The sequence below is a fragment of the Oncorhynchus masou genome, chromosome 18, assembly GCF_036934945.1.
Source record: "Oncorhynchus masou masou isolate Uvic2021 chromosome 18, UVic_Omas_1.1, whole genome shotgun sequence".
NCBI lineage: Eukaryota > Metazoa > Chordata > Actinopteri > Salmoniformes > Salmonidae > Oncorhynchus > Oncorhynchus masou.
The window spans coordinates 11,136,884-11,270,075 of NC_088229.1; the positions used below are offsets into that span (position 1 = coordinate 11,136,884).

General features: G+C 45.1%; 3 protein-coding genes, 1 long non-coding RNA gene and 1 pseudogene across 16 annotated transcripts; 2 read left to right on the forward strand and 3 right to left on the reverse strand.

Annotated features, from left to right (window-relative positions):
* Positions 1–14,087: 14,087 nt before the first annotated feature.
* LOC135503947 (serine--tRNA ligase, cytoplasmic) lies at positions 14,088–22,391 on the forward strand. 2 transcript variants are annotated; one of them, XR_010450038.1, is made up of 12 exons: positions 14,088–14,305; positions 16,190–16,260; positions 16,429–16,512; positions 16,612–16,770; positions 16,958–17,101; positions 17,217–17,372; positions 17,559–17,780; positions 18,025–18,154; positions 19,830–19,987; positions 20,100–20,229; positions 20,444–21,737; positions 21,907–22,391. XR_010450038.1 is itself a non-coding variant. In XM_064922145.1 (11 exons), the coding sequence occupies exons 1-11, from the start codon at positions 14,170–14,172 to the stop codon at positions 20,599–20,601; spliced, it is 1,548 nt and encodes a 515-aa protein (XP_064778217.1). In that variant the 5' UTR covers positions 14,088–14,169; the 3' UTR covers positions 20,602–21,802. The 2 variants fall into 2 exon arrangements, 1 of the variants encoding a protein (XP_064778217.1); XM_064922145.1 differs by lacking the exon at positions 21,907–22,391 and having other exon boundaries at positions 20,444–21,802.
* A 4,278-nt stretch (positions 22,392–26,669) lies between these two features.
* Positions 26,670–33,321, forward strand: tmem106c (transmembrane protein 106C). 2 transcript variants are annotated; one of them, XM_064922147.1, is made up of 8 exons: positions 26,670–26,844; positions 27,586–27,844; positions 27,970–28,033; positions 29,776–29,935; positions 30,058–30,198; positions 30,396–30,445; positions 31,385–31,438; positions 31,551–33,321. In XM_064922147.1, exons 2-8 carry the CDS (start codon positions 27,634–27,636, stop codon positions 31,669–31,671), a joined length of 801 nt encoding a protein of 266 aa, XP_064778219.1. In that variant the 5' UTR covers positions 26,670–26,844; positions 27,586–27,633; the 3' UTR covers positions 31,672–33,321. The 2 variants fall into 2 exon arrangements, with proteins under 2 accessions (XP_064778219.1, XP_064778218.1); XM_064922146.1 differs by having other exon boundaries at positions 26,671–26,939.
* Positions 33,322–35,662: 2,341 nt separating this feature from the next.
* Positions 35,663–90,861, reverse strand: LOC135503949 (tensin-2-like). 7 transcript variants are annotated; one of them, XM_064922150.1, is made up of 30 exons: positions 90,396–90,861; positions 69,741–69,846; positions 68,766–68,803; positions 55,544–55,582; positions 54,826–54,867; positions 54,680–54,729; positions 52,966–53,149; positions 52,063–52,113; positions 51,846–51,968; positions 51,505–51,569; positions 51,177–51,260; positions 49,702–49,814; positions 49,214–49,274; positions 48,985–49,060; positions 48,718–48,847; positions 48,423–48,488; positions 48,184–48,315; positions 46,568–48,070; positions 46,310–46,472; positions 44,124–46,186; positions 43,897–44,028; positions 43,688–43,783; positions 43,337–43,414; positions 42,439–42,519; positions 42,083–42,251; positions 41,578–41,646; positions 38,007–38,036; positions 36,172–37,405; positions 35,941–36,116; positions 35,663–35,871 (listed from the first exon to the last, which is right to left on the reverse strand). In XM_064922150.1, exons 1-28 carry the CDS (start codon positions 90,519–90,521, stop codon positions 37,264–37,266), a joined length of 6,012 nt encoding a protein of 2,003 aa, XP_064778222.1. In that variant the 5' UTR covers positions 90,522–90,861; the 3' UTR covers positions 35,663–35,871; positions 35,941–36,116; positions 36,172–37,263. The 7 variants fall into 7 exon arrangements, with proteins under 7 accessions (XP_064778222.1, XP_064778223.1, XP_064778221.1 ...); XM_064922151.1 differs by lacking the exon at positions 35,663–35,871 and having other exon boundaries at positions 35,900–36,116; positions 48,199–48,315; XM_064922149.1 differs by lacking the exon at positions 35,663–35,871 and having other exon boundaries at positions 35,900–36,116.
* A 13,481-nt stretch (positions 90,862–104,342) lies between these two features.
* Positions 104,343–121,183, reverse strand: LOC135505304 (eukaryotic translation initiation factor 4B-like; annotated as a pseudogene).
* Positions 116,976–120,096, reverse strand: LOC135503950 (uncharacterized). 5 transcript variants are annotated; one of them, XR_010450043.1, is made up of 10 exons: positions 119,947–120,096; positions 119,684–119,859; positions 119,532–119,593; positions 119,363–119,449; positions 119,234–119,275; positions 118,992–119,165; positions 118,877–118,912; positions 118,226–118,778; positions 117,843–117,944; positions 116,976–117,748 (listed from the first exon to the last, which is right to left on the reverse strand). It is a non-coding gene; the product is annotated as an uncharacterized LOC135503950 (long non-coding RNA). The 5 variants fall into 5 exon arrangements; XR_010450040.1 differs by having other exon boundaries at positions 118,992–119,275; XR_010450042.1 differs by having other exon boundaries at positions 119,234–119,449.
* Positions 121,184–133,192: the final 12,009 nt, after the last annotated feature.

Here is a 133,192-nt window from a genome sequence, read left to right on the forward strand (position 1 = left end):
TGACTGGCGGATCTGGAAGAGTCTGGTTGACTAGCAGATCTGGAAGAGTCTGGCAGATCTGGAAGAGTCTGGCAGATCTGGAAGAGTCTGGCTGACTGGCGGATCTGGAAGAGTCTGGCGGATCTGGAAGAGTCTGGCTGACTGGCAGATCTGGAAGGGTCTGGCGACTGGCAGATCTGGAAGAGTCTGGCGACTGGCAGATCTGGAAGAGTCTGGCGACTGGCAGATCTGGAAGAGTCTGGCTGACTGGCGGATCCTGGCAGACTGGCGGCTCTGGCTGCTCCATGCTGACTGGCGGCTCTGGCTGCTCCATGCTGACTGGCGGCTCTGGCTGCTCCATGCTGACTGGCGGCTCTGGCTGCTCCATGCTGACTGGCGGCTCTGGCTGCTCCATGCTGACTGGCGGCTCTGGCTGCTCCATGCTGACTGGCGGCTCTGGCTGCTCCATGCTGACTGGCGGCTCTGGCTGCTCCATGCTGACTGGCGGCTCTGGCTGCTCCATGCTGACTGGCGGCTCTGGCTGCTTCATGCAGATTGACAGCTCTGGCTGCTCCATGCAGATTGACAGCTCCTTGCAGACTGGCAGCTCCTTGCAGACTGGCAGCTCCATGCAGACTGGCAGCTCCGGCTGCTCCATGCAGACTGACAGCTCTGGCTGCTCCATGCAGACTGGCTGCTCCTTGCAGACTGGCAGCTCCTTGCAGACTGGTAGCTCCATGCAGACTGGCAGCTCTGGCTGCACCATGCAGACTGGCAGCTCTGGCTGCACTAAACGGGCAGGAGACTCCGGCAACGCTGTAGAGGCGGAAGGCTCTGACAGCGCTAAACAGGCGGGAGACTCCAACAGCACAGGAGAGGAGGAAGGCTCTAGCAGCGCTGGAGAGGCGAGGCGCACAGTGGATCTGATGCGTGGTGCTGGCACTGGTGGTACTGGGCCGAGGACACGCACAGGAAGCCTGGTGCGGGGAGCTGCCACCGGAGGGCTGGGGTGTGGAGGTGGTACTGGGTAGACCGGACCGTGCAAGCGCACTGGAGCTCTTGAGCACCGAGCCTGCCCAACCTTACCTGGTTGAATACTCCCGGTCGCTCTGCCAGTGCGGCAAGGTGGAATAGCCCGCACTATGCTATGCAGGCGAACCGGGGACACCGAGCGTAAGGCTGGTGCCATGTAAGCCGGCCCAAGGAGACGCACTGGAGACCAGATGCGTAGAGCCGGCTTCATGGCATTTGGCTCGACGCTCAATCTAGCCCAGCCGATACGCGGAGCTGGAATAGAACGCACCGGGCTATGCACCTGCACTGGAGACACCGTGCGCACCACAGCATAACACGGTGCCTGCCCGGTCTCTCTAGCCCCCCAGTAAGCACAGGGAGTTTGCGCAGGTCTCCTACCTGGCGTAGCCAAACTCCTTGTTAGCCCCCGCCCAAGAAATTTTTGGGGCTGACTCTCGGGCTTCCAACCGCGCCGCCGTGCTGCCTCTTCAAACCAGCGCCTCTCCACTTTCACCACCTCCAGTTCTTCCTTGGGACGGCGATATTCTCCAGGCTGTGCCCAGGGTCCCTTTCCGTCCAATATCTCCTCCCAAGTCCAGAAGTCCTGTGATCGCTGCTCCTGTGGCTCCTGTCCGTTGACACGTTGCTTGGTCTGTTTGTGGTGGGTGATTCTGTAACGCGGTTCTTCTATCTCCTCCTCTGACGATGAGGTGGAATAAGGATCGGACCAAAATGCAGCATGGTTCGTTAGATACATCTTTAATAAAGATGAAAATACGTACAACACAAAAACAACAAACGTGGAAAACCGAAACAGCCCTGACTGGTGCAACAAACACAGAGACAGGAACAATCACCCACAAACACACAGTGAAACCCAGGCTACCTAAATATGGTTCCCAATCAGAGACAATGACTAACACCTGCCTCTGATTGAGAACCATATCAGGCCTAACATAGAAATGGACAAACCAGACACACAACATAGAATGCCCACCCAGCTCACGTCCTGACCAACACTAAAACAAGGAAAACACACACGAACGATGGTCAGAACGTGACACTAATGATTTCAAACAAACAGCTACTTTTAATTCAGTCGATAAACTTGGCACAATAGAAATCATGACAAAATCATGTTGAATATTTAATTAAAAGGACAGAAACCTGTTTTTCTGATGTATTGACCAGGTTTACAGCTGCTGTGTCTCTGGGCTGCTCTACAACCATCCTTAGTTGGGTCTAGACAGTAGAACCCCTCCAGTGTCCCACAGACAGTGTCTGATGAATATGTACATGGCTGCTTTACCATCAAACCCAAACCTAGGAAAAACACATGGTGTTTATTGTAAGGCTAAGATGTGCTGTTTTTATTCACACATCGCCTGTGTTTTGTGTCTGGCTGTTTTTCTGCAAAGGGACCAGGACGACTGATTAGTGTAAAGGAAAGAATTAATGGGGCCATGTATCGTGAGATTTTGAGTGAAAACCTCCTTCCATCAACAAGGGCATTGACGATGAAACGTGGCTGGGTCTTTCAGCATGACAATGATCCCAAACACACCGCCCGGGCAACGAAGGAGTGGCTTCATAAGAAGCATTTCAAGGTCCTGGAGTGGCCTAGCCAGTCGCCAGATCTCAACCCCATTGAAAATCTTTGGAGGGAGTTGAAAGTCTGTGTTTCCTAGCAACAGCCCCAAAACATCACTGCTCTAGAGGAGATCTGCATGGAGGAATGGGCTAAAATACCAGCAACAGTGTGTGAAAACCTTGTGAAGACTTACAGAAAACATTTGACCTCTGTCATTGCCAACAAAGGGTATATAACAAAGTATTGAGAAACTTTTGTTATTGACCAAATACTTATTTTCCACCATAATTTGCAAATAAATTCATTTATAAAAATTCTACAATATGATTTTCTGGATTTTTTTTCTCCCATTTTTTCTGTCATAGTTGAAGTGTACCTATGATGAAAATTACAGGCTTCTCTCATCTTTTTAAGTGGGAGGACTTGCACAATTGGTGGCTGACTAAATACTTTTTTTGCCCCACTGTAGGTATATTTGGTGAGTTTTGACAATTGACAAATGAACAAAGTTTTGACTTATGCTTGTGTGAAGCTTGAACAGTACTGGCTCTGGAGCAGCATGTGCACACTGTGTGTCTGTGTGGAGTATGGAGTCCCTAAACTAGGGGTCGCGACCCCAAGTGGGTTTGCCTGATATTAAAATGGGATCGCGGTAGAATTTCATAAACCACCCCCAAAAAAATACATTTTTACCCACTTGCTTTTATCCACTGAGACAGGATTGTGTCGAGGCACAGATCTGGGGAAGGGTACCAAAAAATGTCTGCATTCTTAAATGGAAGAAGTTTGGAACCCCAAAACTCTTCCTAGAGCTGGCCAACCTGAGCAATCGGGGGAGAAGGGCCTTGGTCAGGAAGGTGACCAAGTACCCGATGGTCACTCTGAAAGAGCTCTAGAGTTCCTCTGTGGTGGGAGAACCTTCCAGAAGGACAAACATCTCTGCAGCACTCCAATCAGGCCTTTATGGTAGAGTGGCCAGACAGAAGCCACTCCTCAGTAAAAGGCACATGACAGCCCGCTTGTAGTTTGCCAAAAAGCACCTAAAGACTCTCAGACCATGAGAAACAGGATTCTATGGTTTGATGAAACCAAGATTGAATTATTTGGCCAGAATGCCAAGTGTCACATCTGGAAGAAACCTGGCACAATCCCTATGTTGAAGGATGGTGGTGGCAGCATCAAGCTGTCGGGATGTTATTCAGCGCCAGGGTCTGGGGGACTAGTCAGGATCGAGGCAAAGATTAACGGAGCAAAGTACGGTGAGATCCTTGATGAAAACCTGCTCCGGTGCTCAGGACCACAGACTGTGGGCGAAGTTTCACCTTCCAACAGGACAACGACCCTAAGCACACAGCCAAGACAACGTAGGAGTGGCTTCGGAACAAGTCTCTGAATGTCCTTGAGTGGCCCAGCCATAGACTTGAATCTGATCGAACATCTCCGGAGACCTGAAAATAACTGTGCAGCAATGCTCCCCATCCAACCTGACCGAGCATGAGGATCTGCAGAGAAGAATGGGGAAAAACTCCAAGTACAGGTGTGCCAAGCTTGTAGCGTCATACAAGAAGACTTGAGGCGGTAATCGCTGCCAAAGGTGCTTCAACAAAATACTGAGTAGAGGGTCTGAAGACTTGTAAATGTGATATTTCAGTTATAATGTAACATTTCTAAAAAACCTGTTGTTAGAAATATAAAAAAGTTGAAATGTTCAATGCCACAAATTAGAGAGGGCACAGGGCCAGATATTAGAGTGTTTGTGGGTGTCAAGCAGAGACGGCCTACCTCGGCCAAACCCGGACGACGCTGGGCCAATTGTGCCCCGCCCTATGGGACTCCAATCACAGCCGGATGTGATACATCGAAAAATGGATAATTACTATCTGAAGCCCCGGTAATTTATTTATATCTATATATGTTTTTACTGCAACCACCAACCAGAGGAGGAATCAAGAGGAACCCGCACTCAATGAGTTTAGACAGCTTGCTGCTGCCTGCTGCCGCACTGATAATCATCAGATGGTGGAGAATAGAGGTATGGGGCCCACATGGGTAACTGGGGGGGCCCTGCCTAGATTGGGTAACTGATTAATACAAAAACACACAATGAACTACATAATAAATACATGTGTCTGGTCAATTGTGTGAGTCTTGTCATTCATAAACTGATCAGAAAGCTGTTACCAAATATGACATGCGTAATGTGTTTGCAAAAATCTTACTAGCTAGCCTGCCTACTCAAAACGGTGAACAAAAAATAAACAGCAGGTGAAAGAATTTAAACGAGAAAAACTGACGGGTTATTTTCCAGCTCAACACAAAGACATGAAAGACAACGACAACCAAGCAGGGCCCAGCAGAGTGACATCGAGTCCAACCACGCTGGCAACAGCATCACCAGCTTCAGGTAACTTAGCTAGCTAGCTACTTAACACCACCAGAGAGGCCAGCCCTGTATCTAGCATGATGACAAGCAATTTAGATAGATATATTTTTGTTCAGCGTACATATAACATGTAAAGCCTTATGAGCTGAAATAAAACATCCAATACATTTCCCATGCACACAAAAAGCTTATTCCTCTCGCATTTGTGCACAAACTTGTTGACATCCCTGCTAGTGAGCATTTTGCCTTTACCAAGATAATCTGTCCACCTAAAAGGTGTGGAATATCAAGAATCTGAATAAACAGCATGATCATTACACAGGTGCACCTTGTGCTGGGGACAATAACAAGCCACTCTAAAATGTGCAGTTTTGTCACACAACATAATGCCACAGACGTCTCAAGTGTTGAGGGAGTGTGTAATTGGCATGCGGGGAAAAGCTAATTATGATTGGCTGGGCCTGGCTCCCCAGTGTGTGGGTTATGTCATGTTATGTCTAGTCATGTGAAATCCTTAGATTAGGGCCTAATAAATTTATTTAAATTGACAGAAAGTATTCAGACCCCTTGACTCTCCCCACATTTTCTTATTCTAAAATTGATTGAATTGTTATTTTTCCCCATCAATCTACACACAATACATTTTAATGAATCATTTTTAGAATAACAATATGTGGAAAAAGTCAAAGGGTCTAAATACTTTCCAAAGGCACTGTACAATAAGAAAGGTGTTTGGTAGAGATGGATAGAAAGCAGTTGTTTCGCAAGGTATCTGAAAATACATGATCTTAGTGATTGATAGTTGGTATTCAGCAGTCATAAAATAATGCCTGATTTACTTTGAAGAACTAAAATAATGATTGTCAGACAGCATCTCTATAGAGGTGAGATGACTTGGAATAAAGTCATGAGAATAATATATTAAAGGAAAGTAGCATGAATATGAGACACCTTAAATCAACGGAATACCAGATAGGGTATGCGCTTTTGAAGAGCTAATGTCACACAGGAGGGGCTGGTGACACAGGCAAATAGGAACGGGAAGAAGGAATATTTTTGAAACAGCCTTCCTCCATACATTTCAAATGAGAAATAAAGTATTTCTCCTTAACCTCAGAGAAACAAAAAGTCTTTCCACAATTCATAGAAAAAGAATGCTCCAACTTCCCAAAACCCTCATACAGAAACAGAAATTATTTCCCAAAACCCTCATAAAGAAACCTAAAAAATAAAAAAAAAAAGTAGAACTTAAAAGGGTTTGTCGGAACCCTGCGAATAACCCTTCTTGGTTCCTGGTAGAAACCTTTTGGTTAACATCTTCTATCCCCAAGCCATAAGATTGCCGAACAATGAATCAAATGGCCAACCAGACTACTTACATTGAAATCCCCTCTGTTTTTACACTGCTGCAACTCAATGTTTATTATGCAATGTCACTTTACCCCTACAGTTGAAGTCGGAAGTTTACACACACTTAGGTTGGAGTCATTAAAACTCGTATTTCAACCACTCCACAAAAATCTTGTAAACAAACTATAGTTTTGGAAAGTCAGTTAGGACATTATTTTGTGGATGACACAAATAGTTTTTCCAACAATTGTTTAAACAGATTATTTCACTGTATCACAATTCCAGTGGGTCAGATGTTTACATACACTGTGCTTTTAAACAGCTTGGAAAATTCCAGAAAATGATGCCAAAGTCCAGTGGTCTTCACTTACAGATTCAAACGGCGTCTTGAAACATGCATTTCTGTGTTAACATGTTGTGCAGCATTGTCTCTGTAACGGCTTTCTTCTGTGGACGAAGGCGAGGACCAAAGCGCAGCGTGGTTAGTGTTCATCATGTTTAATAAAGACGGTAAACACTACAAAATAACAAATGTGGAAAAACCAAAATAGTTCTGTCTGGTGCAGACACACGAAGACAGGAAACAATCACCCACAAAATACCCAAAGAACATGGCTGCCTAAATATGGTTCCCAATCAGAGACAACAAATAAACACCTGCCTCTAATTGAGAACCAATCTAGGCAACCATAGACTTACATAAACACCTAGAAAGGAAACAGCCCCATAAACATACAAAACCCCTAGACAAGTAAAAACATACATCACCCATGTCACACCCTGACCTAACCAGATTCCAAGAACACAGGATGAGATGTTAATATCCGTTGTGCAAGCACTTCCAAGATTTCATGAACAGTGAGCCTGGTGAAATTTGGGGGGCGCGTCGTCAGTAGTGTACCTTTGGTTCGTAGGGTGTTTCGGCCTTTCACACTACACACCCTCCCCAAAGGCGGCCAGCGACAGGGTGATCAATCCTACGCTTGCGTCCCATTCCCAATTAGTCATAGGAGTTGCCTTGATGTTGATAGCCAACATCCCACCAAAATAACAAGGAAAACATTGAACCCTAAGGTCAGAGTGTGATAGTCTCACAATCTCCCACTGCAATATTTCCAGTGCTGGAAAAAGTACCCAATTGTCATCCTTGAGTAAAAGTTAAGATAATGAATTAGAAAATCACCCAGTAGAATACAACTTGAGTTTAAAGTTTTTATAAAGTCTCCGGTTTTAAATGTACTTAAAGGGATACTTAACCAAAATTACATATTGGTTTTCTTACCTTGTAAGCAGTCTACTAACATGGTATGACGGAAATCGATGCTTTGGTTTAGTTTTCCTGGCACTGTTTCCAAATACTGACCTTTTAGCATTTGTGGCACAAATCATGGTATGAATATGATCATTTTTCATGCATCATGTTGTAATCATGTAGGACTTTGTTGAGTTTCCCCATCAATATTAGATACTTTCGGATGATTTGGACATGATGTCCGAAAAATGCTAATTCTTGAGTCTCATCTTTCTATCAAACTAAATCTAACTTCATTTGTCACATGCGCCAAATACAACAAGTGTAGACCTTACCGTGAAATGCTTACTTACAAGCCTTTAACGAACAGTGCAGTTCAAGAAGAGTTAAGAAAATACTTACCAAATAGACTAATGTAAAAAAGAATTATAAAAAGTAACACAATAAGAATAACAATAACAAGGCTATATACAGGGGTTACAGGTACCGAGTCAGTGTGCGGAGGTACAAGTTAGATGTCATTTGTACGTGTAGGTAGGCGTGAATTGACTATGCATAGATAATAAACAGTGAGTAGCAGCAGTGTACAGAAGTGAGGGGGGGGTCAATGTAAATAGTCCAGAAGCAATTTTCTTATTTGTTCAGCAGTCTTATGGCTTGGGGGTAGAAGCTGTTGTGGAGCCTTTTGGTCTTAAACTTGGCGCTCCGGTACCACTTGCCGTGCGGTAGCAGAGAGGACAGTCTATAACTTGGGTGACTGAAGTCTCTGACAATTTCATGGGCTTTTCTCTGACACCGCCTGTTATATAGGTCCTGGATGGCAGGAAGCTTGGCCCCAGTGATGTACTGGGCCATACGCACTACCCTCTGTAGCGCCTTACAGTCAGATGACAAGCAGTTGCTATACCAGGCGGTGATGCAACCAGTCAGGATGCTCTCAATGGTGCGTAGAACCTTTTGAGGATCTGGGGACCTATGCCAAATCTTTTCAGTCTCCTGAGGGGGAAAAGGTTTGTCGTGCCCTCTTCACGACTGTCTTGGTATGTTTGGAACATGATAGTTCATTGGTGATGTGGACTCTAAGGAACTTGAAACTCTCGAACCGCTCCACTACAGCCACGTCGATGTTAGAAATTTCTTCTGGATCGGTGTCCCTTCCACGGAATGGTTGAGCTAACGTAGGCTAATGCGATTGGCATAAGTTAAGTAACAAGAAAATTTCCCAGTACAAAGACATATCTCATAGTTGCGAAAAGCTTACATTCTTGTTAATCTAACTGCACTATCCAATTTACAGTAGCTATTACAGTGAAAGAATACCCTGCTATTGTTTGAGGAGAGTGCACAATGTTGAACATGAAAAGTTATTAATAAACAAATTAGGCACATTTGGGCAGTCTTGATTGATACAAAACTTTTTATTATGGCAGAGTGGGAGATAAAAATCCACGTCCTTCTAACACGTTCCCTTGAGAGGAGTCACACCAGTGTAAACTTGGGGGAAGAGCTAAGGGAAGAAGTTGCAGTGTGGAAGTTGGAGAGGGATAATGTAGTGATTCCTGTGACCACTAACACTAGAAATATTGTAAATGCAGTTGCACTAGCTGGATTGGGGCCACAGATTTAACCATGGAAAGAGGTCTGGTGATATAGCTGAATATAAACAGTGTAGTTATTCCCTCCGCAAGGTAATCAAACAAGTGAAATGCTGGTACAGGGACAAGGTGGAGTTGTAATTCAACGGCTCAGACATGAGATGTATGTGGCAGGGTCTACAGGAAATCATGGACTACAAAAACAAAAGCAGCCACGTCACGGATACCGATGTCACGGTTCCAGACAAACTAAACACCTTCTTTGCCTGCTTTGAGGATAATAAAGTGCCACCGTCATGGCTCGCTAACAAGACTGCGCCCCCCCTCTCCTTCTTAGTGGCTGACGTGTGTAACAGCGTTCTTTTGTTGTTGAAGGAGAGTCGGACCGAAATGCAGCGTGTATGTTACTCATGTTTATTAGAGAAGACAAAACGAACGGACTAACACGAATAACTTGAATAAATACAAAAAAAACAACAAACAGAACGAAACCTAATACAGCCTGACTGGTGCTACCTACACAGAGACAGGAACAATCACCCACGAAATGCAAAGCGAAATCAGGCTACCTAAATACGGTTCCCAATCAGCGACAACGAGAAGCACCTGACTCTGATTGAGAACCGCCTCAGGCAGCCAACCTAATAAACACACACACACACCCCTAATCAACTACCAACCCAAACACTACAAACCCCAATACGGAAATACAATACATAATAACCCCATGTCACACCCTGGTCTGACTAACTAATAAACTAAAACACACAATACTAAGACCAAGGCGTGACAGAACCCCCCCCCCTAAGGTGCGGACTCCCGAACGCACCTCAAAACCATAGGGAGGGTCCGGGTGGGCGTCTGTCCATGGTGGCGGTTCCGGCTCCGGACGTGGACCCCACTTCATAAATGTCAATGTTCCTCCCCTTCGCGTCCATGGATAATCCACCCTAACCGCCAACCATGGCCGAATAGTCCTCACCCAGAACCCTACATAACAAAGGAGCAGCTCGTGACTGAGGGGCAGCTCGGGACTGAGGCAGCTCGGGACTGAGGGACAGCTTGGGACTGAGGAACAGCTCGGGACTGAGGGGCAGCTCAGCACTGAGAGGCAGCCCAGCACTGAGAGGCAGCCCAGTACTGAGAGGCAGCCCAGTACTGAGAAAAAGCCCAGCCAGGAAGTTGAATCCGGCAGATCCTGGCTGACTGGCGGATCCTGGCTGACTGGCGGATCCTTGCCGACTGGCGGATCCTGGCCGACTGGCGGATCCTGGCCGACTGGCGGATCCTGGCTGACTAGCAGATCTGGCAGATCCTGGCTGACTGGCGGATCCTGGCTGACTAGCAGATCTGGAAGAGTCTGGTTGACTGGCAGATCTGGAAGAGTCTGGTTGACTGGCAGATCTGGAAGAGTCTGGTTGACTGGCAGATCTGGAAGAGTCTGGTTGACTGGCAGATCTGGAAGAGTCTGGTTGACTGGCAGATCTGGAAGAGTCTAGTTGACTGGCAGATCTGGAAGAGTCTGGTTGACTGGCAGATCTGGAAGAGTCTGGTTGACTGGCAGATCTGGAAGAGTATGGCTAACTGGAAGGGTCTGGCTGACTGGAAGGGTCTGGCTGACTGGCAGATCTGGAAGAGTCTGGCTGACTGGCAGATCTGGCTGCTTCATGCTGACTGACGGCTCTGGCTGCTCCATGCAGATTGACAGCTCTGGCGGCTTCTTGCAGATTGGCAGCTCCATGCAGACTGGCAACTCCATGCAGACTAGCAGCTCAGGCTGCTGTATACAGACAGGAGGCTCCGGCAGCGCTGTAGAAGAGGAAGGCTCTAGAACCGCTGAACAGACGGGAGACTCCGACAGCGCAGGAGAGGGAGAAAGCGCTGGCTGTGCTGAACAGGCGAGGCGCACTGTAGGCCTGATGCGTGGTGCTGGCACTGGTGGTATTTGGCCGAGGACACGCACAGGAAGCCTAGTGCGGGGAGCTGCTACTGGAGGGCTGGGGTGTGGAGGTGGTTCTGGATAGACCGGACCGTGCAGGCGCACTGGAGCTCTTGAGCACCGAGCCTGCCCAACCTTACCTGGTTGAATACTCTCGGTTGCCCTGCCAGTGCTGTGAGGAGAAATAGCCCGCACGGGGCTATGTAGGCTAACCGGAGAAACAGAGCGCAAAGCTGGTGCCATGAAACCCGGGCCAAGGAGACGCACTGGAGAACGGATGCGTAGAGCCGGCTTCATAGCATTTGGCTCGATGCTCAATCTAGCCCGGCCGATACGCGGAGCTGAAATATACCGCACCGGGCTATGCACCTGCACTGGGGACACCGTGCGCACCACTGCATAACACGGTGCCTGCCCGGTCTCTCTAGCCCTCCGGTAAGCACAGGGAGATTGCGCAGGTCTCCTACCTGACGCAGCCATACTCCCTGATAGCCCCCCCCCAAAAAATTTTTGGGGCTGCTTTTCGGGCTTCCTTGCCAACCGTGTTCCCTCGTATCGTCGGCTCCTATCTCCGGCTGCCTCTGCTCTCCTTAGTGCCTCCACCTGTTGCCATGGGAGGCGATTTCTTCCGGCCAATATCTCCTCCCAAGCGTAGCAACCTTTACCATCCAGCACGTCTTCCCATGTCCATTCTTCGAATAATTCCTCCTCCCTTTGCTGCTCCAGCTGTCGCTGCCTGTTAACACGCTGCTCCTGTTTACGCTGCTCCTGCCTGTTGACACGCTGCTCGGTCCGAGAGTGGTGGGTGATTCTGTAACGGCGTTCTTTTGTTGTTGAAGGAGAGTCGGACCGAAATGCAGCGTGTATGTTACTCATGTTTATTAGAGAAGACAAAACGAACGGACTAACACGAATAACTTATGGTTCCCAATCAGAGACAACAAATAAACACCTGCCTCTAATTGAGAACCAATCTAGGCAACCATAGACTTACATAAACACCTAGAAAGGAAACAGCCCCATAAACATACAAAACCCCTAGACAAGTAAAAAACATACATCACCCATGTCACACCCTGACCACAATACTAAGACCAAGGCGTGACAACGTGAGTAAAACATTTAAACATGTTAACCCTCGCTAGGCTGCTGGCCCAGACGGCATCCCAAGCCGCGTCCTCAGAGCATGCGCAGACCAGCTGGCTGGTGTGTTTACAGACATATTTAATAGCTCCCTATCTCAGTCTGTTGTCCCCATATGCTTCAAGATGGTTACCATTGCTCCTGTACCCAAGAAGGCAAAGATAACTGAACTAAATGACCACTGCCCCGTAGCACTCAATTCTGTCATCATGAAATGCTTTGAGAGGCTTGTCAAGGATCCTATCACCGCCACCTTACTGGCCACCCTAGACACACTTCAATTTGCATACTGTCCTAACAGGTCCACAGATGACACAATCGCCATCGCACTGCACACTGCCCTATCCCATCTGGACAAAAATAATACCTATGCAAGATTGACGACAACTCAGCATTCAACACCATAGTACCCTCCAAGCTCATCATCAACCTGGAGGCCCTGGTCAACCCCTCCTTGTGCAACTGGGTCCTGGACTTTCCCAAGGCGCCTCCCAGGTGGCGAAAGTAGGAAACAACATCTCCACTCCACTGATGCTCAACACTGGGGCCCCACAAGGGTGTGTGCTCAGCCCTCTCCTGTAAGAATGCTGTTCATCGACTACAGCTCAGCATTTAACACCATAGTACCCTCCAAACTCGTCATTAAGCTCGAGACCCACTCCGCCCTGTGCAACTGGGTCCTGGACTTCCTGACGGGCCGCACCCAGGTGGTGAGGGTAGGTAACAATATCTCCACCCTGCTGATCCTCAACACTGGGGCCCCACAAGGGTGAGTTCTCAGCCCTCTCCTGTACTCCCTGTTCACCCATGACTGCATGGCCATGCACGCCTCCAACTCAATCATCAAGTTTTCAGACGACACAGCGGTAGTGGGCTTGATGACCAACAACGACGAGACAGCCTAAAGGGAGGAGGTGAGGACACTTGGAGTGTGGTTTCAGGAAAACAACCTCTCGCTCAACGTCAACAAAACAAAGGAGATGATCGTGGACTTCAGGAAACAGCAGAGGGAGCACCACCCTATCCACATCAAAGGGTCAGCAGTGGAGAAGGTGGAAAGTTTCAAGTTCCTGGGTGTACACATCACAGACAAACTGAAATGGTCCACCCACACAGACAGTGTGGTGAAGAAGGTGCAACAGCGCCTCTTCAACCTCAGGAGGCTGAAAAATTTGGCTTGTCACCCAAAACCCAGACAAACTTTTACAGATGCACAATCGAGAGCATCCTGTCGGGCTGTATCACAGCCTGGTACGGCAACTGCACCACCCTAAACCGCAAGGCTCTCCAGGGGATGCTGTGGTCTGCACAATGCATCACCGGGGGCAAACTACCTGCCCTCCATGACACCTACAACAACTCAAAAGTGAAACCAGGCTACCTAAGTATGATCCTCAATCAGTGACAACGATTGACAGCTGCCTCTGATTGAGAACCATACTAGGCCGAACAATAATGTTTACATATCCTACATTACTCATCTCATATGTATATACTGTATTATACACCATCGACTGCATCTTGCCTATGCCGCTCAGCCATCGCTCATCCATATATTTATATGTACACATTCTCATTCACCCCTTTAGATTTGTGTGTATTAGGTAGTTGTTGGGGAATTGTTATATTACTTAGATATACTGCAATGTCGGATCTAGAAACACAAGCATTTCGCTACACTCTCATTAACCTCTGCTAACCATGTGTTCGTGATCAATACAATTTGATTTTTTAAATTTAAGGGAGTTGTACTCCAGTCTAGTAGGTGGCGGTAATGCAACATTCATTGGATGCCATCCACCGTTTATCCTCATCGAAGAAGGAAGTGACGTAATCGTTTGTGCCGCTGGTACTTTTCACACCGGCTTGCTTTTCTCTGTTACTCTGCACCGTTTTTGACAGTCATCAAAGCGTGGGATCATCATGGTGCTCGATTTAGACCAATTTCGAACCGATAAAGGCGGTGATCCTGAAGTAATCAGAGAAACTCAAAGAAAAAGGTTCAAAGATGTGTCACTTGTGGATAAACTAGTACACGCAGACACAGAATGGAGAAAATGTAAGTTCCGACTGCAAGCTAGCGTTAGCATTCATTGAATCGGATGGTGGTGTCCACTCACATGGCTTGCTAGCTTCATGCATTTATTATAGGTAGTTAAAAGCTGGCCTTGTAGTCACCCAGATACAAATTAAGAAATTGAAGCATAATACGTCAGTTCACGTTTTTAGAAAATGTATAGTGAATTATCTGCCTGGATATTCTCAGCTAAACTCTGGTTAGTTGGTAGCCTGCGCTAGCTAGTTAGTCACCGGTAGATAGCAAATGACTGTATAGCCAGTTAGCTATCCAGCTACGTTAGTTCACTAACCACAACCAATACAATTTATTTCCCATGTCTTTAGTTAGGCTATACCTGATATGTCGTTCAATGTTGTCTAACACTAATTTAGCTAACTAAAATAATGTATGCTTCAGTAACTAAACTATCAAGGAAAACCCAAACGATGATTAGCCACGTCATCCTATCCACACTGACTGTAGCTCCAATCTGATGCAATCCCCGTCCAACATGCCCATAGTAAATGCATCAAAACCTCTCCTCTCAGCGTCCCACAGTTGTTATTGGGTCTTGAAGGGATCCAGCTTTTGCCAGAATGTACTTTTCGTAGTAGGTTTAGGATAATTTACGTAGCTGGTTAGGATAAGTAGGTGAAGGTTAGGAAAAGGGTTAGCTAAAATGCAAAAAAGATATATAAACTTTTGGTGTAAATTTGACAAGCTGGATCCCATCTATACATGACCCTGTTATTGGAACAAGATGGAAAATAGTATGGATGCAGATTTGCCTGAGATTGAATGTTGGACTTCTCAAGTCTACATTGTTATGGTTTATGGGGATCTCTAAATTGTCGCCTGTGAGCGTCACTAACGTTATAGCTACTTGTCGTGATACCTAGGCTCAAGACACAACCACCATGAAATTGATTTTTTTTCTCCAAATCAAATTTTATTTGTCACATACACATGGTTAGCAGATGTTAATGCGAGTGTAGCGAAATGCTTGTGCTTCCAGTTCCGACAATGCAGTAATAACCAACAAATAATCTAACTAACAGTTCCAAAACTAATATCTTATACACAGTGTAAGGGGATAAAGAATATGTACATCAGATATGAATGAGTGATGGTGCAGAGCAGCATAGGCAAGATACAGTAGATGGTATCGAGTACAGTATATACATATGAGATGAGTATGTAAACAAAGTGGCATAGTTAAACTGGCTAGTGATACATGTATTACATAAGGATTCAGTAGATACGTATACATATGAGATGAATAATGTAGGGTTTAAAGTGGCTAGTGATACATGTATTACATAAAGATGGCAAGATGCAGTAGATGGTATAGAGTACAGTATATACATATGAGATGAGTAATGTAGGGTATGTAAACATTATATTAAATGGCATTTTTTAAAGTGGCTAGTGATACATTTTTTTACGTCCATTTTTCCATCATTAAAGTGGCTGGAGTTGAGTCAGTATGTTGGCAGCAGCAACTCAATGTTAGTGGTGGCTGTTTAACAGTCTGATGGCCTTGAGATAGAAGCTGTTTTTCAGTCTCTCGGTCCCTGCTTTGATGCACCTGTACTGACCTCGCCTTCTGGATGAAAGCGGGGTGAACAGGCAGTGGCTCGGGTGGGTGTTGTCCTTGATGATCTTTGTGGCCTTCCTGTAACATCGGGTGGTGTAGGTGTCCTGGAGGGCAGGTAGTTTGCTCCCCGGTGATACGTTGTGTTGTGCAGACCTCACTACCCTCTGGAGAGCCTTACGGTTGTGGGCGGAGCAGTTGCCGTACCAGGCAGTGATACAGCCCGCCAGGATGCTCTCGATTCATGACGTGCGTATGACGCTGACCCTTGCCTTTTCCATGCTCATCAGGTCGTTTCACTGCCGACAACCTCAACAAGGCAAAGAATTTATGCAGCAAGACAGTTGGAGAGAAAATGAAGGTACAACCTGTGAAGCTGCTGGTGAACTATATAGGCTTTATGTAACCTACATGGCTACATGTCCCCCCCCCCCCCCTATCAGTCTGAAAGCGTTATGTTCTATTCTATATGCATGCAGATAGTTTCTTTCTACCAGTTCACCCTGTTCTGTGCCTTTTCTGTATACAGAAGAGGGAGCCAGTTGGGGATGACGATGATTCTGTCCCAGACGACGCCCAGAACTTGGAGGCCCTAACGGCGGACACACTATCGGTAGGTCAACTCGCTAGCCAGCAGTTCATCAATATGCTGATTGACTTGTGGGTCCCATTCTCATAGGTATGTTTCATGTCTATTTTCCCCTTTTTCTAGCCCCTCACGGTCACCCAGATCAAGAAGGTCCGTCTGCTTGTAGATGAGGCAGTGCAGAAATCTGACGGTGAGAGGGTAAAGCTGGAGGAAGAGCGCTTTCAATACCTGCGAGAGATCGGGAACCTCCTGCATCCATCTGTGCCCATCAGTAATGATGAGGTGGGTGTCATGGAATGTGAATTCCCATCAGCAATAGGGAGATGGATGAAGGGAGATGGCATTGCCTCAGGGAGAAAATTCAAATTCTCATGCCTTGTCCGCTGCCTCTGTCTCATGAATGAATTTAGTTTTTCCTCTTGTTTACTTGTCTACTCTGTAATTTACCTTGTCGCTCTCTCCCTGCCAGGATGCTGATAACAAAGTGGAGCGCACCTGGGGAGACTGTACTGTGCAGAAGAAGTATTCCCACGTAGACCTGGTAGTCATGATCGACGGCTACGACGGAGAGAAAGGAGCTATAGTGGCTGGGAGCCGTGGCTACTTCCTCAAAGCAAGTTCTTAGTCACTGTCATATTTAGCCAATTCATACCAGGTGTACTTCTGTTAAACTCAGTGTGTCCTTGATAGTTATCCTTACTGACTGTTTCCCTTTTTATTGTTTGTAGGGGCCGCTAGTTTTCCTGGAGCAGGCATTGATCAATTATGCTCTGCGGATGCTCCACAGCAAGAACTACCAAATGCTCTACACCCCCTTCTTCATGAGGAAAGAGGTCATGCAGGAGGTGGCCCAGCTCAGCCAGTTTGATGATGAACTTTACAAGGTATGATGGATTTGAAACTAATCTTCCTTTCATTCCTATTGCGGGATAAGGCCCCGATATGTTTTTTTTTCTTTGTGTCTCTTAGTTTTGTTGCATGTTAAGACACATGCATTTTTTTATGTTAATTTTGATATGTGGGTGTTTGTATGTAATGTATTCACTCTGCCTTCCCTGCTTGTCTCTCAGGTGATTGGGAAGAGCAGTGAGAAATCTGAGGACACGGCCATAGATGAGAAGTACCTGATTGCCACCTCAGAGCAGCCCATCGCAGCCTTCCTGAGAGACGAGTGGCTGAAGCCAGAGGACCTGCCAATGCGCTATGCCGGCCTCTCCACCTGCTTCAGACAGGAAGTGGGTTCCCACGGGCGTGACACCCGAGGAATCTTCAGGGTGCACCAGTTTGAGAAGGTAAGTGGACATTTTCTCAAAGTAGACATGGTGGGTGTGTCATGGTCAGTGTAGAAAAGGCAACAGCTTTGTTGTAGTGCTTTGCATTTTATAGGCCTAATTGGAGAAGGATAAAGTCTGGATATTATTGACAATTTACAGATCATGTCAAGTGATACTCATTTCCAGAACAGGTCATTTTTTGGGGGGGGTGGGCCTCTGCTAACAATTGCGAAATACTAATGAACATGCTCTCTGCCCCCAGATAGAGCAGTTTGTTTTTGCCTCTCCTCATGACAACAAGTCCTGGGAGATGATGGATGAGATGATTGGGACGGCTGAAGAGTTCTACCAGACACTAGGGATCCCCTACCGCATCATCAACATAGTCTCAGGTAGGTCCTGCAGATAGTCCTCCCCAACACGTCTGTTCCTCTCTGGGTCAGAGACTAATGATCACATGGCAATTCCATACGCGGTTGGCCCAAAGATATTTTTGTTTTGGATCTTCCTGTAAGTAAATCCATAGAAAGGTCCTTTTTGGAGGAAGAATGATTGGCAGACCTGTATCCAAAATTATTATTGAGAAATAAAGGATTAAGTTTGGGAATCGTGACATTTTGGGCTTACCCAATGTTTCTGTACGACAACACAACAATGAGGCTGTAGTTGCTACAAATCCTGTCTTGATGTCATTTGAAACCTTGTGTGCTCTGAAATACAAGTTTTAGATTAAATGGATAGTGCTATATTCTGAGTGCAGTTTAAAGGGAGTTGAGGGTAGTGTTGTGCGCCAATGCTAACTAGCGTTAGCGCAATGACGAAGTCCTGTTTCCCCTCTGAATTTCTTTCAGCAGTGGTGGCAAAGGTGGAGGCGGTTCATTGTTGCTACTAGCGTTAGTACAGTGACATGTTACCTTTTGCCAGTCATTGTGCTAACTCTACTTAGCATTGGCTCGCGAAATCGCCTTCAACTTACTTCAAACTGCACGCAGGGCCATACCTGGGGTCCAAACCATACATTGGTATCCATAAGACCATTTGACTCTGGGTAAGTAAAATAGGGCATAAAAGTCCAATGCAGCTGTTTTTGTTTTTTTCTCAATATCAAATGATTTCTGGGTAACCAATTTAAAGTATCTTACTGTGATTTGTTTTCAATTAAAATGGTCAAAAAGAAACAAAAGTAGCTTCTTAGCAAAGAGCAATTTCTCAAGCAAGAATTGTGCTTGGACTATCTGGGAGTGGTCTGAGTGGGGATGGAAAAACTGAAAACTAGCTGTTATTGGCAGAGGTTTGGAACTCTTTCTTATTGGTCTAAACTAATTTACCACTAAAGCTCCGTCACACCAAAACAGGCTAAAATTTCAGGTGATCTTTTCAAATAGCTCTTACACTAAATCATCCTCATTTTCACAATATTGTTCTAACCTCTGAGTGTGTAAAATATAGATAAAACACAGGAATATCACGTTTTTGACTGCACTGGGGATTTTAAAGTGATACTTTGGGCTTTTGGCAACTAAGCCCCTTCTACTTCACCGGAGTCAGATGACCTTGTGGAGAAAAAATGTCTGCGTCTTGTATGAAGGAAGATGGAGGTAGTTTCACGAGCCATTGCTAACTAGCCTTTTCTCAATAACCGGAAGCCTATGGTATCCATGAGTTCATATGAATCTGGGGAAGAAGATAAAGGACTTCATTGCCAAAATCCTGAGGTATCCCTTATTGCCAGAATCTTGCACTATTATTTTAAGTATACATCATGACAATAACAGTCACTCATAAATGTTAACTTGCCATTTTTAATAAGACCCTTCTCATTGTAAGGTATTACAATGACCTTTTATCCTGTGTGATTTGTGAGACACATAACGGACATTTCCCTTGCAAGCTGTCTTACTACCTACATGTCTTTTTTTTTTTTTTTCACCTTTATTTAACCAGGTAGGCTTGTTGAGAACAAGTTCTCATTTACAACTGTGACCTGGCCAAGATAAATCAAAGCAGTGCGACACAAACAACACAGAGTTACATATGGGATGTCTGTGTTTGTCTGCTCCCACCCAGGTGCTCTGAACCATGCAGCCAGTAAGAAGCTGGACTTGGAGGCCTGGTTCCCAGGCTCTGCAGCCTTCAGAGAACTGGTCTCCTGCTCCAACTGTTTAGACTACCAGGCCCGTCGGCTGCGTATCCGCTACGGACAGACCAAAAAGATGATGGACAAGGTGAGCGTACCCAGTCTTTAAATAGAATATGGATTTGCTTCCATAATCAAAAAGTCATAGTAAGATGGAATATTTGAACCAGTTTTAAAACCACACTTCCTGTGTTCTTCAGACTGACTATGTGCACATGCTCAACGCAACCATGTGTGCCACCACACGTGTAATGTGTGCTATCCTGGAGACGTACCAGACCGAAGAGGGTGTCGTCATTCCAGAGGTACTCCGGAACTTCATGCCTCCAGGTGAGACAGTATTATCATTTTTTTTGTGAAGGGGCCTGCAATACTTTTGTCCTATGCATGGAAGATGGTGGTCATGAAAGGTTGTCTTTCTCACGGAGTACTTATTTTTCTAAATGTCTCGAGTTGTAGTTGGTTCTATGCATATTTGATGACTAGTATTGCCATAAACTGTGTGTGGACATAATTTTAATTTGTCTCCTATTAATTTTCTTAGGTATGACAGAGATGCTGAAGTTTGTGAAGCCTGCGCCTATTGACGTGGAGACGTCCAAGAAGCAGAAGAAGCAGCAGGATGGAGGGAAGAAGAAGAAACAGGGAGGTGGAGACCAGCTCCAGAACCAAGTGGAGAACATGTCTGTCAACGATTCTTAGACAACATCATCATTCCTATCCTTAAGTTCCCGTCACTTATTATCACAGAGGCCTGTCCTACTGTAGAACCAGAGTACTTTGGAAAAGGGAAAGGCCATTGGCGTTGTTAGGGAAACAGCTTGGGGGTAATGTTGGGTCTGCTGCATGCAATTATCGTCACTAAGATCCAAACAAAGTCTATCAAGTCTGAACTCTGGAATTCTGTGAAATTTCGTTTGAAGCAAACTTGCGACACCTTGTATATAAGGTCCTTTAAGAAATAGGGTTGCTTTGATGTTCTGAACTCAATTTTATTGCATATCACCATAAATCACACATGTAATCTGGACCCATTGTTTTCCTACATTGTTATTTGCCTTGAGGTCATTTGCTTCTAATTACGTCTGTATGTACTAATTTAAGACGAGGCATTGATAAAGTGGTGCGCTGTAACAATACAAAGTCTGAATGACACTTTCCTGACGTTTTTTTCTTCTCCCTCCGATGATCTGAGAGATGTCAGTGCCTGCAATAGCAATACCTGCAAAACAGTCAGATAGCGTCTGAACTGAAGGTTATTCGATTAATGCTATTAAGTGAGAAGTTCATTTTGGTTAGTCATTTACCTCCGAGACTTTACACACAAAGCAAGCTCGCCACCTGACGTCAACAGTGCTCAAATAGTGTGGAGTTATTTAAAAGGGTTAAGATCCCAAATTTAACAAAGAGTTGTATTATTGCGTAACGGGGCCTTTACACGTCATTTACACCCAGAGATCATGAACCAGTTGATTTAGTGGTGTAACATCCTGAAACACTAACCTTTCATCTGTTGTTCCAGGAGCACAGCCCTGCCAAAGATCAGTGATATCGGACAATGAAAGCAGAATGCACACTATTAGAGGTTTCATACATGACAACTGACTTCAAAACAGCGTGCATAATATTTTTCCTAGTGTAATACATATATATTAGTAACTATTGTTATTGAGGATGGGAGGGAAAAAATCTTGATAGATTTTGTGAATGTTCTTGGCCTCTTGACTGACTTTTTTGCTCTAAGTTTCTGTGGTGTGTTAAGGTGGTCCATCCGGAGGGCATGCACATTTGAAAGAAGCTGTCCAGATGTCAGATGACTAGTGTGTCATTGAAGTACTGTTAGTATGATTGTTTGGTGTTGTCGATAATAGATTAAAAAATTCAAGGCTCATGAAAGAAGCAATTTTATCAGTGTCTAACATGGTTTCAATGAACAGTTTTTCAAAAGATCAGATTGCTTGAAATATTCAGTGGTTGAGCAAGGCCCTGTCCTTTGCCCTCCATTAGATGTCTGACACAGTCGACAGAAAAGCAGCAGAAGAAGAGCAAAGTGTTAGTTTTTGTCCTTGAGCGGGATTGACATTTTGGAGCACAAAACCAAGGTGAGAGCCTACTCAGTAAGCAAAATGGCATACAAAATACACATTTCAGTAATCTTGTCCTGACATTAACATCTTGTCCATTTAGTTGCTGAATGAAAGGTAAAAATAAATATTTTTTGGATGTAAAAACATCATTTGCAGACATTGTAAATAAGCATTTTTCAGTTATTGATTCTATGGCCAAATTTCAGCTGCTAAACATTTGCATTACAATACAATTATACTTTTTTTCACATATTTCAATAGAAAAGAGGAGCCAAATTAAGATTGCAACAAAATATGTATTATTACTTCCAACTATCGTGCAATTATGCTTTGCTTTTCCTAAATCTGGGTGCAATGATGTTCAAAGTAGTACAATATACAAAATAAACTAACAGACAACTTCAACTACAATAACATTCTGAGTAATGGTTAGAGATTTTATTTTCTCGCTATTATTGTGATATGTTCTTGTTTATCTATCCTTAGTTTGGTGCAGTCCTTGATTTCAACGTCCATGGACTTACCGGTCCGAAACAAATCTGAACCAATCACAGATGTCCGATCCAGCCTTCAACTACCTGAGCCCTAGGACCATGCCCCAGGACTACCTGACATGATGACTCCTTGCTGTCCCCAGTCCACCTGACTGTGCTGCTGCTCCAGTTTCAACTGTTCTGCCTTATTATTATTCGACTATGCTGGTCATTTATGAACATTTGAACATCTTGGCCATGTTCTGTTATAATCTCCACCCGGCACAGCCAGAAGAGAACTGGCCACCCCACATAGCCTGGTTCCTCTAGGTTTCTTCCTAGGTTTTGGCCTTTCTAGGGAGTTTTTCCTAGCCACTGTGCTTCTACACCTGCATTGCTTGCTGTTTGGGGTTTTAGGCTGGGTTTCTGTACAGCACTTTGAGATACCAGCTGATGTACGAAGGGCTATATAAATACATTTGATTTGATTTGAATTTGATTTAGTTGAATGCACTGACTGTAAGTCACTGGATAAGAGCGGCTGCTGAATGACCAAAATGTAAATGTAAAAACAAACTCTTGCAAAGCATGCTGGCTATTAATGAGCTCTGCCCCCAAACAAGTACAATTTGGTTGGTGCGGTCCAGATCCAAATCTGAAGGAATCATAGACGTTAAAGGCTATGTTTCACAAGTTTGAACAGTACAGTTTTGTACAGCAGAACACAGAAGAGTACACTACAGGACAGTTCAGTTTTATTCAGTAAAGGACAGTACGGTACAGTACAGAATAGTTAATTAAGTAGAGTACAGTTGACTTCAGTAGAGTACATTACAGTAGAGTAAAGTAAGATACATTATAGTACACTTTTCTTTACTGTAGGCTAGTGTGCTCCACTGCATTGTACTGGACTCTACTGTACTATACTCTAATTTTCTGTACTGTACTGTGTATTGTAATGTGCTGTGCTCTACTGTACTGTGCTGTCCAAACGTGTGAAACAGAAATCTTAACCATTTCTAGATGTCTATGTTTGGGCTAAATCGAGGCTAAATCGAGGCCGGACTGGACTAAATCGGAACGTCTATATTTGGGACAAATATAGGCTGGATCGGATGTCTGTGATTGGTTCAGATTTGTTTCGGACCGGTAAGTCCGTGGACGTTGAAATCAAGGACTGCACCAAAAAAAGACGCTGCCTAACGTTAAATGCTTAGTTGCGTAGGGCCCAACTCCAAAGGAATAGCCTAGGGTTTAACTCAAAAGGAAGAGCTTAGGCTCCAACGCCAAGGTGAGAGTTTAGGGTTTAATCTCCAAGGGAAAATGAAACTGCTTCATTATGATGAAGTCTAAAAAGGAGAAATGTACACTTGGTTTACAGAAGTAATTGGGTCCCTTACATTTTTCTGTGTTTCTATGGTGTTGTGTAATACAACTGCCCCATCCTCCCTCTTCCAATAATCTTCATTTTGCTTTTTATCACTCTCATTCTTACTTCCCTCTTTTGTCTTGTGTTCTCCAGTTTATGCTGTACACATGCCCCCTCTCCTCTGTGTCCTTCTGTGCCGTCCTCCCGACCCCACCCAAAGTCTTTGGCTTTTTGTTTAAACACCCAGCTGCAGATATGTACCAATGTTACCTGTTCCAGAACTAGACATTTGTGAGTACAGGGAAATAATTCAGTCTTGATTTCAGGGCACATCACTAAAAGCATCTATGGGTTGTAGATTGCAGATGTCTTATCTTCTTTATTTCCTTGCTCCTCTCCCCAGTATTACCTGCTGGTGTTCATTATCGCAGATGCGTTTCGTAGAGAGAGGAGTCTCAGAGGAGAACGGCTACATCTGACTGGAGGCGCTGAGTCACAAGATTAGATTAAAGAGACTTAGTCGGTTTAAAACTAATAACAGTTTTGTAGTTTGTGTCAACTGCTTGTTTTTATACGGTGTATTTTACAATTCAATATTTTCTACTTCATTTCTGTACCTTTAAAAAAAATAAAGTTCTGCAGAGGGAGAATGTAGAGCTGCGGATGAGACTCAATGCATCAGGAGATGTGAGTGAGGAAGCAGTAGGCCTACACACACACACACACACACACACACACACACACACACACACACACACACACACAGTCTTGTACAGCTAACCTTGTTTGGACACACAATTCAGTCCCATTCAAAGTCGTATTTTCCCTAACCTCTAAACCTAATCCTAACCCGTACTTTTCCCTAACCTTAACCCAAAATCCTAACCCTAACCCTAACCCTAGCCCTAGCTCCTAACCCTAAACCTAATTCTAACCCGTACTTTTCCCCTAACCCTAACCTTAATCCAAAATCCTAACCCTAACCCTAGCCCTAGCTCCTAACCCTAAACCTAATTCTAACCCTAACCCTAGCCCTAGCTCCTAACCCTAAACCTAATTCTAACCCTAACCTTAATCCAAAATCCTAACCCTAGCCCTAGCTCCTAAACCTAATTCTAACCCTAACACTAATTCTAACCTTAACCTTAAACCCCCTAGAAAAAGCATTTGACCTTGTGGGGACAAACAAAATGTCCCAAAATGTGTGTTTGTTTCCTATTCTTGTGGGGATTTCCCCATAAGAACAACAATACAGCCATGCATTCATCACACCAAACTGAAATCTGTTGAAAAACCTTTTCTTAATTTCACTCATTTCCAGTAACATTTCTCCTCAGTGATGACACAGCCCCTTTACTGAGAACACAGGAACTGAACATGACATACACATGAAGAGGAGTGGACTATAATGCTTAAGGTGTCCTTTGTTTGACAAATAAGGAAAAAAATGGCAATGTAAATGTTTGTCCCTGTTGAGATGCCGTAGCCAGTACACTTCCTCAAAATAGTATGAAGTAAAACAACTCAAGAAATATGTAATTCATTTAGACCTTTTGTCTAGGAGATCTTTGTGGCAATTATTTTTTACATCTAACCAAGATGTTGGTGCAGTATTTGCATGGAAACTAGTTGTCTGTCATTGAAAGACAACAAGCACTTCATTCAGGGATTCCTACTGTTGACCAATCACCAGTGAAGGGGGGTAGACTTTGGTAACTGAACTTTGACAAACCTGAAGATAACAAAATGTGTGTCAACAGCTGAAAAAAACACTGCCGAACACCAAAATGTCACAAAATTCCAAAGCATACAGTGGAAACAGTTCGCACAAACTGTTTCGACTGGGAAGCACATGGTAAGCTTTTACAGCATGCTTCCCAGTTGAAACAGTAAGGTTTACCTTGTGCTTCCCAGTGTTTTGAGGAAGTTTACTTGTTGCTATTTCGTCTCAAGATGGGCAAACAGTAATGCCGCTTTTTCTTCGTTTTTCAAGCTAATGTATTTTAAGGGAGTATAAGAGCGCAGATGTTCACTTCGCCTAGCCGAGTTCTGCAAGAAGGAAACCAAACCTAGTATGGTGAAACCTTTATGCAACACACATGTTGAAGATGTACCACATGACTCTAACTATAATGTCTGAATAAAACAGTAAATACGAGTTGGATACTTTATGTGTGGTCTTTAATATACTTTATTTTCCAAGGATCATGCACTTTCTCTACATTTAGTCTATGGATATACATCACAGGAGGCTGCTGTGGGGAAAACAGCTCACAATAACATACAGAAGGGAACAAATGGAATGCATTTGATGCCACTCCACCTATTCCACTCCAGCCATTACCACGAGCCTGTTCTCCCAATTAAGGTGCCTCGACCTCCTGTGATATTCAGTACCAGTCAAAAGTTTGGACACACCTACTCATTCAAGGGTTTTTCTTTAGTTTTACTATTTTCTACATTGTAGAATAATAGAGAAGACCTCAAAACTATGAAATAACACATATGGAATAATGTAGTAACCAAACAAGTTTTAAACAGCTTAAAATATATTATATATTTGACATTCCTCAAATAGCCACCCTTTGCCTTTGACAGGTTTGCACACTCTTAATAAACTAAAGAAAAACCCTTGAATGAGTAGGTGTTCTAAAACCTTTGACCGGTTGTGTACATTACTTTATTTCAATATTATTTTTATGTAGGGATGTGCAAAACGGAAACTTCGCAAACTTCTTCCAAAATAAAAACCTGTAGGCGTAAATCCTGGTTTGCACTGTACCTTTAAGAAGATTTTCAAGCGCCAACTAGAATTAAACCGATTGCAAGCCCATTAACAACCGGGGTGTAAGCATTAGTCCAAACAGTTTCAGAAAGTTCCGTTTTGTAACTAAAACTATTGGACAAATTCAGGTAGCTCCCGCCCCGTTTAGTTTGCTTCCGTTTAAGAAACGTGAAACGTTTTGCAACATAATCTGCGGAATGAGTACACCCCTGCACAAGAACGAACTGCAAAGTGAGTGTCACGAGCTGCTGGCAAAACAACACGATCAATGACTTGATAGCCTTGCCTGAATGTTCTTAGAAATACCGTCAACCAAATATATAAAGGTAGGACAACTATTATGTCTGAAGACGCAAGCCTAGTGCAGGTTGTGCACCTTGGTAAACGTTGACAGCTAGCTAGTTAACTTTGCTTGCTAGCTAACAGCTCGATAGCTAAGGTAGCTAGCTACTTACCTTACGTAACTTTACCGCTAGCAAGATAGCTCAAACATTCTCGACCGCAGTGGCACTAAGCTTGCTGTTGTTATTGTGCTTTGATTGGACTAAGTAACTGATAGTTGTGTTGGACATAATACGTTACTAGCCAATGTGTAGCTAGCTAGCTATTGTATTGTGACAGTGTTCATAGCTATGTTTTTACATTTTTATGGTCATTGTTCATGTCTATCCACATACTTCCACGTTTGACATTAAGAGGCCACGCCCTAAGCCATTTATTCAGATTGCCATATCTGTGCTACAGGGTATAGTAGTAGTGCCTGGGACATTATGTGCTTTGAGGCCTGGCGTACTGGCCAACGTCTGGAAATCCCAGACCTACTGTAGGGCAACACAACTGGAACGTTGTTTACATTGTGGGAGGCAACCCATCTGCAGTAGGCTAATAATTTGAAATACAATTGCCAAACGTTGATTATTAGCCAAAATATGTCCTGCCCTTTACTCAACTTTTATTTTTGCTGTGCCCTAGGGTCTGTCCTTTGAAAAAAGGCTGGCTTGATTATCTGCCAGCCAGCTCATGGGCACTCAATGGTCCCGAAGCGAAAGCGACAGCAGTCTTCTGCTTGTCCCGGAGGTTGGGACAGGGTGGCAGACGGGGGATGATGATGATGACTCGCTGGATGGACTGGACAGACAGGAGGACATTGCTCGGTTCCCTTATGTAGAGTTTACTGGCAGGGACAGTATTACCTGTCCAACATGCCAAGGCACTGGCCACATCCCCTCAGGTGAGGCATTTCCTGTCTGGATTCCTGTCCTGCTGTGCATTGATTGCTGTACTGCTGTGGTAGGGATCATTTTGATGGTGTTCTCCCATTTGACTTGTCCCTCTTCTGTGGTCATTGTCTTTCAGAGCAGGTCAATGAGCTTGTGGCTCTGGTTCCCTACAACGACCAGAGACTCCGGCCCCAGAGAACGTACGTTTTACAGCTAACCCATTTTTCTCACCAGCTTATATCTGGATCGGTCACATACAGTTGAAGTCGGAAGTTTACATACAATTAGGTTGGAGTCATTAAAACTCATTTTTCAACCACTCCACAAATTTCTTGTTAACAAACTATAGTTTGGGCAAGTTGGTTAGGACATCTACTTTATGCATGTCACAAGGAATTTTTTCAACAATTGTTTAGACAGATAATTTCACTGCATCACAATTCCAGTGGGTCAGAAGTTGACTGTGCCTTTTAAACAGCTTGCAAAATTCCAGAAAATGAGGGCATGGCTTTAGAAGCTTCTGATAAGCTAATTGACATCATTTGAATCAATTGGAGTTGTACTTATGGATATATTTCAAGGCCTACCTTCAAACTCAGTGCATATTTGCTTGACATCATAGGGATCTCAGCCAAGACCTCAGAAAACAAATTGTAGACCTTCACAAGTCTGGTTCATCATTGGGAGCAATTTCCAAACGCCTGAAGGTACCAAGTTCATCTGTACAAACGATAGTACGCAAGTATAAACACCATGGGACCACGCAGCCGTCGTACCGCTCAGGAAGGAGACGTGTTCTCTCTCCTAGAGATGAACGTGCTTTGTTGCGAAAAGTGCAAATCAATCTCAGAACAACAGCAAAGGACCTTGTGAAAATGCTGGAGGAAACTGGTACAAAGTATCTATATCCACAGTAAAACGAGTCCTATATTGACATAACCTGAATGGCCGCTCAGCAAGGAAGAAGCCATTGCTCCAAAACTGCCATAAAAAAAGGCACACTACAATTTGCAACTGCACATGGGGACAAAGATCGTACTTTTTGGAGAAATGTCCTCTGGTCTGTTGAAACAACAATAGAACTGTTTGGCCATAATGACCGTTATGTTTGGAGGAAAAAGAGGGAGGCTTGCAAGTCGAAGAATCCCAACCGTGAAGCACAGGGGTGGCAGCATGTTGTGGAGGTGGCTTTGCTGCAGGAGGGACTGGTGCACTTCACAAAATAGATGACATCATGAGGCAGGAAAAATGATGTGGATATATTGAAGCAACATCGCAAGACATCAGTCAGGAAGTTAAAGCTTGGTCGCAAATGGGTCTTCCAGATGGACAATGATCCCAAGCATACTTCCAAGGTTGTGACAAAAGGTCTTAAGGACAACAAAGTCAAGGTATTGGAGTGGCCATCACAAAGTCCTGACCTCAACCCTGTAGAACATTTGTGGGCAGAACTGAAAAAGCCTGTGCGAGCAAGAAGGCCTACAAACCTGACTCGGTTACACCAGCTTGGTCAGGAGGAATGAGCCACAATTCACCTAACTTATTGTGGGAAGCTTGTGGAAGGTTACTCAAAACGTTTGACCCAAGTTAAACAATTTGAAGGCAATGCTGCCAAATATTAATTGAGTCTATGTAAACTTCTGACTCACTGGGAATGTGATGCAAGAACTAAAAGCTGAAATAAATCATTCTCTGCTATTATTCTGACTTTTCACATTCTTAAAATAAAGTGGTGATCCTAACTAACCTTAAGTCGGGATTTTTACTAGGATTAAATGTCAGAAATTGTGAAACTGAGTTTAAATGTATTTGGCTAAGGTGTATGTAAACTTTGACTTCAACTGTACATAACTGTCACATTCTGTCATTTTTAGTTGGTTCACAGTTTGTTTTTTGGGTAACATTGATTGTCAAAGTAAACAGTAAGTGCTATGTTTGACAGGAAGCTGTATGTGGTCCTCTCGGCGGTGCTATGTCTCCTGGCTTCCTCGCTGGTGGTCTTCTTCCTCTTTCCTCGCTCTGTCATGGTGGAGGATGATGGGATACGCTCTGTCACCGTGCAGTTTGATCACATCAACACTAAAGTCCTCATAAACATGACAGTAAGTCAGTAAATCGCGTGAAGATGTACTCTGTTAGTTGGAGATAAGATGGTCATTTGACTGTGCCTGCTGTTTATGGTGTGTTCTGCTGACTGTTCATTTTCCCTGGTCCTATTTGTCAGAGCTCCTTGAACTTCACCAACTCAAACTTCTTCACAGTGATGGTGGATAGTCTAAGCTGCCAGGTTCTCTATATGAAAACAGTCATAGGCACCATGCAGCTAGATAACGTCATCACCATCCAGCCCCTGAGCCAGACACAGGTAGGGCCTGCTGCAGTCTTAGATGCAGTGAACCATCACTTGGGACACATTCACTCCATGTTACATGTAGTTTAATGATTGACTTGTATACATTACTTGCTTTAAATATACATATTGTTTGCATTTCCTGACTAAAATTTCATTTGACTTTTGGTCTTGACTATTTTAAAACTTCTCTTTTTTTTTTTTTACTACAGGTGAACTTCACAGTCAGCGTTCAGATCAGTGGAAGCACCTCCTATGTTTAGTAAGTTAAAGGGACCTGTAAAGACCTGTATTTAGTTGTTTTTGTTTCAAGTTCTGTAATTGTTAATATATCATGTTATTTGTCACATGCGCTGAATACAAGCCCTTAAAACCTCTTAAGGATCTACCCCTTTAAAATAAGATAAAAAAATCCCTAAAATGACATACCCAATTCTAACTGCCTGTAGCTCAGGATATGCATATTCTTGGTACCATTTGAAAGGAAACTTTGCAGTTTGTGGAAATGTGAAAGGAATGTCGGAGAATATAACACAATAGAGCTGGTAAAAGAAAGAGAACTGTTCTTTTGTATTTTTGTAACATCTTTGAAATGCAAGAGAGGCCATAATGTATTATTCCAAGATTTTGTCCACTAGAATGCAGCAGTGTATGTGCTTTTTTTGTGTGACTGATCCTATGAACCATTGCATTTCTGTTCAAAATGTTGTATCAAGACTGCCCAAATGTGTGTAATTTGTTTAATAACTTTTCAAGTTCAAAATTGTGCACTCCTCAAATATTAGCATGGTATATTTCACTGTAATAACTACTGTAAATTGGGCAGTGCAGTTAGATTAACAAGAATTTAAGCCTTCTGCCAATATCCGATATGTCTGTCCTGGGAAATGTTTTTGTTACTTACAACCTCATCCTTATCGCATTAGCCTACATTAGCTCATCCATCCCATGGATGGGACACCGATCCCGAATAAGTTTTTAATTAACCAACAATGCAGTTTTAAGAAAAGAGTTAATCAAATATTTACTAAATATAAACGAAAGAAAAAAGTATCACAATAACGAGGCTATATACAGGGTGTACTGGTACTGAGTAAATGTGTAGGGGTACAGGTTAGTTGAGGTAATTTGCACATGAAGGTAGGGGTGAAGTTCTATTTGTGATTGTGAGGAGGTCCTAACCGCTCTTTCCACCCTCCAGTGCCTTCTGCACCATGGCAAGCATCAAGGTTCACAATATCTTGGTTATCATGCAGTAAGTATATCCTACCTCATAATTGTGAAACCGTATCACTTCAATCTCTACCTCTTGCCATTTTGTCTTAAATGTCAAAGTTTTTAATCATAACTGTGTTCTTCGTTCCCAGGACATCTGTGAAAACCTCCTACATGATGCGCACGGCCCAGAATACCCTGGAAGCCTATCGCTACATTGACTGTGGTTCAAACTCCACGGTTCACCAGCCCCCACGCCGACTGTGGCAGTAACCCTCCCTCACCACTAAAATCACCACCAGCCAGTGGTGAGGCCAAGAGTCCAGCAGCAAGGGACAGAGGGACCAAGATGCTGGGAGCCAGGTGACAAGAACCAGGGAATATTTCCAAGCATTTGTTTTGACTTCAGGATCAATAGGTTTGATTTACTTGCCTTCATAAATGCAACAAACACCAGCTCTTCAGTCAATTATATTTAGCTGTTGTGCATTTTCCTGAAATTCAAGGCATGACTAATTTACATCCTGTTGAATCCGCAACAATCTTGACTTTAGGAGGGAATTAGTTGTCCTTTTGCTTGAGCACAGTTACCGGTGTTACTACTGAATTATGACTACGTATCCTGCTGTGCTAGTCCTTGAGCGTTCGCTCACATTTTTAAGTGTCCTTTGGTGTGGGTCCTATGATTTCAGGGACTTGGCACAGTAAGAATGTATAAAGTGACTGATATTTTATTGCGCAGGAAGGGAGATTTGCTTCCTGCTATTTATATCTGGGACAGGACTAGTCGAGGGATGTGCCTAAGACAATTTGTTTGCACCTCAAAAATGGTACATAGGGCTATTGTTTGTATCTCTGATTTATTTTCTGCTTTTTTAATAAGGGAGAGTTACTGTCAGCAGGTACTATCATAAGTTAATACACTCCGTTTGGGTGTTTCCCACTGATTGACTAAGCATTTATACTAGTACAAGATTAAACATAAGAGTAGTAATATATGTTTCTAAAGTCTATAAAAAGGCAGGTTTTTTTTTGTTCTTTGGGATTGAACATTTTACTGCCCTTAATTATGGGAGGGGGGGGGGAACTTCAAATGTTTTGCAAGAGCATGATTAGCTGGTCTATCCAACTATCATGTCAAGTACAACGTTGTTGACATGATTGTTAAAAATGTAATACTAAGAGCATAGTCTTGCCAAGTACACAGCACACTAGCACAGTGTAAGGACCTCTGTCCGGAGGCCCAACTTGGACTTAATAACTCCGTAATGGCTTGCTAAAGGGATCTTTAATGACAGCTTCTGCAGTATTAACCAGGTCGGCATGACTAAAACGTCATAAACTCACTCACTGTCCTATTGTGTTGGGTATCTTCGTAATGGCGTTTACATTCCAAAGCACAGCCTCCTCTTATCATAGACTTTATAATTAAGCTGATGAAATTACTTGAAATTTGGTTTCGGAGTTTGGTATTTCTAGAGTGTGTAAAAGCGATAAGCTTGTGTGGTATTTCCAAGTTAGCGGACTGTTTTGTTTCATTTAGCTCTGCTGGTTAGATCTTTTGAATTGTTTGAACAGGGTTATTGCACTGAAGGGCAATGGAGACCGCCTGAGTGCCAATCTGTTTGTGCTATCATGCTAACTTCCTGTCACTCATTGTCATGCAAAACATGTTTGGCTTGACAATGACAGCAATGACTTGGCAAGAGCTCAACCAGATCTGAGACCAGGCTACAATGGAGAAAGGTGAAAACACTTTTTTTTTTTTTTTTTTTATGCTGAAGGAATATGACTGAATCATGCCTTTTTAGGGGACGAAATTGAGGAAATGTATGTATTTTTCAAATGGCAAAATTCTAAAATGTGGAGAGAGAAAATAAGGGAATGTTCAACTAATAAAGATGGTTACTTTTTTAATGAGAACATGTCTGTGTGACGTTTTTGTTTTTAGACTTTGCTCTTGAAAAGTGCTTGTTTCTAAGCAAAATACACTATGTTTTAAATTCTTACGTACAGTTTAGAAACCTAGAGATAGTAAATCCAATGAGCAGAAATCAGATTTGGTATCACAACTTTTGTTTTATTATATTTTGTGCATACAAAGCTTTCTTTAAAAAAATAGCATATAACAAGATTATTTTCCTCAAATGTTTCATTTTTACTTTCACTTTCCTAGCTGCATGTGAGAATATATTACTACATATAAAGATCAATAAGAAAACAGAACACAATATATTACCACTGTTATACAAAGTAGTCTTCATGTCTTACAAAAAGGACGCAAAACACGTATCAATACAAACACACAAAGCTTAAAAATATGAAAGATGAATTCTTAATACAGGAGTGCTTTGTCTTTGGTTTAAGTACATAGGGCCTTAGACACCTCTGATTTGTGTTTGTACATAAAGTCATACAGGTAAAAAAGATATGTGAGCATTACGTTGGAAGTTGTGGCAAAGACATGACCTCATGCTTGTCTTGTTTTTAATGTTGGAATATATTTCTCAAATATACAATATAAGGAATATTATTTGCATCATAGGTTAGCATTTACCCATATCTGTGTATAATAACTACATGACTATTTGCAGCGATATTGTGTACAGTGCTTGACAGAAGAACCATGGTTATACAATGCAGTGGTGTGGCACACCATTGTTCCTTGGTTGTCCTTGGTTACTGCAAGCGTTTCTTTCTAGAGCACAATTCATAAGAACTTACACATGAACTAAACATAATACCCCATCTCTGAGACTTGCCATATCTGTGGCCTAACCCCTAGCCTCCACACATTACCATATATGTACCCTAACCCCTAGGCTCCACATACATTACCATATCTGTGCCCTAGACCCTAGCCTCCACACATTACCATATCTGTGGCCTAACCTCTAGCCTCCACACATTACCATATCTGTACCCTAGCCTCCACATACATTACCATATCTGTAACCTGACCCCTAGCCTCCACCACATAACCATAGCTGTACCCTAACCCCTAGCCTCCACACATATCTGTGCCCTCACCCCGAGCCTCCACTACATTACCATATCTGTACCCTATCCTCCACCACATTACCATATCTGTACCCTAGCCCCTAGCCTCCACCACATTACCATATCTGTACCCTAGCCTCCACTACATTACCATATCTGTACCCTAGCCCCTAGCCTCCACCACATTACCACATCTGTGCCCTAACCCCTAGCCTCCACACATGATCATATCTGTACCCTAGCCTCCACACATATCTGTGCCCTCACACCTAGCCTCCACTACATTACCATATCTGTACCCTAGCCCCTAGCCTCCACTACATTACCATATCTGTACCCTAGCCCCTAGCCTCCACCACATTACCATAGCTGTGCCCTAGCCCCTAGCCTCCACCACATTACCATATCTGTGCCCTAACCCCTAACCTCCACCACATTACCATATCTGTACCCTAGCCCCAAGCCTCCACCACATTACCATATCTCTGCCCTAGCCTCCACCACATTACCATATCTGTACCCTAGCCCCTAGCCTCCACCACATTACCATATCTCTGCCCTAGCCCCTAGCCTCCACCACATTACCATATCTGTACCATAGCCTCTAGCCTCCACCACATTACCATATCTCTGCCCTAACCCCTAGCCTCCACCACATTACCATATCTCTGCCCTAGCCCCTAGCCTCCACACATATCTGTGCCCTCACTCCGAGCCTCCACTACATTACCATATCTGTACCCTAGCCAGCCCCTAGCCTCCACAACATTACCATAGCTGTACCCTCACCCCTAGCCTCCACACATATCTGTGCCCTCACCCCGAGCCTCCACTACATTACCATATCTGTACCCTAGCCCCTAGCCTCCACCACATTACCATATCTGTGCCCTAACCCCTAGCCTCCATACATTACTATATCTGTACCCTAACCCCTAGCCTCCATACATTACCATATCTGTGCCCTAACTCCGAGCCTCCACACACATTGATACCCTAACCACATACACTTTGTCGCTTGCACATTACAAATAGGCGTTTCTCACTTTTACTTTCTACTGTAGCATAACATACCCTGCTGTAGCCTAATGTAGTTTACTGTAGCCTAATGTAGTCTACTGTAGCCTACTGTAATCTACTGTAGCCTAATGTAGTCAGTCTAATGCAGTAGCCTAACATACCCTTCTGTACCCTAGTCAGTCTACTGCAGTCTGCTGTAATCCACTATAGCCAGTCTACTGTAGTAATCTAATATACATGTAGCCTATTGTAATCTTCTGTACCCTAATGTAGTCAGTCTACTGCAGTCTACTGTTGTCTACTGTAATCCACTATAGCCTAATGTAGTCTACTGTAGCCTAATGTAATATACATGTAGCCTATTGTAATCTACTGTAGCCTAATGTAGTCAGTGTACTGTAGCCTACTGTAGTCTACTGTAGTCTACTGTAGCCTACTGTAATCTACTGTAGCCTAATGTAGTCAGTCTAGCCAACTGTAATCTACTGTAATCTACTGTAGCCTACTGTAATATACTGTAGCCTAATGTAGTCAGTCTACTGTAGCCAATTTTAATCTACTGTCACCTAATGTAGTCAGTCTACTGTAGCCAACTGTAATCTACTGTAGCCTAATGTAGTCAGTCTACTGTAGCCAACTGTAATCTACTGTAGCCTAATGTAGTCAGTCTACTGTAGCCAATTTTAATCTACTGTCACCTAATGTAGTCAGTCTACTGTTTAAGTCAGTCTACTGTAGTCAGTCTACTGTCACCTAATGTAGTCAGTCTACTGTAGCCAACTGTAATCTACTGTAATCTACTGTAGCCTAATGTAGTCAGTCTACTGTAGCCAACTGTAATCTACTGTAGCCTAATGTAGTCAGTCTACTGTAGCCAATTTTAATCTACTGTCACCTAATGTAGTCAGTCTACTGTAGCCAACTGTAATCTACTGTAGCCTAATGTAGTCAGTCTACTGTAGCCAACTGTAATCTACTGTAGCCTAATGTAGTCAGTCTACTGTAGCCAACTGTAATCTACTGTAGCCTAATGTAGTCAGTCTACTGTAGCCTACTGTAATCTACTGTAGCCTAACATACCCTTCTGTACCCTAATGTAGTCAGTGTACTGTAGCCTACTGTAGTCTACTGTAGTCTACTGTAGCCTACTATAATCTACTGTAGCCTAATGTAGTCAGTCTACAGTAGACTACAGTAGGCAACAGTAATCTACTGTAGCCTAATGTAGTCAGTCTACTGTCGCCTAATGTAATCTACTGTAGCCTAATGTAGTCAGTCTACTGTAGCCAATTTTAATCTACTGTCACCTAATGTAGTCAGTCTACTGTAGCCAACTGTAATCTACTGTAGCCTAATGTAGTCAGTCTACTGTAGCCTACTGTAATCTACTGTAGCCTAATGTAGCCTACTGTAATCTACTGTAGTCTACTGTAACCTGCTGTAGGACTGTATCATCTTCTACATTGTGTTTGACTTACACTTGTGATTGTCAAAGGGAGAGTGACAGGGTTGAGGCAAGATCTTTGGTAGACTAGGCTACTTATTGATACCTTAGATTACTGACTAACAAGTGACAACAAAGCTTTGGTATCTCGAAGGCAACTATCAATGGCGGCATTTTAGACATTAGAATATTAACAAGATTACATTTAGATTATAATTCAAAATGGCAGTCATGTTTAAAATGTTGAGCCTTTGGGGTCAAAACTCAGTCTTTGAAAAGATGTCACCACCACTGGTGCTTTATGGGTCTGTAAAGCAATTCTGTGGCCTCCTGATTCTCTTTAGGAGTTGTGACAGTGTTGTTGCGGTGACAGGTCCCTGGCTTGGTCCTTTTCTGTCTCTCTACCTGCGCTGCGGCCCTAACATCACCTTGTTGATGAAGTTGACGATGGCTGAGGCAGGCTGCTCCGGGTCGAGCTCGGCAAACAGATGACACACGTTCTCTGCCATGCTGCCTGGCTTCTTGGCTACAAACCCAAACACCCTATTGAACAGGAGGAGGAGGAGGAGGAGAAAGGAAAGAGATAGAGGGGGGAGAAATACACACTTACTCAGACATGGTGATGCCCATTCTTACTGGTTTGATATGACGACTGAGACCTATTTGATCAACACTTGAGAAGGAAACAGGGTGAGACTAAAGTATGGGCCAGCTAATTACAGTTACTGTAGTAGAAGGTACGACCTGGAAGGATAATATTTGCCTTGTTCAACCATCCTGATCTCACAAGCTTCCATTCGGTTTCGCCCTCTCAGATTCAGTGAAGTGAAACGAAACGAGAGACCAGCGTTCAGGATGGTGGATCACGTTAGCATAATATCTCCTAAGCTACAATACAATATTTTTTTTTAAATCATCAAACCCCACAGATTTCGTAAATTGGCATAAAACAGGAACTGTGAGCATAGATATTTGTGAACATGAATTTGAGACTGTGTTCATGATCCACAGATATTTACCGGGATGACGGCCAAGGTACAGAAGCAATAAGATGCCATGCAGGTAATCAAACATTGTCAACACACATTAAGTGCAGACACATCATGCTCCAAAAGCAACATGTCCAGACATGTAGAGCACTTACTTAGAAGTTGTGCTGTCTGAGTTAGTCCACCTGAAGCAAAGAGACAGACAGAGCTCTCAAACAAGCACAGAGGCATAGGTACAGCTTACGTTCACAGCCAAGGCTTGCAATACCCAGTCAGACACACGCACACACTCTCTCCATCTCACACGCTCGTGCTCACGCACGCACGCACGCACGCACGCACGCACACACACACACACACACACACACACACACACACACACCAGACACACACACACAGACACACACACGCACACAATTCAAGCTCATACAGATCCATGCACAGGTTTACAGCAAGATGAATGAAATATGGTGATGATTGAAATGCCTGTATTCTCTTATTTAAATGGATGGTGTAGACACACTGTGTGGTCAGAAAGTTTCCATTATATTGAGGATATACACTGCTCAAAAAAATAAAGGGAACACTTAAACAACACAATGTAACTCCAAGTCAATCACACTTCTGTGAAATCAAACTGTCCACTTAGGAAGCAACACTGATCAATTTCACATGCTGTTGTGCAAATGGAATAGACAACAGGTGGAAGTTATAGGTAATTAGCAAGACACCCCCAATAAAGGAGTGGTTCTGCAGGTGGTGACCACAGACCACTTCTCAGTTCCTATTCTTCCTGGCTGATGTTTTGGTCACTTTCGAATGCTGTTCATCGACTACAGCTCGGCATTCAACACCATAGTACCCTCCAAGCTCGTCATCAAGCTCGAGACCCTGGGTCTCGACCCCGCCCTGTGCAACTGGGTACTGGACCCACACAAGTGGCCCCAGGTGGTGAGGGTAGTGCAGCTCATCCAGGATGGCACATCAACTCCCTGTTCAAGCTGTGCACGCCTCTAACTCAATCATCAAGTTTGCGGACGACACAACAGTGGTAGGCTTGATTACCAACAACGACGAGACGGCCTACAGGGAGGAGGTGAGGGCCCTCGGAGTGTGGTGTCAGGAAAATAACCTCACACTCAACGTCAACAAAACTAAGGAGATGATTGTGGACTTCAGGAAACAGCAGAGGGAACACCCCCTATCCACATTGATGGAACAGTAGTGGAGAGAGTAGCAAGTTTTAAGTTCCTCGGCATACACATCACAGACAAACTGATTGGTCCACTCACACAGACAGCCGTACAAGAGACGTGGAGGAGGCGCAGCAGGCTTCAACCTCAGGAGGCTGAAGAAATTCAGCTTGTCATCAAAACCACAAACTTCTCCGCACTCGAGAGCATTGGCGGGTGTATCACCAGTACGGCAGCTGCTCCGCCCTCAACCGTAAGGCTCTCCAGAGGGTAGTGAGGTCTGCACAAATCATCGGGGGCAAACTACCTGCCCTCCAGGACACCTACACCACCCGATGTTACAGGAAGGCCATGAAGATCATGACATCTACCACCCGAGCCACTGCCTGTTCACCCCGCTATCATCCAGAAGGCAGGTCAGTACAGGTGCATCAAAGCTGGGACCGAGAGACTGAAAAACAGCTTCTATCTCAAGGCCATCAGACTGTTAAACAGCCACCACTAACATTGAGTGGCTGCTGCCTACACACTGACACTGACTCAACTCCAGCCACTTTAATAATGGGAATTGATGGGAAATGTTGTAAATATATCACTAGCCACTTTAAACAATGCTACCTTATATAATGTTACTTACCCTACATTATTCATCTCATATGCATACCTATATACTGTACTCTATATCATCGACTGCATCCTTATGTAATACATGTATCACTAGCCACTTTAACTATGCCACTTTGTTTACATACTCATCTCACATGTATATACTGTACTCGATACCATCTACTGTATCTTGCCTATGCTGCTCTGTACCATCACTCATTCATATATCCTTATGTACATATTCTTTATCCCCTTACACTGTGTATAAGACAGTAGATTAGGAATTGTTAGTTAGATTACTTGTTGGTTATTACTGCATTGTCGGAACTAGAAGCACAAGCATTTCGCTACACTCGCATTAACATCTGCTAACCATGTGTATGTGACAAATAAAATTTGATTTGATTTGATTTTTCTACACAGATGAAAGCAGGTTCACACTGAGCACATGTGATAGACGTGACAGAGTCTGGAGACGCCGTGGAGAATGTTCTGCTGCCTGCAACATCCTCCAGCATGACCAGTTTGGCGGTGGGTCAGTCATGGTGTGGGTTGGCATTTCTTTGGGGGGCCGCACAGCCCTCCTTGTGCTCGCCAGAGGTAACCTGACTGCCATTAGGTACCGAGATGAGATCCTCAGACCCCTTGTGAGACCATATGCTGGTGCGGTTTGCCCTGGGTTCCTCCTAATGCAAGACAATGCTAGACCTCATGTGGCTGGAGTGTGTCAGCAGTTCCTGCAAGAGGAAGGCATTGATGCTATGGACTGGCCCGCCCGTTCCCCACACCTGAATCCAATTGAGCACATCTGGGACATCATGTCTCGCTCCATCCACCAACAGACTGTCCAGACTGTCCAGGAGTTGGCGGATGCTTTAGTCCAGGTCTGGGAGGAGATCCCTCAGGAGACCATCCGCCACCTCATCAAGAGCATGCCCAGGCGTTGTATGGAGGTCATACAGGCACATGGAGGCCACACACACTACTGAGCCTCATTTTGACTTGTTTTAAGGACATTACATCTAAGTTGGATCAGCCTGTAGTGTAGTTTTCCACTTTAATTTTGAGTGTGACTCCAAATCCAGACCTCCATGGGTTGATACATTTGATTTCCATTGATAATTTATGTGTGATTTTGTTGTCAGCACATTCAACTATGTAAAGAAAAAAGTATTTAATAAGAATATTAAATTCATTCAGATCTAGGATGTGTTATTTTAGTGTTCCCTTTATTTTTTTGAGCAGTGTAGTATTGATGTAATACTGTGTGGTCAGAATGTTTCCATTATATTGAGGATATAGTACTGATGTAATACTGTGTGGTCAGAATGTTTCCATTATATTGAGGATATAGAACTGATGTAATACTGTGTGGTCAGAATGTTTCCATTATATTGAGGCTATAGTACTGATGTAATACTGTGTTGTCAGAATGTTTCCATTATATTGAGGATATAGAACTGATGTAATACTGTGTGGTCAGAATGTTTCCATTATATTGAGGATATAGAACTGATGTAATACTGTGTGGTCAGAATGTTTCCATTATATTGAGGATATAGAACTGATGTAATACTGTGTGGTCAGAATGTTTCCATTATATTGAGGCTATATGTAATACTGTGTGGTGAATGTTTCCATTATATTGATACTGTGTTGTCAGAATGTTTCCATTATATTGAGGATATAGTACTGATGTGATACTGTGTTGTCAGAATGTTTCCATTATATTGAGGATATAGTACTGATGTAATACTGTGTTGTCAGAATGTTTCCATAACATTGAGGATATAGTACTGATGTGATACTGTGTGGTCAGAATGTTTCCATTACATTGAGGATATAGAACTGATGTGATACTGTGTGGTCAGAATGTTTCCATTATATTGAGGATATAGAACTGATGCTGGCTGGCTCCATTGCCCACCTCCTGTCCTGGGGGTCGATGCTGCTGAAGGTCACACTGTTGACTGGGTAGTGTCTCCTGAAGAACACCCTATAGATAGATAGATAGATAGATAGATAGATAGATAGATAGATAGACAGACAGACAGACAGACAGACAGACAGACAGACAGACAGACAGACAGACAGACAGACAGACAGACAGACAGACAGACAGACAGACAGACAGACAGACAGACAGACAGACAGACAATTCAGTGTGACCATTGATATCCCAACCCAATCTCCATTAATCTACCACAATACATCCATGCAAACCTTTCTTCCAATTTTCTTTACTTATCGCTAATGATATACTGAACATGGGTGATGGGCCTCAGAAATGTAGGCCATATCACTATTGTAAAGTGGCTGTTCCACTGGATGTCAGAAGGTGAATTCACCAATTTGTAAGTCGCTCTGGATAAGAGCGTCTGCTAAATTACTTAAATGTAAATGTAATATGAACTGGTCAGTGGTCATGTTACCTGCGCTGGCTGTCGGTCAGTGTGATGCCCTGTGAGGACACTTTGAAGTGGACCACTGTGGCCGCTGGCCGGGGGTTCTGTGCCAGGGTGGCTCCGGTTGCCCTGGAGATGGCCTGGGGTCCGGTCAGTGACTCAGTCTCCACAGAGTTCAGGTAAAGCACATTACAGGCTGGAGAAGAGAGGGGGGGGGGGGGCGGGACAGTTACCACTCAGACAAACAGGGATGTAACCATGGGGATCACTTTAGAGCACTGTGGTGATCGTAGATGTCACACACAACAGGGTCTCTCACCAACAACAGCAGGAATGCAGCCATTAGTGATTGAGCATTATGATAACTGATTCATGGGACTCACCTGCACCCTGTTTGAGCAGGTCTGAAGCTGTGCTCATGTTACTAGCAGGTGACTGCAGCTCCTGCATTTCTCCAATGGGATCTACAACACGGAGATGTAAACAAGAGGGCATCATATACTCTGTCTCCATCAGGAGGGCATGGCTGGAAATGTTCCCACCAGGCCAGAAGTCAGTAATTATTTGCATTTTCAGCACAAATTGTCTCGTGATTTGATTGTGAGAGGGTACTTAGCATCAATGGTTATAAAACTGTTTATTTTATTTAGGTGTGGACTGGTTCTTTAGTAGGCTAACTCATTACAGCCCATAATGGGTTGTTGGGATGTTGAGTTTCAGTAGGCTAACTCATTACAGTCCATCATGGGTTGTTGGGATGTTGAGTGTCAGTAAGCTAACTCATTACAGCCCATAATGGGTTGTTGGGATGTTGAGTTTCAGTAGGCCAACTCATTACAGTCCATCATGGGTTGTTGGGATGTTGAGTGTCAGTAAGCTAACTCATTACAGCCCATAATGGGTTGTTGGGATGTTGAGTTTCAGTAGGCCAACTCATTACAGCCCATAATGGGTTGTTGGGATGTTGAGTTTCAGTAGGCCAACTCATTACAGTCCATAATGGGTTGTTGGGATGTTGAGTTTCAGTAGGCCAACTCATTACAGTCCATAATGGGTTGTTGGGATGTTGAGTGTCAGTAGGCCAACTCATTACAGTCCATCATGGGTTGTTGGGATGTTGAGTTTCAGTAGGCTAACTCATTACAGCCCATAATGGGTTGTTGGGATGTTGAGTTTCAGTAGGCCAACTCATTACAGTCCATCATGGGTTGTTGGGATGTTGAGTTTCAGTAGGCCAACTCATTACAGTCCATCATGGGTTGTTGGGATGTTGCTGCTGACCTTTCTCTGGGATCCGTAGGGAACAGGGCAGAGAGATGGGAGTGATGGAGTGCTGGTATACTAACGCAGACAAACTCCCTGTGGAACACACACACACACACACACACACACACACACACACACACACACACACACACACACACACACACACACACACACACACACACACACACACACACACACACACACACACACACACACACACACACACACACACACACACACACACACACACAATTAGACTAAATTCTCCATTGGGCTGAACAACTATAGAACATATCACTCGAAATGACTGAAAACGAACAATGTAGCCCAAAACGGAGAGCATCCTATTCATTATGAACAGCTCACCAAAGTGGGGTTCATTCTGACACCCTTTGATCTTCACTCCACGGGGGCCCGTCTCAATCAGGAAGTGTCGCACCAGCTGCTCCAATGGATCGACCACTGTGTGCGTGTGTTACAGGGAGAACATGACTGGCTAGCAGAAATTGAAGTGTTTTGTGTGGAAGAAATCTAGGTGGTTGAGACGTAGGCAAGGGGCAGGCGTTGAGTCCTACCTCTGCTGCTGGGGTTGTTGAGGTTAGCGGGCGGGGTGGCCACTTTCAGCGCCAGGCCATAGGCTCCCTGGAAGGAGTTGCTGTCCCGGATAAGAAAGGCCCCTGGTTCTCTCTCCTTCAGCGCAGCTATGGCTTCAGGAATAGAGAAAATAGACATGAAAAATGTTCATGCATATTGCATAACAGTCTGCTTCCTTTATGAAAAGTAAAACAGTAACTGAAGTTACCTTGGTCCCTGGAGATGCCAGGCTTGTACCAGAAGCGTGAGTTGTCCTGGACAAACGTAACACTGACTCTGCCTGCCATCTCACTCTCCAGAGATAGCACTCCCTTCCCTTGGCCTGCAGGGGGCGCCATCTCCCCCACCGTTGGAGAGAAGGTGACATGGTGCTGTGAGGGGGTTGGCCTCAGGGTCCTCACCCCGCAATTAGGCGACCCTGGCTGGGCAGACTGACCCCGTTTCTCTGGGAGTTGGCACTGGGGGATGGTGACAGCAGTGTAGCTCAAGTATGGCACATGTGGGACTGATGGGGGATAGCAGGCGGTGGCAGAGATGGGGAATGTGGGGGTGGTGTGTACCTCAGGGGCTGGAGAGTGCCCACTGGTGCTGCCCTCCATGCCAGGGTAGTGCTGCAGGGGTCCTGGGGGCTCAGTGACCAGCATCAACCTCCGGCCCAGGGTGGCGAAGCCGGGGACAGGAGGCTCTGAGGAGGGGAACCCCTCCAGACTGCTGATGGGAGGCTGGGGGGAGGAAGGGGCCAAGGTGAGGGTGGAGCTGGATTTAGGGACCTCTGTGGTCAGTTTCCTGAGTGGACATGCTCCAGGTACAGGGTTGGGGGACTGGAACTGGGGCTGGGCAACAGGAGGCAGTACAGCAGTCTCTGTAGGATGGGTGGTCTTTGGACCAGTTAGGCTAGCTTCCTCAGTGGGTGTCTGAGTGGGTGTAGCAGGGTGGCAGTGGTTGCTGGGCTGGCTGGTTGTAGTTAAAGGTGAAGATGTAGCAATGTAGTTCTGGGGTTGGTGGGTTGAAGATGTAGCACTGTGGTTCTGGGGCTGGTGGGGTGAAGATGTAGCACTGTGGTTCTGGGGCTGGTGGGGTGAAGATGTAGCTCTGTGGTTCTGGGGCTGGTGGGGTGAAGATGCAGCACTGTGGTTCTGGGGCTGGTGGGGTGAAGATGTAGCACTGTGGTTCTGGGGCTGGTGGGGTGAAGATGTAGCACTGTGGTTCTGGGGCTGGTGCGGTGAAGATGTAGCACTGTGGTTCTGGGGCTGTTGGGGTGAAGATGTAGCACTGTGGTTCTGGGGCTGGTGGGGTGAAGATGTAGCACTGTGGTTCTGGGGCTGGTGGGGTGAAGATGTAGCACTGTGGTTCTGGGGCTGGTGGGGTGAAGATGTAGTACTGTGGTTCTGGGGCTGGTGGGGTGAAGATGTAGCACTGTGGTTCTGGGGCTGGTGGGGTGAAGATGTAGTACTGTGGTTCTGGGGCTGGTGGGGTGAAGATGTAGCTCTGTGGTTCTGGGGCTGGTGGGGTGAAGATGTAGTACTGTGGTTCTGGGTCTGGTGGGGTGAAGATGTAGCACTGTGGTTCTGGGGCTGGTGGGGTGAATATGTAGCACTGTGGTTCTGGGGCTGGTGCGGTGAAGATGTAGCACTGTGGTTCTGGGGCTGTTTGGGTGAAGATGTAGCACTGTGGTTCTGGGGCTGTTTGGGTGAAGATGTAGCACTGTGGTTCTGGGGCTGGTGGGGTGAAGATGTAGTACTGTGGTTCTGAGGCTGGTGGGGTGAAGATGTAGCACTGTGGTTCTGGGGCTGGTGGGGTGAAGGTGTAGCTCTGTGGGGCTGGTGGGGTGAAGGTGTAGCTCTGTGGTTCTGGGGCTGTTGGGGAGAAGATGTAGCGCTGTGGTTCTGGGTCTGGTTTGGTGAAAATGTAGCACTGTGGTTCTGGGGCTGGTATGGTGAAAATGTAGCACTGTGGTTCTGGGGCTGGTGGGGTGAAGATGTAGCACTGTGGTTCTGGGGCTGGTGGGGTGAAGGTGTAGCACTGTGGTTCTGGGGCTGGTGGGGTGAGGGTGGTTGTGTTGCTGTCAGTGTGGTCCAGCGGCTGTTGGGTTGGGTAGGGGAAGGTGTGGGTGTCACGGATGTAGACTGTAAAGGGTCAGGGATGTGTTGCTGGGTGACCTGCGACCCCTGAGCAGCAGCACTGCCGGGCCTATCCTGAGACTGGACAGACTCACAGTCACTGTTGACTATGTCAGTCGATCCAACTAGTGAGTGCACCCCTAGACTGAGGCTGAAACAAACAGAAAGTCATATTAAAGAGGTATGCAATATATTCTTACATGTAATGTTGGAATGTTTCATTTCTGATATGTGACTTTTGCAGATGTTAAAAAGAAGACAGCAGAATAGGCACCTTTCTTGTGTGCACAGAGGGCTGCTGGTGAGAACAGGGGTGGGCGGCCTAGAGAGGTCAGAGGGCGTGGAACACGGGACATCTCTTGAAGGATGCATCCTCTTGAAGGAACCCTGGGAGATGTGGTCCCGCCAACTCACGTTCTCACTCATCCCCCTTCCATCTTATGGAAGACAGCGAACAGAGAGAATGACTTTATGTGACAGAACTGTCAGTTGAATAATGATTTCCTACATTGGTTTAAATGTATTGTCTCACCTGTCTGGCTCTCAGATGGGTACTGCTGAGTGTGGGCTTCGGGGTGGTGGTCTGCTGGCCCTCTGGTGTGGCTGCAGGGGCCTGACAGGGTGGAGGGAGGGGGCAGAGGGGAGGTGGACTCAGACTGGTAACCTGAGGCATAACCCCTGCTCTCAGATGGGGAGGGCTGGTAGTGGGAGCAGAGGCAGACCTGGTGCGGGGTCTGGTAGCCACTGCTGCTGTTGCTGCTGTACTTCAGGTCCAGGTGGGCGTGGCCGTGGGAGCGAGACGCCTCTGGGTACGCAGGGTGACCGGACGGTAGAGGGTCAAAAGAGAAGGCAGGTAGCTCGTGGTCCTGAAGCCTGTAGGCCCTCCGGTGCCAATAGTCGGCCTTTCTCTCCCTCTCCCATTGGAGCTCTGCCTCCCTGTCTCTCTCCCAGTGCAGTGACATCTCCCTGCCTCTTCTCAGTCCCCCTGCCTCCCTCTCCCAATGCATCTCTGCCCCTCTAGGCAGCTCAGACTCCCTTACTCTCCTTAGCCCTGCTTCCCGATGCTGCAGTTCTGCCTCTCTGTCCCAGTGGAAGCTCTCTCCTCGCTCCAGCCGCAGGCCGTGGAAGGCTGAATCCTCCCTCCTGGTGAGGCAGTCCCGGCAAGGGCAGCCAGGGGGCGGCATGCCGTCCAGCAGCAGCATATCTTGGTAGGACCCGGAGGACTTGGGGTGGTGAGGGTGATGGTGGGTGTGTGAGGGAGGGTGATGGTACGGACCATAGTCATCACTTCTACAGAGCAGGCGCCCGGGATGAAGGGTGTGGGGGTGAGAGGTCAGGTCCTGGGATGGATAGGGGCACAGAGAGGGGTGACGAGAGGGTCCCTCACGGTGCAGGTAGTGTGGAGGGCCCTGTTGGCGGTTCCATACCAGGTCAGGGGGAGGCAGGGCCTGATGGGGTTGAGGGTGTGGGCTGTAGTGCTGACACAGGTCCATGTGTGAGGGGACGGTGGCAGGGTTAGTCAAGGGCGGTGACCCAGGGTGGCCGTTGGTGCCCGGAGCTCTGTCCCGGCAGTAGCCGCTGGACATGAGGTGGAGTCGGTCACAGTCGGGCTCGGCACAGCGCTGGGAGTGGTAGCCCACCCTGCAAGAACAGGAGCGGTCGAGCCTCAGGGTGCCAGTATGCTCAGACGACAAGTCCCCATCGTCCAGGATGGCAGTCTCCCTCTCTCTGTCCAGGCCGTCCCTCTCCCCCTCGATGCCCCCCAGCAGTCGGTCCAGGTCCTCTCTCTCCTGCCGGGTGGGTGGCGGGAGCCCTTTGGACTCCTCTGAATGCTCTGGGAGGGCAGACGAGTGGCCGGAGTGAGTGAGAGAGTCAGAGCTGGGAGAGAGCAGCTGGCTCTGACTGGGCCTCTCCTCGCTGGTGCCTGCTGGACTGCCATTGGTGGAGGTCAGGGAGCCAGAGCCTGGGGCTGAGAGACGCTTCTTTATCTGGGCGTACAGACTTCCGTCCACTGGACCCCTGGTGTGGGCTATGTCTGAGAGGGAGAGAGAGCAGAGATGTAACATAGCTTCAGAGTACAGTATCATCAGCACAGTATTAACTGCGGGCTGAATGTATTATTGAGAGTGTCTCCCTGGTTCTCTGTACTTCTCTGGACTGTACCATCGAGGCTGTCTTGATAGCGCTGGTTGAAGTTCTCATAGGAGTCCCAGCGCACCACTGGATCAGCTGTGTTGTAGTCCACTGTGACAGCAGGGTCATTTCTCTGGTACTCACGCCCTGAGGAGAGAGTTCATGTTATTAGACACGTGATCAAACACATCAATACAAACTTGTTATTGTGTTCCCTGGCACTGTTACACTGTAAATGCATAGTTCAAACCAACCTTTCATTTTCTCTGGTCCCGAGGAGAAGACAAACTCCACAGTGGCATCCGAGGGAAATCGTTCATCTGAGAAAATACATTTTACTGTTTTCCTTTAAATTCTGTCAGTACTTATCCGATTGGGATCATTACTGCCACATAAACCCCCTGGTGCTTTTTCAATACAGAGCACAACTTTTCAGTTGGGAGTAATTTAACATTTCACAGAACGTAATCACATTAGCGGAATTAGGAAATGATCGTGTTCAATATACAATGAAGCAATGGACCCCCCCAGAACCCCACTAGTTCCTACCAGTACAGGCCTCATCCAACTCCCCCTTGCCGAACCATAGCTGGGCCCCGTGGATGGTGCAGGTGTGGAACTGCAGTCTGAACACTGTGTCCCTCTCTGCACCCTGTGCCCGTCTGTGGTAACACTTCACCTGCGGGGAGAGACAGAGCGGTAGAGAGGGAACAGAGAGAGAGAATCATACTTAATGGACTGCCAGTGGCAAGGCGGTGACTTCACTTGAGAAAAAAAGAGGACTAGTCTAATGGCCAGACAGATGGTCTCACTCACCATGATGTCTCCCTTCAGCAGCAGTGCAGGCTCAATGGTCACACACAGTCTTCTGCCCACAGAACCCTTCAAGTCACTGTGGACAGACAACACACAACATATGAATACAAATAGACACACATAAGGACAAGTAGACCTAAAGACACATCCTGTCCGAGTTAGAGATGTGTCTTTTCTGTCAGTGGTGTTGGTTGATAATACTGTAGGACATGAAGTGATGCAGACTCACTATATCCCTGATGTATAGACCAGCTGCATGGACTGGTAGATCTTCAGGAAGGGGAAGTAACCTGGGCAACGATAAAGAGAGGCGGTGTTCAGTGGAATGTGCTGACTGTCTCTGTCTCTATCCGTCAAACAATTCAAGATAAACAGCCCAGTGTGTAGGTGGAGGGTGAATTTGACCATCTGAAAACACTACTATCATTCACAGGGCCATATCTCAGAGCCTTCTGCACAGACAGGCCTTCACACACACACACACACACACACACACACACACACACACACCTGGCACATGCACGCACTAGCACACACACACACACACCTGGCACATGCACGCACTAGCACGCACACACACACACACACCACGGTCTCTACTGTAAAGACAGACTGAGACAGACTCAGCACCCGAGTGTAGTGGTCTAATGTGAGGATGGGAGGAGCCAACTGTCAGTCAGGGGAAACAAGTGTGTGGTGCCCCTCGCACGGCCTCACCTCCTTTGCCCTGGAAGTTAGGAAGCGTGGGGATGAGGACCTGGTGGAGGAGTAGCAGACTGCTGTTCATCTTGATCGCCCCAGAGAGGAGCCCCCCAAAGTAGTAGATATACCTGAGAGAGAGAGAGAGAGAGATAGAGAGGGAGGGAGGGCAGTGTGAAAAGAGAGAGAGAGAGAGAGAGAGGAAAGAGGGATGGAGGGATGGAGTGAGGGCAGCATGAGAGAGAGAGAGAGGGGGAAGAGGGAGAGAGAGAGAGAGAGATAGATAGATAGAGAGGGTGGGAGGGCAGCGTGAGAGAAAGAGCGAGAGAGAGAGAGAGAGAGAGAGAGAGAGAGAGAGAGAGAGAAAGAGAGGGGGAAGAGTGAGAGAGAGAGAGTGAGAGAGAGAGGGAGGGAGGGATGGAGGGAGGTCAGTGTGAGAGAGAGAGAGAGAGAGAGGGAAGACGGAGAGAGATAGAGAGGGAGGGATGGAGGGAGGGCAGCATGAGAGAGAGAGCGAGAGAGAGAGAGATAGAGAGGGAGGGAGGGATGGAGGGAGGGCAGCGTGAGAGAGAGAGCGAGAGAGAGGGAAGAGGGATGGAGAGGGATGGAGGGAGGGAGGGCAGTGTGTGTGAGAGAGAGAGAGAGAGGTGGAGAGAGAGAGAGAGAAGAGGGAGGGCAGCGTGAGAGAGAGGGAAGAGTGAGAGAGAGATAGAGAGCGAGAGAGAGAGATATATATATAGAGAGAGAGAGAGTGAGAGCGAGGGAAGAGGGAGAGAGAGAGCGAGGGAAGAGGGGGAGGGAGGGCTGGGTGATTTGTAAGCACACTTCACAAAAGACAACATCAAATCAAATAAAACAACACTGAATGTTGGTGAAAAGGATGCATGAAGTAATATATACACTGAGTATACCAAACAGGAACACCTCCCCTTTTGCCCTCAGAACAGCCTCAATTCGCTTAGGCATGGACTCTACAAAGTGTCAAAAGCGTTCCATAGGGATGTTGGCCCATGTTGACTCCCAATGCTGCAACAGTTGTGTCCAGTTGGCTGGAAGTCCTTTGGGTGGTGGACCATCCTTGATACCCACAGGAAACTGTTGACCATGAAAAATCCAGCAGCATTGCAGTTGTTTACATAAACCGCTATGCCTGGCACCTACTACCAGACCCCGTTCAAAGGCACTTAAATGTTTTGTCTTGCCCATTCACCCTCTGAATCGCACAAATACACAGCCCGCGTCTTAACCTGTCTCCTGCCCTTCATTTACACTGATTGCAGTGGATTTAACAATTGACATTAATACGGTTTCAGCTGGATTCACCGGGTCCGTCTATGTCATGGAAAGAGCAGGTGTTGTTAATGTTTTGTACACTCAGTGTCTACCTGAGAGAAAGGGATGGGAAGGAAGAGGGAAGAGAGAGAGACATACAGACATCTACAGCACTTGTTGGTTAGTGATACAGACAACATGGACAACAAGATGGTGCCTACCTGTTTTGGGACGGTTGGAGGGAGGAAGATACCTTATCCTCGCAGAACTTCCTCATGGCCAGGGTGCTGAGGGCCTGGTCTGCCCTGCTCAAACACAAAAAAACAGAATTAAAGCGACACACGCCACAACAAGAATACACACTTCATGTAGAGAATTATACAACATTTACACAACTTTCCCATAATGGACAAGACCAGGCTCTCTAAGAGCCAGAAGTACATGAATGCAGCTGGCTTGAGCCAAAGAACAAGCCAGTTTCCACTACTACAGCCTTAAACCATGCTCAGTGTGGAAACTGTGGCTTTGGATGCAGGACAGGACACTCACCCTGCAGAGATCTTGCTGTAGTGCATGTAGGCTGCAATAATCACTCCTGTTTTGCCCTTGTTGCCCTGAAGGAGAAAGATCAGTGCCAAAAGAACATGAAGTCCCAAAGGTTTACGGATTAATATTGTTTTAAAGACACGGATGTCACTACGCCTACAAGATCTCATAGCAATTTCAACATTTCACAGTGAAAAGATACAAAGATGACTTATTGCACTGATCAAAGAGCCTCTGTGAGTGAAATACGTGAGTCATCTATGTGAAGCCAGCAGCCCCTAAAAGCCCCTAAAACAACAAAACAACCCTTTAAAACCTAGTCAGCAACAGGCCTGAACCCTGACCTTGCAGTGCAGGACCACCACATGCTGGGGGTCGGAGGTCAGCCACGTCTCCATGGCCTTACACATGGCACAGATCTTGTCCAGGGGAGGGGCATGGAAGTCAGGCCAGCCGAAGTCAAGGACCTGGACCACATGGGAAAATAGTGAGGAAAAGTACATTAATATACTTAGCCTTAGAAACTGATACAGTATTGATACAGAAAATAAAAAATTATACCTTTGGATTCATGCGGGTGATGTCATGGTGCCGTTCAGAGAGGTTGAAGAGCTGAAAAATGGATATTCAAATGAATGATGTGTGTTCAACCAGCCCAGCAAGCAGAGGCGTCATGCCCATAGGGGGCACAGGGGCACGTGCCCCCTCAGATTTGTCTTTTAATTAAAAATAATAAATAAAATAATCATATTTTTTGGTTTATTTTGTTGTTGTTGTTTCTCTGTAATACTACTAGCCACCTAGCCATTTTATTAAGTTGTCTTTAGCTAACCCAGCGAGGATCCGAATCTCCCAACCTCATCTCCCAATTAGCTACCAAGAATCCATATCAGGCTATCAATCAAGTTAAAGTAGCTAGCTTGTCTAACTATCTTAGCTGGCATGTCTGCTGGCAAGGTTGGTAGACTTTAGAAAAGCAAGCAATTACTAAATGTACTGAATAAGACTAACATGCCTTTCAACCTTTTATCCAGATTTTAGCAGGGATGCAGAGAAGCATATTTAGTTTCTTTAAAAAAATAACCAAGAGGATGCACAGACAGCTCAAGAGAAATGCTAAGCTTGATGTTTCTTTGGCATACAATTAAACATTATGATTATGGCTTTAGATTGCAGGAAAAGGTTGTTTCAATTGTTTGAAAGATTCTCAAACTTTCGAAAAGGGGGTCCTAGCCCCCCGCCGGACCCCCCCCAAGCCATCCTCACGTACTTTGTGACCCCTCAGATTTTTGTGTGGTGCATGACGCCCCTGCCAGCAAGTAGCACATATAAAACCCCATATGAAAGTGTCACTGAGTGTATGGCTACTTTCCAATATCCATACCAGCATACCACTTAGGCTGGTAGTGTGGATATTGGAAGCTAGCCCATGTCTACATCAGCGCCAGGAAGTACTGTACTCACCAGGAACTTGTCCTGGTGCTTGGACCTGAGCATGGCGGTCACCTCCTTGAGGTTGAGACGGTAGCGCTGCTCATCCAGCAGAGGGGGGAAGAACACGGAGATGATCCTCTCAGTGATGTAGGTCAGGTCAAAGTCATAATGACGCTCCATGACTCTCTCCATCACACGGTCCACACTGATACTCCTAATCAGGGAGATTGCTGGGATTTATGCTGTGGTCTATATATTTATGTTCTGTTACGGCTTTGAGCTCTAAAACAACCCTGAAAACGTACATTTTCAGTCTCCCTTATATTAATTAACCCAGCGTTCACCAAACTAGTGATCGCAACTGATTTGAAGAATGGGGTCAAGAGAGAAACTCTGAAAAATATGTAATGCGCCACAGAAAGACCTTGAGGTAGTGCAGTTGGAGAATGAGATGAGGTGGAGAATGAGATGAGGTGGAGAATGAGATGAGGTGGAGAATGAGATGAGGTGGAGAATGGCAGGAGGTGGAGAATGAGATGAGGTGGAGAATGAGATGAGGTGCTTCTACACCTGCATTGCTTGCTGTTTGGGGTTTTAGGCTGAGTTTCTGTACAGCACTTTGAGATATCAGCTGATGTACGAAGGGCTATATAAATACATTTGATTTTGATTTGATTTGACGTGGAGAATGAGATGAAGTAGAGATTGAGATGAGGTGGAGAATGAATGAGATGAGGTGGAGAATGACAGGAGGTGGAGAATGAGATGAGGTGGAGAATGAGATGAGGTAGAGAATGAGATGTGGAGAATGACAGGAGGTGGAGAATGAGATGAGGTGGAGAATGGCAGGAGGTGGAGAATAATATGAGCTGGAGAATGACAGGAGGTGGAGAATGAGATAAGATGGAGAATGACAGGAGGTGGAGAATGAGAGGATGTGGAGAATGAGAGGGATAAAAGGAGGAGTGAGAGCATAGAAACAGAGAGAGAGAGAGAGAGCAAGCGAGAGCAGGGAGAAGAGAAGACAAATATAGAGAATAAAGAGGAGTAGGAGTACATCATCTTCCTCCTCATCATAATGCTACAGTACATCCTCTTCCTCCTCTTCCTCATCATCACAATGCTACAGTACATCATCTTCCTCCTCATCATAATGCTACAGTACATCCTCTTCCTCCTCATCATAATGCTACAGTACATCCTCTTCCTCCTCATCATAATGCTACAGTACATCCTCTTCCTCCTCATCATAATGCTACAGTACATCATCATCTCCCTCCTCTTCATCCTCATTATAATGCTACAGTACATCCTCTTCTTCCTCATCATCATGCTACAGTACATCCTCTTCCTCCTCATCATAATGCTACAGTACATCCTCTTCTTCCTCATCATCATGCTACAGTACATCCTCTTCCTCCTCATCATAATGCTACAGTACAGCCTCTTCCTCCTCATCATCATGCTACAGTACATCCTCTTCCTCCTCATAATGCTACAGTACATCATCATCTCCATCCTCTTCCTCCACATCATAATGCTACAGTACATAATCATCCTCCTCCTCATCCTCCCCCTTGCTCCTCCCTCCCCCTCCTCCTCCTCTTCCACCCCCTCATCACAATGCTTCAGTAGATCCTCCTCACCATCATCCTCCCCCTGCTCCTCATCCTCCCCCTCTTCCTCATCCTCCTCTTCAAGGGAATGATGCATTGAAATAGGGTATGATAGAGAGCTGAGTTACCTGGAGAGGGTGTTCCTCTGTTTGTTGTAAGTCAAAGACCTTGTGGAGCCCTGAAGACAGAGAAATTAAATGACCACCATTTCTGACACCGATAAGAGAAACAGCATCAGCATTCATTTGTGGAGAGGAAGAAAGAACACTCTTACCAGGTGTTGGATGTGTCGGGATGGAGCAGTTCCTTTGCCCTGCTGTAGGCAACAAGGAGAGACATACGGTAATGCAACAAGGAGAGACATACGGTAATGCAACAAGGAGAGACATATGGTAATGCAACAAGGAGAGACATACGGTAATGCAACAAGGAGAGACATACGGTAATGCAACAAGGAGAGACATATGGTAATGCAACAAGGTGAGACATACGGTAATGCAGCAAGGAGAGACATACGGTAATATAACAAGGAGAGACATACAGTAATGCAACAAGGAGAGACATACAGTAATACAACAAGGAGAGACATACGGTAATGCAACAAGGAGAGACTTCCTGTTACAATCTACCTCTAGAAAATCCTCTCCTCATACAAGAACAAACCAAAACCAAGCCCACTCTTCAAGCCAAGGAAAAGAGAAGCTTCTGCCATTTTCCAACAGCACTGCAGATTTAGGGATGGTCACAGCTGATTTATTTCAAACATAAATTGAAGGAATGAAGTGGACTATAAAAGAGTGAGAGAGAGCAAGAGAGACAGAGAGACAGAGAGACAGAGAGACAGAGAGAGACAGAGAGACAGAGAGAGACAGAGAGAGAGAGAGAGAGAGAGAGAGAGAGAGAGAGAGAGAGAGAGAGAGAGAGAGAGAGAGAGAGAGAGACAGAAAGAGAGAGAGAGAGAGAGAGAGAGAGAGAACGAGTGGTCAACTTACCAGATCAGACGAGAGAGCTGGGATGCAAGCTGTGGTCACCTGAAACATAACAACATACCATTTTTCCAACGAGAAACATTGTTAAACCAAACACATAGTCAAACATAAACATAGCATTCTGAAGCTATCCGCTAAGTTTTGCTTTCTGCCGTCTGGTTTTTGTTGTTGTATTTCCCTCCAGGAAAGAGGGAAGGGAGTGGTGGGGCTGGCGAGGCCACCGGGGAAGATGGGCCGGGGGAAATGCTCCCTCGCTCAGACGGACAGAGAGATAAGGAGAGAGAGAAAACACATCTAAAGCCAGATAAGAGAGCCTTGTCATCCAACGAAGATATGATCCACCTGAACATAGATTACAGTAGAAATACCATGACCAGGGAAGTATGGTATGCAAGTCCCAACACTCTCAGAGGCGTTTGGTGGGACCGTCCGAGGCTGCTGCATTTATCTTGCTAATATATACTTCTCCTTGGTGTCACTCACACAATGGCACAGTTGTAGCCTGGGAGCATGTGCACATGATCATAAGTGCACTAACGAGGTCATTCGCACACTGATTCACATAAACAGACAAAGGGCTACAAAGTACAACTAATAGCCTGGTTAAAACCATGCAGTAGAAACTTTTGCTTTGACATCACTACAGCCTTTGCTGTCTGGCACGCACACACACACGCACACACGCACGCACGCACGCATGCACGCACACACTATTTCCCATGTGCAGTGGGCTCCAGATCTTGACCTCTGACCCAGGGAGGAAGTGGAAGCGCTGCAGCGGTGGGGCTGAGGCAGGGTCGAAGACCACAGTCATGCTTTCGTAATGGCTGAGCTCACTGCCGGCCAGCGTGTCCCAGCGTTTCCACTCCCAAACCCTGTTACGCCTGTTTGTTTGGCCACAGGAAAGGGCAAGGGCTTGTACATCTCATTGTGTACAGAGGGAAGTGACAGAAGCCTTGGGTAGGGGTGTGTTTGAGTGTGTGGGCCAAATATAACTAGTGTTCTTGTGCAGATCTCTAAGAAAGTGTGTGGGCCTCAAACCTCTTCTTATCATACAGATGCTAGAATAGGTCAGGGGTCAACAGACAATGTGCTGAAACGAGACACATGACTACATCAGAGAGCTTGTTTCAGTCAATTCCATGTAAACACCACTGCTATATTCTATAAATCTTGAAGAATTATAGCAGATTTTACCCAATGAGCAGAATTGGTTGAAAAACATATTTTCAACATGTTTTCAACCCCAAAATACCTATTTTCAACATCTTGTGCAATAGGGTATCCTGTGTCCTGGCTGCAAGTTGGGCTTGGAAAACTGAGAACACGTAACTTGCGGGAACAAGAACCATGTCTAAGAGGATGCATGGTTCTGCTGCAGATATGAAACCAGTTTGAAAGAACAACATAGAACGACAACCAGACAGCACTCTAGTAAAATGTTCCATGCTCTTTCTCTCTCTCTCTCTCCAACTGTCCCTCTCCTCTATCTCAACCTTTTCTCTCCCACCACATCCTCTCTTTCTCTCGTTCTCTTCCAAACTGGCTCTCTCTCCATCCCTCAAAAATTCTCTTTCCGCCTTTCTCTAATAATCCCTCTATCCCGCGTTCTCTCCCCTCCTCTCTTTCCCTTCTCTCGCCCTGTCAATCCTTCCCTCTCTCTCGCAGCATCCCCCCTCCCCTCTCTCTCCCAGTCTGCTGCCCTCCCCTCTCTTTCCCCTCTCTCTCCCTGTCAATCCTTCCCTCTCTCTCGCAGCATCCCCCCTCCCCTCTCTCTCCCAGTCTGCTGCCCCCCCTCTCTTTCCCGTCTCTGTCCCTGTCAATCCTTCCCTCTCTCTCGCAGCATCCCCCCCCCCCTCTCTCTCCCAGTCTGCTGCCCTCCCCCTCTCTTTCCCTTCTCTCTCCCTGTCAATCCTTCCCTCTCTCTCGCAGCATCCCCCCTCTCTCTCCCAGTCTGCTGCCCTCCCCTCTCTTTCCCCTCTCTCTCCCTGTCAATCCTTCCCCCTCTCTCGCAGCATCCCCCCCCCCCCTCTCTCTCCCAGTCTGCTGCCCTCCCCTCTCTTTCCCCTCTCTCTCCCTGTCAATCCTTCCCTCTCTCTCGCAGCATCCCCCCCCCCCCCCTCTCTCTCCCAGTCTGCTGCCCTCCCCTCTCTTTCCGTCTCTGTCCCTGTCAATCCTTCCCTCTCTCTCGCAGCATCCCCCCCTCCCTCTCTCTCCCAGTCTGCTGCCCTCCCCTCTCTTTCCCTTCTCTCTCCCTGTCAATCCTTCCCTCTCTCTCGCAGCATCCCCCCCCTCTCTCTCCCAGTCTGCTGCCCTCCCCTCTCTTTCCCTCTCTCTCCCTGTCAATCCTTCCCTCTCTCTCGCAGCATCCCCCTCTCTCTCCCAGTCTGCTGCCCTCCCCTCTCTTTCCCCTCTCTCTCCCTGTCAATCCTTCCCTCTCTCTCGCAGCATCCCCCCCCCCCTCTCTCTCCCAGTCTGCTCCCCTCCCCTCTCTTTCCCTTCTCTCTCCCTGTCAATCTTTCCCTCTCTCTCGCAGCATCCCCCCTCTCTATCCCAGTCTGCTGCCCTCCCCTCTCTTTCCCGTCTCTCTCCCTGTCAATCCTTCCCTCTCTCTCGCAGCACCCCCCCCTCCCCTCTCTCTCCCTGTCAATCCTTCCCTCTCTCGCAGCACCCCCCTCCCCCTCTCTCTCCCTGTCAATCTTTCCCTCTCTCTCGCAGCATCCCCCTCTCTCTCCCAGTCTGCTGCCCTCCCCTCTCTTTCCCTTCTCTCTCCCTGTCAATCCTTCCCTCTCTCTCGCAGCATCCCCCTCTCTCTCCCAGTCTGCTGCCCTCCCTCTCTTTCCCTCTCTCTCCCTGTCAATCCTTCCCTCTCTCTCGCAGCACCCCCCTCCCCTCTCTCCCAGTCTGCTGCCCTCCCCTCTCTTTCCCTTCTCTCTCCCTGTCAATCCTTCCCTCTCTCTCGCAGCATCCCCCCCTCCCCTCTCTCTCCCAGTCTGCTGCCCTCCCCTCTCTTTCCCTTCTCTCTCCCTGTCAATCTTTCCCTCTCTCTCGCAGCACCCCCCCCCCCCTCTCTCTCCCAGCCTGCTGCCCTCCCCTCTCAGAGTGAGCGATGGGGCCTGCAGCAGGGGACCATTATGCCAAAAAACACACCAGATTCCATCTCTTTGGCCAACACTTACGAACACGCTTCCTGCAAGTGCTCTCCCTCTACCCTCTCCCTTACTCCCGCTCTCCTTCTGTGTACCTCTCCCTCCTCTCCCACTCTATCTTTTTCTTAACAGGCCCAGCTGGTAAGGCTCACAGTGCTAACCCCTCTCTCCCTCTCATAGATGGGCCACTGGTCCAACCAATGTTTTGATCCATCAAAGCCAGGAACCATGGCTAATGCTCTCACTGTGAATGCATGTGCAGTTCTATGAGAGACTAGCTGGGGATGAGGTAACATTACTGGTATGTTATTAGAGTGAGTGAGTGAGTGAGTGAGTGAGTGAGTGAGTGAGTGAGTGAGTGAGTGAGTGGATAAGTGAGTGAGTGAGTGATTGGGGGGAGAGAGCCTTTAAAACAGGGGAGAGAGCCAGGAGAACAGGGGAGAGAGCCTGGAGAACAGGGGAGACAGCCTGGAGAACAGGGGAGAGAGCCAGGATAACAGGGGAGAAAGCCTAATGAGCATTCTGAAGCAGACCTAATGAGCATTCTGAAGCAGACCTAATGAGCATTCTGAAGCAGACCTAATGAGCATTCTGAAGTAGACCTAATGAGCATTCTGAAGTAGACCTAATGAGCATTCTGAAGTAGACCTAATGAGCATTCTGAAGTAGACCTAATGAGCATTCTGAAGCAGACCTAATGAGCATTCTGAAACAGACCTAATGAGCATTCTGAAGCAGACCTAATGAGCATTCAGAAGCAGACCTAATGAGCATTCTGAAACAGACCTAATGAGCATTCTGAAACAGACCTAATGAGCATTCTGAAGCAGACCTAATGAGCATTCTGAAGCAGACCTAATGAACGTTCAGAAGCAGACCTAATGAGCGTTCAGAAGCAGACCTGATGAACGTTCAGAAGCAGACCTAATGAACGTTCTGAAACAGACCTAGTAATGTCCCTTAGTCATTGGTTGGGCCCCTCAAAGGCCCGGGAATGCTGTTAGGTATTACCTCTTTATCCATCTGACTTACACTCTGTCCATAATATATATCTCTCTCTCTCTCTCTCTCTCTCTCACTCCAGCTCTCCTCCTGTCTCTCTCTGCCATCCCTCCTTCCCTCCTTCCATATTCTATTCACTCGCTCTTTCTCTCTCCCCCCTCTCTCTCTCCCCCCCCCTCTCTCTCTCTCTCTCTCTCACTCCACCCCCCCTCTCTCTCTCTCTCCCCCCCCCTCTCTCTCTCTCTGTCCAAACACCTGAGGGTGGGTACAGGACAGAACAGAACATATAGGACAGAGGTCATGTGTCCCTCTGGTATCGATAATTACTGTGTGTGACTCCCAGTCATGGAGCCAGTGTTAACAGTGACTACAACAACCCCCTCGTCTCCTATCCTCTCCTCCACCCCTCCTCCCAGTCATGGAGCCAGTGTTAACAGTGACCACAACAACCCCCTCGTCTCCTCCCCTCTCCTCCACCCCTCCTCCCAGTCATGGAGCCAGTGTTAACAGTGACCACAACAACCCCCTCGTCTCCTCCCCTCTCCTCCACCCCTCCTCCCTGTCATGGAGCCAGTGTTAACAGTGACTACAACAACCCCCTCGTCTCCTCCCCTCTCCTCCACCCCTCCTCCCAGTCATGGAGCCAGTGTTAACAGTGACTACAACAACCCCCTCGTCTCCTCCCCTCTCCTGCACCCCTCCTCCCAGTCATGGAGCCAGTGTTAACAGTGACTACAACAACCCCCTCGTCTCCTCCCCTCCCTCTCCTCCACCCCTCCTCCCAGTCATGGAGCCAGTGTTAACAGTGACTACAACAACCCCCTCGTCTCCTATCCTCTCCTCCACCCCTCCTCCCAGTCATGGAGCCAGTGATAACAGTGACCACAACAACCCCCTCGTCTCCTCCCCTCTCCTCCACCCCTCCTCCCAGTCATGGAGCCAGTGTTAACAGTGACTACAACAACCCCCTCGTCTCCTATCCTCTCCTCCACCCCTCCTCCCAGTCATGGAGCCAGTGATAACAGTGACCACAACAACCCCCTCGTCTCCTCCCCTCTCCTCCACCCCTCCTCCCAGTCATGGAGCCAGTGTTAACAGTGACTACAACAACCCCCTCGTCTCCTCCCCTCTCCTCCACCCCTCCTCCCTGTCATGGAGCCAGTGTTAACAGTGACTACAACAACCCCCTCGTCTCCTCCCCTCTCCTCCACCCCTCCTCCCAGTCATGGAGCCAGTGTTAACAGTGACCACAACAACCCCCTCGTCTCCTCCCCTCCCCTCTCCTCCACCCCTCCTCCCAGTCATGGAGCCAGTGTTAACAGTGACTACAACAACCCCCTCGTCTCCTATCCTCTCCTCCACCCCTCCTCCCAGTCATGGAGCCAGTGTTAACAGTGACTACAACAACCCCCTCGTCTCCTCCCCTCTCCTCCACCCCTCCTCCCAGTCATGGAGCCAGTGTTAACAGTGACCACAACAACCCCCTCGTCTCCTCCCCTCTCCTCCACCCCTCCTCCCAGTCATGGAGCCAGTGTTAACAGTGACTACAACAACCCCTCGTCTCCTATCCTCTCCTCCACCCCTCCTCCAAGTGAAACAAGTATTCAAAGAGCAATGCTGGACAAAAATAAACGAGTGGTAAATAAACAGAACTGAAAAAATCTGCAAGGCAAGATTGCCAGAGATCAACAATGGAAAAATCCCATAGTAGTCAGTTCATTGTCTTTATGAACCTATAAATGGCAAGTAACCTGGACGTGACTCCACGGCACCGAACACATTTCCATGCTCTGCCTCTGACCTTGGCGGAGAGAGGTAGAAGGCATTCTTGGGATGATAGGGAGACTTCTCAGCACTCGGAACAGAAAAGAACAGAACAGTGGCCAAGTACCCTGGTTGTATTTCCCCTCCACCAAGGGTCATCTGGCAGAACCCCAGAGCTGCTAAGTCAGCTGTCACGCTTATGGTTTTAACGCTGATCAGCATCACACGGACTCACTCATTAGTATGACCACATTAAAAACAAGACACTCTATCTACCCCGGCAATTATCATGACTCTGTGACAGGGTGACTCCGACTCCCTAACGATGACCAGACAGCCATTCTATTTCTATTCTACACTTCCTGTTGTTGATTTTAACATAAACAACTTTAGACTATTCCCTCCCCAAAATAGGAGAAATGTCTTTCTTCCTGACATATTTGAGCAGCTCATCATGGGCAACATTACCCAACCCTTAACCCTTCACTCCCTGTGGACAACTCCAGCTCACAGATAAGTTGTTCTCTACACAGAGAACACGCTGAAATAAAACACTGTTTTGGCATATTTGTGTATTTTTGAAGTGGGATTGTTCATGAAAGAGATGAGCCAGCTGTAGGTTGTTGACTTCGTGTTTGGATGACTGACAGCAACTCCACAAGACAAGTACAAGAAAGGAAGCCACAGAGAGAAACAAGAGGGGGAGCCATAGAGAGAAACAAGAGGGGGAGCCATAGAGAGAAACAAGAGGGGGAGCCATAGAGAGAAACAAGAGGGGGAGCCATAGAGAGAAACAAGAGGGGGAGCCATAGAGAGAAACAAGAGGGGGAGCCACAGAGAGAAACAAGAGGGGGAGCCATAGAGAGAAACAAGAGGGGGAGCCATAGAGAGAAACAAGAGGGGGAGCCACAGAGAGAAACAAGAGGGGGAGCCACAGAGAGAAACAAGAGGGGGAGCCACAGAGAGAAACAAGAGGGGGAGCCACAGAGAGAAACAAGAGGGGGAGGCAATAGAGAGAAACAAGAGGGGGAGCCAATAGAGAGAAACAAGAGGGGGAGCCATAGAGAGAAACAAGAGGGGGAGCCATAGAGAGAAACAAGAGGGGGAGCCATAGAGAGAAACAAGAGGGGAGCCATAGAGAGAAACAAGAGGGGGAGCCATAGAGAGAAACAAGAGGGGGAGCCATAGAGAGAAACAAGAGGGGGAGCCATAGAGAGAAACAAGAGGGGAGCCATAGAGAGAAACAAGAGGGGGAGCCACAGAGAGAAACAAGAGGGGAGCCACAGAGAGAAACAAGAGGGGGAGCCATAGAGAGAAACAAGAGGGGGAGCCATAGAGAGAAACAAGAGGGGGAGCCATAGAGAGAAACAAGAGGGGGAGCCATAGAGAGAAACAAGAGGGGGAGCCATAGAGAGAAACAAGAGGGGGAGCCATAGAGAGAAACAAGAGGGGGAGCCATAGAGAGAAACAAGAGGGGGAGCCATAGAGAGAAACAAGAGGGGGAGCCATAGAGAGAAACAAGAGGGGAGCCATAGAGAGAAACAAGAGGGGGAGCCATAGAGAGAAACAAGAGGGGGAGCCATAGAGAGAAACAAGAGAAACAGAGAAACAAGGGGGAGCCATAGAGAGAAACAAGAGGGGGAGCCATAGAGAGAAACAAGAGGGGGAGCCATAGAGAGAAACAAGAGGGGAGCCATAGAGAGAAACAAGAGGGGGAGCCACAGAGAGAAACAAGAGGGGAGCCACAGAGAGAAACAAGAGGGGGAGCCACAGAGAGAAACAAGAGGGGAGCCACAGAGAGAAACAAGAGGGGGAGCCACAGAGAGAAACAAGAGGGGGAGCCACAGAGAGAAACAAGAGGGGGAGCCATAGAGAGAAACAAGAGGGGGAGCCATAGAGAGAAACAAGAGGGGAGCCATAGAGAGAAACAAGAGGGGGAGCCATAGAGAGAAACAAGAGGGGGAGCCATAGAGAGAAACAAGAGGGGGAGCCATAGAGAGAAACAAGAGGGGAGCCATAGAGAGAAACGAGAGGGGGAGCCATAGAGAGAAACAAGAGGGGAGCCATAGAGAGAAACAAGAGGGGGAGCCATAGAGAGAAACAAGAGGGGGAGCCATAGAGAGAAACAAGAGGGGGAGCCATAGAGAGAAACAAGAGGGGGAGCCATAGAGAGAAACAAGAGGGGGAGCCATAGAGAGAAGTACACAGACTTCTTTATTCTGGTCACTTTGTTTTCCAGGAAATGCTTTATTCTGGGAAGAGAAGATGAAGTGCTTTTCCTGAGGGAGCACTGACAGGACAGTGAAGTAACTGTTCTGGACGACTGTGTGATCTCGCTCTCCGTAGCCGATTTGAGTAAGACCTTTAAACAGGTTAACATTCACAAGGCCTTGGGGCCAGATGAATTACCAGGATGTGTACTCAGAGCATGTGCTGATCAGCTGGCAAGTGTCTTCAATGACATGTTCAACCTCTCCCTGGCCCAGTCTGTTATACCTACACATTTCAAGCAGACCACCATAGTCCCTGTGCCGAAGAACACCAAGGTAACCTGCCTTAATGACTACCGCCCCGTAGCACTCACTTCTGTAGCCATGAAATGCTTTGAAAGGCTGGTCATGGCTCACATCAACACCATCATCCCAGACACCCTGGACCCAATCCAATTCACATATTGCCCCAACAGATCCACAGATGACGTAATCTTGATTACACCCCACACTGCCCTTACCCACCTGGACAAGAGGAACACCTATGTGAGAATGTTGTTCATTAACTACAGCTCAGTGTTCAACACCATAGTGCCCTCCAAGCTCATCACCAAGCTCAGTACCTTGGGACTGAACCCCTCCATCTGCAACTGGATCCTGGTTCCCTACCCGCAGGTTGTGATGTTAGGCAACAACACATCCGCCACACTGACACTCAACATGGAGGCCCCTCAGGGGTGCGTGCTTAGTCCCTCCTGTACTCCCTGTTCACCCATGACTGCGTGGTCGCACACGACTCCAACGGCATCATTACGTTTGCTGACTACACGATGGTGGTAGGCCATATCAACGACGATGATGAGACAGCCTATAGGGAGGAGTTCAAAGACCTGGCAACAACCTTTCCCCTCAACATCAGCAAAACAAAAGAGCTGATTATGGACTACAGGAAACATCCACAGGGTTGTAGTGGAGCGGGTCGAGAGCTTCAAGTTTCTTGGTCTCCACATCCCTAAGGAATAATCATGATCCACACACACCAACACAGTTGTGAAGAAGGTACGACAATACCTCTTCCCCCTAAGGATGCAGAAAAGATGTGGCATGAGCCCTCAGATCCTCAAAAGGTTCTACAGCTGCACCATTGAGAGCATCTTCACTGGCTGCATCACCACTTGGTATGGTAACTGCTTGTCATCCGACCGTAAGGAGCTCCAGAGGGTAGTGCATACGGGCCAGTACATAACCTGGGCCGAGCTCCCTGCCATCCAAGACCTCTATACCAGGCGGTGTCAAAAGAAGGCCCTAAAAATTGTCAAAGACTCAAGCCACTCAACTCATAGACTGTTCTCTCTGCTACCGCACAGAAAGCGCTACCAAGTCTGGAACCAACAAGACCCTGCACAGCTTCTACCTCCAAGCCATAAGACTGCTAAATAGTTAGTTAAACAGTTAACCAAACAGCTACCCGGGCTACCTACATTGACCCCCTGTTGAACTAACTCTTTGGACTCATCACATACGTTGCTGCAACTGCTTATTATCTATCCTGTTGCTTAGTCACTTTGTCCCTACAGTATCTACATATCTACCTCAACTACCTCGTACCCCTCCACATCGACTCGGTACTGGTACTCTGTATATATAGCCAAGTTATCGTTACTCATTGTGGATTTATTTCTTGTGCTAGGCATTTCACTGTTAGTCTACACCTGTTGTTTCTCTCTGCATTGTTGGGAAGGGCCCGTAACTAAGTATTTCACTGTTAGTCTACACCTGTTGTTTCTCTCTGCATTGTTGGGAAGGGCCCGTAACTAAGTATTTCACTGTTAGTCTACACCTGTTGTTTCTCTCTGCATTGTTGGGAAGGGCCCGTAACTAAGCATTTCACTGTTAGTCTACACCTGTTGTTTCTCTCTGCATTGTTGGGAAGGGCCCGTAACTAAGCATTTCACTGTTAGTCTACACCTGTTGTTTCTCTCTGCATTGTTGGGAAGGGCCCGTAACTAAGCATTTCACTGTTAGTCTACACCTGTTGTTTCTCTCTGCATTGTTGGGAAGGGCCCGTAACTAAGCATTTAACTGTTAGTCTACACCTGTTGTTTCTCTCTGCATTGTTGGGAAGGGCCCATAACTAAGCATTTCACTGTTAGTCTACACCTGTTGTTTACGAAGCATTGTTGGGAAGGGCCCGTAACTAACTAACTGTTCAATGTCTTGTAGAGAACAGCCTAACAGTGTTCAATGTCTTGTAGAGTAGCCTAACAGTGTTCAATGACTTGTAGAGTAGCCTAACAGTGTTCAATGTCTTGTAGAGAACAGCCTAACAGTGTTCAATGTCTTGTAGAGTAGCCTAACAGTGTTCAATGTCTTGTAGAGTAGCCTAACAGTGTTCAATGTATTGTAGAGTAGCCTAACAGTGTTCATTGTCTTGTAGAGTAGCCTAACAGTGTTCAATGTCTTGTAGAGTAGCCTAACAGTGTTCAATATCTTGTAGGGTAGCCTAACAGTGTTCAATTTCTTGTGGAGTAGCATAACAGTGTTCAATGTCTTGTAGAGAACAGCCTAACAGTGTTCAAGGTCTTAAGGCCAGTTGAGAGGCCAGAGTCCCACACCCCCAGAGGCTGGCCTGGCCTCTCCCTTCCTGGGCAGGACCGATGGCTATCACTGCCGGGACATTTCACCGGCCACCACCAGTCAACAGCCCACTCTCAGCTATGCAGCTATCATTTCCAGACCCCAACACAACCAGGCCAGGCCACAAACAACAACAGAGTCTATACAAAACACAACCAGGTCACAAACAACAGAGCCTATACAAAACACAACCAGACCACAAACAACAGAGCCCAAACAGAACACAACCAGGCCACAAACAACAGAGCCTATACAAAGCACAACCAGGTCACAAACAACAGAGCCTATACAAAACACAACCAGATCACAAACAACAGAGCCTATACAAAACACAACCAGGCCACAAACAACAGAGCCCAAACAGAACACAACCAGGCCACAAACAACAGAGCCCAAACAGAACACAACCAGGCCACAAACAACAGAGCCTATACAAAACACAACCAGGCCACAAACAACAGAGCCTATACAACACAACCAGGCCACAAACAACCGAGCCCAAACAGAACACAACCAGGCCACAAACAACAGAGCCTATACAAAACACAACCAGATCACAAACAACAGAGCCTATACAAAACACAACCAGGTCACAAACAACCGAGCCTATACAACACAACCAGGCCACAAACAACAGAGCCTATACAAAACACAACCAGGTCACAAACAACCGAGCCTATACAACACAACCAGGTCACAAACAACCGAGCCTATACAACACAACTAGATCACAAACAACCGAGCCTATACAACACAACCAGGTCACAAACAACAGAGCCTATACAAAACACAACCAGGTCACAAACAACCGAGCCTATACAACACAACCAAGTCACAAACAACCGAGCCTATACAACACAACCAGGTCACAAACAACAGAGCCTATACAACACAACCAGGTCACAAACAACAGAGCCTATACAAAACACAACCAGGTCACAAACAACCGAGCCTATACAACACAACCAGGTCACAAACAACCGAGCCTATACAACACAACCAGATCACAAACAACCGAGCCTATACAACCGAACCAGGTCACAAACAACAGAGCCTATACAACACAACCAGATCTCAAACAACAGAGCCTATACAAAACACAACCAGGTCACAAACAACCGAGCCTATACAACACAACCAGGTCACAAACAACCGAGCCTATACAACACAACCAGATCACAAACAACCGAGCCTATACAACCAACCAGGTCACAAACAACAGAGCCTATACAACACAACCAGGTCACAAACAACAGAGCCCAAACAGAACACAACCAGGTCACAAACAACCGAGCCTATACAACACAACCAGATCACAAACAACCGAGCCTATACAACCGAACCAGGTCACAAACAACAGAGCCTATACAACACAACCAGGTCACAAACAACAGAGCCTATACAACACAACCAGGTCACAAACAACAGAGCCTATACAACACAACCAGGTCACAAACAACAGAGCCTATACAACACAACCAGGTCACAAACAACCGAGCCTATACAACACAACCAGATCACAAACAACCGAGCCTATACAACCGAACCAGGTCACAAACAACAGAGCCTATACAACACAACTAGATCACAAACAACCGAGCCTATACAACACAACTAGATCACAAACAACCGAGCCTATACAACACAACCAGGTCACAAACAACAGAGCCCAAACAGAACACAACCAGGTCACAAACAACAGAGCCCAAACAGAACACAACCAGGTCACAAACAACAGAGCCCAAACAGAACACAACAGTGTGGAAATAGTATCTTCCTGACCAACAGCATTGTTTCGAGGAAACAGAGCCAGAGCTTTACAATCCACAGAACAAGAGTGGCCTACATACTATGCCAGGTCTACTGCAGACCATTTCGTGCTCATTCCTTGATTGAAATCTTCAAAGATTAAACGAATATTTAAAAAAAATAACTGGCTATGGATGTGTATTGGTTTGCAACTTTTAATCCCCTTATCCTCTAGGTCTCTTTCCTCAAATGGAAATCGATGGTACCAAGACTGGACAGCAATTTCTGCCACATGCCATCTTCCATAACGCACGGCGCCAGCAGCTGCAGTCTGCCAAGTCTCTCCCTGCCCCTGGCCAAAGCTGGCATTCACTCCTCCATCAATGACCCTTTCAAATGGGGCTTGGGTGCAGTCGGTCACATCAATGGCTACTAGCTCATAGCAGGGACAGGGAGGGTACACTCTTAGAAAAAAGGATTTCAAAAAGGTTCTTTGGCTGTCCCTATAGAAGTAACCTTCTGGTTCCAGGTAGAACTCTTTCTGGTTCCATGTAGAACCCTCTGTGGAAAGGGTTCTACATTGAACCTAAAAGAGTTCTACCTGGAACCAAAAATGATTCTTCAAAGGGGACAGCTCTTGGTTGCACCTTTTTTTCTAAGAGTGTAGAATAAGTTGGGTAAGTTACGCAGAAGTGAATCGGTTTGGAGTCTTACCTTTGCCTCGCATTTCTTGTGAGTGGCTGTTTTACACACTGGAGAGAGAAGGATGGCAACAGAGAGGGTGGGTCAGGAGACAGAAGGGAAGCATTAGTCAGGTTCATTTGGTGTATTCTATGTAGCATGTTAGCTGGTCTGAGGGTCCTTGACAACGAGCAGCTTACAGTGAGTCAGCAGCATGAGGGCTCTGACAGAGACAGAGAGCTATAACAGGATCCTCTATGGAGGAAGAGGGAGGAGAGAGAGAGAGAGAGGGAGAGAGAGAGAGACAAAGAGAGAGAGAGAGAGGGGGGGAGAGAGGGAGAGAGAGAGATAGAGAGAGAGAGTGAGAGAGAGAGGAGAGAGAGAGAGAGGTCACAAAGAGAGAGCGATACAACACAACCAGAGAGAGAGAGAGGGGAGAGAGAGAGAGAGAGAGAGGGAGAAAGAGAGAGGGAGAGAGAGAGTGAGAGAGAGGGGAGAGAGAGAGAGACAAAGAGAGAGAGAGAGAGAGAGAGAGAGAGAGAGAGGGGGAGAGAGGGAGAGAGAAAGAGAGAGAGAGAGAGGGAGAGAGCGATAGAGAGAGAGAGAGAGAGAGAGGGGGAGAGAGAGAGGGAGAGAGAAAGAGCGATAGAGAGAGAGAGAGAGAGAGGGGGAGAGACCAGGTCAGAGAGAGAGAGGGAGAGACAGAGAGGGAGAGAGAGAGGGAGAGAGAGACAAAGAGAGAGAGAGAGAGAGAGAGAGAGGGAGAGAGAGAGAGAGAGGGAGAGGGGGAGAGAGAGAGAGAGAGAGAGAGAGAGAGACAGAGAGAGAGACCAGGGGAAAGAGAGAGAGGGAACACAAGAGAGGGAGAGCGAACAAGAGAGCGATAGAGAGAACACAGAGAGAGAGAGAGAGAGAGAGGACAACAGAGAGAGAGAGAGAGAGAGAGAGAGAGAGAGAGAGAGGGAGAGAGAGGGATAGAGAGGGAGAGAGAGAGAGAGAGAGACTCACCTCGGCAAAAGGACCCCGTGTTGTCCACACTCTGACGACACACCCCACACTGACGGTTCTTCTTAAAGGTTTTCTCCTTGAAGACATGGGGCTCCCCCTTCCCTGTCTACCAACACACAGGTACACACACAGTCAGAAACCCAGTACGTAGGGAGTAGCAAGCACACACTAGAGGATTCTTGGTGTGTTTGAGTGACAGGAGCTTTGCTGTAAGGTGTTTTTTCTGCTCCAGAACCTTTATATGGTTGGTTGTGTAACGGAGGTAATCCTTCTAGTAACACGCCTATGATCCTACTGGGTTGCACAACATGAAATTGGCTATAAACATGAGACTGCAGGGGGATGGGAGTTGCATGTCTCATGGCATGGTAACTAAGAAAATGTCAACATGTGAACACATGTCCCTGTTCGTGTGTCCCTGTCCGTGTGTCCCTGTCCGTGTGTCCGTGTGTCCCTGTTCGTGTGTCCGTGTGTCCCTGTCCGTGTGTCCCTGTCCGTGTGTCCGTGTGTCCCTGTTCGTGTGTCCGTGTGTCCCTGTCCGTGTGTCCCTGTCCATGTGTCCGTGTCCGTGTGTCCCTGTCCGTGTGTTCCTGTCCGTGTGTCCCTGTCCATGTGTCCCTGTCCGTGTGTCCGTGTGTCCGTGTGTCCCTGTCCGTGTGTCCCTATGCGTGTGTCCGTGTGTCCCTGTCCGTGTGTCCCTATCCGTGTGTCCGTGTGTCCCTGTCCATGTGTCCGTGTGTCCCTGTTCGTGTGTCCGTGTGTCCCTGTCCGTGTGTCCCTGTCCGTGTGTTCCTGTCCGTGTGTTCCTGTCCGTGTGTCCCTGTCCGTGTGTTCCTGTTCGTGTGTCCCTGTCCGTGTGTCAGTGTGTCCCTGTCCATGTGTCCCTATCCGTGTGTCCCTGTCCGTGTGTCCCTATCCGTGTGTCCCTGACCGTGTGTTCCTGTCCGTGTGTCCCTGTCCGTGTGTCCCTGTCCGTGTGTCCCTGTCCGTGTGTTCCTGTCCGTGTGTCCCTGTTCGTGTGTCCCTATCCGTGTGTTCCTGTCCGTGTGTTTCTGTCCGTGTGTCCCTGTTCGTGTGTCCCTGTCCGTGTGTCCCTGTCCGTGTGTTCCTGTCCGTGTGTCCCTGTCCGTGTGTCCCTGTTCGTGTGTCCCTGTCCGTGTGTCCCTGTCCGTGTGTCCCTATCCGTGTGTCCCTGTCCGTGTGTCCCTATCCGTGTGTCCCTGTTCGTGTGTCCCTATCCGTGTGTTCCTGTCCGTGTGTCCCTGTCCATGTGTCCCTGTCCGTGTGTCCGTGTGTCCGTGTGTCCCTGTCCGTGTGTCCCTATGCGTGTGTCCGTGTGTCCCTGTCCGTGTGTCCCTATCCGTGTGTCCGTGTGTCCCTGTCCATGTGTCCGTGTGTCCCTGTTCGTGTGTCCGTGTGTCCCTGTCCGTGTGTCCCTGTCCGTGTGTTCCTGTCCGTGTGTTCCTGTCCGTGTGTCCCTGTCCGTGTGTTCCTGTTCGTGTGTCCCTGTCCGTGTGTCAGTGTGTCCCTGTCCGTGTGTCCCTATCCGTGTGTCCCTGTCCGTGTGTCCCTATCCGTGTGTCCCTGACCGTGTGTTCCTGTCCGTGTGTCCCTGTCCGTGTGTCCCTGTCCGTGTGTCCCTGTCCGTGTGTTCCTGTCCGTGTGTCCCTGTTCGTGTGTCCCTATCCGTGTGTTCCTGTCCGTGTGTTTCTGTCCGTGTGTCCCCTGTTCGTGTGTCCCTGTCCGTGTGTCCCTGTCCGTGTGTTCCTGTCCGTGTGTCCCTGTCCGTGTGTCCCTGTTCGTGTGTCCCTGTCCGTGTGTTCCTGTCCGTGTGTCCCTATCCGTGTGTCCCTGTTCGTGTGTCCCTATCCGTGTGTCCCTGTTCGTGTGTCCCTATCCGTGTGTTCCTGTCCATGTGTCCCTGTTCGTGTGTCCCTGTCCGTGTGTCCCTGTCCGTGTGTCCCTATCCGTGTGTCCCTGTTCGTGTGTCCCTATCCGTGTGTCCCTGTCCGTGTGTCCCTGTCCGTGTGTCCCTGTTCGTGTGTCCCTGTTCGTGTGTCCCTGTTCGTGTGTCCCTATCCGTGTGTCCCTGTCCGTGTGTCCCTGTCCGTGTGTCCCTGTTCGTGTGTCCCTGTTCGTGTGTCCCTGTTCGTGTGTCCCTGTCCGTGTGTCCCTATCCGTGTGTTCCTGTCCGTGTGTCCCTATCCGTGTGTTCCTGTCCGTGTGTCCCTGTTCGTGTGTCCCTGTCCGTGTGTCCGTGTGTCCGTGTGTCCGTGTGTCCGTGTGTCCGTGTCCGTGTGTCCGTGTCCGTGTGTCCGTGTCCGTGTGTCCGTGTTTCCCTGTCCGTGTCAGTACACTCTATTCACCGCTTCAAAACCGGTCTGTTTTCATTAGTCTGCAAATCCGACTGATTAACATAAAGATCCTTTGTTACTACGGAGTGTGTTTTCCCTCTTCAATAAAAGGGTTGTTTGCACATTTTCCCAAAATCTCCTCTTTCGCTACGACTGGGAACTATTTGGACAGCTGACAGGAGACTGTACTTATCATGTTCACTAAGCCACTGTGTGGACACCAGGGCAGGCACCATCCGCCTGCCTCACCACCCCCATCCACGGCCCCCTCACCACTGACCCAAAGCATGCCAGGCATGAGACTAAACCCCTGGCTCTCTGACAACTAAATGTCTGTTTGTCTGTCTGCCACCATGAAGTGGACGGAGAACACAGTTTAAATAGAGACAGTGATTAACTGCAAGCCGATCATTGCATGTGAGTAACATACTGTGGTCAGTCACACAGACTGGGCGTGGTTTCGCAACATTTCTGCGTAGGACACGATCACCACCTGGCAGACAGACAGACAGACTGCAGCTCCTGCATACTATGGCACAGGAGGTTGATGTCACCTTAATTGGGGAGGACAGGCTCGTGGTAATGGCTGGAGCAGAATAGTTGGAATGGTATCAAATACATCAAACCCATGGTTTCTATGGTTTCCAGGTCTTTGATTCCATTCCATTTGCTCTGGTCCAGCCATTATTATGAGCTGTTCTCCCCTCAGCAGCCTCCTGTGGACCCCGGGTTGCGTTCAGAAAGGTGCAATGTACTGACTGTCGCAGAGATAAAAAGCTGACATGATTCCTTACTTTCCTTTTCAGAGAGAAATCTCTGTAATTGGGAACATTTCACAACATTTTGCCATATTGAATGCAGCCCTGGATACTGACATAAGCCCCAAGTCTAGGTCCAAAAGGCTTCTTAACAGCTTCTACCCCTCCAAGCCATAAGACTCCTGAACAGCTAATCAAATGGCTACCCAGACTATTTGCATTGTCACCCCCACCCCCATTTTTACGCTGCTGCTTCTCTCTGTTTATTATCTATGCATTGTCACTTTACCTCTACCTACTTGTACATATTACCTCAATTACCTTGACTAACCGGTACCCCCTCTACATAGCCTCGCTACTGTTATTTTATTGTTGCTCCTTAATTATTTGTTATTTTTCTATTTTATTTTTAATCGTATTTGTTTTTTACTTCAGTTTATTTTAGTAATTACTTTCTTGACACATTCTTTTCTTAAAATGGCATTATTGGTTAAGGGCTTGTAAGTAAGCATTTGACTGAGATGTGAGGAGAGGAGGGAGGAAAAGAGAGATGTGAGGAGAAGGGCAGGAAAAGAGAGATGTGTGGAGAGGAGGAGAGGAGGAAGGAAAAGAGAGATGTGAGGAGCCTTGTCTCAGGATGGTAAGTTGGTGGTTGAAGATATCCCTCTAGTGGTGTGGGGGCTGTGCTTTGGCAAAGTGGGTGGGGTTATATCCTTCCTGTTTGGCCCTGTCCGGGGGTGTCATCGGATGAGGCCACGGTGTCTCCTGACCCCTCCTGTCTCAGCCTCCAGTATTTATGCTGCAGTAGTTTATGTGTCGTGGGGTTAGGGTCAGTTTGTTATATCTGGAGTACTTCTCCTGTCCTATTCGGTGTCCTGTGTGAATTTAAGTGTGCTCTCTCTAATTCTCTCTTTCTCTCTTTCTTTCTCTCTCTCTGAGGACCTGAGCCCTAGGACCATGCCCCAGGACTACCTGACATGATGACTCCTTGCTGTCCCCAGTCCACCTGGCCGTGCTGCTGCTCCAGTTTCAACTGTTCTGCCTTATTATTATTGGACCATGCTGGTCATTTATGAACATTTGAACATCTTGGCCATGTTCTGTTATAATCTCCACCCGGCACAGCCAGAAGAGGACTGGCCACCCCACATAGCCTGGTTCCTCTCTAGGTTTCTTCCTAGGTTTTGGCCTTTCTAGGGAGTTTTTCCTAGCCACCGTGCTTCTACACCTGCATTGCTTGCTGTTTGGGGTTTTAGGCTGGGTTTCTGTACAGCACTTTGAGATATCAGCTGATGTACGAAGGGCTATATAAATAAATTAGATTTGATTTGATATACTTTTATTCTTACATTTCACATTCTTAAAATAAAGTGGTGATCCTAACTGACCTAACTGACTAAAACAGGGGATTTTTACTAGGATTAAATGTCAGGAATTATTAAAAACTGAGTTTAAATGTATTTGGCTAAGGTGTATGTAAACTTCTGACTTCAACTGTATATAGTCTTAACTAATTCCTACTTAGATTTGTGTGTATTTTGTATATGCTGTGTAATTTGTTAGTTATTACTTATGAGATATTACTGCACTGTCGGAGCTAGAAGCATTTCACTACACCCACAGTAACATCTGCTAATCAGGTGTATATGACCAACAAAAGAGGCTGAAATGCTCAATCAGGTTAGGTAATAATCAGGTTAGGTAATAATCAGGTTAGGTAATAATCAGGTTAGGTAATAATCAGGTTAGGTGATAATCAGGTTAGGTAATAATCAGGTTAGGTAATAATCAGGTTAGGTAATAATCAGGTTAGGTGATAATCAGGTTAGGTAATAATCAGGTTAGGTAATAATCAGGTTAGGTAATAATCAGGTTAGGTAATAATCAGGTTAGGTAATAATCAGGTTAGGTAATAATCAGGTTAGGTAATAATCAGGTTAGGTAATAATCAGGTTAGGTAATAATCAGGTTAGGTAATAATCAGGTTAGGTAATAATCAGGTTAGGTAATAATCAGGTTAGGTGATAATCAGGTTAGGTAATAATCAGGTTAGGTAATAATCAGGTTAGGTAATAATCAGGTTAGGTGATAATCAGGTTAGGTAATAATCAGGTTAGGTGATAATCAGGTTAGGTAATAATCAGGTTAGGTAATAATCAGGTTAGGTAATAATCAGGTTAGGTAATAATCAGGTTAGGTAATAATCAGGTTAGGTAATAATCAGGTTAGGTAATAATCAGGTTAGGTAATAATCAGGTTAGGTAATAATCAGGTTAGGTAATAATCAGGTTAGGTAATAATCAGGTTAGGTTATAATCAGGTTAGGTAATAATCAGGTTAGGTAATAATCAGGTTAGGTAATAATCAGGTTAGGTAATAATCAGGTTAGGTAATAGCTGAAATACAATTAAGGTCACTAAAATAAAGGTAATGTAAAATAAAGCCTGTTCACTGAAGTTTTTAAAGTTCCTCTTTGTGGCGTCACAAGGCTTTGATTTGGGTATTCTAACATCTCTAACACAAACGACGTCTTGGGCGGGGACACCAGTAGAAACATATTTCTCTGGTGTATTCGTTAAAATAAGATCAATCACAGTTTCTTTTGCGGCATCTCTAGGGTTGGGCCGTGTAGTTACCAGCTGGGCTAGGTTTAGATCATTACACATGTTTATTAGATTGTCTGAAGCCTGCATTTCCCAATCAATGATTTAGGTCACCCAGGATAATATCTTTTTATTTAGTAAAAGAAGACAACAAACTTGTTAACTCCTTGAGTGTATAAAGGTTAGCCGAGGGAAGATGGTAGACCCCTATAACAGTTATGGATACATTTTTTCCCCAGACAAGCGATTAAAGATAGCAGAAAGAAAAGAAATTGGCAAGGGAAATAGATTTCAATAAAGATTTTAAAAAAAATATATACAAAAATGGCCACTCTACCACCTCTACCTTGTCTGTCAGCACTGGACACATGATAACCTCAATATTAATATCAGAGTCCAGAATGTCCCCAGAGATCCAAGTTTCAGTCAATACTATAATGTCCAGATTCGTTTGAATTGCCCAGATCTTAATGTAATCCAGTTCAGGAACTACACTCCTAATGTCCAGATAGCAGAAAGAAAAGAAATGGCAAGGAAATAGTTTGAATTGCCCAGATCTTAATGTAATCCAGTTCAGGAACTACACTCCTAATGTCCAGATTCGTTTGAATTGCCCAGATCTTAATGTAATCCAGTTCAGGAACTACACTCCTAATGTCCAGATTCGTTTGAATTGCCCAGATCTTAATGTAATCCAGTTCAGGAACTACACTCCTAATGTCCAGATTCGTTTGAATTGCCCAGATCTTAATGTAATCCAGTTCAGGAACTACACTCCTAATGTCCAGATTCGTTTGAATTGCCCAGATCTTAATGTAATCCAGTTCAGGAACTACACTCCTAATGTCCAGATTCGTTTGAATTGCCCAGATCTTAATGTAATCCAGTTCAGGAACTACACTCCTAATGTCCAGATGCATCAACACAAGTCCTTTACACTTTTTAAGACACATGGAAACTCCAACTCCAACAAGCTACGTTCAACAGGCAGTTGCAGGCCCTGTCTGATGATTGATAATGGTGTAGTTGACATGACTGTAAGATTGGTTGCTATCGTGCAACAGCCTAACACTCTACATTATTTGAAAACCGAGGGGGTATTCAAGTTTCTGGAATTCACATTTGAACTAAAAGCACTGGGTGAGCAGACCCCAGTGGGCTTCTCTTTTGAGGTAACAATAGCAGATCTAAGAGTGGAGTTCAAACGAATGGGTAGAAGATTACAACAGGCAACACCCCCGGCAGTATAGACAACAGTAGGAAGATAACGCATAGAGGATGGGAGGTATTACCTGAGCTGGGCTTGCTCTGGAGAAGACGGAAGAAAAGAGAGGAGGGAAGAAAATATAGACTAGCGTTTCTAGTGAAACTGCTCCAACAACTTGAAAACTTGGACAGATTGAGACGTTTCAAATCAACACCGGTATCTTGGTTTTCCCTATGTCGTTACAATGTTCGTCTAGCTCTCTGTGATTTTTATGATTCTTTTAGTTGACATATTTGTTGAAAAACATGCTTACATTCCTGCAATGCTCCTCGTACATTACTTCCTCTATACGAACGATTTGTTTTACACGTTTGGGATTTTCACCAGCAGGCTATATCCCATTTACCTTCATGGAAAAGTAGCCTAAGACGGGAATGACAACGTCTTACTCATCAGCCGCACAAATACAACTTTAAACTGGGTTCAAAAAAAATGCAGTCACTTGTGACAACCCCTCCTCTCTTAAAAATACCTTACAAGTACACACCAATGAGTTTCTACCTAAAAAACAGACTATGTGTATTCGGTCAGTGTAATGGGACAAACTTTACCGTCAACTCACCGAGTGTCCCGTCTGCGCTGGGACAGCCCCCTACCCCCTCACCCCTCAGGCATCAACAGCAGTACAGCACACAAGAGGGTCCTGTTCTCTTATTTTTTTGTCGTCCAGCTCAGAGAACCAGAAGTTCTTCAGTCAAAGAACCGCTTTTTGAAAAGAAAGCCCTCCCCTTCCTTCTCCCTGTTTACCAGAAGCCCCCACAACAGAAGATGGATTGAAGGGAGGAGCCGACATATACACATATACATATACACACTGATGCTACACAAATCCATCCCTACATGCTTTTCTCTCTTCCCCTCCAAAAATTGCTTGATATTAAGTTAACACGATGTGTATTTTGTGGCACACTCAACCAGACTGAACACACTGACCCCGGTGCCCAGGCTAAAGCCAGACCAGGGCCCAGACTAAGGCCAGACCAGGGCCCAGACTAAGGCTAGTCCAGGGGTACAGTGCCCAGACTAAAGCCAGACCAGGGGCACAGTGCCCAGACTAAAGCCAGACCAGGGGCACAGTGCCCAGACTAAAGCCAGACCAGCGGAACAGTGACCAGATTAAGGCCAGACCAGGGGCACAGTGCCCAGACTAAGGCCAGACCAGGGGCACAGTGCCCAGACTAAAGCCAGACCAGGGGCACAGTGCCCAGACTAAGGCCAGACCAGGGGCACAGTGCCCAGACTAAAGCCAGACCAGGTGCACAGTGCCCAGACTAAAGCCAGACCAGGGGCACAGTGCCCAGACTAAAGCCAGACCAGGGGCACAGTGCCCAGACTAAAGCCAGACCAGGGGCACAGTGCCCAGACTAAGGCCAGACCAGGGGCACAGTGCCCAGACTAAAGCCAGACGAGGGGCACAGTGCCCAGACTAAAGCCAGACCAGGGGCACAGTGCCCAGACTAAGGCCAGACCAGGGTCCCTAATCAGCTGGACTACAGTGATACTCCATAAGGGTCTTCTCCTTGGTTTTCCTTTAGACATCTTTAGATATAAAAACAACTGTAGCTATATTTGGACCTATATGTCAACTCCTATGATTTTTTGATGTAATACAATCATAATAATAGACCAATTAAAAAACCTCTTTGCTAGCTTTAAGGACAATACAGTGCCACTGACACGGCCCGCTACCAAAACCTGCGGGCTCTCCTTCACTGCAGCCAACGTGAGTAAAACATTTAAACATGTTAACCCTCTCAAGGCTGCTGGCCCAGACGGCATCCCCAGCCGTGTCCTCATAGCGCAGACCAGCTGGCTGGTGTGTTTACGGACATATTCAATCAATCCCTATCCCAGTCTGCTGATCCCACATGCTTCAAGAGGGCCACCATTGTTCCTGTTCCCAAGAAAACGAAGGTAACTGACCTAAACGACTACTGCCCCGTAGCACTCACTTCTGTCATCATGAAGTGCTTTGAGAGACTAGTCAAGGACCATATCACCTCCACCCTACCTGACACCCTAGACCCACTCCAATTTGCTTACTGCCCTAATAGGTCCACAGACGACGCAATCGCAATCACACTGCACTCTGGCCTAACACATCTAGACAAGAGGAATACCTATGTAAGAATGCTGTTCATCGACTACAGCTCAGCATTTAACACCATAGTACCCTCCAAACTCGTCATTAAGCTCGAGACCCACTCCGCCCTGTGCAACTGGGTCCTGGACTTCCTGATGGGCCGCCCCCAGGTGGTGAGTGTAGGTAACAATATCTCCACCCCGCTGATCCTCAACACTGGGGCCCCACAAGGGTGAGTTCTCAGCCCTCTCCTGTACTCCCTGTTCACCCACGACTGCGTGACCATGCACGCCTCCAACTCAATCATCAAGTTTGCAGACGACACTACAGTGGTAGGCTTGATTACCAACAACGACGAGACGGCCTACAGGGAGGAGGTAAGGGCCCCCGGAGTGTGGTGTCAGGAAAATAACCTAAAACTCAACGTCAACAAAACAAAGGAGATGATCGTGGACTTCAGGAAACAGCAGAGGGAACACCCCCCTATCACAACGACAGGACAGTAGTGGAGAGGGTGGAAAGTTTTAAGTTCCTCGGCGTACACATCACGGATAAATTGAAATGGTCCACCCACACAGACAGCATGGTGAAGAAGGCGCACAGATGCACAATCGAGAGCATCCTGTCGGGCTGTATCACCGCCTGGTACGGCAACTGCTTCGTCCTCAACCGTAAGGCTCTCCAGAGTGTAGTGAGGTCTGCACAATGCATCACCGGGAGCAAACTACCTGCCCTCCAGGACACCTACACCACCTGATGTCACAGGAAGGCCAAAAAGATCATGAAGGACAACAACCACCCGAGACACTGCCTGTTCACCCCGCTATCATCCAGAAGTCGAGGCCAGTACAGGTGCATCAAAGCAGGGACCGAGAGACTGAAAAACAGCTTCTATCTCAAGGCCATCAGACTGTTAAACAACCATCACTAACATTGAGTGGCTGCTGCCAACATACTGACTCAGTTCTGGCCACTTCAATAATGGAATTGATGTGATAAATGTATCACTATTCACTGTAAACAATGCCACTTTATATAATGTTTACATACCCTACATTACTCATCTCATTTGTATATACTGTACTCTATACCATCTACTGCATCTCACCTATGCCGTTCAGCCATCACTCATTCATATATTTTTATGTACATATTTGTATTCATTCCTTTACACTTGTGTGTATAAGGTAGTTGTTGTGAAATTGTTAGGTGAGATTACTTGTTAGATATTACTGCATGGTCGGAACTGGAAGAGCAAGCATTTCACTACATTCGCATTAACATCTGCTAACCATGTGTAACAAATTAAATTGGATTTGATTTGATTTAATAATGAATGTATGCATTGTCTGGATGTGGGGCCTAAACAGTAGTGTTGACTGGTCACTGTAGGTCCAGAGAGAGTGCATCATACTGTGCGTGACGTCTGGGCCAGCATCCACAAAGTGTCTCAGAGTAGGAGTGCAGATCTGGGGTCTGTCCATACAATCTTATTAATTATGATCTAAAAGTCTAAACTGATGCTAGATCAGCACTTCTCGGCTGAGACGCTTTGTGGATACAGGCTCTGGTCTCTGACTCTGACATCATGTAGTAAAATGATTCCAGTAGCATAATACCATTGGTAATACACCATCCCCCATCCACTATGCATCTGTGTGACACATATTGTTAATGTGTGTGTGTGTGTGCGTGTGTGTGCGTGTGTGTGTGTGTGTGTGTGTGTGTGTGTGTGTGTGTGTGTGTGTGTGTGTGTGTGTGTGTGTGTGTGCGTGCGTGCGTGCGTGCGTGCGTGTGTGCGTCTGTATGTGTGTGTGTGTCCTCTGTGCAGCCACCTTCCACAGGAGGACAGTGAGTCTCAGAAGGACAGTGAGTCTCAGAAAGACAGTGAGTCTCAGAAAGACAGTGAGTCTCAGAAAGACAGGGAGTCTCAGAAGGACAGTGTGTCTCAGAAGGACAGTGTGTCTCAGAAGGACAATGAGTCTCAGAAGGACAGTGAGTCGGAAGGACAGTGTGTCTCAGAAGGACAGTGTGTCTCAGAAGGACAGTGATTCTCAGAAGGACAGTGATTCTCAGAAGGACAGTGATTCTCAGAAGGACAGTGTGTCTCAGAAGGACAGTGTGTCTCAGAAGGACAGTGATTCTCAGAAGGACAGTGTGTCTCAGAAGGACAGTGTGTCTCAGAAGGACAGTGTGTCTCAGAAGGACAATGAGTCTCAGAAGGACAGTGAGTCGGAAGGACAGTGTGTCTCAGAAGGACAGTGTGTCTCAGAAGGACAGTGTGTCTCAGAAGGACAGTGATTCTCAGAAGGACAGTGAGTCGGAAGAACAGTGTGTCTCAGAAGGACAGTGTGTCTCAGAAGGACAATGAGTCTCAGAAGGACAGTGAGTCGGAAGGACAGTGTGTCTCAGAAGGACAGTGTGTCTCAGAAGGACAGTGATTCTCAGAAGGACAGTGATTCTCAGAAGGACAGTGTGTCTCTGAAGTACAGTGTGTCTCAGAAGCAGAGTGATTCTCAGAAGGACAGTGATTCTCAGCAGGACAGTGTGTCTCAGAAGGACAGTGTGTCTCAGAAGGATAGTGTGTCTCAGAAGGACAGTGTGTCTCAGAAGGACAGTGTGTCTCAGAAGGACAGTGATTCTCAGAAGGACAATGAGTCTCAGAAGGACAGTGTGTCTCAGAAGGACAGTGTGTCTCAGAAGGACAATGAGTCTCAGAAGGACAGTGAGTCGGAAGGACAGTGTGTCTCAGAAGGACAGTGATTCTCAGAAGGACAGTGAGTCGGAAGGACAGTGTGTCTCAGAAGGACAGTGTGTCTTAGAAGGACAGTGAGTCTCAGAAGGACAGTGTGTCTCAGAAGGACAGTGATTCTCAGAAGGACAGTGTGTCTCAGAAGGACAGTGAGTCTCAGAAGGACAGTGAGTCTCAGAAGGAGAGTGAGTCTCAGAAGGGTGGGACAGGCAGCAGAGGGAACGGAGAGCTTGTTCCTGTGGTGAGGTCAGTGTTGCGCTACGACACACTTCCTGTGTAGCTCTGCTCCCTGTTTTCACCATGTGATTTGTTGAGATAGTTGTCTGTCTGAAGAGGACCCTCCTCCCCGGAAATGTTTTTTTCTCTACCTTTTACAATGACAGAGAGATGACAACATCCTCCCCAGACCAAGACTATTTACCATCCCCATCCTGATCCTACTGCTCAGGGGCCATATCCATATATCTCAGAGTAGGAATGCTGATCTAGGATCAGCTCAACCCTGTCCACTGTAATCTTAATCATTATGATCTCAAAGGCAAAACTGATCCTAGACCTACGCTGAGATGCTTTATAGACAATCTCACTAGACAATCTTTTAGCAGTAGGCCTAACACTGGTATAACCGCCAAAGCAAAGATTGGACAATGTTACCGTGTTACTTTTCCACTGTGGTTTCCCTCGTGTTATTAATACACATGTTGAGACCACGAGGAAAGAACTTTTGACATGGAAACATGATATTGGAGGAGATTGATTGGATGATACTAAAAGCACACATCCACGTCTCCCCTCATCACACACACATACACACGCGCGCACGTGCACACGCGCACACACACACACACACACACACACACACACTTTATTGGTCAAGCCATTGTTTGCAGCATCCTCTTACTCATCTGGTAATCCCAATGCCTACTCCACAACATAGGACAAACACACACACACAGCACGTGCACAAAAGCATGCACACACACTACCTGGCTTACCATCGCTGCCTGTTTATTTCAAATTGAATTTGTCTTTAAGTTAACACACACACACACACACACACACACACACACACACACACACACACACACACACACACACACACACACACACACACACACACACACACACACACACACACACACACACACACACACACACGTCTTTAAGGCGATCAGAATACATTTAAGGAAAATGTATGCTATTGGTATGGGAAGGGAAATTGTTATGACGCAGTAATAAACACAGAACACCTTGGAGCTGGAGAGACAGGGAGGGGAGGGGTGCGCGTGAAGCCATAGGATCATTTCACCACTTAGTTGTAGTTGTATCTGTCAGCTCTGCAAGAATACCGCGCAATTATATCGGAATATACGGTCATTGGGCAAATATACTAGACTACACTGAGACTATGACGACCTTAATCTCATAGCAAAACCACAATATTAGTAATCTGATCTAGAAGGAATTTCACTTTAGTATAGTTTGCCAGATAATAATTATCCTGCGGAAGAGTCTCGAACATCTCATTCAGTCGGACAAATTACCTTATGTCCGATATCGGGTATTGTCAAATAACAAGCTAGAGCCGCGTAAAGAGTCAATTTATCTAACCGCGCGAAATGTGTAGAGAAAAAGTGTATAAAAATCAAACAACACAAGAACATTAGACAAACAACTATAAGCTATGTGTTATATCAGCATGATAACATTTTGACGGTGAAGGGACGCGCAGAGCACGCAACTGAATGGGGTGAATATACTGTCAAATACAGGATGCTTGCGCACTCCCCCCCACACACCCCAATGTAACGCTTTGATTCCATCACGAACCTATGCATAGTAGACAACAAACAAGCACATTTCAATAATAATAATGACTTTCCAATTATGTTCTTACCTTGTTCATTTCTTTTTCTTTTAAGTCTTCGACTTTAGTTCAAAACTTCTCTTACATTCCCAAAAAGTCCTCAAAACATATTTTGTGACTGAAATGTATCTTCTTTCATTTGGTCTCGTTCTGCTCTGTGGTTGTGGGTGGAGACATTAAAGGAAAGGCAATTGTGGATTTGTATTACCAGAATTCCACTCTGTGATTGGTCAGATCTGGGAGGGGAGAGTTAAAATATTTCCCCAGGATTGGCCAGGATTGGGAATTACATATGTATTTTCTGGGGGCAAGTCAAAATGTTCTGCAACATTACACATTAACCAGCATGAGTTTTCTGTTGTTGTTGTTGGTAGCTTTGGTAGAACAATTATAGATCCAAACTAGTAAACAGACACATACACACATACACACACACACACACACACACACACACACACACACACACACACACACACACACACACACACACACACACACACACACACACACACACACACACACACACACGGACAAGCATTAACACACACACACACGCACACAGACAAGCATTAACACACACACACACACGCACGCACACACACACACACACACACACACACACACACACACACACACACACACACACACACACACACACACACACACACACACACACACACACACACACACACACACAACACACACACACACACACACACACACACACACACACACACACACACACACACACACACACACACACACACACACACACAGACAAGCATTAACACACACACACACACACACACACACACACACACACACACACACACACACACACACACACACACACACACACACACAGACAAGCATTAACACACACACACACACACACACACACACACAGACAAGCATTAACACACACACACACAGTCTTGTACAGCTAACTTTGTGGGGACACAATTCAGTCCTATTCAAAATCCAATTTTCCCTAACCTTAAACCTAACCCTAACCCGTAATCTTGCCCTAACCCTAACCTTAACCCAAAAACCTAACCTTGACCTTAACCCTAAACCTAATTCTAACCCTAACACCAATTCTAATCCCCTAGAAATAGCATTTGACCTTGTGGGGACTAACAAAATGTCCCCAGCTGGTCAAATTTTTGTTTGTTTACTATTTACTGTTAAACACTTCTACACACACACACACACACACACACACACACACACACACACACACACACACACACACACACACACACACACACACACACACACACACACACACACACACACACACACACACACACACACACACACACACACACACTCACACACACACACACACACACACACACCTTAAATGTATCAACACACGTTGTAAGATTAGACATGGGCGTAATGCAATGAGAGGTGAGTCTAAAGAACCCCCCCCCCATCTTTTGTAATAAACTCTATTGGGTGGACAATTTTCTTCAGGTGTCAAACTATATCCGTGTTACCATCAGCACAAGAGCGGCACCATGTGGGGGCAGCACAGAAGTGCAAAAAGTCAGCAAGTGCGTCAGTGTTGTGGCGTAACACGTTCACTCAATCCAGAGGTGGTATCATGAGTTCCGAAATGACTCCTAACCCCTCTTCCCCAGCCATGTCTGTCGATCTGAGAGGATTGGGTAGGTGGAAGCAATATGTCGGTATTTCTACCCAGCCAATCAGAAGCCAAGATTCAACTATTTATTACCATAATGCTCAAGAGAATAGTAATAAATACCAATAATCTGTGCTATTTTCCAACCCATGTATCTGTTCCATTTCCATAATCATGTCATACATGCAAAACTATTCATAATAACATTATTTATGACTATGTGTCAGTAGGAGAGTAAACACATTCTCACAGAAACATGACTCTAGTGACTGCATGCACAATTTGAGTGTAACTTGTAGGAATCCCAGAACAACACATCCAGTCCAGTCTTTAAAAAATGTCTAAACGCCATGGAATTTCCTCTTGTATTAAAACGGAGGGTCTGGGGACTTTTATTTGTCTGGAACTTTTTTTCTGTTGGACCGTGGAGGGAAGTGGGGGAGAGGGGAAGAGGGGGTAAGGGGGAGAAGGGGAGACAAGGGGAGAGGGGGAGAAGGGGAGACAGGGGGAGAGGGGGAGTGGGGGAGAGAGGGAGAGGGGGAGTGGGGGAGTGGGGGAGTGGGGGGAGAGGGAGAGGGGGAGAAGGGGAGAGGGGGAGTGGGGGAGAGAGGGAGTGGGGGGAGAGAGAGAGAGGGAGAAGGGGAGAGGGGAGAGGGGGAGTGGGGGAGAGGGGGAGAGGGGGAGACAGGGGGAGAGGGGGAGAGGAGGAGAAGGGGTGACGGGGAGAAGGGGAGACAGGGTGAGAGGGGGAGAGAGGGGAGAGAGGGGAGAGGTGGAGACAGGGGGAGAGAGGGAGTGGGGGAGAGTGGGGAGACAGGGGGAGAGGGGGAGAGAGGGAGAAGGGGAGACAGGGAGAGGGGGAGACAGGGAGAAGGGGATACAGGGTGAGAGGGGGAGACAGGGAGAAGGAGATACAGGGTGAGAGGGGGAGACAGGGGGAGAGGGGAGGAGCAGGCAGACCACAAGAGAGTTTAACAAAATATAGGGGTACCTCTTCCAGCTGACAGGATGCTGGGAATCTGGGACTTAAGCTTGACGAGTGGGGGGTAGGGTTGGGGGGTTGGGGCATGGAGGAGGGATTTGATTACAGCTGTTGAATTGGCCGTAGCACAAATATACTTGTCACATCCTCCAATACACATAGACATGAGGATGGACATGTATATTGATTTACAAAGAAAGATACAAGGACAGGGGCAAATACGAGAGAGGGGGCCAACAGCTTTGAACCTCAAATAGGAGGCCAGCTAAGCCTGTATAATAGCAGACCAGGCAGAACTGCCTCCCACCATTACATCTTTAACGGTGCAGAGATACTGAGAAATGGAGACCCAGTGAGCCAGACTGATCCTCATCAACATGGAACAGATAGAATGATACCTCTAAAATAAGATAGACATCAACTTTTTGTTGGCTGAAGTTCACAGAGCATAGCACTTGGGGGAACAGGGGAAAGGCATGGAGCAACTTAGAGGTAAATGAGAAAGGTTTAGAGAGTGGGAACATTGGCAAAGAGGAAATGAGGTGGGGGAGAGGGGAGCTGTAATGCTTGAGGAATGATTGTGTTAGACAGCACTAAGCCAAAGGTTGATAAGTTGCAGCTGTACAGACAGAGAGAGAGAGAGAGTGAGGCAGAGAAAGAGAGAAAGAGACGATAATTACAAACGCACGTGAGAAAATAGAGGTTGTCTGAGAGGTCCTCTGTGGGGTTGTATATATTTTGGGAATATTTACATTTATCCTACATGAGAGATGAATAAAATGCTGAATCATATCCCACTTACTTCCCGTGTCCTGCCTACCTTTCATGCCAAGTTCCAGCTCATTCCCAGAACATGTCCTACTCTTTCAAAACACTCTTTTGAATAGACGTCAATAAATTATTGGAGAATAAAATAAAATATTATTTTGGGGGATTCTTTTTTTATTTTTTATTGGTGGATCAGGGATTTGTTGGGGTGGCAAGATTGCGAGAAAGGAAAGGTCTCTATTTTCATCTCATACTCTGCCCCATACACACATTCCTCAAATACTGATCAAAGTTTTGGACAGATTATAGTTCCAAACCAATCCAGTCTAATCAAAGCTTCCTGGAGTTTGACCACAGATAACAGGATGGTGTGGGTTGTCAGTGTTTGTCTCCATGTGATTGAGTTTGTGGTTGTGTGTGTTAGTGGATCGTTGTGTTTACGTGTATTTGTGTCTGTGTAAGAGTATCTGGTCGTACAGGATATTTTTACCCTTGACCTGACAATGCTCTTTCCTGTGTTGGGAATTTAGAAAATGCCTGTGGAATATGGTTGCCATGACGCAGTACTGGTTAAATCACCGATGGTCCTCAAGGAATTCTTAACAATTTTCTTGTGACCATTGAATGGATGAGTAATCTGAGCCTGAAGAACTGCTGTGTGGTACATCTGTAAACCAAAGTAACAGGTACAACCAGAGGGATATCTGGCCATCTATGCTATAGGACTGCAGTGTTGTTCTACTCTAACCTTCACAACTCTAGAGAGGTAGAGTTGCCCATCTATGCTATAGGACTGCAGTGTTGTTCTACTCTAACCTTCACAACTCTAGAGAGGTAGAGTTGCCCATCTATGCTATAGGACTGCGGTGTTGTTCTACTCTAACCTTCACAACTCTAGAGAGGTAGAGTTGCCCATCTATGCTATAGGACTGCAGTGTTGTTCTACTCTAACCTTCACAACTCTAGAGAGGTAGAGTTGCCCATCTATGCTATAGGACTGCAGTGTTGTTCTACTCTAACCTTCACAACTCTAGAGAGGTAGAGTTGCCCATCTATGCTATAGGACTGCAGTGTTGTTCTACTCTAACCTTCACAACTCTAGAGAGGTAGAGTTGGCCATCTATGCTATAGGACTGCAGTGTTGTTCTACTCTAACCTTCACAACTCTAGAGAGGTAGAGTTGCCCATCTATGCTATAGGACTGCAGTGTTGTTCTACTCTAACCTTCACAACTCTAGAGAGGTAGAGTTGCCCATCTATGCTATAGGACTGCAGTGTTGTTCTACTCTAACCTTCACAACTCTAGAGAGGTAGAGTTGCCCATCTATGCTGTAGGACTGCAGTGTTGTTCTACTCTAACCTTCACAACTCTAGAGAGGTAGAGTTGCCCATCTATGCTGTAGGACTGCAGTGTTGTTCTACTCTAATCTTCACAACTCTAGAGAGGGAGAGCTGTCCAGCTCTGGTTTAGGATGAAGGGATCATAGGCAAATATCACAATGTTCTCCGGAGATCATGATAGGCTTAGAAATAGAGTGAGTATCATACCCAGATATATTCAATTGCCAAGCAGAAATTACCCCTCTGGCTCTGATCTCTGTTGTACATTCGGCTACAGAAAAATAGTGTTTTCTTTTGCCTGCCAAGTAATTTAATTCTATTAGCCATTAAATGGAGCTTCTCTATGATAACAACACAGCCAGCCCACTGACCGGATGTACTGTAGGTAACAGCCAGCCCACTGTCCGGATGTACTGTAGATAACAGCCAGCCCACTGACCGGATGTACTGTAGATAACAGCCAGCCCACTGACCGGATGTACTGTAGATAACAGCCAGCCCACTGACCGGATGTACTGTAGATAACAGCCAGCCCACTCACCGGATGTACTGTAGATAACAGCCAGCCCACTCACCGGATGTACTGTAGATCAGCTCTGTGATAGATTAGTAACAACATGAGAAGAAGGCCAGTACTGTAGATCAGCTCTGTGATAGATTAGTAACAACATGAGAAGAAGGCCAGTACTGTAGATCAGCTCTGTGATAGATTAGTAACAACATGAGAAGAAGGCCAGTACTGTAGATCAGCTCTGTGATAGATTAGTAACAACATGAGAAGAAGGCCAGTACTGTAGATCAGCTCTGTGATAGATTAGTAACAACATGAGAAGAAGGCCAGTACTGTAGATCAGCTCTGTGATAGATTAGTAACAACATGAGAAGAAGGCCAGTACTGTAGATCAGCTCTGTGATAGATTAGTAACAACATGAGAAGTAGGCAAGTACTGTAGATCAGCTCTGTGATAGATTAGTAACAACATGAGAAGTAGGCAAGTACTGTAGATCAGCTCTGTGATAGATTAGTAACAACATGAGAAGAAGGCCAGTACTGTAGATCAGCTCTGTGATAGATTAGTAACAACATGAGAAGAAGGCCAGTATTGTAGATCAGCTCTGTGATAGATTAGTAACAACATGAGAAGAAGGCCAGTACTGTAGATCAGCTCTGTGATAGATTAGTAACAACATGAGAAGAAGGCCAGTACTGTAGATCAGCTCTGTGATAGATTAGTAACAACATGAGAAGTAGGCAAGTACTGTAGATCAGCTCTGTGATAGATTAGTAACAACATGAGAAGTAGGCAAGTACTGTAGATCAGCTCTGTGATAGATTAGTAACAACATGAGAAGAAGGCCAGTACTGTAGATCAGCTCTGTGATAGATTAGTAACAACATGAGAAGAAGGCCAGTATTGTAGATCAGCTCTGTGATAGATTAGTAACAACATGAGAAGAAGGCCAGTACTGTAGATCAGCTCTGTGATAGATTAGTAACAACATGAGAAGAAGGCCAGTACTGTAGATCAGCTCTGTGATATATTAGTAACAACATGAGAAGAAGGCCAGTACTGTAGATCAGCTCTGTGATAGATTAGTAACAACATGAGAAGAAGGCCAGTACTGTAGATCAGCTCTGTGATAGATTAGTAACAACATGAGAAGAAGGCCAGTACTGTAGATCAGCTCTGTGATAGATTAGTAACAACATGAGAAGAAGGCCAGTACTGTAGATCAGCTCTGTGATAGATTAGTAACAACATGAGAAGAGAATAACCCATTCTGACAGTAGACCCCAGGTCCCTTTCTGACCAGTCAGCTGGATGCCGTCCAGAGGGCGAAGCATTCCCACGCTGGATAGTATGTGTTGTAACCATGGGGATGTACAATAACACCAATGTAACCAATCAGGGTTCCAATTATACATGGACTCTTGGGGGTGCCCAACGTCCATATCTTTGACCATTTCTATTCTGATAAGGGGGCCCTGATTTGTTATGGGGGAGCCCCCTCAACCCCCACTGCAATTTAAAACCTGCACCCAAACATGGGCACAGTCACCAGACACAACTCAAAGTAACAAGCACACTCATATACACAGACCAAACACATACACATTCCTTTATGAAAATATGCAAATATAAAGCAGGATGTGAAAGGGTCCTAAAACCCAGCTCTATTGTATTGGACCAGCTGTGGCCCCATAGATGAGCCCACCCAGAGACTCACCTTAGTCAGCCTCATCCTGCCGCTGTTGGACCTCTCTGGACCTCGGCGCGTCAGTGGCCCTCTCACCACGGGCACAGGCTCTGCTTCCTCCCCACAGCAAGGCTCCGCAGTCAGGACGCAACCCATATAGAGATGTGAGCCCTGGCGCTCTCTCTCTCTCTCTCTCTCTCTCCTGTCCTCTCACTCTCTGTCCACCTCTCCCTATACTCTACCAGACACTGTTTTCCTGCGTAGTCTCAGGCAGTTGTTTTTGTTGGCTGACGCGAGGCCCTTCCCCTTTTTCTGGCTCCCATTCAGCCTCACGCTCACTCTCCAAGGGCCAGAGGATATACCTTCTCTCACTCCTCTCTCTGTCTCACACAGACACATGCATCCCCAGTCTCTCAAATTCTCATATACTATATTCTTTACATATATGGTCTCTCTCCCTCTGTCTTCTCTCATAGCAATATCAATACCTCCCTGTTTCTCCCTCCCTCTTGCTCTGAAACACTCTCTGTTTCTCCCTCCCTCTTGCTCTGAAACACTCTCTGTTTCTCCCTCCCTCTCGCTCTGAAACACTCTCTGTTTCTCCCTCTCTCTCTCACTCTGAAACCGTCTCTGTTTCTCCCTCTCTCTCTCACTCTGAAACCCTCTGTTACTCCTTCTCTCTCACTCTGAAACCATCTCTGTTTCTCCCTCTCTCTCTCACTCTGAAACCCTCTGTTACTCCTTATCTCTCTCACTCTGAAACCGTCTCTGTTACTCCCGTCTCTCTCACTCTGAAACCCTCTGTTTCTCCTTCTCTCTCACTCTGAAACCGTCTCTGTTTCTCCTTCTCTCTCTCACTCTGAAACCCTCTGTTACTCCCTCCCTCTCTCACTCTGAAACCCTCTGTTACTCCTTCTCTTTCTCACTCTGAAACCGTCTCTGTTACTCCCTCCCTCTCTCACTCTGAAACCCTCTGTTACTCCTTCTCTCTCTCACTCTGAAACCGTCTCTGTTACTCCCTCCCTCTCTCACTCTGAAACCCTCTGTTACTCCCTCTCTCTCTCACTCTGAAACCCTCTCTGTTACTCACTCTCTCTCTCACTCTGAAACCCTCTGTTTCTCCCTCTCTCTCACTCTGAAACCCTCTCTGTTACTCCCTCTCTCTCTCACTCTGAAACCCTCTGTTACTCCCTCTCTCTCTCACTCTGAAACACTCTGTTACTCAATCAAATTTAAATCAATCAATCAAATGTATTTATACAGCCCTTCTTACATCAGCTGATGTCACAAAGTCCTGTACAGAAACCCAGCCTAAAACCCCAAACCTCAAGCAATGCAGGTGTAGAACCACGGTGGCTAGGAAAAACTCCCTACTCCCTCTCTCTCTCACTCTGAAATCCTTTCTGTTTCTCCATCTCTCTCTCTGAACACTCCGTTTCCTGCTCACACATACACAGTAATCTTGCTAGACATTTTCTGTATTGTCTGAAATGGGTTCATCAAAACCAACACAACCAACACAAACAGTTGCAGTTTGGATGCTCTAAAACTACAGACCTCTTAGCATGGAACCACAGAACTCTTAGCATGGAACCACAGACCTCTTAGCATGGAACAACAGACCTCTTAGCATGGAACCACAGACCTCTTAGCATGGAACCACAGAGGTCTTAGCATGGAACCACAGACCTCTTAGCATGGAACCACAGACCTCTTAGCATGGAACCACAGAACTCTTAGCATGGAACCACAGACCTCTTAGCATGGAACAACAGACCTCTTAGCATGGAACCACAGACTTCTTAGCATGGAACCACATACCTCTTAGCGTGGAACCACATATCTCTTAGCATGGAACCACATACCTCTTAGCGTGGAACCACATACCTCTTAGCGTGGAACCACATATCTCTTAGCGTGGAACCACATACCTCTTAGCGTGGAACCACATACCTCTTAGCGTGGAACCACATACCTCTTAGCATGGAACCACATATCTCTTAGCATGGAACCACATACCTCTTAGCGTGGAACCACATACCTCTTAGCGTGGAACCACATATCTCTTAGCATGGAACCACATACCTCTTAGCATGGAACCACAGACTTCTTAGCATGGAACCACAGACTTCTTAGCATGGAACCACATACCTCTTAGCGTGGAACCACATATCTCTTAGCATGGAACCACATACCTCTTAGCGTTGAACCACATATCTCTTAGCATGGAACCACATACCTCTTAGCATGGAACCACAGACTTCTTAGCATGGAACCACATACCTCTTAGCGTGGAACCACATATCTCTTAGCATGGAAGCCAGTCTCCTCTTCCCAGACTAGTTACAAACTTGCAACATAAGTTCCAAATACTGCCGGCAGAGCTGAAGCGGTCAGAAGTGCTTTTGAGCTTATAGTCATCTATAAGCTAAACATCTAACATTTTGTCCACACCTCAGAGGCTAGACAAAGTTAACTTACTAAAACCTGCTATGACACTTTGCTACTGCCCCCAGAAGAGGCTCGTCAGTCGTCCAGATCCTAGAGTCAGAGAGCAACATTAGTCTTATTCTTTCTTTGTTTCTCCTGTCTTGTTGTTGTTTGTTTCTCCTGTCTTTTTGTTGTTGTTTGTTTCCCCTGTCTTTTTGTTGTTGTTTGTTTCTCCTGTCTTCTTGTTGTTGTTGTTTGTTTCTCCTGTCTTTTTGTTGTTGTTTGTTTCCCCTGTCTTTTTGTTGTTGTTTGTTTCTCCTGTCTTCTTGTTGTTGTTGTTTGTTTCTCCTGTCTTTTTGTTGTTGTTGGTTTCTTCTGACTTTTTGTTGTTGTTTGTTTCTCCTGTCTTTTGTTGTTGTCTCTTTCTCCTGTCTTTTTGTTTTTGTTTGTTTCTTCTGTCTTTTTGTTGTTGTTTGTTTCTCCTGTCTTGTTGTTGTTTGTTTCTCCTGTCTTTTTGTTGTTGTTTGTTTCTCCTGTCTTGTTGTTGTTTGTTTCTCCTGTCTTTTTTGTTGTTGTTTGTTTCTCCTGTCTTTTTGTTGTTTGTTACTCCTGTCTTTTTGTTGTTGTTTGATTCTCCTGTCTTTTTGTTGTTTGTTACTCCTGTTTTTTTGTTGTTGTTTGTTTCTCCTGTTCAGAGTGTGTTGGCTGCTGCATGTGAGCTTGCAGGGATTTGATATCAAACCCTTAAAGGGATACTTCTGTATTTTGGCAATGAGGCCCTTTTTCTACTTCCCAGAGTCAGATGAACTTGTGGGTACCATACAAATGGTATACATGAGTTCATCTGACTCCTGGGAAGTAGATAAAGGGCCCCATTGACAAAATCCCAAAGTATCCCTTTAAAAGGCAAACTCTTGATGTGCCTCCAAAACCCCCTCTCACTCCCTCACTCCACTCCCCTTTCCTCTCTCTCTCGCCTCCTCTTACCCCCTCTCCTCCCCTATCCCAATTCTCTTCCCCTAACCCTCCCCACCCCAACTTTCTTTCCCTAACCCCCACCTACCCCCAACTCTCTTGCCCTAACCCCCTCCTCCCACCCCTCCAGTTGTTTCCAGATCCCCATTTGTGTGTTTTCAACTGAACCCCTCCTGCTTTAACCACAGTAAAATGAACTCCTGTTAATCAACTTAGTCCTTAGATCCTGTGTGGAGCAGACTGATCACAGGGAGAATGTTTGGATAAAGCCTGAGGATCTAGAGCTGGGCTTCCAGATACGTAGTACTGGTTATCAAAGTATACCAAAGTTAACAGAGGTCGTTGAAGCCAGAATACTGCATTCATTTCAATATCAGATCAGATACAGTGACACATATGAGTCGTTCCACTAAAAGAGTGCATTTTGTGTACCTTTGATATTTTAAGAAGAATATTGAATTTTAAAAGCCTGCTTGCTAAATTAAACAAAGTGCCCTTTAAAATACGCAGAGTGTAAATCAAATCAAATCAAATTGTATTGGTCACATACACGTGTTCAGCAGATGTTATTGCAGGTGTAGCGAAATTCTTGTGTTTCTTGCTCCGACAGTTCAGTAACATCTAACAAGTAATATCTAACCATTTCACAAAATATACCCAATACACACAAATCTAAGTAAAGGAATGGAATTAAGTATGTAATATATGGACAAGCAATGTCAGAGCGGCATAGACTGAGATACAGCAGAATAGTATAGGATACAGTATATACTGTACATGAGATGAGTAAAGCATAGACTAAGATACAGTAGAATAGTATATGATACAGTATATACTGTACATGAGATGAGTAAAGCATAGATTAAGATACAGCAGAATAGTATAGGATACAGTATATACTGTACATGAGATGAGTAAAGCATAGATTAAGATACAGCAGAATAGTATAGGATACAGTATATACTGTACATGAGATGAGTAAAGCATAGATTAAGATACAGCAGAATAGTATAGGATACAGTATATACTGTACATGAGATGAGTAAAGCATAGATTAAGATACAGCAGAATAGTATAGGATACAGTATATACTGTACATGAGATGAGTAAAGCATAGATTAAGATACAGCAGAATAGTATAGGATACAGTATATACTGTACATGAGATGAGTAAAGCATAGACTAAGATACAGTAGAATAGTATATGATACAGTATATACTGTACATGAGATGAGTAAAGCATAGATTAAGATACAGCAGAATAGTATATGATACAGTATATACTGTACATGAGATGAGTAAAGCATAGACTAAGATACAGTAGAATAGTATATGATACAGTATATACTGTACATGAGATGAGTAAAGCATAGACTAAGATACAGCAGAATAGTATAGGATACAGTATATACTGTACATGAGATGAGTAAAGCATAGATTAAGATACAGTAGAATAGTATAGGATACAGTATATACTGTACATGAGATGAGTAAAGCATAGACTAAGATACAGCAGAATAGTATAGGATACAGTATATACTGTACATGAGATGAGTAAAGCATAGACTAAGATACAGTAGAATAGTATAGGATACAGTATATACTGTACATGAGATGAGTAAAGCATAGATTAAGATACAGTAGAATAGTATAGGATACAGTATATACTGTACATGAGATGAGTAAAGCATAGACTAAGATACAGTAGAATAGTATAGAATACAGTATATACTGTACATGAGATGAGTAAAGCATAGATTAAGATACAGCAGAATAGTATAGAATACAGTATATACTGTACATGAGATGAGTAAAGCATAGACTAAGATACAGTAGAATAGTATAGGATACAGTATATACTGTACATGAGATGAGTAAAGCATAGACTAAGATACAGTAGAATAGTATAGAATACAGTATATACTGTACATGAGATGAGTAAAGCATAGATTAAGATACAGCAGAATAGTATATGATACAGTATATACTGTACATGAGATGAGTAAAGCATAGACTAAGATACAGTAGAATAGTATAGAATACAGTATATACTGTACATGAGATGAGTAAAGCATAGATTAAGATACAGCAGAATAGTATAGGATACAGTATATACTGTACATGAGATGAGTAAAGCAAGATATGTAAACACTATTAAAGTGACTAGTGTTCCAGTTGTTAAAGTGGCCAGTTAAGTCTACAGTTGCAAGAAAGTTTGTGAACCCTTTGGAATTTCTGCATTGATTACACATACAAATGTGGTCTGATCTTCATCTAAGTCACAATAATAGACAAACACAATCTGGCTAAACTAATAACACACAAACGGATGTACTTTTCCCATTTGTATTGAAGACATTGGGTCATCATTCACAGTGCAGGCTGGAAAAAAGTAAGTGAACCTCTGCGCTAACGACTTAAAATAAATATATAAAATATATCCCATTTAGCAGACGCTTTTGTCCAAAGCGACTTACAAGTCGGCTGGGGCCACTACTTTTACATATGGGTGGTCCCAGCGGGAATCGAACCCACGACGCTTGGCGTTGCAAGCGCCATGCTCTACCGACTGAGCCACACAGACCACCAAAAAGCTTCTCCAAAAGCTATATGGAGTCATGTGTTTCAATTAAGGAGATGAGATTGGAGGGTTGCACAGGTGCCCTGCCCTTTAAATAAAGGCACACAAAGCCTGGTTACTGACAAATCTGTTCTTCTCCAGAAAGATTGGTTAGTGTGAACCATGCCTCGATCCCAACAACTTTCACAGGACCTTAGAAGATGCATTATAGAGACACATTATAGAGAAGCCTTATAGAGACACATTATAGAGAAGCATTATAGAGACACATTATAGAGACACATTATAGAGACACATTATAGAGACACATTATAGAGAAGCACGAAGCTGAAAAAGGTTACAAAAGCATTGCTAAAGACCTTGGTGTTCATCCACGGTGATTCAGGACTGTAGCTACTCTCACCATAGGAAGGGGCGTCCTGCAAAGATCACCCCAAGAGTACAATGCGTAATCCTGAACGAGGTGAGAAAGAACCCAAGGGTAACAACAAAAGACCTCCAGAAAACTCTACAAACAACGAAAGTCTGTGTTCAGGTGTCCACTACCAGAAAAACACTGAACAACAATGGTGTTCATGGAAGGACACCATGAAGGAAACCACTGCTGTCTAAAAACAACAACATTGCGGCACGACTCAAGTTTACCCAAGACCACCTGGATGTTCCACAACGCTTCTGGGAAAATGTTGCTGTGGACAGATGAGACAAAAGTTGAACTTTTTGGGAAAAATGCACTTATGCCTTATGGAGGAAAAAGGGCACTGCACACCAACACCAAAACCTCATCCCAACTGTGAAGCATGGTGGAGGGAGCATCATGGTTTGGGGCTGCTTTGCTGCCTCAGGGCCTGGACTCCTTGCAAACATTGAGAGAACAAAGAATTCAAAAGTGTTTCAAGACATTTTACAGGAGAATGACAGGGCAGCAGTGTATGACCTCAAGCTTAAGAGAGGTTGGATGATGCGAATAAGAAAATGACCCAAAGCATACAAGTAAATCAACTAAAGAATGGCTGAAAAGGAAGAACATTTGTGTTTTGGAATGGACAAGTCAGAGTCCTGACCTTAACCCAATTGAGATGCTGTGGCATGACCTGAAGAGGGCTGTGCAATCAAGACAACTCAGAAATATTGATGAACTGAAACAGATTCGTAGGGAGGAATGGTTAAAAATTCCTCCTCAACGTTGTGCAAGTCTTCTAAGCAGCTACAGAAAACGTTCTGTGGAGGTTGTTGAAGATCTACAAGTTACTAAATTCAAGGGTTCACTTACTTTTTCCAGCCTGCACTGTGAATGATTACTCAATGTCTTCAATACAAATGTGAAAAGTACAACTGTTTGTGTGTTTTTAGTTTAGTAAGATTGTGTTTGTCTATTATTGTGACTTAGATGAAGATCAGACCATATTTTATGAGTAATCAATGCAGAAATCCAGGTAATTCCAAAGGGTTCACAAACTTTTTCTTCCAAATGTATGTCTATAGGCAGCAGCCTCTCTGTGCTAGTGATGACTATTTAACAGTCTGATGTCCTTGAGACAGAAGCTGTTTTTCAGTCACAGCTTTGATGCACCTGTACTGGCCTCGCCTTCTGGATGATAGCGAGGTGAACAGACAGTGGCTCGAGTGGTTGGTGTGCTTGATTGTCTTTTTGGCCTTCCTGTGACATCGGGTGCAACACATTAGGATCATAGCTTTCACCTGGATTCACCTGGTCAGTCTATGCCATGGAAAAAGCAGGTTCCTTAATGTTTTTGTACACTCATTGTAGACACATGGAACATTTTTTATTTATTTATTTAACCAGGTAGGCAAGTTGAGAACAAGTTCTCATTTACAATTGCGACCTGGCCAAGATAAATCAAAGCAGTTCGACACACACAACAACACAGAGTTACACATGGAGTAAAACAAACATACAGTCAATATTACAGTAGAAAAATAAGTCTATATACGATGTGAGCAAATGAGGTGAGATAAGGGAGGTAAAGGCAAAAAAAAGCCATGGTGGCGAAGTAAACACAATATAGCAAGTAAAATACTGGAATGGTAGATTTTCAGTGGAAGAATGTAAAAAGTAGAAATAAAAATAATGGGGTGCAAAGGAGCAAAATAAATAAATACAGTAGGGGAAGAGGTAGTTGTTTATAGATGGGCTATGTACAGGTGCAGTAATCTGTGAGCTGCTCAGTAATCTGTTGTTTAAAGCTAGTGAGGGAGATAAGAGTTTCCAGTTTCAGAGATTTTTGTAGTTCGTTCCAGTCATTGGCAGCAGAGAACTGGAAGGAGAGGCGGCCAAAGGAAGAATTGGTTTGGGGTTGACCAGAGAGATATACCTTCTGGAGCGCGTGCTACAGGTGGGTGCTGCTATGGTGACCAGCGAGCTGAGATAAGGGGGGACTTTACCTACCAGGGTCTTGTAGATGACCTGGAGCCAGTGGGTTTGGCGACGAGTATGAAGCGAGGGCCAGCCAACGAGAACGTACAGGTCGCAGTGGTGGGTAGTACAGTGCCTTGCGAAAGTATTCGGCCCCCTTGAACTTTGCAACCTTTTGCCACATTTCAGGCTTCAAACATAAAGATATAAAACTGTATTTTTCTGTGAAGAATCTACAACAAGTGGAACACAATCATGAAGTGGAACGACATTTATTGGATATTTCAAACTTTTTTAACAAATAAAAACTTAAAAATTGGGCGTGCAAAATTATTCAGCCCCCTTAAGTTAATACTTTGTAGCGCCACCTTTTGCTGCGATCACAGCTGTAAGTCGCTTGGAGTATGTCTCTATCAGTTTTGCACATCGAGAGACTGAAATTTTTTCCCATTCGTCCTTGCAAAACAGCTCGAGCTCAGTGAGGTTGGATGGAGAGCATTTGTGAACAGCAGTTTTCAGTTCTTTCCACAGATTCTCGATTGGATTCAGGTCTGGACTTTGACTTGGCCATTCTAACACCTGGATATGTTTATTTTTGAACCATTCCATTGTAGATTTTGCTTTATGTTTTGGATCATTGTCTTGTTGGAAGACAAATCTCCGTCCCAGTCTCAGGTCTTTTGCAGACTCCATCAGGTTTTTTTCCAGAATGGTCCTGTATTTGGCTCCATCCATCTTCCCATCAATTTTAACCATCTTCCCTGTCCCTGCTGAAGAAAAGCAGGCCCAAACCATGATGCTGCCACCACCATGTTTGACAGTTGGTATGGTGTGTTCTGGGTGATGAGCTGTGTTGCTTTTATGCCAAACATAACGTTTTGCATTGTTGCCAAAAAGTTCAATTTTGGTTTCATCTGACCAGAGCACCTTCTTCCACATGTTTGGTGTGTCTCCCAGGTGGCTTGTGGCAAACTTTAAACAACACTTTTTATGGATATCTTTAAGAAATGGCTTTCTTCTTGCCACTCTTCCATAAAGGCCAGATTTGTGCAATATACGAGTGATAGATTTGCAGTGGTCTGATACTCCTTCCATTTCAATATTATCGCTTGCACAGTGCTCCTTGGGATGTTTAAAGCTTGGGAAATCTTTTTGTTTCCAAATCCGGCTTTAAACTTCTTCACAACAGTATCTCGGACCTGCCTGGTGTGTTCCTTGTTCTTCATGATGCTCTCTGCGCTTTTAACGGACCTCTGAGACTATCACAGTGCAGGTGCATGTATACGGAGACTTGATTACACACAGGTGGATTGTATTTATCATCATTAGTCATTTAGGTCAACATTGGATCATTCAGAGATCCTCACTGAACTTCTGGAGAGAGTTTTCTGCACTGAAAGTAAAGGGGCTGAATAATTTTGCATGCCCATTTTTTCAGTTTTTGATTTGTTAAAAAAGTTTGAAATATCCAATAAATGTTGTTCCACTTCATGATTGTGTCCCACTTGTTGTTGATTCTTCACAAAAAAATACAGTTTTATATCTTTATGTTTGAAGCCTGAAATGTGGCAAAAGGTCGCAAAGTTCAAGGGGGCCGAATACTTTCGCAAGGCACTGTATATGGGGCTTTGGTGACAAAACGGATGGCACTGGGAACGACTGCATCCAATTTATTGAGTAGAGTCTTGGAGGCTATTTTGTAAATGACATCGCCGAAGTCGAGGAATGGTAGGATGGTCAGTTTTACGAGGGTATGTTTGGCAGCATGAGTGAAGGATGCTTTGTTGCGAAATAGGAAGCCAATTCTAGATTTAACTTTGGATTGGAGATGTTTGATGTGAGTCTGGAAGGAGAGTTAACAGTTTAACCAGACATTCTATAAATCAGATTTTTTATTTGAATTTCCCTCAGTTAACCCTGTGTCACTTCTCGTAAGATTTTAACCCACTTAATCCCGAAATGTCTCCAAGTTTCACCATCGTTGTAAAGCCCTAGTTATTTTGTTGCTTTGACCAAGTCATTTTGGAAGATGATTTATTTAATGTGATTAGTGATTCATTTACATCTGTCCCTCATTTTAAGGTCAACCCTGTTAGACGCACTGAACTATCATTTTAATATGAAACAAAATAAATATTTTTTCAAAAGAAACACTGAACATGTAATAGTGAAATCATAGTGTATAAGCAGGTGAACTGATTATACTATTTTTTGGCCATTTTCTGGTGTTTTGTGATGGAAAACGGAGCGGGTCGAGCATAACACATCAATCCTGTTACCCATAGATGGACACGCTAGAAATGTTGCAGAAATGTATTTTCTTTTTGTGGGGGTGGGGGGGTAGGGGAGGTGAATCTTGCATTCACTTGCCACTCTCTGTTGCACACATCAAGCTCCCATTCCCTCTGTCACAAGGGGATTTATGGCTGATTTAAGAAGAAAACGTCTATCCTGTTCCAGTTAACCCTGTTATTTTTTGTGGCACTTTAATATATTCCTTTTTTTAGCTGGGAAAATGTGTTTTTATTACGCTGAACATGTGCTTTTTGTCCTAGAAATATACCATACATTTATTGTGATGATGTCAGAGGTCACATAACTATGGGGATACAGATTTATTTTCACCACAATGTATATGATTTATTAATATTAACTGTATTTGACTTCCTTTGTCTTTATGAGTTTATGTAAATAAATTAGCCACATTCTCAAAGCGAGAAAAGTGATTATTTTGTTAAGGGGCCCCTCCCATAACCTACCACTTGTTGGTGGCTTTCTATTTCCAAACATACATTTAAGCATAAATTCAAATAGAACACTATTTTCAGTATATGGTAAACCCATAGACTTAGATAAACATAAACATCTAATTATTGTATCTGCCCCATTGTGGAGTCTGTGAGAGCACAGGCAGCACCAATTGAGGCCATCTCCATTTTGATGTAGACCATTTTCTTCTTCTACTACTTCTATGAGTTGATAAACAAACTGAAAGGGTGCATACTGCCACCTAGAGGGTGTTGTTTGAACAGGTATAAAGCCAAGGTTGGAGACTGCAACCTGCAGTTATGAAACATTTTCTCATGAGTATAATGTATTGGCAGATCCCTCCTTGTGACCTGGATATAATTACCTGATTCTTCCTTAACCCATAGGAAGTCCCACTAAGCTGACGACTTCAAAATGGTAAAAATCCTCAATTGTGCTGCCCGTGCTAAAACAGGCTTTTGGGCACTAGAGCCATCTATCTCTATTGGCAAGGACAGATTTGCACCAAGTGTGGGCATGATCCCTAAACAGGAAGAACAAAAACATGGTCCATATCACAGACCACAAGACCAAAGAAATAAGCTAATCACAAACAAAATATGCTGTATATTCAAGTACAATATTTGGGCCTTACAAACATCTTCACTTTAGGAAGGTTGCTCCTAGTAAAAGGCTATGTGAAAGCTGGTTATATTTAAAGGAATAGTTTATGCATGTCATGTCCAAATCATCCTAAAGTATCTAAAAATGTACCGTGTAACTCAAAGAAGTTCATTATGGATGATTTAGACATTAAGCCTGAAAATACGAATATAGGTACCATCGACTGGCATTGGATTTGGGCCACAAATGTTAAAAAGTTAGCATTTGAAACAGTCGGCCATGTAAACACAACCAAAGCATGGATTGCTGTGATACCTTGTCCATAAACTGCTTACAAAGTAAGGAAAACAATTTTTCAATGTTTTCATTTGGGTGAACTAATGACTAAGAATCAGTTAATCAGCTACATTCTAACGTCTGGTGGAAAGTCTTCCCAGAAGAGTGGAGGCTGTTATAGCAGTAAAGGGGAATCCAACTCCATATTAATGCCCATCATTTTGGAACGAGATGTTCGATGAGCAGGTGTCCAAATACTTTTGGCCATGTAGTGTATCAATCAATCCTCAAATGTAGGATTGTCGTCAGTTGGTTACTTTGGACAATTCTATGCCCCCAGATACAAAGGCCGGACATAAAACACAGTGTCAAAAGGTTGTAGTCATGGAAAACACAAGAGGAAATAGGAACAGAACAGGCAATGGAATGTGTTAAATAGGAAACTTCAAAGACAAAACATACCTATCAAGAGTTTTTTTTTTTTGTGTGTGTGTGTGTATGTGAATCCCAAATCATTGGCTGTTATAGAGGTGGGAGATTGGATAGTGTCACATTCAAAAAATATAATTAAAAGTTGATTGTGTGGGAATAAAATTAAACTGTGACTCCTCACAGCTGTGGTGAGCTTATTACCTTGTAAAATTCCTTCAATTGACCCTTGAATTCAGATCTGAGGCCATTACTGACCACACTTAACCTTGACTGAACACAGCCCGGGAGTTCACCTCCCCCCTGGATAGGAAATGTAGATTTCCCTCGGGGCAGAGGAGCTGTCTGCGTGTACAGGAATAGACCATATGGGAGACACGCAGGAAGAGATGCTGGGAAAATGTCAAGTTCAACAGTTACTCAGAGCACATGCAGCTGTTCCAGCCTCAGATTGTCACCCCCCACCACAGACTGTATTATATGCCTCAGGACCCACGCCGTCCTCAGACTACAGTATATGCCTCAGGACCCCCCTCCCCACCCTCAGACTACAGTATATGCCTCAGGACCCACGCCGTCCTCAGACTACAGTATATGCCTCAGGACCCACACCGTCCTCAGACTACAGTATATGCCCCAGCACCCACGCCATCCTCAGACTACAATATATGCCTCAGGACCCACGCCGTCCTCAGACTACAGTATATGCCTCAGGACCCACGCCGTCCTCAGACTACAGTATATGCCTCAGGACCCACGCCGTCCTCAGACTACAGTATATGCCCCAGCACCCACGCCGTCCTCAGACTACAATATATGCCTCAGGACCCACGCCGTCCTCAGACTACAGTATATGCCTCAGGACCCACGCCGTCCTCAGACTACAGAATATGCCTCAGGACCCACGCCATCCTCAGACTACAGTATATGCCTCAGGACCCACGCCATCCTCAGACTACAGTATATGCCCCAGGACCCACGCCGTCCTCAGACTACAGTATATGCCTCAGGACCCACGCCGTCCTCAGACTACAGTATATGCCTCAGGACCCACGCCGTCCTCAGACTGCAGTATATGCCTCAGGACCCACGCCATCCTCAGACTACAGTATATGCCTCAGGACCCACGCCACCCTCAGACTACAGTATATGCCTCAGGACCCCCCTCCCCACCCTCAGACTACAGTATATGCCTCAGGACCCCCCTCCCCATCCTCAGACTACAGTATATGCCTCAGGACCCACGCCATCCTCAGACCACAGTATATGCCTCAGGACCCACGCCATCCTCAGACCACAGCTTACTCCCATCGCTCCCTCTCTCCTCAGTTACACAGCAATGCCTGTTTCCCATCAGCGTTCTGAAGTGCAGAACTGAATGTCAGAGGTCACAACATGGGCCAAAACCCAGCTTAAGGTCACAGGGGTCAGGGGTGTGGTGGAAGGGGTGGTTAGGATATACAGGATATTAAAAGATCAATAGTCAAATATTGTATTTTCATCTATTTGAAGAGAACCTAGAATGTGACAGAGAAACTTCTAGCCCAGTTCAACAGAAGAAACTGAAAAAAATGGGTGAATAATGCTTTAAGCTGTGAAACGAGGGGTTAGATTCAGAAAATCAAAACTGCATAATTTAGTAGTGGTATACCATAAAATACATTCCTTACATCCACTTTGGTAAATCTCTCCCACTCTGTGACCTACCCACATGGAGTTGATTAAATCCATCTCAACATTCCCATGGCTTAAAGAACCACATGAGTCTGTTTCCACAGTCATGCACGTTACATAGAGAAACAAACATCCAATGAGATGTGCTTCTTCACTTGTGATAGTGGGGTTACATACAGTACATACAATGTTAAAAACACCCTCTGCATTCAATTCCATTCAACACATGGCCTATGGATAAGAGTGAGTGAAGATCATGCCTCCAATACGTTTAGGACAGTTCATGACATGGTTGCCAGGAGATTTTCAGGCAGGTCCAGATGAGGCGTAAGGAAGGAAGCGGTTTCCTTTCTGGAGAGGAAGCCATTGGCGGTATATTGGGACGGTGGCTGAAAAGGTCCAGTTAATGACGGCTACAGATGATGATCAGAGAAACACAAACATCGCATCCCTCACAGTACATTGTTTTTGTTAATGTATGTCAGCAAAAGCCCCCTAAAGCAGGGGACTTTCCTGTCTTTTCTTTTATTTAAAACTCCAGTCTGTCCCTCTGAGATAGACCCTCCAGCATTAGTATAACCAGGTTTAGAGCTCAGAGAACCTACATAGTCCAACATCTAGACTGGCGGGTGGTGAAGACACATGTAGCTACACATCTCTCAACCACACCTTTTACATTTTTTTTATAATGACAAATTCAACCTTATTAAAAACCAGTCCAGCATTTCCCTAGCCTGGTTGCTGTCTCTGTTTAGATACCACTCCTTGCCAAAGATTTGGAAAATTGTCAGGAGTGACAAGAAGTGGAATGTTAGCTAAAAAGACTGGTACCCAGACTAGTATTTCTCTATGTTTAGGGCCAATCTTGAAGGTGCAGCCAGCCGGCAGTGGGGTGGGTTTCTCTTTCAGCAGGTTAGCAGGAAGGGAGCTGTAGAGCTGCTCCAGTCAGGTTGCTGGGCAGACCTCATTCTTTGCATCTTCCATCTTCTTCACTTCTTTCATTCACCCTCCCTATGCATTGTCCTCCATACTGTCATGTGGGTCTGTGTCCATTATGTCAAGGCTGCAAACTGTATCTATTCGCTGCGATCGACCTCTGAAGAGAATTGGGGGAAAAAACTAGATCAGTTTTTCAATTGAAACGTTTGAAAATCCCTCAAACCTGAATATAGCAGTTACATTCAGTTTGTCAGCAATCACTGCTTACCTTCTTTATCTGCCTGAGGCACTTCATCCTCAGCTAAGCTAGAGGAGCGGGACAATACAAAAAGGACTGATGTCAATAAAACTACCTTCAGTTAGGTGCAATAAAACTACCTTCAGTTAGGTGCAATAAAACTACCTTCAGTTAGGTGCAATAAAACTACCTTCAGTTAGGTGCAATAAAACTACCTTCAGTTAGGTGCAATAAAACTACCTTCAGTTAGGTGCAATAAAACTACCTTCAGTTAGGTGGATTGCTAGAATAACAAACAAATAGGGTTGGGCATTCCTGTTCTAGGTGTTAGGGGACCGTGGATTGTAGGGTGAAGTGTACCATAGAATTAATCTACGGGTTGACCTCTAACCTGGTGAGCTGTAGGGGTGTGTCATTGCGGGGGAGATGGTGGCCGGGCCTCGCCCTCACTGGAGCCCCCAACGGGTGTGGTCCTCTTGGCCCAGGCGTTCTCCTTGAGAGGTGGAGCGAGGCGGACTGTCTTGTCTGGGAGGGCTCTGCCACAGGGGAGGAGGGCTCCTCTTCACGCCCACTGTCCACCGAGCGCTCGCTCTCCCTGCGCTTGGAGGCTGGGAATCGGAGAGGAAGAATAAAATAAAAACATGAGGAAATGGAGTATGTTGTCCTATGTCAACAAATGTCCAACAGGAAATGAGTGTCCTGCTTTTATACCAACCCTGGAAAAGGAGCCTGCTTGAACCACAACATTACCCTCTGAAGGTGTCTCATTGAATAGAGTACTGATATCGTCGCTGACTTAATTACCCATCATAACCAGTAAATTGCTCACCTCTGCCAGATTGGCCACGGTTGCCTGGTTTGGGAAGACTCACTGCCAGTCTGAGAGCGTCCTGCAGGTTTGTCCTCACTGCGCCAGCTGGGGTGCCTGAGGGATGGTCAGGATCAATGAGTCAAAGATAACATAACACAGTATAATTGAAGATTATTCTACAGACATACTCCATTTCCTCATGTTAGCCTATGATCTTCTTCCCTTTCGTAACATACCTCTCTCTGGGATTGTGGTCTGTGATTCTGTCTTCTAGCTTTCGCTGCAGTTTTTCCTGTTCCCTCTTCAGCCTCTCCTCCACCTCTCTCTCCTTGGCAGCGGTGTCCACTGGCTTGGCCCCACCGAAGATGGAGGCAGCCCTGTCCGAGTGGGCAGACGGGGCGCTGCTCTGCTCCACCTCTTTAGGTAGGCTACGGGGTTTCAGTATCAACTTGGGCCTCTCCACAGCACCTGGGTATGAACATAGAGGACAAAAAAAAGGAGAGAGGTTTAATGTACACCCTGGTACTGTGTGGCTGGGCCAGTGCACATTAAGAATGACAATTTTATTTAAAACCTTCTCACCTCGGTCACAACGGCTTTCCTCCGGTCTCTCGTATCGGTCACCACCACGGTCATCATAGCAATCCACACTACCCTGGTGTCATCCCGTCAGTAGCTATCCTGTCGGTAGCCATCTTGCCAGTAGCTATCCTGTCCTCCGACAGTCAAAACTACCCGAGGGAAGCGGCAAAAATACAATATTAGTCATACTACAAGACTTCACAAACAACATAACAAAAACACAACACCCACTATACAAAAGTCGAATGTGATCAACATATATTTTCCAATGTTTGTCAAATATTCTCAGTTTTTGTTTAACTTTATAATAATACAGAATCTAAAGGGAGGTTACTAGATTGTCAACCCTCCAGTTTGGTATTGACGGTGAGCATGAGGCTTTCCAATCGATGGGTATACATTGTTTTGCAGCAATTAGATCTAGATTTCAAAAATTACTCTGACATCGATCACCAATATTTACATTTCCCAACAGACATAAATCGTGGAGATGGATGGATGTAAATTCCGAGACACAATGACATGCTATCGCAGACATTATCTCCAAAAGATGTTAGTCACATGACCAGCACATGTAATAGGGTTCCGTTGTGCTCTTTGCATCTCCAAATGTGACATTTCTGTGTGCATTCTGTCGGGAATGTAGCAAGTGTAAAACAGTCCATTTGAATCTTGAGTTATTTCCATTCCAAGTAAAGTTGGAGAGCAGGCCATTTATTTTATTACAAAAGTTGGAGAGCAGGCCATTTATTTTATTACAAAAGTTGGATGGAATTGAAATTGGCAGGGCCTGGAATAAATACACCAACCTCAGTAATACTGTTGAAGTCGGAAGTTTACATACACTTAGGTTGGAGTCATTAAAACTCATTTTTTCAACCACTCCACAAATTTCTCGTTAACAAACTATAGTTCTGGCAAGTCGGTTAGGACATCTACTATGTGCAAGACCTGTAATTTATCCAACAATTGTTTACAGACAGATTATTTCACTGTATAACAATTCCAGTGGATCAGAAGATTACATACACTAAGTTGACTGTGCCTTTAAACAGCTTTGAAAATTCCAGAAAATTATGTCATGGTTTTAGAAGCTTCTGATAGGCTTATTGACATCATTTGAGTCAATTGGAAGTGTACCTGTGGATGTATTTCAAGGCCTACCTTCAAACTCAGTGCCTCTTTGCTTGACATCACGGGAAAATCAAAAGAAATCAGTCAATACCTCAGAAAACAAATTGTAGACCTCCACAAGGTTCATCCTTGGGAGAAATATCCAAATACCTGAAGGTACCACGTTCATCTGTACAAACAATAGTACGCAAGTATAAACACCATGGGACCACGCAGCCGTCATACCGCTCAGAAAGGAGAGGCGTTCTGTCTCCTAGAGATGAACCTACTTTGGTGCAAAAAGTGCAAATCAATCCCTGAAAAACAGCAAAGGACCTTGTGAAGACACTAGAGGAAACAGGTACAAAAGTATCTATATACACAGTAAAACGAGTCCTATATCGTCATAACCTGAAAGGCTGCTCAGCAAGGAAGAAGCCACTGCTCCAAAACTGCCATAAAAAAAGCCAGACTACGGTTTGCAACTGCACATGTGGACAAAGATCATTTTTTTGGAGAAATGTCCTCTGGTCTGATGAAACAAAAATAGAACTGTTTAGCCATAATGACCATCGTTATGTTTGGAGGAAAAAGGGGGACGCTCGCAAGCCGAAGAACACCATCCCAACCGTGAAGCACGTGGGTGGCAGCATCATGTTGTGGGGGTGCTTTGCTGCAGGGAGGACTGGTGCACTTCACAAAATATATGGCATCATGAGGAGGGACAATTATGTGGATATATTGAAGCAACATCTCAAGACATCAGTCAGGAAGTTAAAGCTTGGTCGCAAATGGGTCTTCCAAATGGACAATGACCCCAAGCATACTTCCAAAGTTGTGGCAAAATGGCTTAAGGACAACAAAATCAAGGTATTGGAGTGGCTATCACAAAGCCCTGACCTCAATCCCATAGAATATTTGTGGGCAGAACTGAAAACACTTGTGAGAGCAAGGAGGCCTACAAACCTGACTCAGTTACACCAGGAATGGGCCAAAATTCACCCAACGTATTGTGGTAAGGCTACCCGAAATGTTTGAACCAAGTTAAACAATTTAAAGGCAATGCTACCAAATACTAATTGAGTGTATGTAAACTTCTGACCCACTGGGAATGTGATGAAATAAATAAATGCTTAAATAAATCCCTCTCTACTATTATTCTGACATTTCACATTCTTAAAATAAAGTGGTGATCCTAACTGACCTAAAACAGGGAATTTTTACTTGGATTAAATGTCAGGAATTGTGAAAAACTCAGTTTAAATATATTTGGCTAAGGTGTATGTCATCTTCAACTGTAGGTCCTTCCACTCCAACCTAGGACATGCATTCCTGATTTTTTATTTGATTTATTTCACCTTTATTTAAGCAGGTAGGCTAGTTGAGAACAAGTTCTCATTTACAATTGCGACCTGGCCAAGATAAAGCAAAGCAGTTCGACACATACAACAACACAGAGTTACACATGGAGTAAAACAAACATACATTCAATAATACAGTAGAAAAATAAGTATATATACAATGTGAGCAAGTGAGGTGAGATAAGGGAGGTAAAGGCAAAAAAAGGCCATGGTGGCGAAGTAAATACAATATAGCAAGTAAAACACTGGAATGGTTGATTTGCAGTGGAAGAATGTGCAAAGTAGAGATAGAAATAATGGGGTGTAAAGGAGCAAAATAAATAAATAAATACAGTAGGGAAAGAGGTAGTTGTTTGGGCTAAATTATAGATAGGCTATGTACAGGTGCAGTAATCTGTGAGCTGCTCTGACCGTTGGTGCTTAAAGCTAGTGAGGGAGATAAGTGTTTCCAGTTTCAGAGATTTTTGTAGTTCAGCCAACGAGAACGTACAGGTTGCAGTGGTGGCTAGTATATGGGGCTTTGGTGACAAAATGGATGGCACTGTGATAGACTGCATCCAATTCATTGAGTAGGGTATTGGGGGCTATTTTGTAAATGACATCGCCGAAGTCGAGGATTGGTAGGATGGTTAGTTTTACAAGGCTATGTTTGGCAGCATGAGCGAAGGATGCTTTGTTGCGAAATAGGAAGCCAATCCTAGATTTAACTTTGGATTGGAGATGTTTGATGTGAGACTGGAAGGAGAGTTTACATTCTAACTAGACACCTAGGTATTTGTAGTTGTCCATATATTCTAAGTCAGAGCCGTCCAGAGTAGTGATTTTGGAAAGGCGGGCAGGTGCAGGCAGCGATCGGTTGAAGAGCATGTATTTAGTTTTACTTGTATTTAAGAGCACTTGGAGGCCACGGAAGGAGAGTTGTATGGTATCGAAGCTCGCCTGGAGGGTTGTTAACACAGTGTCCAAAGAAGGGCCAGAAGTATACAGAATGGTGTCGTCTGCGTAGAGGTGGATCAGAGACTCACCAGCAGCAAGAGCGACATCATTGATGTATACAGAGAAGAGAGTCGGTCCAAGAATTTAACCTTGTGGCACCCCCATAGAGACTGCCAGAGGCCCGGACAACAGACCCTCCGATTTGACACACTGAACTCTATCAGAGAAGTAGTTGGTGAACCAGGCGAGGAGATCATTTGAGAAACCAAGGCTGTCGAGTCTGCTAATGAGGATGTGGTGATTGACAGAGTCGAAAGCCTTGGCCAGGTCAATGAATATGGCTGCACAGTATTGTTTCTTATCGATGGCGGTTAAGATATCGTTTGGGACCTTGAGCGTGGCTGAGGTGCACCCATGACCAGCTCTGAAACCAGATTGCATAGCGGTGGGATTCGAAATGGTCGGTAATCTGTTTGTTGACTTGGCTTTTGAAGACCTTAGAAAGGCAGAGTAGGATAGATATAGGTCTGTAGCAGTTTGGGTCAAGAGTGTCCCCCCCCTTTGAAGAGGGGGATGACCGCAGCTGCTTTCCAATCTTTGGGAATCTCAGACGACACGAAAGAGAGGTTGAACAGGCTAGTAATAGGGGTGGCAACAATTTCGGCAGATAATTGTAGAAAAGGTCCAGATTTTCTAGCCCGGCTGATCTGTAGAGGTCCAGATTTTGCAGCTCTTTCAGAACATCAGCTGACTGGATTTGGGAGAAGGAGAAATGGGGAAGGCTTGGGCGAGTTGCTGTGGGGGGTGCAGTGCTGTTGACCGGGGTAGGGGTAGCCAGGTGGAAAGCATGGCCAGCCGTAGAAAAATGCTTATTGAAATTCTCAATTATAGTGATTATAGTGGTGACAGTGTTTCCTATCCTGAGTGCAGAGGGCAGCTGGGAGGAGGTGTTCTTATTCTCCATGGACTTTACAGTGTCCCAGAACTTTTTGGAGTTAGTGTTGCAAGAAGCAAATTTCTGCTTGAAAAAGCTAGCCTTGGCTTTTCTAACTGCCTGTGTATATTAGTTTCTAGCTTCCCTGAAAAGTTGCATATCACGGGGGCTGTTCGATGCGAATGCAGAACGCCATAGGATGTTTTTGTGTTGGTTAAGGGCAGTCAGGTCTGGAGAGAACCAAGGGCCATATCTGTTCCTGGTTCTAAATTTCTTGAATGGGGCATGCTTTTTTAGATGGTGAGGAAGGCATTCTTAAAAATTAACCAGGCATCCTCTACTGACGGGATGAGATCAATATCCTTCTAGGAAGTTTGTTAGGATGATATCTATGAGGGTGCCCGTGTTTACGGCTTTGTAGTGGTACCTGGTAGGTTCATTGATAATTTTTGTGAGATTGAGGGCATCAAGCTTAGATTGTAGGATAGCTGGGGTGTTACGCATGTTCCAGTTTAGGTCGCCTAGTAGCACGAGCTCTGAAACGGGTCCGGATAGGTGATTGTTGCCCAGGAGTGGCTGATGGAACTCTTCAGCTGGCTAGCTCCGGAATGATTGATGTTTGCTCCGGGATCGATGTAAGCCAATAGTTACACGGATAGCAGCTAGCTAGCTGCGAGATCCAGGTGTAAATGTCCAGAGCTTGCGGTTGAAATCCAGGGATATGGAAAGAAAAATAGGTCCGGTATGTTCTGGTCTGAGTCGCGTTGTACAAAACTGGCGATAGATTTTCGAGCTAAAGGATAGCTGATGACCATAAACAGTGGTTAGCAGAATACAAACGTTAGCCAGTAAACTGGCTAGCTTCTGGCTAGCTTCTATTGTGGATTTCAGATTTGAGGTAAATAATAACGTTTTTTTTTTTTTAAATTGGTGAGGCCGGTTGCAGGAGAGTGTTTTGAAGTTGAGTTTTTGGAGAATAAAATAAGATATGCGAAGAAAGGTGTAAATATATACACCAAGACGAGGACAAAGGACGTCTGACTGCTATGCCATCTTGGGATAAGACATAAGGGATGAAGACCTAAGGGTCGAAATGTTGCAACAAAATCACCTGGGAGCATGAGCAGCATCGTGTGGCGTTTTCCTTTTTCATGAGGTCGCCTATAACTCCATCACCTGCAAAAAAGTACCTAGATGTGCGTATGTATGTTCTTCAGCTTTTGTACTGTAGCTACACAAACATAAGATTCACACCTTTGTCTTTAGACTGTTAGGTTCTTATCTTTCAGAGTAAATAACTCACGGACTCTAGAGAAGCTTTAACCAAATTTAATTCTGCTCAAAGGGTCAGACAGACCAACATTTCTCACCATCACAGTTATATACATCCCCCTTAAGACACTCCTCCTTCTTTCCAATCCTTAAATCTTATGGTTCCACAGGAAAAGGGTAGTAAAACCTTTACCTCCAGGGGATCTGACCTCACCTCCTGACCTCAACCCCTCCTCCTTCTAGTCCACAGATGTCCATCCATCTCCCCAATAGCAATCCGTTGAGCTCCTCCCGTCCACCCAACACATTCCACAGCCACTCTCTTTCTACAGATCTCACTCCTTAATATACCATGCGTCTGATCTATCATGTCTTTATTATCTCAATGTTCAAAATGTCAAATCCAACAAGACCAATCTGCAATGTCCACAAGGATCCTTCTGTTTCCGAAGTTCTGCATGGAGGAAGAAGAGCAAACAACATTAAAAAAGTAATGGATGACATGTGCCATCTAGTGGCCAAACCTATTGACTGCCATTTCACCAGCTAGTGGCTAAACCTATGGACTATTTTCCTTGAAGCTCACTTTGTATATTGGACTAACCTCTTTATTTAGACTCGAGGCACTCAGGAGAGATTCCACATCATCAAATTCAGCATAGGGGCGGCAGTGTAGCCTAGTGATTAGAGCATTGGGCCATTAACCGAAAGGTTGCAAGTTCAAATCCACTAGCTGACAAGGTACAGAATCTGTCGTTCTGCCCCTGAACAGGCAGTTAACCCACTGTTCCTAGGCCGTCATTGAAAATAAGAATTTGTTCTTAACTGACTTGCCTAGTAAAATAAAGGTAAAAAATAAATAAATAGCCAAAACCCTTTGAGTGGTCTTGGTTACTGGGTTCTCTAGGAAGATGTACTGCACTGATCTAGACAGACAGACAGAGTCAAACAAAGATATAGTATGTCTGGGTTTAAATGAACAAATACTAGCAGCAAGTTGGCAAATACTTTATAACAGGGGTATTTAAATCTTACTCTACGAGGTCCGGACTACTGCTGCTTTTCTGTTCTGCCTGATAATTAATTGCACCCACCTGGTGTCCCAGGTCTAAATCAGTCCCTGATTGGAGGGTTAGAACGAAAGAAAGAAAAAAGCAGGGTAACTGCCTTCAAGGTCCAGATTTCAGTTTGGGGGCTTATAATAATGTATGCCATTCAGCAGATGCTTTCATCCAAAGAGACTTACAGTCATGCCTGCATACATATTACGTACGGGTGGACCTGGGAATCAAACCCACTATCCTGGCATTACAAGTGCAATGCCCTACCAACTGAGCTACAGAGGACCCACAAAAGGAATTAACTGTGTAACACAACAGATTTAGGCTTAAAAGTTATGTTTTGGGTAGGGCCAAACATGTGCTAAATGTGACATGCACTTACCCCCACGCCCCTGAAGAAGTCCATGATGGAGTCCTCAGTCACGTCGTAGGGCAAGTTGCCCAGGAAGGCGAGGAATACAAGAGCGGTCAACGTTTGGCTCCCGGGTTGAACGGGGTGCTGTGGGCAGGATGGAGCGGTCGATTGCTGGGACCCAGGAAGTATCCTCCTCTGTATGCCAGGAGGTGGGTACTGGAGGGAGAAGGGAGAAATTTAGAGGGATTGGAGGTTAAAGGGCCAATCTATGATTGGACATGATTTTTTTAAACTTTCAAATGAATAATATACAGTGCCTTCAGAAAGTATTCACACCCCTTGACTTTGTGTTGTGTTACAGTCTGAATTTAAAATGTATTCAATTTAGATTTTGTGTCTCTCGCCTACACACAATACACCTTAATGGAAAGTGCTCAGGGATTTCACCATGAGGCCAATGGTGACTTTAAAACAGTTACAGAGTTTAATGGCTGTGATAGGAGAAAACTGAGGATGGGTCAACAACATTGCAGTTACTCCACAATACTAACCTAGAGTAAAAGGAGTGAAAAGAACAAAGCCTGTACAAAATACAAATATTCCAAAACATGCATTTTTGCAATAAAGCACTAAAGTAAAACTGCAAAAAATGTGGCAAAGAAATGAACTTAATGTTCTGAATACAAAGTGTTATGTTTGGTGCAAATGCAACACAACACATCACTGAGCACCACTTTTCAAATGTTCAAGTATGATGGTGGCTGCATCATGTTATGGGTGTGCTTGTAATTGGCAAAGACTAGCGAGTTTTTTGGGGGGATAGAAATAAATGGAATAGAGCTAAGCACAGGCAAAATCCTAGAGGAAAACCTGGTTCAGTCTACTTTCCAACAGACACTGGGAGACAAATTCAACTTTCAGCAGCACCATAACCTAAAGCACAAGGCCAAATACACACTGGAGTTGCTTACCAGGTCAACATTGAATGTTCCTGAGTGGCCTAGTAACAGTTTTCACTTTTACTCCATTGTTTATAAACAATGTAATTGTAAACAAACACTTTATAGCCTCAAAACATGGTTGAAAGTATAATTTGGATCTCGTGGATGATGTGTCATTGCATGCATAGCTCTGTCTATGAATTTGAGAGTGGTTACATTTCTCCAGCCCCAATCCTCAGATAGTTACCAAAAACAGGTGCAGAGGTCGCAATTTTTGTCATTGTTTAAACTGCAGATTTCCCTTTTAAGATCATGCTGCCTTGGTATGTACGGATCCTTACGATAAGATGGGTCAGATGCTGTTCTGACACGTTGACTATGAATACCAAAACACAGGTGTACTGACCAGAGATGAATGTCACAGAACAGGATTGGGCCTACATGAGTTACAGTAGCCAAATCTTCACAACATTTATCCTGGTTGGGAACACTCAACATATTGGAGAAAGGAGAAGAAAATAACTCTGATGCTGCATCCTTTTCTGAAGAATCTCACCCTCTGTGTCTCGGTCATCTGTCTCGTCGGCCCAGCTGCTTTTGGGCTTGTTGGGGTAACTTGGGGGTGCATTAAACCCCTTGTCCTCTGCCAGGAAGTTAGTCAGGGATAGGGTCTTATTCCCCTTCCTCTTAGCTGCTGTGAGGAGAGGGAGACATTTTATCATGGTCAAACAGCTCTTTTGCAAGTTTCTGACAAGACTCACTGTGACAGGAAAATGGTAGTGCTGCTGCTGCACCCCCCAAACCTCGACATTCGAGCCCGAGGTCCGGCACACTATCGACTGTGCCGCAAACGCATGGTCGTGCGGCAGAGTCGATTTCCGCGCTTATAAACCCAGGGTCGTTACACTATGATTCCAGCAATAAGGGTGGACAGGTAACCTGGCCATCCCAGTAGTGTACAACTCAGCGTGGCTTGCTTTTGGGCCAAAGTGATTGAATCAGGCAAAAGTGTTTGGGTATGTTGCACTTCGCAGTGACGGAAAATAATATCCCTGCAAAGAGACTAACAGAGCCCGATTTTTAAGGGTCATTCCAAGCCCGCACATGGGTCACAGAACCGTGTGGAATGTGGATGTTCACTTTACAGAAGAGCATGACATGAGGCCATCACCATTCCCTCCTCCATCAGATGTTGACGCACTACAAAAACATAAACTACCCCCCACCCTGGGGCCTGTTGCACAAAACTAGGATAAGGGATTAAGCCAGGATATCTTGGTGATCCTGGCTCAATTGATCCGTAATCCGGTTGCACTAAAGATGGATAGGGGGCAGGAGGACATGTTATGGTATAAATTACCATGGAGATTTATTCTGTGGAGCTAGCCTGCTCCAGACCAGGCTAAATTCCACGATCTATTTAATCTCATCCCTAATGTCAGTCAGCAGTCACCACAAATGGAAACCAATAGTTATTTCACTGCTCACTATACATTGTTATCACATATAACTAGACCCACTGTTATTATTTAAACGTTTGTGATCATTAATTTCAATGATTTTGGATAAAAAAATGATTTTTAGATGTTGCTATCATTAGATAATTTACAGTTTCCCATAGACTATAAGGCTATATATAAAATGATAGAATATTAGGGCCACAGAGGGGAAAAAAAACACAAGTCATAATATTGTAACCAGTTGTTTTAAAGGAGGACAGTTGTTAAAATGACAGATGTGGGGCATTTCGTGAAATTGTACTTCAGTATGGTTTCATAAACAAAGACATGCTGATGTGCCAGAATATTAAGTATCACATTGTCATAAGTATCAAAACTGTAAAAACAATGTAGCTTTTCTGCAGAAAGAACCAGCCTCATAAATGTATGACTTTATCCTTTTTCTTCAGTGTGGCCCTAGTACTCTGTCATATAAACAAATACACATTCCATATGAATATAAAAACACAATGTGTAACATTATGTTCCTTTATTGAATAAGGACAAAACAAAGCAGGTAAACCATCAGCTCCTTTCGAAACTGAAGTCACAGTGACTCTACAAGATGGAAAGCACAGAATCCAAGCATATTATACAAAATGATACATACACATTCAAAGGTCTGTATATAACACACCCTGCATGTCTGCACACTAAAATAAATGCAGGACAAATCCATACACATCAACTGAACAGACAAATGAATGGATGCAGTAGCCTCCCTGCAGCCTTGTATTACACACAGTATACCGCACAAACATCATAAGAGGCCAAATTCGTCAAAAAACGAACCCAAAAAAACCCAAATTCCTCTGCCACCGCAGGACATATTTAACCAAAATTGAAAGCACACATACTAACTAAAATAATTCAACACATATTGGTCCCTCAGCAGCCGACCACTGTCGTCATCAGGGAAGATTGCCGGATTGTCCCAGTCCATGGCTGGTGGCACTCTGGGGGCCCTCTCCTTCCTCAGGCAGGCCACATTGTGGAGGACAGCACAAGCCACAGTAATATCACATGCCCTAACAGGGCTGACCCTTAATTTGTGAAGGCAGTGAAAGCGTGCCTTCAGGAGGCCAAAGGTCATTTCAACTCTGGCCCTGGTCCTGGCATGGGCATTGTTGTAGGCCTGCTGTGCTTCCTGGGGGTCTGTGAAAGGTGTCAGGAGAAAAGGCTGGCAGCCATACCCCCTGTCTCCCAGCAACACACCAGAGAATTCACCTGTCAACACAAAATCTCATCATTACTACCTCATAAACACAGTGATATTCTTGACACAGCCATGATGGTTATAAATAGGGGTTGTGTGGCTTACCTTGTGATAGATTTCAGAGGCCCGAAAGATTCTGGAGTCATGGACTGAGCCAGGCCATTTTGCCACAACATTGCTGATCACACAGTCAGCATTGCAGACCATCTGAAATCATAAGATGAGGAATATTACACCAATCAATGCACATCACTGGCAATGCAGAGTGTTCGTCAATGGACAATATCAAAAAGTTATGTTCACCTGAACATTAATGCTGTGAAAGGATTTCCTATTCACAAAATCGGCCTCATGGGCACCTGAGGGGGCTTTTATCCTTATGTGTGTGCAGTCCACTGCACCAATGACATTGGGGAAACCTGTCACACAAAGTAATGAGTATCCTACTATGTGTTAACAGTTGTCCTGTAATTTGTAGATCCTCTTACCTGCAATCCTATAGAACTCCTCTTTGATGTCACAGAGTCTTCTGTGGCCAGGGAAGGAGATGAAGACATCTGCTAATGCTTTGATAGCCAGACACACACTCCTTATTGTGCGGCAAATTGTGGCCTTGTTCAGCTGTTCTGCATCCCCCACTGAGTACAGGAAGGCTCCACTAGCAAAAAGCGCAAGGCCACACAAACCATTTGCTCCACACTCAGTGCATGGCTCCGTGCAGTGCGGTGCTTAATCCTGGGACCCAGTAGTCTGCATAGATACCTGATGCCATCTGCAGAAAACCTGTATCTTTCATATAGATGGTCATCAGGGAAGGCCAGTGGGTCCAACCGGTCCCTGAAGACCCTTTCTCGCCTGAAGGCTCTCCTCAGCACAAGTGCTTCTTCATCCACCACATCTCGCACGAATGGGCATGCCATTGTCAGAGCAGAAAGGAACACACAATTTTGGGCCTTCATATAGGCTAGTGGCCACACCTGGTGCTGGGGGGTGGGCAAAAGAGGGCGATGCCTTATAACGATGACTTGGTTGTACTGATTGCTGGGAAAATAAAAAAAACCTTAGAAAGATGCCACCGTCCTGTGTGCTCACAATAAGAGCTCATATGTCATGGCTCACTTGACTTTACGAGAATATACCTAATTTTTATTTTGAGCTGTGTCATCTTCTTGGAGCTGGGGGAGGAAAGAAAAATAATGATTAATACATTTGTGTTACAGTTAGCATACAGTGTACATTGAAGGCCTATCTCACCTCCCTCTCAAGTTTTTTTATTTCAAGGTCCAGTTTCCTAATTGTCCTCTTTTTTATTTCGGACTCCAGTGCAAGATTTTCCATCTTTTTCTTCTTGTACTGAATGTCTATGTCTGCCAGTTCTATTTGGCACCGGAGGTGGTTGCCATACAACTTTCTGATAGCTTGTGAGCTCTGTGAACACAATACAATTAGCGCAGCTGGAATTTGGCAGGATGTGGTGTCCTTTTATTAATACGCACTATGTTGCCAGGCTGGTTTTCCCACTGTATAGCATCTGGGTCCTGTAAAATAAATTAGATTTTTTGATTTTGATGAGGACTCCTCACCATTGTAGAGTAAATAGTACTTTCACAGTCTTAACATGATACCTCATGCCTTCTGGAATCCAGAGAGATGGTCTCCTCCTCTTCATCGTCTCCATCATGTGCTGTTGCTGCTGCACTGGGGCCTTCACCCTATCACATTTAATCGGATTCATATTGAAGCTAGTAGACAAGACATGCCAGGCCTACAGTATGCCTTTGATGGAGTACTCACTGGATCAGCATCGTCTGGTGCTTGTGCTGGTGGCTCTAACAGGAACACAGTGCTGCCAGACACTGCAAGGCAATAGGTAAACCAAAGTCAGACAGTCCAAATTGATTCAATATGAATGTGGTTGTATCCCATGTAGAGATGGAAGGACATACCTTGAATGAAGCGGGTGGCATCTTGGGAGGAACCTATGCTCGTCTCTTTCCCCTCGGGATCCCCTCTAAGACGGGCCTGCCTTTATTTAGCTCCAAGGCCATGTCCTCTGCTGGGGTAAGGTCAGCCTTTGGTGACCCACCACCCGTGCCTTGTCTGTGGGTATTCTTTTTCACTGCTAAAACAGTACAGACAATGTGTGAGCAGGCACCTTCTGGGTACAATATATGCTTGTGCTTTGTTAAATATTAGTCAGGGACCATACCATTCTGCAGAATGTTCTTGTATTTGATTTTGACCTGCTGCCATGTCCGTTTTGGCCCGTTCATGTTTAATCTACACACACACACACACACACACACACACACACACACACACACACACACACACACACACACACACACACACACACACACACACACACACACACATTTAATGGAGTCACACTGCAAAAAATGACTTGGTATTTTTGTCTTGTTTTCAGTAAAAATAAAATAAAAATTATCATAGCTTTATACAGTGTGATGGAGTTACTTTACACAATTTCACTCATATCTGCAGTGCATTTCAATTAAAAATTTAACCGTTTCATAATTACAGTACAACTGCATTTTTGGAGATGTGAATTAAATATTTGAATTGTAATTGTGATGTTTCAGCGGAGCGGTGAGTGTGTAATTGTGCACTACTTACGCATTCAGGCGGTCTGCAATACTTTGCCACGCTTTTTCTCTTTGCTTTATCACTGTGGCGGTGTTGCCTTTCTTCTTAATTATATCTTTTACCTCCTCGTATGCCTCCATGAGGATTTGTGCTTCTGACGGGGAAAAGTACGCGGCTCTAGTTGCCATGGTAAATCAGTTAATCTGTGATCTGTGGCGGGGTCTATTTGAGTGAGCCGTGAGCGCGCACCTATCCAGGATTGGTTTCACCTGGCTTAATGAATCCGTGTCTGCTCATCCTGGCTTGGTCTTTGTGCAACCAATTAAGCCTGGACGCACATGTTTTGGCTTCATTGAGCTCAGCTGAGTCATTTATCCCGGATGTCTTAATTCTACTTTTGTGCAACAGGCCCCTGGTCTACTACGCATGCCCCAGACACTGTCAACGTAGGCTAGCCAGCGGTCTACTCTTTGTTTACATAGATGTCAGATCAAGTGTCTATATAACTTTGGGTACATATTTCTAAAACCCCGCAGATATAACTTATTGTGTTGACATAGTTTGTTTGGAACTGCGACAGTTGCACACTATCTATGGTGGCGCATGATCATTCCTGTGCATAAGGACCAGCTGGTCTTCGGAGAAAAATAACGTTACCCTGTAAAGTGCGATGTTCACATGGTTCCATGCCCACTCCCTCCCTGCAGCGTCCGCCACGATACAGTCCCTCCTGACACAAAGCATGTGAAGTCGACACACCCGGAAAAAGTATGCATTTCAAAACGGTGAATCCATCCCTTTCTAAAAAAACGGCCCATGCAGAATTTAGCTAACATAATTATCACCTGACGTCGACATGTTGGAGAACAACTGCCAGGATCCTGGATGGAGACGCCGGCACACAAGTATCCGCGTGCATGCTGCGCATCGTGTTTTCGTGATTTGTCGTGGTGTCGATCACTCTATCACCACTGGAGAGCAGGCTAGGCCTAATTGACGGAATGAGAGGTTTTCAAAAGTTATTAATGAGGGTGTAACAAAATGCTTGCGTTTCTATCTCCAACAGTGCAGTAATATCGAACAAGTAACAATACACACATTCCACGTAAAGGAATGGAATCAATAATAGATACATATTTGGACGAGCAATGTAAGAGCATAGACTAAAATACAGTAGAATAGGATTAGCACAGTGAATGTATGCCTATATTCACTATGCTAATCCCATTGCATGATGACCTTAATATGATGCCATTTACTATATTTGGTAAATAAAGGTGTAAATGTGTTTGTTTCATTCTGAGTGGAGGGGTTTATTGTGTTTGTTGGTTCTTCAATCTTCAAAAGTCCCAACAACGATAGTAAAACTAGACAGATTCTCCCTCATACGGACATTTCCCACGTCCCAAAGAGGATAAAGGCAATTTTATGCTTGTGTGATGCAAAATCTGTGGTAGAAAAGGTGTTTGGTCTGTTCTGAGTGGAGAATATCCATCCAAATCAAATCTTATTTGTTATATACACGTGTTTAGCAGATGTCATTGCGGGTGTAACAAAATGCTTGTGTTTCTATCTCCAACAGTGCAGTAATATCTAACAAGTAATATCTAACAATACACACAATCTAAAGTAAAGGAATGGAATAAAGAATATATAAATATTTGGACGAGCAATGTAAGAGCGTAGACTAAGATACAGTAGAATAGGACAGAATAAAGTTAAATAAAGGTTCAATAAAATAAACAAATATACATGTGGGTCCTGTGTGGCTCAGTCGGCTCAGTCGGTAGAGCATGGCGCTTGCAACGCCAAGCGTCGTGGGTTCGATTCCCGCTGGGACCACCCATATGTAAAATTAGTGGCCCCAGCTGACTTGTAAGTCGCTTTGGACAAAAGCGTCTGCTAAATGGGATATATATTATGTGAGATGAGTATTGCAAAATATGTAAGCATTATTAAGCACTAAGGTAAGTGGAAATATTACTTGGTTCAAGCATATATTATAATAATTATGCACGTGTTGGCTACAGTATGACTGTCTGCTCAAAACTTCCCCTTTTTACATTGTGTGTTTTGCCCTAAACTTTGGAGCTACTGTGGCAACAGCTTCCCCATGCCTTATAACTTTTGAAGAACAAAGCCAGTAATTTGGATGGGTTTATTGTGTGTGTGGCTGCATGCGGATGTAGCGTATCACACAAGTCAGAGGTTAGGGCCAAGGGGAGATCTTAACTCCCTCACTCATTTCCTTGGCTACCGAAACCAAGATCTGAAATACTTAGTTACTCCAAAACACTTCAATCAGTGTTTTGACAACAGGAATCCACATGCATTCCACACTGTAGCCTGTAGACTTAGACTTGGAAGTACAATGTCACTGTGATACAACTTTGTAATGAAAACCTTGGTCTTCCACTTCTATCTTATTTGGTTTGACGTAACCTGCTAGTTGGATAATATTCGGTTGTGCTTGACAAATATGTCATAAGGTCATTTCTATCTGTTGAGTGAAAAGATACTGCTGTTATACTGAAGGACATTTTGACTGCTCACTTGCGAAACCATTATATTGTACATGTTTGTCCCTGATTGTTATCTGTTTGTCCAATGGCAAAGTATCAGGAGGCAACAGGAATAGGTGTGACAATTCCATACAAATAATGGTCTTTTTATTAATTATACGAAGAGTGTCTTGGTCCTCCTTTCTTTACCATGATCAATTTACCCCTTTTACCAAAGAGCACCCTCTGTCTACCAGAATCTACTATTGTGTACCTAAGCAGCACTTCCCTACCTCTTTTTTCTACATATTGTAGTCCTTCATTTGATATACTGTACACATATTTTCCATTCGTTAGGCTAACCCTCATGATGATGGAAAGCACCATTGAACGTCAGAGTTTCTGCTCAATGACTAGGCAGGAAATTAGTTATTCCGGTCTGGAGCCAGGCCTGATTTTGTGTGTGTGTATGTGTGTGTGTGTGTGTGTGTGTCTATAGAGGTTTTTTTGTCTTTGCGAGTGTTGCTTATTAGATCATAGATCAAGTCAAATTAATTTAACGAACACTGTTACAATTTACATTGGACACAATACATCTTTGTGTGGTCTGACTTATTTTGAGTCAGATTTTGTTTAGTAGACTTATAAGACTGCGCCATTGTATGTTGCTAAGCTAGAAGCTGCTGGTAGATGACAGAATGGAAAACCCAGTGAGCCAAGTGTATGCTCTCTCTTCCATCTCTCTCTTCCATAACCATCACAGGGTCCTTGTTACAGCACAAGGCTGTGGATGCCAGTCTGGTTGGTTGGACTCGGCTCAACTTGTGGGTTCGCTGCTCCTTTACAGAGTTTTACTGGTGCTGACATGTCTTACTGGAAAACATTTCATTATGGTTGATGTGTGTGTGTGTGTGTGTGTGTGTGTGTGTGTGTGTGTGTGTGTGTGTGTGTGTGTGTGTGTGTGTGTGTGTGTGTGTGTGTGTGTGTGTGTGTGTGTGTGTGCAGGGGGTTAATTGATGACAGATATGTTTTTGTACAATACCAGCAGTACAGTGTATATCCAAAAAACATATGGGTACCATTTTCACAGAATACATGGAATGATAGAGAATTATTCAGTGTTTCAGATTTTTTTTAATTGTTGGGAAAGTATATATATATTTTTTTTTAAAGATTTTTGTCACTAAGTGAGTTCTTGTCCTTTTGCTTTTGGAATGTACTCTTGGTTCCCCTGAAAAGCATCAGTCAGCACCTGCCAATCGACTACTGTACTGTAAGTACCCTTTCAACAGCATCTCATAACACTCATAGAACATTTCTCAATGGATTAATAATAACAAATTGGACTTGTTCAAGGACATCTCAGGCGGCATGGTAGCCTAGTGGTTAGAGCGTTGGGCTAGTAACTGAAAGGTTGAGCCGACAAGGTTTAAATCTATTGTTCTGCCCCTGAACAAGGCAGTAAACCCATTGTTGCCATTGGCTGTCATTGTAAATAATAATTTGTTCTAAACTGACTTGCCTAGTTAAATAAAGGTTACATTTAAAAACCTCATCAAGTAATGAGTGCACAGTTCCTTAGATCTGTCATTAGAACCGATGTCTCATTTCACTGCAAGTTCCACCGACATATGATCTAAAGCTCTCCTGACGGATGTGTTTTCTGTGTAGTTCTGACGCTCTTAACAATGATATTATATTTTTTACATTCCATGGGTGACATGTGTTCCCCTATTGACACTGACATGGCTTCATTTTGACATCTACAGATTGTGGCTTCACAGTGCAACACCTCCAGCTCACTTGTTATAGTTGTCACTTTATCTGTTTTCAGATGGTATTATAATATAGCCTGTAGAATCAACTATTCGCAAAGCAAGCTGTGTTTCACTCTAAATGTGTAACTGGCATGTAATAACCAAAACAAATGAATTACACTAAAAGGCTTAAAAAGCCAAGATGATCTCCCTTGGTAACAGCGTAACCAGGTCCACACAAGATTATTCTGTGGTTACTGGCAGGATCATTCATTCGATTTTTCGACACAGAAAGCAGAAGGAATGCTGGCTCAAGCTCATTACGTACATGATCATAAGACTTACTTGACCACACACTGTCTCTTTAGAAAGAACCACACTGACCATGCTGGGACGAAGTCCTTTAACCAGATTCTTTAATAATTATATATAGTCCAAACCATGCTCAGAGAATTACTGCAATTAGAAGTTTGGAAGAAAACACTATTCTTAATTATGCCATTTCATTGTTAGCAATGAAATCACATAAACACGTTTTCAAGCTTTTCAAGCTGTGTTTGATCTGTCTTGAGAACAATGAACAAAGATGTCAGAGTGACCTGTAGAAAGACATTGAATAGGTCAGAAAATGTGTTTAAACGTGCAGGGGGAGGTTGGTAAAGCCCTACCTGCAGTGGCTGTCCAGCTACACTAAATACCACATGGATTGTGTTATTTGCAGTGGCATCTACGTGTCAGCTCCCCAAAAGGCAGGTCTGTCAACATTGCAGAAGGTATGCAGACGAACTGCGTGATTGATTAAAGATCTGCTCTCTCACACTCCTTGATTTGCAAACAGCAGAGCTGAGAAAAGGGCTGGTATATTAGTTTAGTATGATTTTACAGCGATAAGGGGGATGTTTGCTGTGGATCACGCTCCATCTGAAACTATTCAAGTGTGTGCAGCAGTGGCAGTAAAGAGTGCAGGGGTGGCATTAAATTACAATGCTAAAGCCCCATTTTAATGACACCCTCCCTTCTGTCTCTTGCCAGGCAAACTAGTCTCCTGACGTTTTACAGATGCCTGCATCACAACAATGTCAGCTCTCCTCATCCTTACTGAAGAGCACTGATGAGGAGAGACTAAGCGGAGACAGAGGAATCTAGGTTGGGAATCTACGATACAGGACTTTGTTAACTGACCTGGGTTTGATTTTATCATGGATGGGAGATGATTTCATGAACAATAACATTGACATCCCTTTTATGAAGTTTGGACTGGCTCCAGGCATAAATGATGTAAGTGGTCGCTTAGGGCCCCAGGACACTAGGGAACCCCAGACCAAAAATACAAATATATATCACTTTTTTTTTTTTTGCAGTAACTCAGTCAGGTCTGAACTTATTGTTTCGAGTTAGAATAGTAGAGTACACAAGGTGCAAGTTGTGCATCACCACATTGTTTCTTGTTATGTCAGTCACGCAATTAGCCATGTCAGCCAACACTTTTTAGATAAGTACGTTAGCCTAGCCAGCTATCTAACCAGTACTAATGGCAGAATACTGACCGCTCACGCAGGGCATGTGCCCAGAGGCCCCCCATTGATTTTGATAGTCACTTTCACTCAGATATCATTAACATGGCATAAATCACTGAAAAATATGTGGAATTGAAAGAAATTAACTGTAAAACTGCAACAACAAAAATCTCTGCCCCATGGCAAAATTTGTAGAATTGCATACAATTTGTCATAAAATCGAAAAAGAATTCTCTGCCCCATGGCAAAATGTGTATGAGCCCTTTAGGTATCCCAAAAAAATGATATAAAATAATCTGATAAATACTGAATTTGGCATTTACTGCTATAGCCCATAGAAACAAATTGAATAACACGTTCAGAAATTGCAAGAAATATAGAAAAAGAAAATAAATCATAAGGAATAAGGTTTTAAAATGTTTGTCTAGGACGTTTTTTTTTACACATATTTAAACCCCATAGTTTTGTGGGCGCAAAACTACCTTCACACTGTACTTCCATTTGTTTGTATGGGTTACATCCAGACGAGTCCCGTGACGCTTGTTGTGATCATAGAGAAAAACGGAGAACACCATTGTGTTCGTGAGAGTCTCCCCTTTCCAGAGAGTCGTGTGCGGAAGGCAGACATGGGCGGATGCAGTGGATTGAGCCCACGCAAAAAAATCTGGTATCTCTACCTTAAACTGACAGATTTTGATGGGGGGAAAAAACACACTTTAAAACTGCAAAAAACATTTTTTACTGTTGAGAGTTAGAATTGTATAACTTACAAGGTGCAAGTTTGACATTTGGTTGTGCATCAGCAGTTTTTCTCTTGTTATGTGAGTCACTGACAATCACTCAATTAGCCCATGTCAGCTAACAATTGTTAGATTTGTAAATTAGTCGAGCCCCATAGCAAAAACAGTAGAATTCCTTTGGGCCCCAAAAGGCTAGATTCAGTATTGTTTTGTCCAGGGAGTGAGAGAGTGTAGATGGTTGATATCCTCAGCAATATCCTACCACACGAGGGAGTGGTGATCTAGATTCATTCAAAACAGACGTTTTTACATCTACTTGTTGTCAGCAGTTTTGTCAGCTTTGGTAGTTAATAAGCCAGTTCTCTTAGTTATCTTAATCCTTGAGATTTCCCATTAGTCTGTGTGTATGTGTACAGAAATGATTTCAACGTTCAGCTCAAGATAGCTAGTATTTCTCAGTGTGTCTGTCTGATCTGTCTGGGCCTTGATGATTAGTGTGTGATCTCAGCTGTAATGTCTACAGTCAGGAGATAATATGGGCCAACTATGGACATGTGGTGCCAGATACATAGCATGCTTCAAATAAAGGGCCCACTTGAGGTCATAATTTCACCCTTGTGATATCTAGGCATCTCTCTGATTCTCATAGTTGGGAAAATGAAGAAAAGAAACCAAGGAATAACAGTTTGTATTATTGTTGTGCATTTGATTGTGTAGCTTTATGTGTCTGCTTTAAAAAAAGACCTGTTTGTGTTCCCACGGGTATGTTTTGTATAAATATGATGTGATCTGAACATCCTGATCCTACCAAACTCCTCACTCAAATAGAGCTAATTCTGTTTTTCCTGTTTTAATAAGGAGCGTTTGGCTGGGCTGGCATTTGATAAATAAGCTGGTTTATTTGCACAGGGAGGATAAACAGCCAATGGTGTACAGAAGGTGAGACAACTCCTCTGCAGAAAAGCCAGATTTTGTAATGTCAGTGAAACTGTTTCGGGTCAACTTGGTGGAGATTTTTCCAACAAATAACTTTCATTATACTTCAGCCATTATCCTCTCTGACTTATCCCACCCCTTTGTGTCCAGCTCACAGCTCACTCCACACAACAGGCTGACAGGAAAACCCTGGGAAGAGGGCAGAACATCTAGTCCTGTTAAGTAACACCAGGGATAACTGGCTAAATGTGGAATTTTGAGGTCAATTCTAAATGATCCATGAAAGTGCAACTCAAATGGTATCGTTGAATTCCGACTGTGTCAGCTGACCATTGTTGGGGAGTCGTGGACTACATGTACATTTTGCAGTAGCTTGGTGGTAGTTGAACTAAATTCCATTGCTGTACTTAAGTAAAACTACTTTAAACTACTACATAAGTAGATTATTACTACTTTAGTACTTTACTATTTATATTTTTGACAATTTTTACTTTTACTTCACTACATTCCTGAACAAAATAATGTACTTTTTACTCCATACATTTCGAATGCTTATCAGGACAGGAAAATGGTCCAATTCACACACTTATCAAGAGAACATCCCTGGTCATCCCTACTGCATCTGATCTGGTGGACTCACTAAACACAAATCATTTGTAAATTATGTCTGAGTGTTGGAGTTTGCCCCTGGCTATCTGTAAATTTAAAAAACAAGGAAATCGTGCCATCTGGTTTGCTTTATATAAGCAAGGTGAAATTATTTATACTTTTACTTTTTAAATATATTTTAGCAATTACATTTACTTTTGATACTTAATGTATATTTAAAACCAAATACTTTTAGACTTTTACTGAAGTAGTATTTTACTGGGTGACTTTCACTTTTAATTTTCTATTACGATATCTTTGCTTTTACTCTAATATGACGATTGGATTACAGGCAACATTCGCAGTGAGCTAAATAAAGGGTAGAGCTGCCACTTTCAAGGAGTGGGACTCTAACCCGGAAGCTTATAAGAAATCCCGCTATGCCCTCCGACGAACCATCAAACTGGCAAAGCGTCAATACAGGATTGAGATTGAATCGTACTACACCGGCTCCGACGCTCGTCGGATGTGGCAGGGCCTGGCAAACTGTTACAGACTACAAAGGGAAGCAGAGCCGAGAGCTGCCCAGTGACACGAGCCTACCAGACGAGCTAAATAACTTCTGTGCTCGCTTCAAGGCAAATAACACTGAAACATGCATGAGAGCATCAGCTGTTCCAGATGACTGTGTGATCACGCTCTTCGCAGCCAATGTGAATAAGACCTTTAAGCAGGTAAACATTCACAAGGCTGCAGGGCCAGACGGATTACCAAGACGTGTACTCCGAGCATGCGCTGACCAGCTGGCAAGTTTCTTCACTGACATTTTCAACCTCTCCATGTCTGAGTCTGTAATATCAACATATTTCAAGCAGACAACCATAGTTCCTGAGCCCAAGAACACTAAGGTAACCTGCCTAAATGACTACCGACCCATTACACTCACATCTCTAGCCATGAAATGCTTTGAAAGGCTGGTCATGGCTCACATCAACACCATTCTCCTAGAAACCCTAGACCCACTCCAATTTGCATACTGCACCAACAGATCCACAGATGATGCAATTTCTATTGCACTCCACACTGCACCTTTCCCACCTGGACAAAAGTAATACCTATGTGAGAATGCTATTCATTGACTACAGCTCAGCATTCAACACCATAGTGCCCTCAAAGCTCATCACTAAGCTAAGGACCCTGGGACTTAGACACCTCACTCTGCAATTGGATCCTGGACTTCCTGACGGGCCACCCCCAGGTGGTGAGGGTAGGTAACAAGACATCCGCCACGCTGATCCTCAACATGTGGGCCCCTCAGGGGGGTGTGCTCAGTCCCCTCCTGTATTCCCTGTTCAATCATGACTGCAGGGCCAGGTGTGACTCCAACACCATCATTAAGTTTGCTGATGACACAACAGTGGTAGGCCTGATCACCGACAACGACAAGACAGCCTATAGGGAGGAAGTCAGAAACCTGACCGTGTGGTGCAAGGACAACAACCTCTCCCTCAACTTGATCAAGACAAAAAGTAGATTGTGGACTACAGGAAAAGGAGGATCGAGCTCGCCCCCATTCTCATCGACGAGGCTGTAGTGGAGCTGGTTGAGAGCTTCTTGGCATCCACATCACCAACAAACTGACATGGTCACCAAGATAGTCATGAAGAGGGCATGACAAAACCTATTCCCCCTCAGGAGACTGAAAAGATTTGGCATGGGTCCTCAGATCCTCAAAAGGTTCTACAGCTGCACCATCGAGAGCATCCTGACGGGTTGAATCACTGCCTGGTACGGCAACTGCTCAGGCTCCACAAGGCACTACAGAGGGTAGTGCATACGGCCCAGTACATCACCGGGGCCACGTTTCCTGCCATCCAGGACATCTATACCAGGCAGTGTCAGAGGAAGGCCCTAAAAATTGCCAAAGACTCCAGACACCCTAGTCATAGACTGTTCTCTCTGCTACCACACGGCAAGCGGTACCGGAGCGTCAAGTCTAGGTCCAAAAGGCTTCTAAACAGCTTCTACCCCCGAAGCCATAAGACTCCTGAACAGCTACTCAAATGGCTTCCCAGATGATTTGCTATTTGCATTCCCCCCCTCTTCTATGCTGCTGCTACTCTAAGTATTCATCTATTTTTTTTTTTTTTTTATTTTATCTTTATTTAACTAGGCAAGATCAGTTAAGAACAAATTCTTATTTTCAATGACGGCCTAGGAACAGTGGGTTAACTGCCTGTTCAGGGGCAGAATCTATACATAGTCACTTTAATTACTGTACCTACATGTACATACTACCTCAATTACCTCGACATCGGTGCCCCCGCACACTGACTCTGTAACGGTACCCCCTGTATATAGCCCCGCTATTGTTATTTACTGTTGCTCTTTAATTATTTGTTATTCTTATCTCTTACTTTTTTTGTTGACATTTTCTTAAAACTGCATTTTTGGTTAAGGGCTTGTAAGTAAGCATTTCACTGTAAGGTCTACTCTTGTTGTATTCGGGCAATATGACAAATAAAATTTGATTTGAGTTCAAATCTTGGTAGTGATTTCAGTAGTTAATGACATATTTGACAGTAGCTAACTACTGGAACTATACAATACTTTTTTTGCAAAAGTAGGCAAAAATGATCTTTCTTTTTTGGCATCAGACCAGCCTAATTCTGACTTGAATAAAATGTGTGTGCCTAATTCTCACTTGTTGTGTTTAAGAGGCTAAATCACATATTCTGTTAACATCTGACTTCAGAGAGATATGTCCTTTTGAAGTCTATTACATATCAGATGTAGATATAGCTGAACTTCTTCCATTGTGAAGTAATTGGTAGCTTGGTGAACTATATTTTCAGAGTAGCTTTCCCAACACTGCAGCAGACACAGATCTCTGGCATATGTTGTCCAGGTTTAAGCCTTAGATAACATTCCCATATGAATGCAGGAGTATGTACAGTATTTGTGAGTGTGAGAAAGCCCAGCTGTCATGTTGGTGTGTGTACTGTCTCTTTTTATTCATCCGTACCTATGACAAAAAACAGTATTTAAGTGCAAACACTATAAAGTACTACTTAAGTAGTTATTTGTTGTATATTTTGACAACTTTGACTTTTACTACACTACATTACTAAAGAAAATAATGTACTTTTTACTCCATACATTTTCCCTGACACCCAAAAGTACTCACTAAATTTTGAATGTTTAGCAGGACAGGAAAATGGTCCAATTCACACACTTATAATTCACACAAGATAACATCCCTGGTCATCCCTATAGCCTCTAATCTAAAGGACTCCCTAAACACAAATGCTATCTCTAGACTCCTATCCCGAGACTCCACCACTACCAACCTATCCCAAGACTCCAATACTTCCACCCCTATCCCTAGACTCTACCAGTTCCACCCCTAGACTCCAACACTACCACCCCCACCACTAGACTCCAAAACTCCCACCCCTATCCTTAGACTCCAACACTCTACCACTCCTATCCCTAGACTCCACCACTACCACCCCTATCCTTAGACTCGAATACTCTACCACTCCTACCCCCAGGACTCCACCACTCCTACCCCTACCCCCAGGACCCCACCACTCCTACCCCTAGACTCCACCACTCCTACCCCTACCCCTAGACTCCACCACTCCCCCCTAGACTACACCATACCCCCCCTAGACTCCACCACTCCTACCCCTACCCCTAGACTCGAATACTCTACCACTCCTACCCCTAGACTCCACCACCCCCCCTAGACTCCACCACTCCCCCCTGGACTCCACCACTCCCCCCCTAGACTACACCATTCCCCCTAGACTCCACCACTCCCCCCTAGACTCCACCACTCCCCCCTAGACTCCACCACTCCCCCCTAGACTCCACCACTCCCCCCTAGACTCCACCACTCCCCCTAGACTCCACCACCACTCCCCCTAGACTCCACCACTCCCCCCAAGACTCCACCACTACCCCCCTAGACTCCACCACTCCCCCTAGACTCCACCACTACCCCTAACCCTAGACTCCACCACTCCCCCTAGACTCCACCACTCCCCCTAGACTCCACCACTCCCCCTAGACTCCACCACTCCCCCCAAGACTCCACCACCCCTACCCCTAGACTCCACCACTCCCCCTAGACTCCACCTACCCCTCCTCCACCACTCCCCCTAGACTCCACCACTCCCCCTAGACTCCACCACTCCCCCTAGACTCCACTCCCCCCTAGACTCCACCACTCCCCCTAGACTCCACCACCACTCCCCCTAGACTCCACCACTCCCCCCTAGACTCCACCACTCCCCCTAGACTCCACCACTCCCCCTAGACTCCACCACTCCCCCTAGACTCCACCACTCCCCCTAGACTCCACCACTCCCCCCCCCTAGACTCCACCACTCCCCCTAGACTCCACCTCTCCAACCTCTAGACTCCACCACTCCCCCTAGACTCCACCACTCCCCCACCCCTTCCCCCTAGACTCCACCACTCCTACTCCCCCTCCCCCCTAGACTCCACCACTCCCCCTAGACTCCACCACTAGACTCCACCACTCCCCCCTACCCCTAGACTCCACCACTCCCCCTAGACTCCACCACTCCCCCCTAGACTCCACCTAGACTCCACCCCCTAGACTCCACCACTCCCCCCTAGACTCCACCACTCCCCCACTCCACCACCCCCTAGACTCCACCACTCCCCCTAGACTCCACCACTCCCCCCTAGACTCCACCACTCCCCCCTCCACCACTCCCCCCTACCACTCCCCCTAGACTCCACCACTCCCCCTAGACTCCACCACTAGACTCCACC

Bases quoted from the DNA above. Each gene is read 5' to 3' on its own strand.
- LOC135503947 (XM_064922145.1), top strand. From the start codon at position 14,170: ATGGTGCTCGATTTAGACCAATTTCGAACCGATAAAGGCGGTGATCCT. The intron at 16,261-16,428 runs GTACAACCTGTG...TTCTGTATACAG, and splicing joins CAGTTGGAGAGAAAATGAAG to AAGAGGGAGCCAGTTGGGGA. The intron at 17,102-17,216 runs GCAAGTTCTTAG...TATTGTTTGTAG, and splicing joins GCCGTGGCTACTTCCTCAAA to GGGCCGCTAGTTTTCCTGGA.
- tmem106c (XM_064922147.1), top strand. From the start codon at position 27,634: ATGGGCACTCAATGGTCCCGAAGCGAAAGCGACAGCAGTCTTCTGCTT. The intron at 30,199-30,395 runs GTAGGGCCTGCT...TTTTTACTACAG, and splicing joins AGCCCCTGAGCCAGACACAG to GTGAACTTCACAGTCAGCGT. The intron at 30,446-31,384 runs GTAAGTTAAAGG...TCCACCCTCCAG, and splicing joins GGAAGCACCTCCTATGTTTA to TGCCTTCTGCACCATGGCAA.
- LOC135503949 (XM_064922150.1), bottom strand. From the start codon at position 90,521: ATGGGTTGCGTCCTGACTGCGGAGCCTTGCTGTGGGGAGGAAGCAGAG. The intron at 46,473-46,567 runs GTGAGACAATAC...GTCTTCCATAAG, and splicing joins CCCATCTGAGAGCCAGACAG to ATGGAAGGGGGATGAGTGAG. The intron at 44,029-44,123 runs GTAACTTCAGTT...CTATTCCTGAAG, and splicing joins TGGCATCTCCAGGGACCAAG to CCATAGCTGCGCTGAAGGAG.